General features: G+C 41.6%; 1 protein-coding gene across 1 annotated transcript; it reads left to right on the top strand.

Annotated features, from left to right (window-relative positions):
* The first annotated feature begins 44,786 nt into the window (after positions 1-44,786).
* Positions 44,787-137,012, top strand: LOC137501265 (uncharacterized). Its single transcript, XM_068228180.1, has 6 exons — positions 44,787-44,861; positions 72,779-72,880; positions 73,966-74,097; positions 83,562-83,620; positions 129,857-129,912; positions 136,943-137,012. Exons 2-6 carry the CDS (start codon positions 72,800-72,802, stop codon positions 136,945-136,947), a joined length of 333 nt encoding a protein of 110 aa, XP_068084281.1. The 5' UTR covers positions 44,787-44,861; positions 72,779-72,799; the 3' UTR covers positions 136,948-137,012.
* Positions 137,013-144,179: the final 7,167 nt, after the last annotated feature.

Raw genomic sequence — 144,179 nt, 5'->3', positions numbered from 1 at the left:
AATTTAGTATATTAGGGGGTGTTCTTTCTTCAGTAAAAAACTCATTTAACTTATCGAGTGGTATCTCTGGCACATGAGGTTGCTGTCGAGGTTTCCCTATGCCTAAGGAACGAAGCGTGTTCCAAGCACTGCCAGAATTCATGTTTGCGGTCATCTTTTGCAAATATGTAAATTTACGGTTTCTAATGAACTGTTTAACTCTATTTATAAGGACCCGATAATTTTCGAAGTCACTTTGGTCACGAGTTCGTTTAAAGCGTCGGTAAAGTGCATCGCGGTGGGCCATCATGTTTTTTATTTCACTATTTAGCCAGGGACAAGATGGGCGTGTAACTTTTATCTGTCGCTTAGGGGCGTGTTTATCGTACAGAGTGATTACAAGGGAGTACTGAGTATGTCATTCCAGGGTAGATTGTAAGCGTCATGTCTTAACTCGTCCATATCCATGTCTTTTGTGTTTCTGGAAATAACATACTTAGGTTTATATTTTGGCATTCGGAGGGAGTAGGATAGGTAGATAAGGTCATGAGTGGAGATGGCTGGCACTGGAATCTGGCCGTGAGTTATAACTTTGTTTGGGTTATTTGTCACAATGTGGTCAATGAGCGTGTGTGTTTCGCAGCTTTCTGTCTAAGTGTGATTAGTAGGCTCTAAACGGAGGATGGTCATATCACAGGAAGAAAACATGTCAATAAAGTGTTTAGTTTCGTGCGGTTTAGTAAGCAGGTTAATGTTGAAGTCACCTACGGCAATAATATGCTCGTAGGTAGGCAGTAGGTCAAGTAAGCAAAATTCGAATTCAGTCATATTTGTTATTTTGGGCGGCTTGTATACAACAACTATAACGAGTTTCTGTTGGTTAATAATGACTTCAGCAAGCACGAATTCTGGCCCTAGCTGTGAATTGTTAGATACACATATCACCCGGCTTTGTAAGTCGTTTCTGCAGTACAAGGCCACTCCACCTCCTCTTCTGCCATCGGATCTATCATGACGTAGGAGTTAATACCGGTCAAGTTGTACCATACCAGAGGGTATGCTCGGTGTAAGCCACCTTTCGCTAATAGCAAAAATATGGATATTATTTTCCCTCATTATGGCTTGAATTTCGTCGAAGTGCGCTACCAAGGAGAGTGCGTTGACATGGCAACACTGTAAACAGTTGGTAGAGGGAGATAATGCCTGTTTGAGGAGGAAGCCGGTGGTGAGAGGTGACGGGGTGATAGGGGGAATGTTACCAAGGTCAGTGTCAGGTACAGAGCTCTGGATCAGCTGAATAACGGAATGTTAACGAAATAGTAGAACAGAAATAGCATGCCACTTTCCTCGACATCCTGATAAATGCATACACTGATTACCACTAACACGCACACACAGACATACACATAATACACTTACAAAAACACTTATGAATAACAAGCAGATGCACTATCGAGCTATGCTGTTCCATTTTAATTGTCACTGTTATCTCGCAGATTTTTTATGCTGTCCAGTACCGCGGCAGTGGTGATGGATCTTTTCGTCCCATTAGGCAGGTGAATTACGATGCGTCCGTCTTGGGTCCATACACGGGATGGCCCGAAGTGATCCCTAGCCAGGTTTAATATGCACTTTCGGGTTTTGGTGAGGGAGTCTGTAATGAGTACTTTTGTGCCCTTCAGGAGCCGCTTCGCCTTCCACACCCGGTCACGTTCGTTGTAACGGGTAAATGTAACTATTATAGGGCGCCTGCCTGTAGATACCACGTCAGCTGCTGAGCGCCGAGGCTGACCAATCCTGTGGCACCGGTCGAAGCTCTCCATCGTGAAGTCCACGTTCAACTTCGTTCGGAAGGTTTCCCTCACTTTTTCGTAAATGTCTTCCCGCGGTTCCTCGGAGACTCCATGGATTAGGAGGCAGTTTCTACGGCTGTACTCTCCTTCATCAATGAGTGCTTCTTGATGGTCGAGCTGCCGTGCTAACTTGCACAGCTCTTCTTCCAGTACGGCAAGTTCGGAGGAGATGGCGCCTCGGAAGTCTCGAAAATCCTGACTCAGCGAGTCTAGGGACTCTTCCCTGGGGTTGGCAGAGCTCGTTAACAACTGAAGGCGGGTCTTCAAAAGCATTAATCCGCTTATTAACTTTCTGGACGGAAATATCTGTTGTTATTTATGTCCAACTCGAAGCACACTTCACAAGATCGCTTATGCTACCGGCTTCTGCGAGATATAGACAGAGTACTCCTACGCGTACGTGAGTTACTATATTCTGGTAGGACTGAACACGGACCGCCTTTTGCCTTCTCTGTATTAAATAAAATGGCGTATGGCTTTTAGTGTCGGGAGTGTTCGAGGACAAGTTGGCTCACCAGATGCAGGTAATTTGATTTGACTACCGTAGGCGACCTGCGTGTCGTGATGAGGATCAAAGACGACGCATACACCTAGCGCCCGTGCCAGCGAAATTAACCAATTCTGGTTAATTCCCTGCCGGAAATCGAACCCGAGACCCCTGTGACCAAAGGCCAGGACGCTAACCATTTAGCCATGGAGCTTGACTCCTCTGTATTGTTTTGCAGAGAACCAATACATGCAGTAAAATCTGTCACTTCGCTTGCATGTTTAACAATATCCCCACAGAAATGACGAATAGCATTCATTTTTGAACTGGTGAAAGGAAATATTTGTTCATCTTCCCAACTTGATAATATTGGCTGATCAAAGGTAAGTTTGCTGTTATTTTTTTCCTGAGCTGTACTTACGATTTTGGCATTCTCATTGACAACAGCTTTTGCCATTGCTCTATAAGGGTACTATCAAATAAAGGCAGATCTTGACGTGGGATAGTCTTCGATCACTTTGAGAATGGAGCGGGATGCCGTTTGTCGCAACCCGAGACATAGCAAGTTGTAGGCAAAGTCACATGCATATGCCAAAGTATACGTCCTGCTTCTCAAATGAACATTATTTTTTTCACTTTTCATTTCACGAAAAGTTAACACCAGATATTTTGCACGTATAAAACTGTAGAACGTATAAAAATACCGAAAATGACCACAAAATGTTTACACACTTCCAACAAAAAGCACGCGTATCGACGGCAGCGCTGCAGGTGTCGGAGAACATGTTCACTGCGTCTGTTTACACGCGATTCAGAGGGCGTGGTCACACTATTCATTTCTATTCGTCCTGGTCTGAGGATTGGAGTCGTTATTGTTTCTATTCACCCCGCAAATCGAACATTTGTGCTGAAAAATAAATTGAGGTTAGATATACAAAGACATATGTTAATATAACAATGCCATATTTATGATATCGTGTATTAAACACCAGGCTAAGTATTTCATAAAATACGATTAAATAACGCCAACGTTTTACCTGTTGTCTGAATGAAGTTTCCCAGCGCCAATTTCCTCGTGGTGATTTGGCTTCAATTTCAATCAATTTCAATCACTACTGATCTGCATTCAGGGCAGTCGCCCAGGTGGCAGATTTCCTATCTGTTGTTTTACTAGCCTTTTCTTAAATGATCGCAAAGAAATTGGAAAATTATTGAACATTTCCATTGGTAAGTTATTCCAATCCCTAACTCCCCTTCCTATAAACGAATATTTGCCCCAATTTTCCCTTTTGAATTCCAACTTTATCTTCATATTGTGATCTCTCCTACTTTTAAAGACACCACACAAACTTATTCGTCTAATGATGTCTTCCCACGCCATCTCTCCACTGACAGCTCGGAACATACCACTTAATCGAGCAGCTCGTCTCCTTTCTCAACAGTCTTCCCAGCCCAAACTTTGAAACATTTTTGTAACGGTACTCTTTTGTCGGAAATCACCCAGAACAAATCGAGCTGCTTTTCTTTGGATTTTATCCAGTTCTTGAATCAGGTAATCCTGCTGAGGGTCCCATACACTGGAACCATACTCTAGTTGGGGTCTTACCAGACACTTATATGCCCTCTCGTTTACATCCTAACTACAACCCCTAAATACCCTCATAACCATGTGCGGAGGTCTGTACCCTTTATTAACTGTCATATTTATGTGATTACCCCAATGAAGGTCTTTTCTTATATTAACTCATTGCGGACCGTGGACGCCGTAAGACGTTTAATGTTCCGCGCGAAGCAATGCTGTTTATATTCGTCATCTATGCATTCTTACACGTTTGCCAGCGTTACTGGTTGTAGCAGGAAGTTGGTTGACCTTTTTGAGATAACCGTCGCGTTGAGTGGGCTTATGTTTATCTTAGCTGTTTTAGCGGGAATATCTCAGCACTTCCTCGCGCGTCAAGACGGTACTTGAGATTTCAATGCAGTGCATGTCGTTCTTACCGAGTGTAGTATAATGGCTTATAAAACAAAGTTTCTTACGGAAGAAAATGTATTAAGTATTGTTCACAATGATTATCATGGTGCTGAACTTATTCCTGAAATAGACTTAGAGAGTGAAAGTGAGAGTGACGAGGAAATTGCGATTCCCGAATCCGATAGGCCTATAGAGAAAAGTGAAGTGCCTGATACATATCATACTAGTCATTGTCCACCCATTCCACCATTTACAGAGAATTCAGGTATAAACGTTCAAATAGAAAATAAGCAGGATATTTTGAGTTACGTAAGTATTTTCATGAATGACGAATTTTATCAGTGTGTGTGTGAGCAGACCAATCTATACGCGAGTCAAGTGAGAAATGCGGCGCCCCGGCCTTTCACAAAGAATTCGATCATGCAATCGTGGAAACCGATTAGTCCAAAATCCTGATATAAAAATGTACTGGACCGAAGACCCTGTTATTCATACTACGATATTTTCTAAAACAATGTTCCGAAAAGGCTTCCTTCATATTCTTTCATTTCTTCACTTCGATGACAGTAATCGTTATGCCGAAAATACAGATAGGCCTTATAAAATTAGACGTATTTTGAAACCTGTCACACCAGATATCACACCTTAAATATTTACTAGAGGTAAGCACAAAGTATCATTTTTCTAACATTTATAGTTTAGGAGTAATTGTAAATTGTGATAGGTGATGCACGTCAAGAGGGCCGGGCATGAAAATGGCCGGTCCAGGCATTCAAGTGTCCCTCTCAGAAGCAGGTACTGAACGTGTTAATACCTAGATACTTACAATGATCCCCAACACGAACTTTCACTCCATCAACGCAGTAATTAAAACTAGGAAGACTTTTCCTATTTGTGAAACTCACAACCTGACTTTTAACTCCGTTTATCATCATTCCATTGCCCGCCGTTCATTTGAACCGTTCCCCTCCCTCGCTAAAGGTATACGATGGAAAACATAATACACTACGGGAGATCCCCGAACTAGAGACTAGCTAATAGCAATGAAATACGAATAAAATTTAATGAAGGTTTATTTATATAAACATATCAGAAAAAATAAAACGAAGCCACCAATGAAAACTAAACAATTATAGCATACATACTTTTCTCCTTCAGGTTTCTGAGAGGTAGTAATGCAAGTCTGCGAGCACAGAATATCTCAAACATCTATAAAAATGAGACCATTTGAATAATAGTTCCACAATATATTTCAATATCTAGGAAAGAAAACAAAACCACACGGATATTGTTCGGTCGTTTCTTTCTACGAGGTAAATTACATTTTTATTTCCAAGCATTAATCAAGCCTCCACTATCATCACGACAACAATAGCCATTCCTAAGATAAATGATTACAAAGCATCATGGAGTAGAGCAAATCCAGATATAAAGGAAGTGTGCAGGTATCGGGATGGCCGACAGTAGAACATCTCTGCACCAAGGAATAATACGTAAGGCAAAGAGAATCAGGTGTGCGCATCACCCGTATTTAAAATAAACAATAATGGCGGCCACGAGAGCAAGCAAAAACGGTCAATATATAGACCAAGGGAAATTAATAAACATCGTACTCGAAGCGAAAACCAAGTACGGAAGGATTAAAGAAAAGAATTATTAATTAACTGACCAATACGACATCTTTTTACTCCTCGCTCGCGTTCACACACACGAACACACAAACATTCAGCCATTACCGGTATCGAGCAACAATAGGGTCAATAAACTCATTCAAAAACACATCCCAAACACATGTAATATGACTCACCTGCTCATGATTAAAGGCCACATATACGACGAAGTGGCGTGCGCAACGCAAATATTTCATAAACAGGATGATTTGGACTCATGGTTCACCAACTTACGCATTGGGTACGACTCGAATGGACCTCCGTGTCGACACCGAGAGCATACTTCCACTTGGTGGCAAAATACATCACAATACCGTGCACGTAGTCAGAATTTTTCGTAGAGACCCTGTTACCACATCACCACCATCACAATAATGTCATCAAGCACACAGCCCATTCACACCACGGAGCAAAAAGGAGTGTACCAATCAGTTACGATTTAAGGCACAAAATAAAAGTGAAAACACAGCTCACAGTACCTGCAGAGTAAGCTGATAAATGGGAGTACAGGCAGAGTTTAAACCCATCGGTACAGCGATCAGAGATGACTCCTCACGTCATCACCACAAGTCACCGAAAGAAGGACCATCCGTGTTCAGAGCAGGGTGCTGCCCTCTGCGGTACACTTTGGGAAATAGTTAAGTCAGTCAATCAAGAGCTGATACAAACTCTTAGCAATTACGGGAAAGGTTACATATTATGAACATGCTAAAGGAGCATGTTTCATCATCACACAGCTCCTGTAAAATGTGTCTTCACTTGGTGATCAGGCAAGCGACACATTTAAAACTGAGACCCAAAGCTTATAATTAATATGTGCACAAATACTAAATACTAAAGAACCTTAAAATCTAGTTAAAACTAAAGGAAATATACAGGAAAAATATAGTTACACGAAATGTACACAGCAACGTATTATGAAACTCAGTTCATCTCACTTTGAGGTTCAGTACTTTCTTGAATAATAACAACACGCTGAATAAATCAGTTTGTCCTTTTTTCTCTTTACGCAATTTATTTAATGTCTTCACGTGTGAGAGTCAAGTAGCCAAGGGAAAACGAGATTAAGAGTCCTCTCTTCTCCAAGGAATTTGCACTCACTTCGTCTTATCTCCAACCAACAATATCCGAATTTCGTTCCGGTCTCTCCTTTTGCTCATTATTATTACCCCTGAAAGAAAACGAATATTACAAGATTACCAATTTAGCTACAAGCAAAGAGAACATGTACAAGTATTAAAATATAATGACAAATAGATGAAGTATTATTGGCTCCGTCGATGATAAGCTTTTAAGAAAGATATGTGAGCCTTACTGAATTTGTTACTTGTCAACGGTGACAGGTCCCAGGAACCTTACAATCTTTTGGGGGCTGACCATTTATGACACTGTTTGGCGGCGACCTGGTTGGCTGTTGAACTTATAGGAAACATTTTCACCGCCACCAAGTCTCCAACTAGCAGGGTGAACTCTTTTCTCCCCCGGTTGAATCTTTCAGCTACACGGTCTCGTGCCCGGGCTAAGTGAGCAACGGCTTCCTTCCATTTCTGTTCAATCTCCATGTTCCTCGATGGGTCACAAAGATACTCGATAAATCACTTCAACTCCAGCGGGTCAGCCGGCTTGCGGCGATTGGACTAGTGGACTGCACTGTTGAAGGCTACAGCGCTATGGTAAGCACTCAGACAGCCTTAAGATTGCGATGAAATCTCTCGACGTGTGAAGGCTTGGGATAGTGGAGGCTCAGAAAAACATGCTTCACTCCCCATCCGAAACATAAGTGACGAAATTTACTGCCGCTGAAGGTCGACGCATTGTCAGTTACTAACACTTTCGGGGGCCCATAAACTCCGAAAATATGGTGAGACAGAAGGCGAATGGCGCTGGTAGAGTTCATTTTACGAATCGGGTACAATCATACGAATTTAGAAAAAGCGTCAACTACCGATAGAATTCCGATGTTGCCATTCTTGGATTTTGTGAGAGGACGGAAGTAATCCACAAATAACTTTTCTCCCTGGTACGTTGCAATATCAGCGGAATGAAGACCAGTTTGACAGGATTGCGCAGGTTTGCACCGTTGGCATATGTCGCAGCTCCTCACATATTCGAGTACGTCCTTTTTGGAGATTCGACAAAATGAAATCACGAGAGATCCGGTGCAAGGTTTTATACTTACCAAGATGAGCGCCCAGATAAGAATCGTGATAATAATGCAACATCATGGACCTTAATTTCACTGGAACGTAAATCTTGTCCTTCCCGTTCTTATGGTTGCGATGAGCCAACAATCCACGTTTGACACTGAGCGACTTGTCTCAAAGAGACCCATCAGCGACTCCTTTTAACAAATCCAGACACTCGCTGTCATCTTTTTGATGTTCCGAAATATCAGTGAAAGACCAGGGATAATTTTGTAGGAAATTGACACTCTCAACACTATCTGTTTGCTGACGGTCTTCCTCTGAGTCGACCTCGCTCTCCTTTACCCCGTCAAACATACGCGACAGAAAATCGGCCACGACATTTTCCTTACCACCTACGTGTACAACAGTAAATTGGTAGGCTGACACCCGGAGGATCCACCTAGCCGTGCGACCAAGACGCTTTATATTGGCGCTCATCCACAATAGGGCTAGATTGTCCGTATGGGCGAAGAAATGACGATGCTCCAAGTAAGATCGGAATTTTTCAACCCCTTAGACCACGGCCAGACATTCTTTCTCATAAATTGAGTACTTCAATTCAGCTCCACGCAACAGCTTGCTAAAATACGCAATGGGAGCAAGCTTCCCGTCCTGGTCAGACTGGTTAAGAACGGCAGATACGGCGACTTCGCTAGAGTCACATTGCAGGACAAAATCAGGACTGTGGAGGAACGGGGTTTCACAAAGGGCCTTTTTCAACAGATCGAAAGCATTGGCTTTGGGTTCGTCGCAGAGGAGGTGACAGTTTTTTCTTTTCAAAAGGCTTAAGGGGGCCGAAATTTCGGAGAAATTGTTGATGAAGCGACTGTAGAAGCCGACCATACTCAAGAATTTTCTCACGCCATGGACATTCTTAGGCCGAGGAAACTCTTTGATACACTTAACCCGGTCAGGATTCACAGCGATTCCAGTGTCAGAGATGACATGACCCAGAAAATTCAAACGTCTAGAGCAATGAGACACCTTTTTCGGGTTAATTGTGAATCCTGCTTTCGCAAGCGAGTGAGAATTTCACGCAGATGAGCCAGGAGTTCGTCAAAGGTAGGAGAGAAAATCAGAAGATCATCCAGTAAATTGAAGACGTAGGAAAATTTTGATCTCCAAAGATCGAATCCATAACACGGCTGAGCGCTTGCCCGCCAATAGAAATGCCCATCGGCACTTCATTAAATTCGAACAGGCCAAAAAGTGTGGCGAAGGCAGTGCAAGGGCGACTTTTGGGGTCTAAGGGAATTTGGTAATATGCCGAATTGATATCGAAAACGGTGAAGAACCTTGGGCCATGTAAATGTTGAAATGCACTTTCAATGGTGGGCAACGGGAAGCTGTCAAAGACGATATTCTTATTTATCTTACGATAATCCACAATGAACCTGGATTTACCGTCCTTTTCGGGGAAAAGGAAGGCGGGGCTACTGTAAGGTGACTTGGAGGGACTGATGACCTTCTTTTCCAACAGGTCGTTGATACAATCACGTATGGCGGACAACTTCGGGGACGAACAAGTGAACGGAGGGGATCTCACAGGTGCATCATCTTTGAGTTCAATGAAGTATGAAACTTTTTTAGCCTACCCTAACTCTGAGGTTAAAACATCAGAAAATTCTTCTAACAATCCGTTCAACATAAGGCTTTGGTTGTCAGTGAGATCGCACGAGGCGTTGGGTAGTTGGGATTGCAATAGGGTGCATACGGTGGCACGTGGGAAAGGGGCTTCAAAGGGGGTAACCTACGCCCGATTTAAACCGAAAAGCAAAGGTCCGAGTAATTATTATTATTATTATCGTATGGCATTTACAAGCATAATCTGTAAAAATATACAATTAACATACACATTAAAATATAGAGGTAATTAAAGTAGAATGTCCAGCTTCGACAACCAGTCCACTGCACTTGGTGTCAATTCATGCAGAGTCCGTAAACCGTCCTTAAATGCTGACAGTGGACAGCTCTCAACAACATGAAGCAATGTCTGCTTCTCAGCACCACACTCACACGCAGCACTTTCACAATATCCCCACTTTTTCATCATATATCGGCACCTGCCGTGGCCTGTTCTGAAACGGTTGAGTTTTGACCACTCATGTCGAGGAAGATCGAAACCTGGTACTTTCTTCGTTGGGTCTTTAATCAGAAAGGCGTTAGTGGGTGGACATTGTTCCCATCGCTGTCTCCATTCTGCTGTTACACTGAATTTTTCACAGGAGTGTAGATCAGTCCAGAGTGGATTCCTGGATTTTAACCTCATCACAGGTGGATCTCGTAAGGCATTGAACAAAAGTGAGTTCCTGTGTGCAAAGGTCTTCTTGAGCAACTGTACTTTTGCTGCTTTTCTCCTCAGATCTGGAGGAGCAATGTTTGCTAAAACAGGCAGCCACTGAGTAGGAGTCGACCTCACTGTACCAGTAACAACTCTCATGGAACACGGAAGGAGCCTCCCCGAAGAGTGCTAGATAAGGCATTCGGGCGTTCCCTGGGCAACAGTGATACACCGGCTGATTCTTCCATGAAGGCGCTGCTACACAGCAACAAGCAGATGATAGGTCCGAGTAATAAAATCGATAGACAGACCAGTAGCGGCATGAAATCAGTTCCTAAGATAATCGGCACAGACAGGTCCGAAACAACATTAAACGTATAATCCCATGACAAATCATGAATTTTAATGTGACATACAACTCGTCCCACAGGACATACCTGACGGCGATCAGCAGACATGAACTTTCCTAAGTTTTCACAGGCTGGCAGATACGTTAAATTGACGGAAGATACAACGGATTGGTTGATGAATGAAACACACGACACGGTATCTAACAAGGCATAGAATATGCGCGATCCAACAAGAATCTTGGCCCAGGGTATAGACGAGGGGAGGCCCCAGATCCTTTTACGAACACCAACATCAGGCGCCAACGACGGGCCATCACGCCAGCGCGCCTTTAGTTTCCCTGCTTAGGGTTGCATCGAGGACACACGTGCTGAGTAACACCAGTAAGACCACAATTAAAACATTTAAGAGGACTCTCAGACCACCAATACTTCGAAATATGCCCCAGTTTCCCACAATTCCAGCATTTTCTTGCAGTGGTGTCGCTTATGATAGTCGGGTTAGAGGGTTGAATGGCGTTGACACAGCGCCGAGGTGCGGATACAAACCGGACTTGGGATCGGGACTACCACAGGGGCGAGATGAAGAAGGAGACGGGCGCACGACAGGCAACATCGGGAAATGAGCAATTGGACGGAGCAGGAGGCGGACGGTATAATTTGTTCTCACTGTCAATTCGATCTCCAAACTGAATTTATAATGTCTTCAACACAGTCAACTTGAGACCTTTCTATATATATAATTTATAATCAGGGGCCAAATTTCGATAAAATTGGTCGAAGACTTCATATTCAGGTACATTATCGCACAGACGATTGAATAGGGTTAGAATACCTGTGGCGTAATCGTCGATTCCTTCCCCTACTCCCTGAGTCCTTTTAAAAATTTCTTGCTTCAGACAATAATCCATGTCTGATAACCCAAATCGCTCTTTAATGCGGGCGGCAAAATCGTCCCATGAGTGAATACTGCCTTTCACCAATCTGAGCCACCTCAACGCTGGCCCTTCATATATTCCGGGGATGACGGGTAAAAATAGGTCAAGGGGTAGCGAGCTGCATTCGGCGATATTTTGAACCCGCTCTAAGAATTCAATGACGCTAGAACTATTGCCTTCTCCCGAAAAATTTAATTTCCATTTACGGACGACATCAAAGACAGGATTCACATTAGCATTCGCATTTGGATCACAAGCAGGTCTAGAAATAGGGGAAATGGGCTCCACACGATTCTGGTGGGGGGCAGAATTTCGACACGCCATAGCATTTCCACGGTTATTATCGTTATCAGACGCGAGCGATCAGTATCCTCCCCTTTACCTCTCTCACTGTTGGTCATTTTCTTGGTTAAAACGTCGGTATCTGACACTCCATTATCAGCACAATGCTTTCAACTAAAATAAACACCCCGAATGGCACAATAATAGAGATAAATTGAAAATATGACTCAAAATTAAGGTCAGAATAATAGCGGCTTCACAAGATAAATCCAGAAAAATTAAGGCTTCACATAATAAAACAAGCATAAATCACCATCTCCAGTTCTACCTCGTCAGAGTCTGTAACGGAGGAGACATCCTGATCGAGCACGCTTCTGCTACCTCGCTAAAGATATATGACGGAAAACATAATACACTACGGGAGATTCGAGGGCGTGGATCGCGACCAGGAAAGGCAGATAACGGCCCCGAACTGGAGATGTCCCTCATTAATAATGCATGACAAGAGAGTAACTAGCTAATAGCAATGAAATACGAATAAAACGAATGAGGGTTTATTTACATAAACATATCAGAAAAAATAAAACGAAGCCACCAATGAAAATTAAACAATAATAGCATACATACTTTTGTCGTTCAGGTTTCTGAGAGGTAGTATCAAATGGCTTAGATAGGTCAATCACAATACAGTCCATTTGGCCTCCTGAATCCTGGGTATCTGCTATATATTGCTGGAATCCTACAAGCTGAGCTTCAGTGGAATAACCTTTCCTAAACCCTAACAGCCTTCAGTCAAACCAGTTGTTTATTTTGCAAACATGTCTTATATAATCAGAAAGAATTCTTTCAAAAGCATACATACAATGCATGTCAAACTGACTGGCCTGTAATTTTCAGCTTTATGTCTATCACCCTTTCCTTTATACACAGGAGCTACTATAGCAATTCTCCATTCATTTGGTATAGCTCCTTTAACCAAACAATAATCAAATAAGTATTTCAGATATTGTACCATATCCCAATCCATTGCGTTTAGGCTCCAGTTTAGATGACAATGGATTCCACAGAACAGTGTGGACAACCTTTGAAACATGAATTTCTCTTCTGTACCGTATATGTTACTCCTTCACAAATATATCCAACAAATTTCAATTTCAACAATAACAGTGTTACAGAACGTTCCTGTGTTTTGTTTCTAATCACCCCACTGTTTCAATTCATCCCATTTTGCGGTACCTCGCCCTGGCAGCCACACCTGCTATGCCAAATCCGACTACAGATGCAAGCCGAAGTCATGTAAGTTTGGCAACAGCAGCGGAGGCCAAGGTGAAGGCGCGGGAGCTATGTTGATGTGTCATGTGTTTCGTCACGGATATGTTCGAGGACGGTATATATAACAAGGTAAGTGATTGAAACATGGAAGGCAGGTTCAATCCTGGCCCAGTCCGGTGGTATTTGAACGTGCTCAAGTGTCGGTAGATTTATTGGCACGTTATAAAACTCGCCATCTCGTAGTCTCTTAAACACCGTAAAAGTAGTTCAATTTATAACAGTGCAGACGTAAAACGTTTCATGTACATCATCGGAAGGAGGTTTTGTTCCTTCGGACGAGAAATTAGAAAAAAATATTTGTCACTTTACACGGGAAAATTAGGAAACCTGGGGAGGATTCAGTCGTGTGCATAAAACATTTCACAGACGAAAGTTCTTCAACAGGGGATAAAATTTGTGATAGTAATGGCACCCGAATGAGCTTCCTGATGCATGTCCAATTATTTTCACAAATTTGCCAAAATATATTTCATCCTAAAATGTTAAAAAATCCTGAGGTATGAGATTTAAAGTAGGGAAAACAAGAAGATGGAAGATTTGTCAAATATAAGCCATTTACACAAATTTCACAATATATTGTGATTGTATCGTGACAGTGAATATCTCTGGGATGTAAGTAGGCTTGAAGCTTCCTTTGTGAGGTTACATCGTCTTGTGCAATACCTCTCGCCAGACCGGCGCCTAAGGCACGCCGATGATGGCTCAGAAAACCCCCGAACTGAGCGCTGATGGAGGAAGAAGGCGGAAAAGAATATAGTTTCTGCCGGCTCCGCCTCTAAAACAAATCCCGACTCAGAGTAAAGACAACGAGAGGAGGTGATTTTATAGGTACTTTCAGTATAATAACGTTTAATTTAACCAGGAATCACATGTCAGAGTAATTACAAGAATAATGGATTACTGGCAAAATTATAAACCAAAATAAAAGAATACCATCTATGAAATTACGTCTCAAAGAGGTGACGTAAGATGTTTGACGTCCTGACGCTTGTTGTGATTCCCTGCCCCACTCCTAATTTTGGCGAACGAATTACAATAAAACCACTTATCGTTACATCGAGTACTTGTGATTAGCGGGCCACACATTCCGCCACATCGCTGATCTTCATAAACCTTGTGATTCTGGAGAAAGCCCTCGGTAAAACCCCAACTCCGCGTGAGGCCATATATGCACGCACTTCTGAGGGGGCTAGGGAGTCAAGAAGCAGTCTCCGGGGTGAAAAGACGGTCGGCCGGTGAACGGACTTGCCATTTTATTTGTATTGAAAATGTGAAAATAAGCGGGAGTGTAACACGCATAATTTCTCTTGTGAAGTGTCAATAGAGCACTTAACTGGGCGATAGTGCTGTGTGCATTACAGATCGATCGCGAAGCAGCCCGTAATTATGTGCATTACGTCGCAGGTTCGTATAGAATAATTATGACGTTATGATGTAACGAATTCCGGTCGGAGAACACTATTCTCAAATTTATCTCCCGTAGCAGAGAGAGAGAGTCCGAGGAGTATGATTTAAAATTTTGACACTTTATGAAGGCAGATGTGCGAGAAAAAGTAGCATAAAAATCCAGGCTAGATAATGAACAGAATTCCAGTACTAAATTATCGCGCTAAATGACGGCGGAGTGATAGAAGTACAGAAAACAGACGAACCAGACAGGGTATCATAGTAAATATAGTTACCGAATGTCACGGTAATTTGAGGTGATGAACTATTGCACTGGCAACACCGTGAATTTGTGTACTAACTTATCCGAGTGAGTTAGAATAGCTGTGTCCTGCATCAGAATAATAAACACGTAACTTTCGTTTGTCAGAGAAAGGATTTGACTGTAATGTGTGCGGAAGAAGCTGTGTAAAAGTCTGTGTGAATAATATTTTTCCAGTGATTCCAACAAGAATACCATGGATTACTCAAGAGCCGTCGAGGGACGTCTAGAACCCAGGACTTCACGCACCAGTGCCATGGAGTAGAAGCCTCCGGCGGGTCCCTCGTGGGCCCGGACGATGAAGGACACACCAAACTGTTGAGCACTAAGTTATGATTTTCCAATGATAGCGTTCCCCCTCTGTAAATATAAAACAATGTAAGGATAAGGTTAAGATAATTCCTAATATTGAATTGATAGGCTAGTTCGCTTAGAGTGGTCAGTAGAGACCATTTTTAATTTAACTACTTGAGGTTATATGGGAAGGAAATAAACTAGGACAAATGGTACGTAATTTGGGCCTTGTTTAATTGATTGCATGAGCATGTTTTTTATTTGTGTTTACGAGTGCTGTCAGAGGAAAAGGGGTAAGATAATAATGAATTTCGGTAGGTTAAAGAAGTGGCTATATAAGATGAGTTAGCATGTTTGCCAAGTGCCATGTGACAGAGCCGCAGCACTCTCTTTTAAAAGTAGAGTAGTAGAATTTGTTGTATGATAGATTAAGATTCGGCTGTATCTGGATGTGTGTGAAGAATTTATTTTGCCTAGGTTCGAATATCCGCCCTCCCAAACACTAGTTAGGCCCCTGTGTAAATTTTTATTTATTGTTTGGTAATTTCATATTTCATATTTTTAAAAATTAATTTGATCGGATATTAAATTCCGATTTACTGAGCGTAGTATCATTGATATAGGGTACACACTCTCACCTCATTGGTCAGAGATTATAGAATATTTTTTGCTTGTGTGCTGGTGAAAGTATGGTTAACTTTGCTGTGATAAGAACGATTGTTTGAACTCCGGACTTCTGTAACTTTGAGAGAATATAACATGATATAGCGCCTTGATTTGAGAGATAGTTGTTGGACATGAAGAACGCACGAGCTGATCTTGGCATGTATATAAATGCGTCAGTATGATTGCGTGAATATAATGACCCATTAACCTCCTATTGTGAGTGTGTCAAGTAGTTTACTGCCCCGGTTTGCAAGAAGGGTGGCCGCTAGACGAGATTTACGACCCCAGGGTGGGTATTTTTTTTGTGAGAAAGCCAGCTGAGTGAGAGCCTGTAGCCGCTCGGCAAGGAATGGGAGTCTTTCAAAAACTGCGTTTCTATGTGAGTAAAAGACAGAATATTTTACGTGATTACCATACACGCCACAAGCCATGTCTAAGTTAATGTAGGAACATATAATTGTCACTTTCATGATGCGGTAGCTAGGGTTTTGGTTTTAGCATACCTGATGGAGAGAGGACCAAACGTCTCCATTTCGAACCTTGGGGGCACAATGAGAATTGTCAGTCACACGAGCGGCGGATTTTTATAAAACAAAATACAGCCATTGCTTTATTGTTATGTGTATAATACGTGTTTCTCTTCCATGTGCTGGAAAGGTGTGAACATATGTTTTGATAAGCAGTGATTTAGTGAAGCTAGACTTCGTGAAAGTCCATTGGTTGTTTGTTTAAGTGAAGGGTTTCGACCTTTATTATGTGTACGGTTAGTTCATTAAGTGGGAGGTTCGTAACCACCATAATCATATTCATGCTTAGTGTAATACCGGAGCATTTTGATTTTATTTTATATATAATCTGTTGTGCTAAACTTAATTTAGGCGGCCACTCTAAGACGAATTTCAGTGTAAATTAAATTTTAAATTATGTAATTTAGGACTTAATCCCGTGGAATACTTCACATATAGCTTATCACTGTAAATATATGAGGGTTATTATGATATTATTTGTCGTACTCAACAGTTAAACCACCAAACCAATGTAGTAAAATGAATTTTAGAAAGAAAATTCAACCTTTTTCGACTTATTCAGATGAAAAGGAGGTAAAACTCAAGTCCTTGATTTATAAGTGTGTGATTGCTTTTATAATGAAATTCAATACCGAACTTTTGTAGACCACACAGTGACAGTTTTGAAAATGTGGATCAGAAAGCTGATTTGAGTGACAGCTCGGATTTAACGTTGATGAACGAGTGTCTAATGTATTTTTAAATTTTAACCCAACAAGGTTGTAGATTATATTGTATATGTTTTAACGAGAGCCAAGTAAATTTTTAGGAAAACTTATCTGTGCCTATCCTTGCCGATATTTAGCATCCATTACCTTTTACGTTCATTGTAAGTTAGATGTAAGATAGTACTAGTTCGTGGCCGCGAACGCACCGCGCCCTCGAGAGGCTTGTGTTCATATCTTTGGAACGGGAGAGTAGCGGTTGACCTCGCTATGCTGTAAAGGGCATTTGTCGTCTCATGTGAGTGGATTAGTTACATAAAATCCCGATGAGGCGGCATTGTCACCAGGCAGAAAAAGATCCCTTGACTGTCGTTTTCTGTGGAGCATTGTCCCATGTGTTCATGACCCGGTAGGGATACATTAGCGTTAACATATGGTCCCATGAGCTATGGGAGATGATGAGAAAGGTCCCAATATGAATGTCACTGTATAGATATGTATTTATCAGATGTCGGTAAAAGAAGTGACATGTTTACCTGATGGTAAAACATCCAAGTGGTCTCAGGTTCATTTTTATTTTTATTTGTTTATTTATTTCGTAAAGGGCACCTGAGCCATGGCTCATATAGGTGCAATACATGTCTGATACACATGTAGCAGAATTAGGAGATAACACAGAATCTTATATGTTTTACGTTAGAATAAACGGAAAGTGAGTTAAACTCATTATAGAGGCACGACATGTTGCATAGTCAAGATATCTCAGATGTTCATAGCATGCTATGGAAATATTTTACAAGTTTCTGCTTAAATACAGTAAATGAAGCAGCCTGTCGAATATGTTCAGGAAGTGTGCTGAGTAGTAGCATACAGATTTGTTGCCATATTTAGTTGAGTATTAATTCAATGTGAATTTTTTGACACCTCTTGTATTGTATGAATGTATGTCAGAATTTGTCACACATAAAGTATTGGAGTGAACCAGATTATTTATCAATTTATAGACCATCACAGCTGAAGCTTTCTGACATAAAGACTTAAGTGGAAGAACATTACCATGTTTCTGTTGGTAGCTTAATGCTCTCTTGTGTAGGATTCCAACAGCACGTTACTGCAACATGCCCAAATATGCACCATATAAAGTATATCACTTTGAATAAGAGCGTGATAATATTTTAGTGGAGTGTTAGTTAGTTTGTATTTAAGTATATTAAGAACGCCAATTGCTGGTGTAATTTTATTACAAATCGCCTGAACGTGATCACTCCAAGAGAGGAATTCGTCAAGAATTAATCCTAGGATCTTTGTCGCCCTAGGTCTAGGTATTTTGCAGTTATAAGTTTTGAGTGTAATATCCAGAGAAAGGCTGCATGCTGGTTTATGAAAGATGATATAATTATTTTTAGTCAGGTTAATATTTAGACGATTTACAAGAAACCAGTTTTGAAGTAAAGTAATACCAGACTGCATCACGATTCGCAGGTTATTATTTATTAAATTGAACCGGAGCCGCTGCTAGTAGTTCTCACTATTTGCTGTTAATAATCATAAATATCAATAATAAAAATATATAAATAAATAAAATTACTCAAAAACTGAATAAAATAATTAATCGAAATATTGGTAGCATGGGCGCCAGAGTTCACCAAAATGGATCCCTCGAATTTAGATAGAGCATGATAATTCTTGATCTCCCAGAGCGTGTACATAAAACTGCGTACTGGTACATCTGCTTCAGGCCTTACCTAACCTTCTGAAAACGACTAAATAGGTAGGAACTGCATCTAGGTTCATCAATAACTCGACTGATTCTAAAATATCTAACTATATTCTCAATAAAATACGTGCATGAGCACCTCATCAACACACCAAAAATACACTTATAATGCACAAACAATATATTACTAGAAGACTCCATATTTACAACAACAACAACAACAACAAAAGAAAACAGTAGGAAAATGAAAGCGAGAACTAAGCCAGCATTTGCGGTTAGTCCGTTGAACAATGTACATATATGTAGGTAAGTACCCTTCACTGTCTCTGTATCAACACGACTTGCCGATTCTCATAATCGGCACTTATAATATCACACAGATACTGTACCTCATAATACTGAGTTCACTGAGTCTAAGATTTGTTATAAAGATATATACATTTGAGCAACACACGCTTGTCGTTCCTGAGCATCAATTATGGAAAGTCTGAGATAGCTTTCACCAGCATATAATACCAGGCCGCCACAAGTGCTAAAATACCCATTCCGGAAGCACTCCACAGTTGGTCGGTCAGCCACGTTTCACGAACGTTTGAAGTCCAGTGTAGTATAGTACAGCAGTGTAACTCCCGTACAGTTACTTCCTTCCCATACAGTTTGTGTGGTTGACTTCCGCTGTGATGTCAAAGTATATACAGACCTCGGCTCTCACATGATACGTCGAGACTCATCCTGGCCATCCAATCATGAGTATATCCTCTAGTCAAGACCATGCCCTGAATTTCTTCCAGTGTCCCAAGGCAATCACAAGATCAACAAACTCTAGGGTGTTTCACATGACTCATCGGAGATTTCCGACTACAACATCAACAAGCTCATGTGGTTCTGGGCTATTCACATGATTGATAGAACTTCCCGACGACAACAACAAGTGCATCTCATCAAACACTGGGGTAGACACATGACTCATCCAAATTTTCCATGTTCAATATATCAATGTTATCCCAGCCGTTGTACAAAACAAATTACTCATACCACGTATGGAGACCTCCCAGCTTACAAATATTAATGACAAAATATACAAATGAAATAATAATAATAATAATAATAAATCGAATACTGACAATAATATCTTTCACTTCTACATATAGTGCGAGGGTGTGTACTATCAAACAGTGTTAGTGCAATGTATTAAAACTGCAGTGAAAGCGCAGGCTCTTTGTCCTACCTTTAAGAAAGAGTTACTCAAACATTTTCGTTTGAAACTGTGAAAGCTTCTTACAATTTTGCTCTACGTCGCACCGACACAGAAAGGACGATGGGATGGGAAAGGGCTATGAGTGTAAAGGAAGCGGTCGAGGCCTTATACAGGCCCAGCATTTGCCTGATGTGAAGATGGGAAACCACGCTCTGCCTACAGTGGGGTTCGAACCCACTATCTCCCGGATGCAAGCTCATAGCTGCACGCCCCTAACCGGATGGACAACTCGCCCGGTAACTGTGAAAGCAAAGCATTTACTGTTAAGGAAGTTTCAAAGTGATAGCTTGGAAGGTTTTGTCAGTGGCTGTAGCTACAATGTTACGACACTGCCAGTTCTAGAAAGTGAGTTAAAATTAGGATTAAGGGTGTTCTATGCTTGGTTGTAGCGTATTATAAATGTCTGATTCTATCAAGACAAGTAGGCCTAGTACTGGGCCCAATACGGATGTAACAAACAAGTTAGACTCACTTTTATCATGTGAAATTTTGGTGCGATTTTGATATGTCAGGGGAAACTTACGTTTCTTGGTCTGCAGTAAGAACACTACCCAGAAGGATAAGCTGTGACACATTTTTAGGTCTCCTGCAGAGTAATGAAACAGATTATCAGATTGTGTTGTGTGTAACAGTGACAGGAATACTTACCTTGTTAGTATTTGAAGACTACCTGGATTGTGATACGGTAATCATAAAGCATTTCTCCTCTCTCTATCTAGAGCTGCTTTAGGAAGTTCTGGTATGAATGTGGTCGCAGTAGGCGTGGCAATAATAGTTTGATAGATTGTTTATTGTCTACGTTTTCCAATGTCCTGATAAATAATTATAGAAAACAGATAAAGAACAAGAGTTTTGCCAGCAGTGAGGATAAAAACATTAAGCGGAGGAAGCTGTCAACGCTCCCCAATAATTCGATTTGAGAGTACTCTTCTTGAAGTGTTCTGATTTTATTCACGTATAATGTGTATTTCTAACTTCATTAGCTGGCATACATGGACAGATTTTTTCGCAGGCCTCGCCTTTGGGGCCAGATCAGACAGGCCGCCTGCCAGGCGTGACCTTCAGAGACCCGGCCTACTGCTCGCCATCAACTGTGACACCAAGCCTGTCGTGTTGTGAAACATAATCCGTCAACATTCCAGACCCTTCCGTTAATGGAATGATCCCTTTGTTCTCGGCAGGCCAAGCCTCATCCGCTGGCCTTTCAAACTAGTTTGAAATCCTTGCCGGTCGGGTCTGCCGTACGGTACAACGGTGCGATGGGCATCGAAGCAGACAGTGTCCCGAGGGGGAAATCATTTGCTGTTGCAGCTATTGGAATGTGCATTTTGCTATACCGGTATGTTGAATCATGCAAACAGAAAATTCGATCGAAGTGGATGAAATCATGGCTATGAGAGCGAGACAGCTTTGGTCACATGAGTCTGATACAACACTTGAGAGAAAATGGACCGGAAGTATTTGCGAATGGACCACAGCGACTAATACATGCTGTTCGGTAAGCATTACCGGGCGAGCTGGCCGTGCGGTCAGGGGCACGCGGCTGTGAGCTTGCATCCGGGTGATAGTGGGTTCGAATCCCACTGTCGACAGCCCTGAAGATAGTTTTCCGTAGTTTCCCATTTTCACACCAGGCAAATGCTGAGGCTGTACCTTAATTAAGGGCACGGTCGCTTCCTTCCCATTCCTAGGCCTTTCATATCCTATCGTCGCCATAAGACGTATCTGTGTCGGTGCGACGTAAATCAACTACCAAAAAAAAGGTAAGCATGAATGGACTTTTCTCCTTATTACGTTAAATGTTTGATCTGTCTCAGTTTCATCCTTCGCTTTGACAAAATGAAAGTGACTGAGGTATGAGCGATGCTAGTAATACCATTCCTTATGCAGCCAGTCCCTGGTATGAATGGTATGAAAATATGACTCACAGGGTTAGCTGGTGCGTGCAGACTGATATGCGAGCAACTTCTGACTCGGTGAGGAAAGCAACGGGAAGCTACTTCACTCCTCACTTCCCTAGTACGCTTCTTAAATGATGCCTAGGTTATTTATGGCAGCTGCTGGCGTAGCTGTGGAGGATCAAACCAACCTTCGGGCTGAATGCCAAACATACACAACACATACATAATGACTGGTTTACGGGACGAGTTAGCCGTGCGCTTAGGGGCACGTAGCTGTGAGCTTGCATCCGGGAGGTAGTGGGTTCGAATCCCACTGTCGGCAGCCCTGAAGATGGTTTTCCCATTTTCACACCAGGTTGTACGGGCGCTTCCTTCCAACTCCCAGCCCTTCCCTAACCCATCGTCGCATTAAGACCTATCTGTATAAAGCCACTAGTAAAATAGCTATTACTGGAGTACAGTCTTACTGTGGATACTGTAGCTTCTAAGCTGAAGAAAACACTTGACTGCGACACCTCAAGTTTTAATTGTCAGAGAGACGGCCGCTCTTTGTACAATTCAATAAAATTCTCTAGCAGTGCATGCTTCCCTTACAAGTGGCTTGATCTGTGAGGCGAGGTCTTTCCGGTGAGGCGCTGAGAGCAGGCCTCGCCTGTAGCAGATCTCGCTCACTAACGAGCAGTCCTAGCCTGTCGGAACGCGTCACAGAAGGCCTAGGGATGTAGCCAGAGAAAGTTCGCGCAAGATAGCGCTCGTGTACTACTGGGTAAGCGCAAGGCGATCATCTTATGTTTCTCCCAGTCAGCTGCGAGTAATGTATAGAATGTGACAGAGTTTTCTGACCTAAAGCCGATTCTATCTTCTCTAATTTTACTCCAAGACTATATTAATTACTTGTATAGGTATATCCCCTAGTATATTTCGGGCGATTTTCAGCGTTTAAGCCTTAAACAGCTGCAATATGAGCTACGGACCAGAAACGCTAAAACTAGCGGGAGGAAGGAAGAATTCATACAGCGGTAATTAGAAAATTCTAACACGCTTTATTACCCAAATAATGAATAGGAGTCAGCATGCCTTTTCCTAAAGATTACAATTACTTACTTGAGTATTGCACATTGATAAGTATATAAATATACATCCACAAGACATAAATCATAAATAGATATTTAAACACGCACTTGCTCCCCTTGCTTATAGACTTGGACTCGTGTATTCTTTTTACGGATTATGGCTTACATGAAACTGCCGTTACAGCCTTTGTCCACTGCCAAAGGCATGTGAATATTCTTGAGTTTTCCAGTGCCGGTTCCTTTGAATGTTTGACCACCAGCCATAACGTGAAGATCATTATCAGAAATTTGCATCTGATGGATTATTTCGTATTTAGAAAATCGGAAATAGATGGAGCACCTGTTTCCATCTACAAATCATTGTGTTGTGCTGGATACAGACTTTTCAGTGAAAAGTTTGTTTTGTTTATAAAAGGTTAATTTCAGTCGGGTGAAATTCTAGAATGCAGTGCTGTGAAATCCGAGTACACAAAATATAAGACCTATAATGTGAAGCTTATTTTAGGAGTACCTGGTGACATTATAGGAGGGGAATGTGAACGTTTTGCTGGAGCAGGCCCCAAAGCATGTTGTAAGGATATTGCTGCTTTAAGCTACGCATTAGAGCACTTCCCCAAGACTGGTATTGGTCAATGTTCAGAAACATGCAGCCACAATTTATAAACTTTTCAGCATCCCCCTACCAAGCGGTTGAGGCCAGTTAGCCCTATGAAGGTGGAATGTTTGCCCTTGGAACAAGTTTTGCTATTATAATCTCGGTTGCACCAGTTATAACTCTAGGCGAGGGGTATTTCTGTGTAAAAGCAAGGGGGATGTTTTCAAGGACATTTTCTCTATCAGGCCAGATGTTCAACTCTTTAAATTGGCAGTACATGCAATTAATACAAACATTAAATTATTCTCCCAACAGTAGTTTTATGGATTCCGAAGTTAAGGCCTAGTTCTTTGTCAGATTTGTTGGTCCTTAGCTTCATAACTATCAAGAAGAAACACAGTCTGGGTTCAAGAAGGAATATCTGTAAATTGTATCTGTTTTCTCCCAGAACAGCAAACACCAAATTACAATGTTGGACGTCTACAAACCCTGCATAAAGCAGTATGGCATCAGAATTACGCATTGTTTGCTCAACAACCAAATTACCTGTAGTACTTTTTGAGTGGTGATGTCTTTGAAAATGGGAGTCACAAATGTAACATTTACTTTTTCGGGTATATTCACGATTTCTTCGCGTACTTCAAAGGAGGTCATTTCTCCACATTCCGATATTGTAGGCTTATCGAGGTGTATGACCTCTTCCTTGTGTTCGTGGTTCACGGAAAAAGCGATGGAACAGCGATCGGTTTTAATCTTGATCTCTCACCTTTAAATACAAACGCATAAATTCAGTGGCTGTTATCAAAATGCCTAATCAGTTTGTAGGTACAAATAGGAATTATTCCCCTTCGTAAATCGCACTTACCCAACAAAGTTTTCGTGAAGTCACCGCGTTGAAAATAACGGGAACACACTTTAATATTTTCGGTCAGATTTTTCTCACCAAAATTTTTCCTTCTAATAGCATGTAACAATTTCTTCCTCTCTTCTTTATTTTGTGGAAACTGGTGAAATGAAAATGATCTTCCCCGATTTTTTCAAAGAGGAACACTGCAATAGCTCGGCCTAGTCACGAAAATAACAATTTAAGCAACTTAAATTCGTGGATATTCACAGAAGACAAATGAAGAGCACATTGCACTTACCGAATACAACAGCAGTGCGCTCTATCGGTGCTAGTTCTATACATCCCTATTAGTGCCATAGAGTGCAACATGGAATATTATTAAAGAAATTGGAGGGAATAGGATTGGACGTAAGGGTTACACGTTGGATAAAAACATTTCTAAATTCAAGGGTTCAGAAAGTCAAACTAGGAAATAACGTATCTCAGGAAGAGAAAGTTTGGAAGGGAATTGCACAGGGTAGTATAATCGATCCGTTACTTTTCTTAATATACGCAAATGATTTAGGGAACAATATAACATCAAAAGTAACATTGTATGCAGATGACATAATTGTTTATAGGGAAATAAATACCATTGAGGATTGTTCAGAATTACAAAGGGACCTTGAGAGTATCCAAAAATGGGTTGAAGAAAATAATATGAAGGTTAATGGACGCAAATCAACTGTTACAACATTTACAAACAGGAGCTTTAAAACTGAATTTGAATATACTTTGGATGAGGTAGTTATCCCAAAAGATGGCAAGTGCAAATACTTAGGTGTAAGATTTGAAAGTAATTTGCACTGGAAGGGTCATGTTGATGACATTGTTGGGAAAGCATACAGATCGTTACATGTCATAATGAGGCTACTTAAAGGATGCAACAAAGAATTTTAAGAGAAAAGTTACTTAAGTATGGTTCGTCCATTATTAGAATATGCAAACAGTGTTTGGGATCCTCACCAAGAATACCTAATAAAAGAAATAGATAGTGTGCAGAGGAAAGCCGCAAGATTTGTACCAGGAGATTTCAGGAGAAAGAGTAGTGTATCAGAAATGTTAAAGAAACTAGGGTGGGAAACTTTAAGTAAGAGAAGGGAGAAAACTAGACTTATAGGATTATATAGAGCCTATACAAGAGAAGACGCATGGGGAGAAATCCGTGAGAGGCTTCAGTTGGAAAATAATTATATCGGCAGGACTGACCACAAATATAAAATTAGAAGGAATTTTAGCAGAAGCGATTGGGGTAAATTTTCATTCAATGGGACGGGTGTGAAGGAGTGGAACAGTTTACCAGGGGTAGTGTTTGATCCTTTTCCAAAATCTGTACAGATATTCAAAAAGAGAATAAACAGCAACAGAGAAAACAAATGAAATGTTAGAGGGCATTCGACCAGTGCAGGATATTGCAAATAAAAAATTAGTGTGAATAAATTAATTCCATCCCCTGGTTTAAGGAGTTTGGACAGCCAAAGTAGGGGACTGCCTGTAGGGGTGAAGTACAGTGCGGACTTCGAGGGCCCTGGGACCGCTACGGTAGCTGTGAAGGCCCTTCAGGAACTCTGAAAAGTGGTGGTAAAAGGGGCTCTGGTTAAGACGCAGCAGGTCATTATGCTACTTAGTTTCCAGAATGCGTTAAAAAATAAAAGTAAATAAATGCAATGTAAAGTTTAATCTTATACAAGTTTCATAGTATCATTTGAAGTAATTCCATATACTGTATATCAGTTGACTATATTTGTAAGTAGTACAGGAGATATTATATGTAGAATTTTGTAAAACAATGTAAATTTATTAAGGATGAGCTGTGTGGCGGACAAATGGTTCAGGGAGGTAAGAAAGGATCTCAGACAGGTGAGACTAATTTCGGAAGACATCTCAAACCGAACAAAGTTTAGGTCAGTGATCGACAGATTTCAGGGATTCCATGACGAACCAAAACTTAACCGTGAGTGGACGGACGAAAGAAGACAGGCTGCCAGAGAGTGGATGCTGAAGTTCTGGGCTGTGAGGAAGGCTTCCAGAAACATGTAATTGTTATCTAACGTGGTCTCTAATGGCCGTAAACGAATATATATATATAATATTGTATTATAGGAAAATTTTCTTCTCTTGTTAATTTAATATTTAGCGCTTGATAATAATGTATTTTAGTGTACCATTTGCCACTGAGGTAGACACCTCATTTGCAAATAAAAGGATTTCAATCATGCAAGGAACACCATGGGTCGCCCTTACTTGCAAGAAGTACCACTATGTTAGGTACACGATAGGTTTGTGATTAGTAGCAACAGAGTGGGATTTATAGTACCCTTGATTAGTAAAACTACATGCAGAACACCACGTGATAGTACGAGTCCCTGTGATTAGTACCCACCATGTCAGGAACACCACATAATAGTACGAGTCCCTGTGATTAGTGCCCCTATGTGAGGAACACGACGTGATAGTACGAGTCCCTATGATTAGTACCCACTACGTCAGGAACACCACGTGATAGTGCGAGTCCGTGTGATTAGTGCAGGTATGTGAGGAACACCACGTGATAGTACGAGTCCCTGTGATTAGTACACCTATGTGAGGAACACCACGTGATAGTACGAGTCCATGTGATTAGTACCCACTACGTCAGGAACACCACGTGATAGTACGAGTCCCTGTGATTAGTGCACCTATGTAAGGAACACCACGTGATAGTACGAGTCCCTGTGATTAGTACCCACTATGTGAGGAACACCACGTGATAGTACGAGTCCATGTGGTTAGTACCCACTATGTGAGGAACACCACGTGATAGTACGAGTCCATGTGGTTAGTACCCACTACGTCAGGAACACCACGTGATAGTGCGAGTCCGTGTGATTAGTGCAGGTATGTGAGGAACACCACGTGATAGTACGAGTCCCTGTGATTAGTACACCTATGTGAGGAACACCACGTGATAGTACGAGTCCATGTGATTAGTACCCACTACGTCAGGAACACCACGTGACAGTACGAGTCCCTGAGATTAGTGCACCTATGTGAGGAACACCACGTGATAGTACGAGTCCCTGTCATTAGTACAGGTATGTGAGGAACACCACGTGATAGTACGAGTCCCTGTGATTAGTACCCACTACGTCAGGAACACCACGTGATAGTACGAGTCCCTGTGATTAGTACCCACTACGTCAGGAACACCACGTGATAGTACGAGTCCCTGTGATTAGTACTCACTACTTCAAGAACACCACGTCATAGTACGAGTCCCTGAGATTAGTGCACCTATGTGAGGAACACCACGTGATAGTACGAGTCCGTGTGATTAGTACCCACCATGTGAGGAACACCACGTGATAGTAAGAGTCCCTGAGATTAGTGCACCTATGTGAGGAACACCACGGGATAGTACGAGTCCGTGTGATTAGTACCAACTACGTCAGGAACACCACGTGATAGTACGAGTCCCTGTCATTAGTACAGGTATGTGAGGAACACCACGTGATAGTACGAGTCCCTGTGATTAGTACCCACTACGTCAGGAACACCACGTGATAGTACGAGTCCCTGTGATTAGTGCACCTATGTGAGGAACACCACGTGATAGTACGAGTCCGTGTGATTAGTACCCACTACGACAGGAACACCACGTGATAGTACGAGTCCCTGTGATTAGTACTCACTACTTCAAGAACACCACGTCATAGTACGAGTCCCTGAGATTAGTGCACCTATGTGAGGAGCACCACGTGATAGTACGAGTCCCTGAGATTAGTACACCTATGTGAGGAACACCACGTGATAGTACGAGACCCTGAGATTAGTGCACCTATGTGAGGAACACCACGTGATAGTACGGGTCCCTGAGATTAGTACACCTATGTGAGGAACACCACGTGATAGTACGAGTCCCTGTGATTAGTGCACCTATGTGAGGAACACCACGTGATAGTACGAGACCGTGTGATTAGTGCACCTATGTGAGGAACACCACGTGATAGTACGAGTCCCTGTGATTAGTACCCACTACGTCAGGAACACCACGTGATAGTACGAGTAACTGTGATTAGTACCCACTCTGTCAGGAACACCACGTGATAGTACGAGTCCCTGTGATTAGTACCCACTACGTCAGGAACACCGCGTGATAGTACGAGTCCCTGTGATTAGTACACCTATGTGAGGAACACCACGTGATAGTACGAGACCCTGTGATTAGAGCACCTATGTGAGGAACACCACGTGATAGTACGAGTCTGTGTGATTAGTACACCTATGTGAGGAACACCACGTGATAGTACGAGACCCTGTGATTAGTACCCACTATGTGAGGAACACCACGTGATAGTACGAGACCCTGTGATTAGTACCCACTATGTGAGGAGCACCACGTGATAGTCCGAGTCCCTGTGATTAGTGCACCTATGTGAGGAACACCATGTGATAGTACGAGTCCGTGTGATTAGTGCACCTATGTGAGGAACACCACGTGGTAGTACGAGTCCCTGTGATTAGTACCCACTACGTCAGGAACACCACCTGATAGTACGAGTCCCTTGATTAGTACCCACTACGTCAGGAACACCACGTGATAGTACGAGTTCCTGAGATTAGTACCCACTACGTCAGGAACACCACGTGATAGTACGAGTCCCTGAGATTAGTACGTACTCTGTCAGGAACACCACGTGATATTACGAGTCCCTGTGATTAGTGCACCTATGTCAGGAACACCACGTGACAGTACGAGTTCCTGATATTAGTACCCACTACGTCAGGAACACCACGTGATAGTACGAGTCCCTGTGATTAGTACCCACTATGTGAGGGACACCACGTGATAGTACGAGTCCCTGTGATTAGTACCCACTATGTGAGGAACACCACATGATAGTACGAGTCCCTGTGATTAGTACACCTATCTCAGGAACACCACGTGACAGTACGAGTTCCTGATATTAGTACCCACTACGTCAGGAACACCACGTGATAGTACGAGTCCCTGTGATTAGTACCCACTATGTGAGGAACACCACGTGATAGTACGAGTCCCTGTGATTAGTACACCTATGTCAGGAACACCACGTGATAGTACGAGTCCCTGTGATTAGTACCCACTACGTCAGGAACACCACGTGATAGTACGAGTCCCTGTGATTAGTACTTACTCTGTCAGGAACACCACGTGATATTACGAGTCCCTGTGATTAGTACACCTATGTGAGGAACACCACGTGATAGTACGAGTCCCTGTGATTAGTACTTACTCTGTCAGGAACACCACGTGATATTACGAGTCCCTGTGATTAGTACACCTATGTGAGGAACACCACGTGATAGTACGAGTCCCTGTGATTAGTACTTACTCTGTCAGGAACACCACGTGATATTACGAGTCCCTGTGATTAGTACCCACTACGTCAGGAACACCACGTGATAGTACGAGTCCCTGTGATTAGTACCCACTATGTGCGGAACACCACGTGATAGTATGAGTCCCTGTGATTAGTACCCACTATGTGAGGGACACCACGTGACAGTACGAGTCCCTGTGATTAGTACACCTATGTGAGGAACACCACGTGATAGTACGATTCCGTGTGATTAGTGCACCTATGTGAGGAACACCACGTGATAGTACGAGTCCGTGTGATTAGAGCACCTATATGAGGAACACCACGTGATAGTACGAGTCCCTGTGATTAGTACACACTGTGTGAGGAACACCACCTGATAGTCCGAGTCCCTGTGATTAGTACCCACTATGTGAGGAACACCGCGTGACAGTACGAGTCCCTGTGATTAGTACCCACTTTGTGAGGAACACCGCGTGACAGTACGAGTCCCTGTGATTAGTGCACCTATGTGAGGAACACCACGTGATAGTCCGAGTCCCTGTGATTAGTACCCACTACGTCAGGAACACCACGTGATAGTACGAGTCCCTGTGATTAGTGCACCTATATGAGGAACACCACGTGATAGTCCGAGTCCCTGTGATTAGTACCCACTACGTCAGGAACACCACGTGATAGTCCGAGTCCCTGTGATTAGTGCACCTATGTGAGGAACACCACGTGATAGTACGAGTCCCTGTGATTAGTGCACCTATGTGAGGAACACCACGTGATATTCCGAGTCCCTGTGATTAGTACCCACTACGTCAGGAACACCACGTGATAGTACGAGTCCCTGTGATTAGTGCCCACTCTGTCAGGAACACCACGTGATAGTACGAGTCCCTGTGATTAGTGCACCTATGTGAGGAACACCACGTGATAGTACGAGTCCCTGTGAATAGTGCACCTATGTGAGGAACACCACGTGATAGTACGAGTAACTGTGATTAGTACCCACTCTGTGGGGAACACCACGTGATAGTACGAGTCCCTGTGATTAGTACCCACTATGTGAGGAGCACCACGTGATAATACGAGTCCCTGTGATTAGTACCCACTATGTGAGGAGCACCACGTGATAATACGAGTCCCTGTGATTAGTGCACCTATGTGAGGAGCACCACGTGATAATCCGAGTCCCTGTGATTAGTACACCTATGTGAGGAATACCACGCGATAGTCAGAGTCCCTGTGATTAGTACCCACTATGTGAGGAGCACCACGTGATAGTACGAGTCCCTGTGATTAGTACCCACTACGTGAGGAATACCACGCGATAGTCAGAGTCCCTGTGATTAGTACCCACTATGTGAGGAGCACCACGTGATAATCCGAGTCCCTGTGATTAGTACACACTATGTGAGGAATACCACGCGATAGTCAGAGTCCCTGTGATTAGTACCCACTATGTGAGGAGCACCACGTGATAGTACGAGTCCCTGTGATTAGTACCCACTATGTGAGGAGCACCACGTGATAGTACGAGTCCCTGTGATTAGTACCCACTACGTCAGGAACACCACGTGATAGTACGAGTCCCTGTGATTAGTACACCTATGTGAGGAACACCACGTGATAGTACGAGTCCCTGTGATTAGTACCCACTACGTCAGGAACACCACGTGATAGTACGAGTCCCTGTGATTAGTACACCTATGTGAGGAACACCACGTGATAGTACGAGACCCTGTGATTAGAGCACCTATGTGAGGAACACCACGTGATAGTACGAGTCCGTGTGATTAGTACACCTATGTGAGGAACACCACGTGATAGTACGAGACCCTGTGATTAGTACCCACTCTGTCAGGAACACCACATGATAGTACTAGTCCCTGTGATTAGTGCCCACTCTGTCAGGAATACCACGTGATAGTCCGAGTCCCTGTGATTAGTGCACCTATGTGAGGAACACCACGTGATAGTACGAGTAACTGTGATTAGTACCCACTATGTGAGGAACACCACGTGATAGTCCGAGTCCCTGTGATTAGTACACCTATGTGAGGAACACCACGTGATAGTACGAGTCCCTGTGATTAGTACCCACTACGTCAGGAACACCACGTGATAGTACGAGTCCCTTGATTAGTACCCACTACGTCAGGAACACCACGTGATAGTACGAGTCCGTGTGATTAGTACCCACTACGTCAGGAACACCACGTGATAGTACGAGTCCCTGTGAATAGTACCCGCTCTGTCAGGAACACCACGTGATAGTACGAGTCCCTGTGATTAGTACCCACTACGTCAGGAACACCACGTGATAGTACGAGTCCCTGTGAATAGTGCACCTATGTGAGGAACACCACGTGATAGTACGAGTCCGTGTGATTAGTGCACCTATGTCAGGAACACCACGTGATGGTACGAGTCCGTGTGATTAGTACCCACTCTGTCAGGAACACCACGTGATAGTACGAGTCCCTGTGATTAGTACCCACTCTGTGGGGAACACCACGTGATAGTACGAGTCCCTGTGATTAGTACACACTATGTGAGGAACGCCACGTGATAGTACGAGTCCCTCTGATTAGTACCCACTATGTGAGGAATACCACGCGATAGTCAGAGTCCCTGTGATTAGTACCCACTATGCGGGGAACACCACGTGATAGTACGAGTCCCTGTGACTAGTACCCACTATGTGAGGAATACCACGTGATAGTACGAGTCCCTGTGATTAGTACTCACTATGTTAGGAACGCCACGTGATAGTACGAATCCGTGCGATTAGTGCACATATGTGAGGAACACCACGTGATAGTACGAGTCCCTGTGATTAGTGCACCTATGTGACGAACACCACGTGATAGTACGAGTCACTGTGATTAGTACCCACTACGTCAGGAACACCACGTGATAGTACGAGTCCCTGTGAATAGTGCACCTATGTGACGAACACCACGTGATAGTACGAGTCACTGTGATTAGTACCCACTACGTCAGGAACACCACGTGATAGTACGAGTCCCTGTGAATAGTGCACCTATGTGAGGAACACCACGTGATAGTACGAGTCCCTGTGAATAGTGCACCTATGTGACGAACACCACGTGATAGTACGAGTCACTGTGATTAGTACCCACTACGTCAGGAACACCACGTGATAGTACGAGTCCCTGTGAATAGTGCACCTATGTGACGAACACCACGAAATAGTACGAGTCCCTGTGATTAGTACCCACTATGGGAGGAACACCACGTGATAGTACGAGTCCCTGTGAATAGTGCACCTATGTGACGAACACCACGTGATAGTACGAGTCACTGTGATTAGTACCCACTACGTCAGGAACACCACGTGATAGTACGAGTCCCTGTGAATAGTGCACCTATGTGAGGAACACCACGTAATAGTACGAGTCCCTGTGATTAGTACCCACTATGGGAGGAACACCACGTGATAGTACGAGTCCGTGTGATTAGTGCACCTATGTCAGGTACACCACGTGATGGTACGAGTCCGTGTGATTAGTACCCACCATGTGAGGAACACCACGTGATAGTACGAGTCCCTGTGATTAGTACCCACTCTGTGGGGAACACCACGTGATAGTACGAGTCCCTGTGATTAGTACACACTATGTGAGGAACGCCACGTGATAGTACGAGTCCCTCTGATTAGAGCACCTATGTGAGGAACACCACGTGATAGTACGAGTCCCTCTGATTAGAGCACCTATGTGAGGAATACCACGCGATAGTCAGAGTCCCTGTGATTAGTACCCACTATGCGAGGAACACCACGTGATAGTACGAGTCCCTGTGACTAGTACCCACTATGTGAGGAATACCACGTGATAGTACGAGTCCCTGTGATTAGTACCCACTATGTGAGGAACACCACGTGATAGTACGAGTCCCTGTGATTAGTACTCACTATGTTAGGAACGCCACGTGATAGTACGAGTCCCTGTGATTAGTGCACCTATGTGAGGAACACCACGTGATAGTACGAGTCCCTGTGATTAGTGCACCTATGTGAGGAACACCACGTGATAGTACGAATCCGTGCGATTAGTGCACATATGTGAGGAACACCACGTGATAGTACGAGTCCCTGTGATTAGTGCACCTATGTGAGGAACACCACGTGATACTACGAATCCCTGGGATTAGTACACCTATGTGAGGAACACCACGTGATAGTACGAATCCGTGCGATTAGTGCACATATGTGAGGAACACCACGTGGTAGTACGAGTCCCTGTGATTAGTGCACCTATGTGAGGAACACCACGTGATACTACGAATCCCTGGGATTAGTACACCTATGTGAGGAACACCACGTGTTAGTACGAGTCCCTGTGATTAGTACCCACTACGTGAGGCACACCACATGATAGTACGAGTCCCTGTGATTAGTGCACCTATGTGAATTGAATTGAATTTGAATTGAATTGAATTTATTGATCATGATTTACATGCCACTGAGACTGAAAAGTCCCTTTATGCAGCGTCTTCTTATAATACAATGCAGATTTATGAAAACAGCAACTACATTTTTATAATATTAAGGTATTAAACTAAACAAGAAACTTAAAAAAAATGAAAATACAGATACCAAAACCAGTAAGGTTAAGACATACATTATATAATAAGTAAGAAAGTAAATCATTAAGCCCTTCTGTTATTTTGGACTACATGGGTTTAAAGGATATAAAGCTAAAGCAGAGAAACAATTTTCTTCGAAATATACATATTCCTGATTGTTCGACACAAGAATGCCTGATCTCAGCCTCTTGCGTACTCCTCCAGAAAGGTAGATGTTAAGAACTGCTTTAGTTGGGTACAGTTAGTGTTACTTGCGAAACGGTGAAGATTAAAGACGTTAAAGATTCGTGATGCAGTGCAAACAAAGGATTTGTTAAATTTAGTGGTACGATGAAGGGGAATTTGAAGGGTGGTTTTTGTAAACCTATTATCTCTGTTATGTACCGACTCCATAGGTTTAAGTGCATTATAAAGGTAGGATGGTGTCTTCAGTTTGAGAATTTTCTGCGTAGCAACAGCTACTGAGATATCCCGACGTTCATGGAGTTTCAACCATTGTAGCTGTATGTAATAGGGTGTTATGTGTTCATCACGCCTGGCATTTGTAACGTAACGAACACATGCGTTTTGTACCCTCTGTAGTTTTATGTTCAAATTTTCAGATAAGTCGTTGTATAGACTGAACCATAGTCAATTATTGGAAATATAAGTCTTTGAACAAGTAGTTTTCGCATGAAAGGTGGTGTACATGACACGTTACGTTTCAAAATATGCATGGATGACGCAACTTTTCGGATTACATTTGACGTATGATCAGACCAGGATAAGGTTCTGTCGAAAATTAGACCTAGATTGTTAACGGTGTCACTATAATGAATATCTGTCTCTAGAATTTTTATTGCTGGGAGGGATTTGAGGTCAACAGTTTTCAGGAGTTTTGTGTAACCTATGCAAATAAGCTGGGTCTTAGCCACATTTAATTGGAGGTTATGATTTGCGCTCCATTCAATCAATCGAGAGATGTCATGGTTAAAATGCGTTATAGAAGAAGATGCGTTAGTGGGACAAAAGTGGAAGTAAGCTTGTAAGTCATCCGCATACATGTGAAAGCTACTGCTTTTAAGGACTTCAGATATGTCATTAATATAAATAGAAAAACATAAAGGACCGAGGACTGATCCTTGTGGTACGCCACAGTTTACTGATTCCCAGCTAGAGAATCGACCGTCAACGAACGTGACTCTTTGTGATCTATTTGACAGATATGATTCAAACCACGACAGAGCACTCTGGGAGAAGCCAATTGACTTCAGCTTAGCAAGAAACAACTCATGATTAACAGAGTCAAATGCCTTAGAGAAATCAAAGAGACATAAGATAGTAAGCTGCCTCTTATCGGTGGCAGCGCGTATATCATCTGTAACCTTCAGAAGAGCAGTAGTAGTACTATGGCCCTTCTTGAAGCCAGATTGGTTGGGATTTAGAATGTTGTATTTAGACAAATATTCACATATCTGCTCATGAACAATTTTTTCTAGTGCCTTACTAAGTGCACAGAGGATGTTGATAGGCCTAAAATCACTACAGACTGTTGGTATTTTCTTTTTGGGCACAGGACGTACATTGGCACGCTTCCACTCTGAGGGATAAACTCCATTCTGTAGAGAGAAGTTCAATAAGTGCACAAGGGCAGGAAGAAATATGTCCATGCAGGTAGAAATCATGGATATTGGAATATTATCTGGACCTTTAGCTTTAGTTCGTATTGATCTGACTGCTTTTTCTACCTGTGAAGGGTGTACGTACATGAAATAGAATTTATCTCTGTTACTTGGAGTGAGATGTCTATAATGTTTGGCAGTCTCTGATACTTTCGGAGAGTTGGAGTTAGAGACTGGTGTCATATAATATTCACTTAATTCAGATGGAGTAACAGGCATCTGGCTATCTAGAGAGTGACTGACTCCAATACCAAGAGATTTTGCAGCACGCCAAGAAGCTGAGGTGCTCTTACAATTACGGAAGATGTTGTACGTATACTTCACTTTAGTGTTCCTAATTACTTGTTTTGTCTCTTTACGTAAGATCCTGAATTGCTCGTAATCATCTGGAAGTTTAGTTTTAATAAATTTCTTCCTAGCTCTATCCCGTTTGCTTATCAATTCCTTAATACGCTTATTGAACCATGGTGATGACCGCTGTTTTACGAGAATTCTTTTTTGTGGCGCATGCTTGTCATAGAGTAAAAGTACAAAGCTGTTGAAGAGAGATACTTTTTGATCTACGTCATTAGACTGAAAAAACATATACCAGGGTAGTAATTCAGCGTCAGCACGAAAATTGTTCACGTCAAATTTACTGAAGTCTCGAACAAGAATAGTTTTAGGAATTTGTTTTGGCGTGGATAAAGTGAATACAGCATACAGCAAGTCATGACCAGAAAAACCGGCAGCTGGTTCCTGTCCGTATTCTACTACCAACTCATTGCAGTTCGATGAGATTATGTCGAGAGTGCTATCGGAAGTGGCAGTATGAAAGGTTGGATTGAATGGAAGGCAGTCGAGGTTACAAGCGTTGAGCACATCACGTATTTTTTCGCTTTCAAACGCCCCAGTTCCGAACCGAGCATTAACATCGCCCACAACGGATATATATTTATAATTCATAACATGAGAATACATATCATTCAGGAATGTATCCATGAACCCTACTTTTGGTGGACGATATATACAAGCGAAAAGAATTTTAGTATCTGAAAGGGCTATATCAAGGATTATGTACTCAGGTTTCTTACTGTACTCTCCAGGAGATTTACTAAGTACACTACATTTTATGCTATTCTTCAAATAAACTGCAACACCACCAGCGGCTCTGTTTAATCTGTCGTTACGGAAAATATTATACCCATCGAGACAGATGGCAGAATCTGGTACTGAAGGTTTAAGAAATGTTTCACTGACTGCGATAATATCAAACGAACTCTTGCCAAAAATGTGCCGGAACTCAGATATATGGGAGGAGTCGACAAGAGACTGAGAATTGATATGAATGACCTTAAGATTTCTTGTGTTTCTCACACTAACATCGTATAGTAAATGAGATAAGACACACTCATTACTTGTCATGTGTACAATATGGTACATAGGGTTCAATAGTTCAATAGCAAATCGTACAAAGAAGTACGATGATTTTAGTAGCCTATACACCATGTGATAGTACGAGTCCCTGTGATTAGTACCCACTATGGGAGGAACACCACGTGATAGTACGAGTCCCTGTGATTAGTACCCACTATGTGAGGAACACCACGTGATAGTACGAGTCCCTGTGATTAGTACACCTATGGGAGGAACACCACGTGATAGTGCGAGTCCCTGTGATTAGTACACCTATGTGAGGAACACCACGTGATAGTACGAGTCCCTGTGATTAGTACCCACTATGTGAGGAACACCACGTGATAGTACGAGTCCCTGTGATTAGTACACCTATGTGAGGAACACCACGTGATAGTCCGAGTCCCTGTGATTAGAGCACCTATGTGAGGAACACCACGTGATAGTACGAGTCCCTGTCATTAGTACCCACTATGTGAGGAACACCACGTGATAGTACGAGTCCCTGTGATTAGTACACCTATGGGAGGAACACCACGTGATAGTGCGAGTCCCTGTGATTAGTACACCTATGTGAGGAACACCACGTGATAGTACGAGTCCCTGTGATTAGTACCCACTATATGAGGAACACCACGTGATAGTCCGAGTCCCTGTGATTAGTACACCTATGTGAGGAACACCACGTGATAGTACGAGACCCTGTGATTAGTACCCACTCTGTGAGGAACACCACATGATAGTACGAGTCCCTGTGATTAGTACCCACTCTGTGAGGAACACCACATGATAGTACGAGTCCCTGTGATTAGTACCCACTCTGTCAGGAACACCACGTGATAGTACGAGACCCTGTGATTAGTACCCACTCTGTCAGGAACACCACATGATAGTACGAGTCCCTGTGATTAGTGCCCACTCTGTCAGGAACACCACGTGATAGTACGAGTCCCTGTGATTAGTACCCACTATGTGAGGAACACCACGTGATAGTCCGAGTCCCTGTGATTAGTACCCACTATGTGAGGAGCACCACGTGATAGTCCGAGTCCCTGTGATTAGTGCACCTATGTGAGGAACACCACGTGATAGTACGAGTAACTGTGATTAGAGCACCTATGTGAGGAACACCACGTGATAGTACGAGTCCCTGTGATTAGTGCCCACTATGTGAGGAACACCACGTGATAGTCCGAGTCCCTGTGATTAGAGCACCTATGTGAGGAACACCACGTGATAGTACGAGTAACTGTGATTAGTACCCACTATGTGAGGAGCACCACGTGATAGTCCGAGTCCCTGTGATTAGAGCACCTATGTGAGGAACACCACGTGATAGTACGAGTAACTGTGATTAGTACCCACTATGTGAGGAGCACCACGTGATAGTCCGAGTCCCTGTGATTAGTGCACCTATGTGAGGAACACCACGTGATAGTACGAGTCCCTGTGATTAGTACCCACTACGTCAGGAACACCACGTGATAGTACGAGTCCCTGTGATTAGAGCACCTATGTGAGGAACACCACGTGATAGTACGAGTCCCTGTGATTAGTACCCAATATTTGAGGAACACCACGTGATAGTCCGAGTCCCTGTGATTAGTACCCACTATGTGAGGAGCACCACGTGATAGTACGAGTCCCTGTGATTAGTACACCTATGTGAGGAACACCACGTGATAGTACGAGTCCCTGTGATTAGTACCCAATATTTGAGGAACACCACGTGATAGTACGAGTCCCTGTGATTAGTACACCATGTGAGGAACACCACGTGATAGTACGAGTCCCTGTGATTAGTGCACCTATGTGAGGAACACCACGTGGTAGTACGAGTCCGTGTGATTAGTACACCTATGTGAGGAACACCACGTGATAGTACGAGTCCCTGTGATTAGTACCCACTACGTCAGGAACACCACGTGATAGTCCGAGTCCGTGTGATTAGTACACCTATGTGAGGAACACCACGTGATAGTACGAGACCGTGTGATTAGTGCACCTATGTGAGGAACACCACGTGATAGTACGAGTCCCTGTGATTAGTACCCACTACGTCAGGAACACCACGTGATAGTACGAGTAACTGTGATTAGTACCCACTCTGTGAGGAACACCACGTGATAGTACGAGTCCGTGTGATTAGTGCACCTATGTGAGGAACACCACGTGATAGTACGAGTCCCTGTGATTAGTGCACCTGTGTGAGGAACACCACGTGATAGTACGAGTCCCTGTGATTAGTACCCACTACGTCAGGAACACCGCGTGATAGTACGAGTCACTGTGATTAGTACCCACTATGTGAGGAGCACCACGTGATAGTACGAGTCCCTGTGATTAGTACCCACTGTGTGAGGAACACCACGTGATAGTACGAGTCCCTGTGATTAGTACCCACTACGTCAGGAACACCACGTGATAGTACGAGTCCCTGTGATTAGTACCCACTACGTCAGGAACACCACGTGATAGTACGAGTCCCTGTGATTAGTGCACCTGTGTGAGGAACACCACGTGATAGTACGAGTCCCTGTGATTAGTACCCACTACGTCAGGAACACCACCTGATAGTCCGAGTCACTGTGATTAGTACCCACTGTGTGAGGAACACCACGTGATAGTACGAGTCCCTGTGATTAGTACCCACCATGTGAGGAACACCACGTGATAGTACGAGTCCCTGTGATTAGTACCCACTACGTCAGGAACACCACCTGATAGTCCGAGTCACTGTGATTAGTACCCACTATGTGAGGAGCACCACGTGATAGTACGAGTCCCTGTGATTAGTACCCACTACGTCAGGAACACCACCTGATAGTCCGAGTCACTGTGATTAGTACCCACTATGTGAGGAACACCACGTGATAGTACGAGTCCCTGTGATTAGTACCCACTACGTCAGGAACACCACGTGATAGTACGAGTCCCTGTGATTAGTGCACCTATGTGAGGAACACCACGTGATAGTACGAGTCCCTGTGATTAGTACCCACTACGTCAGGAACACCACGTGATAGTACGAGTCCCTGTGATTAGTACCCACTCTGTCAGGAACACCACGTGTTAGTACGAGTCCCTGTGATTAGTACCCACTATGTGAGGAACACCACGTGATAGTACGAGTCCCTGTGATTAGTACACCTATGTGAGGAACACCACGTGATAGTACGTGTCCCTGTGATTAGAGCACCTATGGGAGGAACACCACGTGATAGTACGAGTAACTGTGATTAGTACCCACTCTGTCAGGAACACCACGTGTTAGTACGAGTCCCTGTGATTAGTACCCACTACGTCAGGAACACCACGTGATAGTACGTGTCCCTGTGATTAGTACCCACTATGTGAGGAACACCACGTGATAGTACGAGTCCCTGTGATTAGTACACCTATGTGAGGAACACCACGTGATAGTACGAGTCCCTGTGATTAGTACCCAATATGTGAGGAACACCACGTAATAGTACGAGTCCTTGTGATTAGTACCCACTATGTGAGGAACACCACGTAATAGTACGAGTCCCTGTGATTAGTACCCACTATGTGAGGAACACCACGTAATAGTACGAGTCCCTGTGATTAGTACCCACTATGTGAGGAACACCACGTAATAGTACGAGTCCCTGTGATTAGTACCCACTATGTGAGGAACACCACGTAATAGTACGAGTCCCTGTGATTAGTACCTAATATGTGAGGAACACCACGTAATAGTACGAGTCCCTGTGATTAGTACCCACTATGTGAGGAACACCACGTAATAGTACGAGTCCCTGTGATTAGTACCCACTATGTGAGGAACACCACGTAATAGTACGAGTCCCTGTGATTAGTACCCACTATGTGAGGAACACCACGTAATAGTACGAGTCCCTGTGATTAGTACCTAATATGTGAGGAACACCACGTAATAGTACGAGTCCCTGTGATTAGTACCCACTATGTGAGGAACACCACGTAATAGTACGAGTCCCTGTGATTAGTACCCACTATGTGAGGAACACCACGTGATAGTACGAGTCCCTGTTCGTGGTTCACGGAAAAAGCGATGGAACAGCGATCGGTTTTAATCTTGATCTCTCACCTTTAAGTACAAACGCATAAATTCGGTGGCTGTTATCAAAATGCCTAATCAGTTTGTAGGTACAAATAGGAATTATTCCCCTTCGTAAGTCGCACTTACCCAACAAAGTTTTCGTGAAGTCACCGCGTTGAAATTAACGGAAACACACTTTATTATTTTCGGTCAGATTCTTCTCACCGAAAAATTTCCTTCTAAAGCATGTAACAATTTCTTCCTCTTTTCTTTATTTTGTGGAAACTGGTGAAACAAAAATGAGCTTCCCCGATTTTTCAAAGAGGAACACTGCAATAGCTCGGTCTAGTCACCAAAATCTATATATATAAAATAAGAATTTTGTCTGTACATTGCTCAGAATTTGAAAAGAATGGTATTTCTGTATCGGTCATGTCCACAGCAACAAGGAAATGCAATTTTTACTTTTCCGTAATTTCTGTCTGTCTGTCTGTCTGTCTGTCTGTCTGTCTGTCTGTCTGTCTGTCTGTCTGTCTGTCTGTCTGTCTGTCTGTCTGTCTGTCTGTCTGTCTGTCTGTCTGTCTGTCTGTCTGTCTGTCTGTACACGCACCACTAAAAAACGGCTAAAGAGAATTTAATGAAAATCGGTATGCAGTCGGGGAATAACTCGCTACAATCTACGCTATAAATAATTTTATTCACGCTGAGTGAAATGGTAGTTCAGTGAAAGGCCTAAAATGTAATTCTCAAATATGTATATTATCAGTGGTCGTATCGATAAGTACTACATCACGAAAGATATATAGAATTAAATTTCCGACCATTTATGTGTTATACACTTTTACCGTACCGGCTATGATAACACAGATATTCATGAAGTTGTATTTTTATTGCTAAGTCCATATCAACGCCGACCCACGAGAAAATGGGTTAACAGAATTTAACGAAAATCTGTATATAGAGTCGGGGAATAAGAAACTACAGTCTAAGCTGTAAATAATTTTATTCACCCTGGATGAAATTGTAGTTTAGGGGAAGGCGCCTAAAATGTAACTTTTAAATACCTATGTTATTGGTCCTATCGAAAAGGACTACATAACAAAAGTTATAGAGAAAACAATTTCCGGTTATTTATGTTTTATTCAGTTTTAACATACCGACTATGATAAGAGCGGTATTTCAGAGTCGGAAAAAAACTAAATGTGGAGGCCTGCAATATCGAAAACTTATAATATTGATCAACGATAACATTACATTGACCATTGTTTGTTGTGATGTTCTTTGTCTCTTATGCTGCCTCTCAACTCCGATAGATGGGATTACTGCTGCGTACCGAATATAATAGCCTGACGGAATATTGGCGGGAAATAGATGGGGAGTTATAAAACTTTCTTTAGCATGCCATTCCTCTGGTTCATACATTTTCTGATGCAGCTGGTACATAACACACTGATTCATAGTAATCCAGATATTCGATCCCTACTCTGACGCACTGTTTGAGTGAGCAGTCGGCTTACTTAAGGCAGAGGCTCACTTAGTAGAGTAGTAGTAGTAGTAGTATGGCCTGGTCTAGAATCACAATTAGTGCTATTCCAAATTATAGCAACACAATTCACTAAATAACTAAAAATTCAACCCTGAAAAGAGCCGTTTCTTAAGAAAAGCTTCTTCCTCTTCACGTTTATTAAATTCATTTTATTCCAAATTAGCAGTGAAGAGGTTTCTCATCTGGCTTGGAGGAAAAATTTGCTCAAAGTCAGATTTTTCCGCCGCCAGTGTAGTGAATTGATACATTCCGACTCATCGCGTACTCCTAGGAGACAGATCAGTAAAAGGGTTTAGTTTTTGCCCTGGGAGTCGCCACTATTCGACCCCCTCCCCGCCGAAAAGGGACGAAGAGTGTTCACGCCTCACCGCAGTCTGCGGCTTGGTCATTCCAGCTCTGGAACTATGGCAGCTTAGTCCTGTTCGTTAAAAGTGAGAAAATGTGTGGTTTTTCATTTGATCGAATATTTCATATGAAAGCATTCCTATTAATCACGCCATTCCTACTGACGTCATTGTTATGTTCATTTCAGTTGGGAAAACCACTAAGGCAGTCTTTCGGAGGTTGTACAAAGGCAGGTGGAGAGAGAGTGTCTACAATTATAATGAAAGCTCCCCAACCTGATTGTGACTGAATATGCAAGTGGATCTACCATTACAGTGAAAATTCCTTAACTCAGCCTTCATATGGGAAAAGACGTTTGGTGACTTCCCCGTCGCGTTTCTAGGGCAACGTTAAGAGCTGTGCAATTTCATACAATCTTACTCACAACATGTACACTACCTAGCCTAGAATTCTGTATACATTGTAGAATTCCGTAGCGAAGCACGGGTACATCGGCTAGTAACTTATAAATCCGTGGATATTTAGCGCTACGAGTACACAGAAGACAAATGAAGAGCGCATTGCGCTTACCCAGTGCAACAGCAGTGCGCTCTACCGGTGCTAGTTCCGTGTATGGCCAGCTATTGAATGCATTTACTGATTTGTGTTATTCTTCGTACCATTTAACGATGAGCGTGTATTTAGCATCATCGTGATGTAGACACAATGGGTGAAGTATTTCAAAGTCGAAAACGCCTACTTTCCTCTCGGCCTTCGCCTGACAGATAGGTACAGTGTTGCCTGGCGTATGTACTGGCTTGAACTGTAGATGGCTGTGGCTATGCTGAACAGAGGGTGTGTGGAGGAATGTAAAAATCGGAAGGGATAGGCAAGGAAGAGAGAAAGAAGCGACCGTGGCCGTAACTTATGCACCCTACGGCATTTACCTGGAGAAGAAGTGAGAAACCTCGGAAAACCACTTCGAGGTGGAAATCGAACACCCCCACCTCTACTCAGTTGACCTCCCGAGGCTGAGTGAACCTCGTTCCCACCCTCGTATGACTTTTCGAATTTCGTGGCCGGGATGGTTATGGAAGTAAGGAGAAATTGAAGGAACTTACTAGGAAATTCAATCTCGCAAAGAAGTCAGCTAAGGATAACATGATGGCTAGCATAATTGGTGGTCATACAAATTTTTTTGAAAAATGGAGGGGTATGTATAGGTACTTTAAGGCAGAAAAAGGTTCAAAGAAGGACATTCCAGGACTCATTAATGAACAAAGGGAGGTGAGTAAAACTAAAGAAGTACCGGTATTAAAATTTACCTATGATAACAATGACATTTACAGTAAGATACAAAAGTTGAAAACTAGAAAAGCGGCTGGAATTGATCAGATTTCTGGGGATATACTAAAGACAATGGGTTGGGATATATTACCATATCTGAAGTACTTATTTGATTATTGTTTGGTTGAAGGAGTTATACCAAATAAATGGAGAGTTCCTATAGTAGCCCCTGTGTATAAAGGAAAGGGTGATAAACATAAAGCTGAAAATTACAGGCCAGTCAGTTTGACATGTATTGCATGTAAGCTTTGGGAAAGCATTCTTTCTGATTATATTAGGCATATTTGCGAAATTAATAACTGGTTTGCAGGGGGCAGTTTGGGTTTGTATGTTCAGTCCGTCAACGCTAACGCTGGTGGGATCCTCAACAGCTCTGCCATCAGCTATCATAGATGGCCTAGGCATCACTGAAGAGGCGTACTAGGGAAATGAGGATTGAGGTAGTTTCCCGTTGCTTTCCTCACCGAGCCAGAGTTGCTATTACATATCAGTCTACCAACCGACACTATGAGCAACATTTTCACACAATTCATAGCAGGGACTGGCATCGCTCATATTGTCAAAGCCAAGGATATAGTGCACTGTAAACACTAGGTCCTGCCAGCAAAGGCATAGTTTGGGTTTCCACTGAAGCTCAGCAAGATATAGCAGATATCCTGGATTCAGGAGGCCAAATGGACTGCATTGCGATTGGCATTTGATAGGGTAGATCATGGAAGACTACTGGCAAAAGTGAGTGCTATTAGACTAGAAAAAAAGAGTGACTGAATGGGTGGCTATATTTCTAGAAAATAGAACTCAGAGAATTAGAGTAGGCGAAGCTTTATCTGACCCCATAATTAAGAGGGGAATTCCTCAAGGCGGTAATATTGGACCTTTATGTTTTCTTATATATTTCAATGATATGTGTAAAGAAGTGGAATCAGAGATAAGGCTGTGTGCAGATGATGTCATTCTGTACAGAATAATAAATAAGTTACAAGATTGTGAGCGGCTGCAGGGTGACCTCGACAGTGTTGTGAGATGGACGGTGGACAATGGTATGATGATAAACGGGGTTAAAAGTCAGGTTGTGGGCTTCACAAATAGGAAAAGTCATCTCAGTTTTAATTACGGTACTGTGTTGATGGGCTGTAAGTTCCTTTTGAGGATCATTGTAAGAACCTAGGTATTAATATAAGAAAAGACCTTCATTAGGGTAATCACATAAATATGATTGTTAATCTTATATACACAAACTAAATTTTGATGTGTAAGTGCCCGCCAGTATGTAATGTCCTGTACAATTCCTATGTATGAGCCTGCAGGCTCGTTGGAATTAATTGAAATAAATGTATGAATGAATGAATGAATGAATGAATGAATAAAGGGTACAGATCTCTGTAAATGGTTATGATGTATTTAGAGGTTCTAGGAAAGATTTAAAGGAGAGGGCATAATATAAGTGTCTGGTAAGACCCGAGCTAGAGTATGGTTCCAGTGTTACTTCATTCAAGACCTGGAAAAAAAATCCAAAGAAAAGCAGCTCGATTTGTTCTAGTTGATTTCCGACAAAAGAGTAGCGTTACAAAAATATTGCAAAGTTTGGGCTGGGAAGACTTGGGAGAAAGGAGACGAGCTGCGCGATTAAGTGGTATGTTCCGAGCTGTCAGTGGAGAGATGGCGTGGGAGGACATCAGTAGACGAATGAGTTTGAGTGGCGTCTTTAAAAGTAGGAAAGTCACAATATGAAGATAAAGTTGTAATTTAAGAGGACAAATTGGGGCAAATATTCGTTTATAGGAAGGGGAGTTAGAGACTGTAATAACTTACCAAGGGAGGTGTTCATAAAATTTCCAATTTCTTCATTTAAGAAAAGGCTAGGAAAACAACAGATAAGGAATCTGCCACCTGGGCGACTGCCGTAAATGCAGATCAGTAGTGATTGATTTGATTGACTGAATCTGGGCCTCCGGGCTCATAGGGACTATCATCAGAAACATAAGATCGCTACTGTTCACTGACCCCTCGGAGCGCATGCAACATTACGTTACTCAGCTCTCGCCTGGCCGGCCCGATTTTCGTCACGCCTTCCACTGTAGATCGGGTGTTCGGACCGAAAAATTAGAGAATGTGGGCTTTAGGAGGTACCACGAGGAAACTCACTCCATCGTGACTCTCTCTACTAACCTTGCTCTCTTTAATTCAGGATGTGAATCCTATTTTACTCTCGATTGCAATATAACAAGCAAGTTCCGTTTCGAACAAGGCGGTACGTAAATTGTACGTTGGGAATATGTGCGCGCTGGAAATATTCAAGTTCAGAAGCCTACTTATGTTTTTACAAAACAGGAATTGCAGGGTAGAACTAAGGTAACCCTGAACTGCTTTCAACTTACATCATTTGTGAAATCTGCAGAAAAATACGAGCCCATGTAAGCACACGTCTTCTTTTATTGCTGTGCGTGCAAGCCCCCTTTTTTTTTTTTTTTTTTTTTTTTTTTTTAGGATACAATTCCTAAGCGTGACACAAAATGTCTTGCAGTTCGAAATTGTGATTGTGTTCAGTACCTGCAACTTAGTAGTTTTTGGAAATCTTTATTTTGCTGCATATATTTATGTATTCTGTGCTCCGTCCGTTCTCTGCTGTGCTTTTGGCTAGATCTTCTTGGAAGCTCTTGAAGTTGTTCATCTGTAATGTTCAGGCAAACCTTAGATGAATATTTATTTTAGGTAACCTTGACCTTTCACAGTTTGTTGCCATCCGGTGTGCATAGTTGGAATAGCAGAAGTATGTCGTAGCTCTTGTTAGGAGGAAGGTAATTCGTTAGGACCCATTTGCAGTTAAAGAGCACTTTCGCGTTAGGTACTAGAATGAAATTCGAATGTTTGAAACGGGAAGTAATAGTAAAATTGTCACCCTTTCGAATCCGAGTGACGACGTCCTTGAGGGTAAGTTATTGGCAAAGGAGATTTACAATTTGTCATGTCATGACTTCGAGAGATTTTTAAATTTTGGGAAAGAAATAAGACTGTTTGAAAGTCCAATGTTATATCGACATTTCATGCATGAAGAACTGTAAGTAATTATGTACTTTATGAAGATTACGTTTTGTGAGATGAAGATCAATTTTAAAATTCATATAAAGTTTGTACGGTACCTGTATCACTAGCATTTAAGAGCAAGAGCTGCACTTGTTAGTTTGTCTGCCTAAGAAGTGAGACCCGCTGCTGGCTTTTTGGCTACACTACACATCACTTCGGATTTCAGTATCACAAGAAGACTCATATTAAGCTTAATATCACTTACAAATGAAATGAAACTTGTTCATTTAAAACAAAAATCAACTGTGATGTATATGACTTACACTTCCAATCACCAAAGAAAATGTATATGTGCGAAGGGCATCTGGCAAGAAGCAGCACAGCCCGCCCCGTGGACCACCAGGGTAGTGTACAGTTCCCAGTGCTCATACGACGCTGTTGATGGTGATTCGCCGTCAGATGGGGACGTAAAGCCTTGAGCAGATCCGGCAGGAGTAGGCTACGTGCAGGCACTGCATTTCACCCTCTCCCTCCCTACTGCCATATCATGTCTTCTCAACCCTCTAGAAGAAAAGAGATTAGAAGCTTTTGAAGTGTGGTGTTAAAGAAGAATGTTGAAGGTGAGATGGGTAGATTGAATCACAAATGAGGAGATACTGAATCGAATTGTTGAGAGGAGATCGCGTTGGCTAAATTTGATCAGAAGAAGATATAGAATGATAGGACCTTAAGACTCCAAGGACTTGTTCAGTTGGTTTTTGTGGCAAGTGTACGTGGTAAGAATGGTAGGGGTACACCAAGGTACGAATATGACATACAGATTGGAGCAGATGTACGATGCAGTAGTTATGTAGAAATGAGCAGGTTAGCAGAGGATAGGGCGACATGAAGAGCTGCATCGTCGACTGATGACTCAAACAACAACAGTGAGGTTGACGTCAGAAGAGGCATGTGCTTTAAAAAACTCGCTACGAAGATTCATCTCGCTTCATACCAAACCCTGTACAGAAACGGGGCGGGGGGTTGGAGATACAAGCAGGAAAATGTGAGTCCTTTATTAATGACAATAATAATGGGCATTTTAGACAAAAATTCGAACACACTTTTTACCCTCCTGTAAAAATATGAACTAATAAACTGATTAATGAAAAAGAAATGAATATCGTTGAGAAAGTCCTAAACATTTCTGCCCAAATATCAGGAGTTATAAGAAGAAGGAAGAAATGGTTTACTTGATAGCCGAGACAGGGCAAGTCATATCTAACGTAGCAGTAGATGAACAAGATGCAGTAAGACAACTGCTTGCAAAAACGTTTCTAAAATAATAGAACAAAGTGATAAGAATACTTGTGACTAATGGCTATTCGTACTGCAAACACACGATGGTGGAAAGTTCACGGTAGTTTGCGATGTAAAAGAGAATCTGTACAAGAACGTAGCTTATGTTATACCTGCAGAATTAAAAAGGAAAACGTAATTGTCATAATAACACATTCCCAAAAGAAAACTCAGGGTGATAAATTAATGATTGGGGCAGCTTCAACAGCTTGGGATGAATTAAGGACTATAAAATTAGAACTAGCATCAAACAAAGTGATCATTGGAGTCCTGAAAGAAGATTTAGAATGAGCCCTGAGAGAAATTTCCATAGGTACTTTGTGAAGAGGAAGTATTACTAAAAGCGTACAGTTCAAACAAGAACTGAAGAGAAAGAATATCACATTGTCAACCCCAGAACAACAGTGTAGCAATAACATATTAGTAAACCTTGAAGACGCACAAGATGATGGCGGAAATGTCTCCAACTGGACAGTCAATATGCAGATAAAGCAGAAAAGTGATTTGTGCTTGGTGACTCAATGTTGAACTATTGATTTTATACTGCTAGCCAGGAATACGTTCACAAGAAGTGAAGAGTCAGTTGTTTTAATTCATGTAGGAACAAGTTGTCTTCATAACTCTCCCACACCTTCTCATATAATGGAAGATGTAAAGGATTTGGCAGAGAAAGTACAAGGGCAATTGTTTTCAACCTCCGACACATTGACATAACAGCACTAAAAGTTTAATATTCAGGGCGTTTTCCCATGTAACTGACAAAACATTTTAGGCGTTTGTCATACCGTGACACCAGATTTCCAATGTCCTCTGCCACCATCGAGGTAACAGCTTCTTGCTTCATAAAGTCCACCAATAAGACACGTTATATGTCCCCCCCCCCCCATTGTTTACCGTTACTCAGTGTCTGTTTAAACTTTGTTGGCTTGTTTGCAGAAGAAGGATGCATCCACTGAGTTGACTGTTCTTTGGGTTCTGGAGAGTCATACAGGACCCAAGTTTCATCACCAGTAAAAACTCTTCCGCATCACTATGGTAAAGTGTGAGAAACATTACAGCTGAGTGTTGTGATCGTCGGTCAAAATTGTTGGCACCCAACGTGAACAAAGCTTCCAGTACCCCAAGTGTTAAGTCACATGGTAATCTGTGAAGTTAAAAACAATCATGGGGTTCTTAAAGTAAAACAATACATATTGTGAACATTAAAATATACGTCAATGCGTGAAGCGTGGATTAAATATTGAGGATGGAGTTCCTTCAAATTAAGTAAAAACAAAAGTTGAAATAGAGTTCATTAATTATCACGAGTGCAAATTGAACCAGTCAAGATGTGCATAACGAACAAACTGAGATGTGAAACTCCAGTAGTTGCGAATTCCATAGGAGCGATGATCTTGATGCCAGAAGGAAATACAAGTTAAACTAATCAATATTCACGCGCTAGTAATAAAAACAAAACTGTATGTAACATAGATCACCAATAATGGACCAACGATCTTGAGTATAGGGAGAGTTCTAGCAATCCTTCTGTAAAATAGAGCAGATTATGGAGTTCCGAATACGCTAGGACTAGTGTGAGGTGGCTGCGTGAAGCATACTGTGACTTAAAACGTTAAATTACAAAAGAATTCAGATTTCACTCAAACCGAAGTGTGTAGCTAACTCTACACGTTCCAGAAGACTCGTTCTATCATGACGCGGATAAATTTTGAATTTGAACTACTCTGTAACACACTGAGCCGTATCCTGACGGCCCATAAGAGATACTCAGATTATTATTTGGTATAAAATATATAAGTTTATTGAAATAAATTTCAGTCACATTTGGTAAGAGTAATGAATCGCAGGATAGCGGTGATCGGAAGCCCATGGAGACATCAAGTCGCTGGATATTGCGCGATACTTCCTCAGGACCGTGAACAAGGCTTAGCGTCACCAGAAGTTAGCACATCTCGGCACGTGAACATAATGTTCGCCAAGAGTAATATTCAGCTAATGAGAACGCGTGGGGGTGGCAAATATGGAGTCTGAATCGCGTGAAGTCATAGTCCCAGGTTTACCAACATGGGCAGTTGCTTGAAATCAGTTCTGTTATTAAACGAAATCAGTTCTGTTATTAAACGAATTTCCACAGGTCTACAAGTGCAATATAATCAGGAGTACGCGATAGAAATAATCTGAAGAAATTTGATGTTATTTGAAGTGTGTTTTATGGTATGCTATAATTAATATTAAGTCATTATGAACGGCAAGCACGCTGATTGGTTATTTGTCTAAACATGCGGGATCCCATAGCTACAACGGCGTTAGCCATGCTTCCTTAGCGTCATAAGCTCTGGAGATCGTCACTGATCGCGGAAGTCGACGTGATGTGAAGTTGTTCGGTAATGCTCCGATACTTGTACGTGAAAGTTGCCACGTGAATATATAAATAACAGTGTATGATTTTTAAGACCGATGAAGTGTTTTCAGTCCTGCAGTTGAATAAATTAACTGGTGCAGTGTTAAATTGCAGAGTATATTATGGCGCAATGTTCACTACAGATAAGTAGACGGTAATAATTAACCGCAGCCTGAAAAGTAAATAAGAAACGCTCAGTTGTTTCATATTGTTGTGTCGGTCGCGTTCGCGAGGACCTCTCGATCCGTACCGCGAGCCGCTCTCAATATCTGTATATAGAAACCCTAATTTGTTAAATTTCAAGTGTATTTGTTGGTCAGTGTGTTGGCTGAGTTTATAGCTAACAAGGGTTTGTTTGGCACATGCAGAATTGAGCGGTGAAGAGATATTCATTCAAAGCCTTCTGTGTTGCAGTGTTCAGTAACTTTCAGCAAGAAGATGGCACCGCCCATGGAAGGCAGTGATCAACATAACGCAACAGGGATGTGAGGCGCTGCCAGTGTCCTGAGAGTCGTCCAAGATAAGACGCACATTTTAATTATGGAATGTTATATGGGTTATGTTAAAATACTAGTGCGGTTTATTGTAGGGATTTTCTTTAACGTAAATTAAGCCTGACGGCATGTGTTTATTTCACCTTTGTACTGTTGTAGATACAGATAAGAGGAATGCATGATTTCTATATTATTATTTACTATTAGTTAGATGGGATAAAGAGGGAGTTATTAGAATTATTTTGTTATATTATGCATGAAATTAGCATAGTATTATTCCTATTTTATCTTGGATATTAGTGATAGGAGGATTAGATTGACAGGATCATCCAATTTCCAAGTTAAACCCTTGCTACGTTGAGAGTAAATTCAATTTAATTTTGGTCATTTAGAATGTTAGTAACAGTTAGATTGCATGACGCATGGTATTTCAGAGGCTGACACATGGGGAGCTACATAACAATGTTGAAGGAATAGGTTCTTCAAACAAAGGTTGGAAACTGTTTTGCCCAATGATTTGTACGGGAATCTAACCTAGATTCATAATGGAAAAGGCTGATGAGAGTTGTAAGAAATACAAGAGGTTCTAATGCATGAAGTAGATTATGCAGGCCCATTGTATGGCTGATGAAGTGAAAGAAGGATGTGCAGTGAATGTCTTCTGAGAGAATATTAATTATCAGAATTGACGGAAATTGATTCCAGACCAAGGAGTCTGATTGTCGAAGCATGCCAGTAAGAAGTACGAGTGTACGTGAGCTTCCGTGTAGCCGAAAAAAGATGATATTGCCTCACAAGCTTACTTGTTAGCCCTGTTTACATAGACAGCGTGAATGAGACGGTATTTCCGTGATACAATTTTGGCGAACAGAATCCAAGCCTCAGTACAGTACTGAATTATGACATTTCCTTTCAGCCCACAGCACAGCAGGAAACATGTGTCGGATGAACGCTCTTTTGGCTTGCGCAAATGCAGCAGAAGAAGGCAATGTTGCCCATTGCTTTCCACATGATTAATGAAGGATAATATGTTTTCTCTTACAGGATGGTGTTTTGTGATATTGTTGTTTGGAAGTGTTGTCTGGTTGTTTAATGGGGAACAGCCCGAGTGCTGAGTAATATTCATGGTCAATCTAGTTCTCACTAGATCCTTTGGTGAACCGCGTTTCACGTTGAGTCAGTGTAGTATGTAAGTCCTCTTTTCTTTATCCGATGTAGATATGTGAGATAATTTGATTATTTTGTGTTTACAGCGTAGGGAAATGCCACTAGTATTTTTCATAATTCATATCGTGTCCCATTGCGTCATAATTTTCCTTTTTATCGAGAGTTTTATTTTATCTTAATTTTTTCTTTTAACGTTTAATCTTGCGACGACTCTATAAATTTAAAAACCCGTATTAATGTGATACGTTAAATTATGTGGCTCCATTCGAATCGATTACGTACCGGTATACGCGTACGTGTTTTATTACATAAAAAGAACACTGGACAATCAGATGGAGAATATTTTAAATAGTTTACAAGTTGTGCTTAATATTTCATTTCACATTTAACTTTTTTGATTAATGATAGTTTTAATGTCCTGTCTTTCTTCAGATTTTGAAATTATGTCAATGCCATCTTTATTTTTTATTTTCTTGTCTTACGTTAGTATGATTCGGGGCTATTTTGTGAATAAATTAATCCTACCCTATATTATTGTTTCTCATTCGTGTTATACCTCCATTTTCCTGTCATTTACTTATATTTAAGTGAGAAACTTCGACATTTAGCCTGGCCCATCGACAACCAACCCACTTCTCTGCCCAACCCTGAGTTAGTCGGATGTTCGTACAGGAATTGAGGCATCGTCCTAGTGGGTTACAACCCCTGGGTACGGTACAATACTATTGTTTTAAAATGTAAAGGCAGTGTCATATTAAAAGTCTGAATTTCGGTAAATGGACCGACGTTGTACTTCGAATTACGAATTATCCACATTTCCAACTAAACAATTTAAATAACATGCAAAACCGTATCTCATATTTCCAGGAACGAGATCTTCTTCGAATTAGGCGGAATTTTGAATTAACCGATTTTGAATTATTGAGGTTCTACAGTACCTATGTGGTGTTGGTTCACTAAGTCAACAGAGGTAAACCAGTTGTCCATGGTTATATTGTAATGGTCATAGCGTCCGCCATGCCTACTCGCAGTGGGCCCGGCTACGGCACCGTGTAGGTCCACCCCTTACGCTTCAGCTGCGCCAATCACAAGCAGCGCTTAAGTGCTAGGCCAGCCCCACTCGCTTCCGCTCGCGGTCCCGTAGCAGAGGAGTATGGAAATGACTCCACGATTAATCTGGAGTGTTCCATCTCGCGATGTTCCTGGATCCATCCAGCATCCGGATTATTCTAGAAGGGCCAGCGCGGGTATATAAGAGAGGAACGACCTGCCTGGAGTTAGTGAGAGTTAGACTGAGTTAGAAGTTGTTGTGGTTCAGTCGTGAGCGACTCCCAGTGTAGTGAAGTGTGTGAACTGCCGTGATTATCGGACTAGTGTGCTACAGTGCGGACTGTTGGCGAAGGAGAGAACGTGTAGCCGTGCGATGTGGGACCTTGTGTGTGAGTGTAAAACTGTGTAGTGTGAGAACAATTGAGAAACTAAGGGAGAGAGAGCGCACGAACTGTGTAAGTGTGTTTTGTGAGCAAAAGTTGTGTGTAGTCTAGCGCGTAGCTAATAAATCCTAGTATTGAAACTGCCAGTCTAGTGTTAATTGATCAACTCGTTACAACTGGTGTCAGATTCGGGATCGACTGGTAGCAGGAATTTCGTAACTAGGAATTTCTAGTGAATCGTAAAATGGGTAGCGAACAGTTTCAGGCTCTCCACAGTATATTTACCGAACTCTCATCCAAACAGGACGAAGTCAAGAGCGAACTGAAACTGGAATTAAATGAACTTAAGGGTGAACAAGGTAAATTAGAACAGGAAATGCGCTCTCTCGAAAGAAAATTAAAGAGTGACATTATGCAGGACGTACAGGAACTGGTTGAAAAACGGATCAAAGAAATACCGGAGGTTGTGGAGTCAGGGGTTCGTGACCTGAAAGGAGTAAGTGCCCTGCGTACGAGAGTTACAGCCGTGGAGACTCGTGCTATGGCCACGTGCAGCGACAGCGGCTCCAGCGCCGGGAAAGTAAAACCCCCGCGCTTTGTCGGGACAACATCTTGGCGGACCTTCCCGGCCCAATTCGAGACCGTGTGAGGGCACAACGGTTGGACGTTGCCGCACTGCAAGGACCAGCAGCGGAAGTACTACACAGCCTTCAGCCGGGTGCCACTTACGACGAGATCGTTCGAGCGCTCGACAGCCGATACGGTGACCACCAGCTGGCAGCCGCCTACCGAGTCCAGCTGAGGAAGAGGACCCAGCGCGCTAATGAGTCGCTTCAAGAATTCGCGCAAGATCGGGAGCAGCTAGCCCACCTCGGGATGGGCTGCCTCTGGACCACATTCAGCGGGAGGCATCCTATACATTTATTGATGGGCTCCGCGACGCTGAGATCCGTCAAAAGCTGATGCTCAGCGGGGGACATGACCTCAGAGAGGCCCTGACATTAGCCCTGAGGGTGGAGGCAGTGAAGGGAACAGCGGCACCGCCACCAAGGATACGAGCCGTGAGAAGCGATGACGCGCCGGAGACCCGTGCCGTTACGAGAGAACGACGCACGCCGCCGCACCAACGAGATCACCTGTTGGACTTGTTGCGAGCGTGGCCACCTGCGGAGGAACTGCCGTATGGAGGCACCCCTGATCAGGGAAACGAGTAAGGGCCGACAAGGAGAGGGGCTCGTCGGCACCGTCACTACCGTCCCCTCGTTTCACGCTAAATGTGGTCACCGAGCGGAGCGACGACAGCTTGATCGCCGACGGGTGGCTCGGAGTCAGGCCGTGCCGAGTGACGATAGACACGGGGATGGCATTGACCATCGCCAGGACGGACATCGCTGAGGGACAGCCAGAGAGGGAACCCCACCGCCCTTACCTGCTGCGGACGGCCTCAGGAGACACCATCCCTGTCTTGAAGGAGGCGCTACTACAACTGACGCTGGGACAACGACGCCTATGTGTCTGGGCCTTCGTCGCCGCCATCACGGATGAGGTCATCCTGGGCCTAGACGCGCTACGGAAATACGAGGCGACTGTCGACGTGGGACGACGTGTGTTGTGGCTCGGCAAACAAGAGGTAATGCTGCGACCTCGAGTAGCGCGGTTAACGTTGGCCAGCGACGGACTGATACCAGCCAAGAGTGAGGCGATGGTTACGGCACGGTTAGAGGAACCCATACAAGGGGACAGTGTGCTCGTGGAACCCGGTTACCAGGCCAGGACGCTCGTTCCTGCACGAAGCTGCGTGCCGGTACAAATATTGAATTCGACGTCGCGGGAGCAGAGGGTGCCCAGCGGGACCGAGCTTGGAACTTGTGCACCAGTCACGTGCGTCGTGCCAGAGGACGACGAAGACGCACAGACCCTAGAAGCAGGCGAAGGATTGGATAAGCTCCGGATGATTATATCCCGACGCCCGGAAATATTTAGGGGCGAGGCAGCTCAGAGAGGTTAAGGAACTAATCCATGAGTTTCAGGACATATTCACTACCGGAGGTGACTACGGAAAGACGGACAGTGTACCATCGCATTAACACCGCCGCTCCAATCCGACAGCCACCTCGTAGAGTACCCCTGGCGAAGAAGGTGGAAATCGACCAGATGCTAGATGACATGAAACAGCGGGCAGTCATCGAGGAGTCGAACATCCCGTGGTCATCGCCAGTCGTCCTGGTGAAGAAAAAGAACGGTGAACTCCGTTTCTGCGTCGATTACCGCAAGTTGAACGACGTCACGAACAAGGACTGTTTCCCGTTACCTCGGATAGATGACACTCTGGACACGTTATCTGGAGCCCAGTGGTTTTCGACTTTGGACCTGAAGTCTGAATACTGGCAAGTAGTGCTCCATCCGGAAGACAAAGTGAAGATGGCGTTCTCAACGGGACAAGGTCTCTACCAGTTCACCGTGATGCCCTTCCGCCTCTGCAACGCGCCGGAGACTTTCGAGCGACTGATGGAGGCCGTGCTGAGAGGGCTAACTCGCGACGCTTGCCTCGTGTACCTGGACGACATAATAATTGGAGAACCTGCGGAAAGTGTTCGAGAGGCTACGTGGGGCTCACCTAAAGTTAAATCCCGGAAAATGCCGGCTGTTCCAGAAGGAGGTCCGCTACCTGAGCCACATCGTGTCATCGGAGGGAGTTGCCACGGATCCGGAGAAGTTAGAAGCTGTCAGGGACTGGCCGGTGCCGAAGGACAAGCGAGCACTAAGGAGTTTTCTCGGTCTTTGCACGTATTACCGCAGATATATAGCTGGCTACGCAGAAATCTCAGAGTCTCTTACACGGATCACCGAGGAGAGGAGGTCTTTCCAATGGTCAAGCGAGGCGGAGGCTGCCTTCCGGAAGCTGAAGGAGTCGCTGTGTACTGCACCCATCCTCGGATATCGCAAGCCTGGGGTGAAGTTTAACTTCGATACCGACGGCAGCGACGTGGGAATTGGTGGGGTACTGTCACAAGCGGAAGACGGCCAGGAGAAGGTGATCACCTATTTTAGCAAGACGTTGTCAAAAGTTGAGAGAAATTACTGCGTGACGCGTTGGGAATTGCTGACCATCGTGAAGACCTTGGAGCCCTTCCACAAGTATTTGTATGGGCAGCCTTTCCGCCTGCGCACCGACCACCCCACATTGACCTGGCTCCTAAGCTTAAGAAACCTGGAAGGTCAGACAGCTCGCCGGGTGCAACGCCTTCAGGAGTACGACTTCACCACCGAGCACCGACAAGGAAAGAAGCACTGCAACGCCGACGCTCTATCGAGAAGACCGTGCCGTGCGAACTGCACACACTGCCAGAAAGTGGAGATACAGGCAGGCACCGTGGACGTCCGGGCCGTGAGGGCCACCGCTGCGAAGGATGGGATCGAGACGCCCTCAGGAGGGAGCAGCTGAAGGACGACGATATCGGGGTGATCTTACGAGAAGTAGAGTCGGGGCAGAGGCCGGAATGGAAAGACATCGCCGAACGCAGTCCAACCTATAAGGCGTACTGGGCCTAGTGGTCGTCTCTCATGGATAGTGACGGGGTACTTATCCGCACGTGGGAGTCAACCGACGGAAAGAAGCACACAGCACAGCTGATAATCCCCAGGAGCATGAGACAGAGGTGTTGACCGAGTTTCGTGCGGGCGCTACTGCCGGCCACTTGGGAGTGAATAAGACGCGATGTTCCTGGATCCCTCCAGCATCCGGACAATTCTAGAAGGGCTAACGCAGGTATATAAGAGAGGAACGACCTGTCTTCAGTCAGTGAGAGTTAGACTGAGTTAGAAGTTGGTGTGGTTCAGTCGTGAGCGACTGCCAGTGTAGTGAAGTGTGTGAACTGCCGTGATTATCGGACTAGTGTGCTACAGTGCGGACTGTCGGCGAAGGAGAGAACGTGTAGCCGTGCGTCGCGGGACCTTGTGTGTGAGTGTAAAACTGTGTAGTGTGAGAACAATTGAGAAACTAAGGGAGAGAGAGCGCACGAATTGCGTATGTTTGTGTTATGAGTAACAGTTGTGTGTAATCTTGTGTAGTCTAGCGCGTAGCTAATAAATCTTAGTATTGAAGCTGCCAGTCTAGTGTTAATTGATCCTGCTACCCCGCCAGCTCGTTACAATATTTTTACCAGATCCCATAATTGGCTCTGCTAGCCTTTACCGGATTTGTTGTCTGTGCCAACTGGACCCTTGGGCTGTTTACCTGTGTAGATCTCCATATTGGTAGTGTAAAACATGCACGCATCAGCCATTGACATTACATTTAAGACATATTTCGCTGGCTTTCTCGGAACGAACTGCCTGAAACTTCAGCGTCCACGGAAGCTCACTAACATTTCGTCCAGAGTTACATACTCTGAAGCACTGAACATGTCCTGGCAATGCTTCACAAACTTCTGAAAAATAGCCGCAAGCTTATCTAATCTCTTCGTCTCGGCCCTAGTTGCTTTGTCATTGAACCGCAGTGCACGCAGTAATAAATAAAAACGGTTCTACCCCCTAACAAGGCAAAAATGTTCAGGACCTGTCCCATCTGTGGCCCAGAGATCCTGAAGATTCTAATGAGAATATTTCAACACACCCGCTAGGAACAGTAGTCCTAGAAGTGCTTTCATTTCTTCTATATTTGTCTCTAACACGTCCCTTGGGCGAATGTAAGTCATTCTTATTTTCTGTAGCTGCACATTTGTGAATTTTACAATACACTCTAGCATTCCATCAGGGAAGAGCAACTTCCAGCATTCCATAATGGTATTTGCACTTTTAATCCCTGGTGGATGGAGAACAATTGCGCTGCCTGTTTCTTGGGGAAGCGTGAATTTTCCAAGTAGTCCTATATATTGTGGCTCAGGATTTAAATTAAAATCAAAGACGTCTTAATCCACTGAAACTTCACTCGCACAATTATGGTTGCTTTCTTTCCGACCTCATTATCGGAGTAATCCATCTCATGACTCATATTTACATGAGAAAAATTATTATTATTTTTATCTGGCATAGTGACATCACCAGCTGATGAATCCTGAAGCCACCTGCGTATATCACTTTCTTGAATATTCATAATACTATCCAATAAACCAACTAATTAATCAGTTGGTTGGTTGCTTGTGAGCGCTGCGCTCACTTTAGAGACACAGCACTGAATGTGTGTTTATTGCTTCATAACACTGTAAAGGGAAGGTATGTTGGGGTTCAGGTTTCTAGCCCAATAATTGCTGATTCCGAAGGTATTTGAAAATAAAGGTGAACGGGACGCTCACCCTGCGACCAAGGGCGGTTTAAATAAAATATGAAAGGTAATCATTAGTTACTGTAGGTGATACTGGTTTTCTGAAATTTGATTCGTTTTTTCTTGAGAGTTAAAATGCTTAGCAATTCAAAAAGTTGCAACTTGACTTTCTGAAATATTTAAAGAAATTGCCCTCCTCACATAGCAAGTCTGAAAATTGAACGCAATATTCACCAAACTGTTCTCTTTTAAAATATATTTCATGTATCATACATCTTCTTTAATCTCTTCTTCCCCTACTTCGCAGGCTATAATTTCTCCGTCTTCGGATGAAGAGCTCGACATTGCTACACGCACCGTTCGAAGCCAGGGTCTCTGGCTGCTTCCAAAATAGACGGAAGCAGTGGCGGCGCGTGACTTTCATCACTAGGGGTTCAAAAGAAGAAAAAATTGTCTCCCCTCAACTCTCCACTCCCCATCTCCCCCAGCTTCTCTTCCATTGTGGGCCGTAACGTCCTAAACTAAGATGACATAAGTTCTAGAAATGTGATCAAATACGAGAGGAGCAGAAAATACGGTAGGCCTACATGCCGAGTTTTACCACATGCAAAATAAGAAATAACTGCTTCATTGAAGTCCGCAGAGTCTCGAACAAAGTTCCTTTCAATTGACAACATAGCAAGAGCAATAAGTCTATCCTCGGTCATTGTGCTGCGCTAGAAAGTCTTTATTCTCTTCAGGGTAGAGAAACACCTTTCTGCTTCCGATGTCATGGGAATAGTAACAACTATATTTAAAAGTTTTCATTGGTATTACCTTGCCTAGGCCACCATAGCTCAATTGGTAGAGCAACCGACGCGAAATCGGGAGGTTGTGGGTTCGGATCCCACTGGTGTCCGGCTGGCTATTTTTCCGCCTCTGTGGTGTAGTGGTTAGCGTGACTAGCTGCCACCCCCGGAGGTCCGGGTTCGATTCCCGGCTCTGCCACGAAAATTTGAAAAGTGGTACGAGGGCTGGAACGGGGTCCATTCAGCCTCGGGAGGTCAACTGAGTAGAGGTGGGTTCGATTCCCACCTCAGCCATCCTCGAAGTGGTTTTCCGTGGTTTCCCACTTCTCCTCCAGGCGAATGCCGGGATGGTACCTAACTTAAGGCCACGGCCGCTTCCTTCCCTCTTCCTTGGCTATCCCTTCCAATCTTCCCATCCCTCCGCAAGGCCCCTATTCAGCATAGCAGGTGAGGCCGCCTGGGCGAGGTACTGGTTATTCTCCCCAGTTGTATCCCCGACCAAGAGTCTGAAGCTCCAGGACACTGCCGCTGAGTCCGAGGGAAAAGCCGAACCTGGAGGGTAAACAGATGATAATGATGATGATGATTACCTTGCCGCTATTCCTTGCCTCAGTGATTTTTGAGTTAAGTTTCTCTCCAAAAGGTAATTATTCCAAAGAAGGCAAATTAATAGGTGTTTAGTAAGTAATGATATATTTGGGACAAGATATTAATTGGAATTAGACAGTTTAATGTGACTTTTGGTAGTAACGATGCTTTTCAACACTAGCGCTAGTTACGTGCACTATTCTCTGTTGCCTAGTCAAATTCCCGTAAGGCCAACAGATGGCAGGCACATACCCCAACCCCAACAACACGACTAGCTAGTCTTCAGACAGTGGCCTATTGCGCATGCGTAAAGAACAGAGATCCGTTTCTGCGATATCCTGGTTTTGCCTTAGTGCCGGTTTTCGTCCCCTTGCACCTCGCCATTCCCTTCGCCCATGTACGGACGGAGAGATCGCCTTTGCAAGGGGGTTCATTCCAGACAAGTATCCAGCCACAGACCTTGCGCACCTCACATGAATTGAAAGCCAGTACGAGTATATTACGGATAGAGGGACTTAGCAAGAGCTTCGAGATTGACAAGGGAGTTATGAAAATTACGTAGTTGAGTACAATTTGATATAAACTGGAGGTTCATTGCTCCATTGCGCTATACCAGAAACCGCCACTGGACAGAGGATATGTGCGGCACAGGAGCTGATGCGAACTGAAGTGAGCTTTAAGTTTTTCTTCAGAAGTAGGTTAACTTATATAAATCATGTTTAACCCGTATTGTTGACTTTGAAGAGTTAACGAGTCACCTTTACAGTACTCACAAAGTTACAGACACATGTTTCGTCCCTCTTGGGAGCATCTTCAGCCTTGCAAAAAACAAAAAAAAGCATATTTGAAATGTTTTTACAGTGCATTCATTGTTTGTTCGTATTGAACTAAGACTACAACGTTTATTACAATTTTTTTGGGTCCAGCTTATTCAGTACCTTACAGTTTTGTTGTATAGATATAATTACAATATATTATGATTTCATTCAGTACCACTTTCGCCGCTATACTGCGTCATCATCAGCTGAACAGAGGATTTTGATAATTGGCAATCACATGAGTTTATCAACAAGTTCATCACATTTAAAATTATATTAGTAACAAAGAAACTGTGTTAAAAAGTATACTGTCTGTTGAAGACAAATTGTTTGCACTTCGTAAAACATCACGTAATATCATATTTAAAAAAGTTCCATAAAATCTATAGTGTCCCTTTGACAGTCTTGTTGAATGAAGCAGTTAGGCCCTAGAAAAAATGGCGTATGGCTTTTACTGCCGGGAGTGTCCAAAGACATGTTCAGCTTGCAAGGTGCAGATCTTTCGATTTGAAGCCCGTAGGCGACCTGCTTGTCGTGATGGGGATGAAATGATGATGAAGACGACACATACACCTAGCCCCCGTACCAGACAAATTAACCAATGATGGTTAAAATTCTCGATCCTGTTGGGAATCGAACCCGGAACCCCTGTGAGCAAACGCCAGCATGCTGACAATTTAGCCATGGAGCCAGATAGCTAGGCACTAATAGTTTTCAAGAATATTTCCATTTTATATTCTGTTGTTCTATCTTGAATTCATCTATGTTTTAATTGAGCAAACCAGTTTGCATATGTTTTATTAGTTTGTTGCATAAGACCTGCAAGTCTTCATCGTGTTGAAAAATAAGGATGGACAAACAGACAGTATACTTTTTAATACAGTTTCTTTGTTGCTAATACGATTTTAAATGTGATGAAGTTGATGTTGATAAACTTATATGATTGCCAATTTTCAAAAACCTCTGTTCAGCTGATGAAGACGTAGTATAGCGTCGAAACTAGTACTGAATGAAATCATAATACGTTGTAATTATATCTATACAACAAAATTGTAAGGTATTGGACCCAAAAAACTTTTAATAAATGTTGTAATCTTAGTTCAATATGGACAAACAATGAAGTTTATTGATTTGAATGAAGAAGCCCACCAGGCAAAGTTGGTAGCCCATCAGTATATGGGCTTAGGAAGCAAGGTAGGCAAGGATATAAAGTTTATCAAACAATGTATCATATATAATTTGATCCCCAGTTTTATAAAAAGGGTATTTGAAACGAATCAGGTGCTTTCCCACCAGTGTAGCATGAACAAAAATATAAAAGATTTTGTTTAAAGAACGAGTTAAAATTTCTTTACAAGAAAAAACCTTTCTGAATCAGCAGTTGTATGAGGCTCACCTCAGGGCCACTGCCACGCTCCCGAAATCCCCATGGAACATTTTTCAGGACTCAGTTCAGAATAAATTAAATAACTTTCTTTCTGCTAAACAAGCAATATTGGTGAAAAAACTAGAAACGCTGAGGAAAGAATGAGAATCAAGGAAACCCCTCCAAAAACCAAACAATTTTCTAATAAAGATCTAATCGTGAGTTTTCATGAGCCTTTCCAAGACTGACTTAAATGAGAAAGAAATACAAACTCTTTCTAAAGGCCCAATTTCAACCTGGCAAGAAAGACCTCAAAACTTGTTATTGAATTGGAAGTTGCGATCGGTAAACTGCCTCATGAGGTGTAGGAGGAAGTTAGATCAGATCTAGAAAGAAAGTTGAACAATAGTTTAGTTACGTTACTAATAACAAAGCGATTTCTGCTAGCAGTTCCAAGGACATCCATAATGAAAAAAGTGTACTTTAGAACTTAAGAAGATAGTTAAAGATGAGGAACTGATTATTACTAAAGCAGATAAGGGTAATGTAATGGTCATTATGCATAAAAATGATTACATACAAAAGACTAACATATTTTTTGATAATGAAAACTTTTTATTGATTAAGAATGACCCAATACAAGCTCTTCAACGCCAGTTAAAACAAACATTAAAGAATGCGTCCTCCCTCTTTACCAAACAAGAGAAGCAAAAACTAGTAAACATGAATCCGGGCCTTCCAACAACAAGAGCACTCCCCAAGATCCACAAGGCCGGGGTCCCCATTCAACCCATAATAAATTACAGACCCAGTCCTCTTTACAAATTGGCCAAATTTATTCACAAATTTCTTATAGACAACACTGTAGGTGCACTGCAAACAAGTCCATAAAGAACTCCATAGACCTGTTAATAAATTAAACAACTTTAAACTGCAAGGTCACCATACCTTACATTTATTTGACTTCGTTAATATGTTCCCGAGTATAAGAACCAATAATGTGCTTCCTATTACTATCAAGAATGTAAAGGCCTACAGTCAGTTAAGTGAACTTGAACTACAAGATTTTATAAAAATGGCTATTTACTAATAAATAATGACTACATCTTTGGCAAGGTCATTTATAAGCTGGATGGATTGGCAATGGGGTCTCCAGCCACGGGGATTGTGGCAGAAATCTGCTTGGATTATTTTGAGGTCTACATGATGGAGAATGACAATGAATTTGATAACAATCTGTTTTGGTCTAGGTATGTGGATGATATGTTTGTAATTTTAGACGAACGTGTTAGGGACGCAACTGCTACTCTAGAGGTGCTTAATAACATGGACCACCGGGCGAGTTGGCCATGCAGTCAGGGGCACGCAGCTGTGAGCTTGCATCCGGGAGATGTGGGTACGAATCCAACTGTCGGCAGCCCAGAAGATGTTTTTCAATGGTTTCCCATTTTCGCACCATGCAAACGCTGGGGCTGTACTTTAATTAAGGCCAGGGCTGCTGCCTTCCAACTCATAGACCATTCCTCTCTCCTCATCACCATAAGACCTATCTGTATCGGTGCGATGTAAAACCACTAGCAAGTAATATTGACCCACAGGTAAAATGTACTTTGGAATCAGAAAATAAGAAATCAGTTAATTTTCTAGTCTTAACAATCTACAGATCAGATTCTTCTTTTTCATCCAGTATTTTTAGAAAACCTACACAAACGGCTCTTACTATTAGGCGAGATTCAGCGCAGCCACAAAATAAAAATCAATCAATTAATCAATCAATAAATACTGATCTGCATTTAGGGCAGTCGCCCAGGTGGCAGATTCCCTATCTGTTGTTTTCCTACCAGTTTCCTAAATGATTTCAAAGAAATTGGAAATTTATTGAACGTCTCCCTTGGTAAGTTATTCCAATCCCTCACTCCCCTTCCTATAAATGAATATTTGCCCCAATTTGTCCTTTTCAATTCCAAATTTATTTTCATATTGTGATCTTCCCTACTTTTATAAACGCCACTCAAAATTATTCGTCTCCTAATGTCATTCCAGGCCATCTCTCCGCTGACAGCTCGGAACATACCACTTAGTCAAGCAGCTCTTCTTTCTCTAAATTTCTCCCAACACAAACTTTGCAACATTTTTGTAATGCTACTCTTTTGTCGGAAATCACCCAGAACAAATCGAGCTGCTGTTCTTTGGATTTTTCCAGTTCTTGAATCAGGTAATCCTGGTGAGGGTCCCATACACTGGAACCATACTCTAGTTGGGGTCTTACCAGAGACTTATATCCTTTACATCCTTATTACAACCCCTAAACACCCTCATAACCATGTGCAGAGATCTGTACCCTTTATTTACAATCATATTCATGTGATTACCCCAATGAAGATCTTTCCTTATATTAACACCTAGATACTTACAATGATCCCCGAAAGGAACTTACACCCCATCAATGCAGTAATTAACACTGAGAGGACTTTTCCTATTTGTGAAACTCACAACCTGACTTTTAACCCCGTTTATCAACATACCATTGCCTGCTGTCCATCTCATTTTCATTTTCGAGGTCACGCTGCAGTTGCTCACAATTTTGTAACTTATTTATTACTCTATAGAGAATAACATCATCCACAAAAAGCCTTACCTCCGATTCCACTCCTTTACTCATATCATTTATGTATATAAGAAAACATAAATGTCCGTTAATACTGCCTTGAGAAATTCCCCTCTTAATTATCACAGGGTCAGATAAAGCTTCACCTACTCTAATTCTCTAAGATCTGTTTTCTAGAAATATAGCAACCCATTCAGTCACTCTTTTGTCTAGTCCAATTGCACTCATTTTTGCCAGTATTCTCCCATGATCCACGCTATCAAATGCTTTAGACATGTCAATCGCGATACAGTCCATTTGACCTCCAGAATCCAGGATATCTGCTATATCTTTCTGGAATCCTACAAGTTGAGCTTCAGTGGAATAACCTTTCCTAAGACCGAACTGCCTTCTATCGAACCAGTTATTAATTTCACAAACTTGTTTAATATAATCAGAAAGAATGCCTTCCCAAAGCTTACATACAATGCACATCAAACTTACTGGCCTGTAATTTTCAGCTTTATGTCTATCACCCTTTCCTTTTTTACACAGGCCTTACTATAGCAACTCTCCATTCATCTGGTATAGCTCCCCTGACCAAACAATAATCAAATAAGTACTTCAGATATGGTACTATATCCCAACCCATTGTCTTTAGTATATCCCCAGAAATCTGATCAATTCCAGCCGCTTTTCTAGTTTTCAACTTTTGTATCTTATTGTAAATGTCATTGTTATCATATGTATATTTTAATACTTCATTGGCCTTAGTCTCCTCCTCTTATCTCGACATTTTCATTGTAACCAACAACCTTTACAGACTGCTGACTGAATACTTCGTCCTTTTGAAGATCCTCACATATACACTCCCCTTGTTCATTAATTATTCCTGGAATGTCCTTCTCAGAACCTATTTCTGCCTTAAAATACCTATACATACCCTTCCATATTTCACTAAAATTTGTATGACTGCCAATTATGCTTGCCATCATGTTATCCTTAGCTGTCTTCTTTGCTAGATTCAATTTTCTAGTAAGTTCCTTCAATTTCGCCTTACTTCCACAGCCATTTCGAACTCTATTTCTTTCCAGTCTGCACCTCCTTCTAAGTCTCTTTATTACTCTGTTATAATATGGTGGGTCCTTACCATTCCTTACCACCCTTAAAGGTACAAACATGTTTTCACATTCCTCAACAATTTCTTTAAACCCATCCCAGAGTCTGTTTACATTTTTATTTACCATTTTCCACCGATCATAGTTACTTTTTGAAACTGCCTCATGCCTGCTTTATCAGCCATATGGTACTACTGCTTAATAGTCCTACTCTTAAGACCTTCCTTTCTAAAACATTTATTTTTAACTCCGACAAAAACAGCTTCATGATCACTAATACCATCTATTACTTCAGTTTCTCTATATAGCTCATCTGGTTTTATCAGCACCACATCCAGGATATTTTTCCCTCTGGTTGGTTCCATCACTTTTTGAATCAGCTGTCTTTCCCATATTAACTTATTTGCCATTTGTTGGTCATGCTTCCTGTCGTTCGCATTTCCTTCCCAATTGACATCTGGCAAATTCAGATCTCCCGCTACAATCACATTTCTTTCCATGTCGTTTCCCACATAGCCAACTATCCTATCAAATAATTCCGAATCCGTGTCAGTGCTACCTTTTCCCGTTCTGTGCACTCCAAATATATCAAGTTGCCTATTATCTTTAGAAATAAGCCTTACACCTAGAATTTCATGTGTCTCATCATTAACTTTTTTGTAGCTTACAAATTCTTCTTTTACCGGAATGAATACTCCCCCTTCCACCATTCCTATCCTATCTCTACGATGCACACTTCAGTGCCGTGAGAAAATTTCTGCATCCATTATATCATTTCTCAGCCATAATTCAATATGATTACAATATCTGGTAAATATATATCTATTAAATTACTTAATTCTATTCCTTTCTTTACAATACTTCTACAGTTCAACACTAACAATTTTATGTCATCCCTTCTTGATTTCCAGTTCCCTGTTCCCTTATCACCGCTCCCTAGGCCACCCCGTTTCCCTGAATGTACCTCCCTATTACCCTTCTAAACAAATTTCCTAACTTATACATACCACTGCGGTTTACGTGAAGGCCATCTGAGCGCAGATCCCTATCTCCTACCCACCCATTAGGATCTAGAAATTTCACTCCCAGTTGCCCACATATCCACTCCGTAGTCTCATTTAAATCCCCAATCACCCTCCAGTCAGTATCCCTCCTACACTACTACTACTCTACATATAAAAGCTATTGTTCACAAACCATGTTGCTCAAAGACAAACCTAGTCAAAAGGGTTTTGCAATATTTACTTTTAACAAGGATATTTATAGGTTTACTAATATTTTCAAGAAGCATAATGTCAGGGTTTCGTTTCGTACCGATAATAGTAATACTGAGCTGTTGCATAATTCGTACTCAATCAGTAGATCTAACCCTTATTCCAAATCAGGTGTGTAGTGACTGTGGATGCACACATCTGGGTCAAACAGGACGCAGCTTACAGAACATACTAATGCCATAAAATATAACAAGTTTTCTGCTGTAGGCCAGCATGTGCACGATCTAAGGCATAGAGCATGACATTGAGGTCCTGGTGAATTTAGAAATAGGAAGTTGGCTTGATGTTAGGGAATGTTGTTATATACACTTAGATCAATACTTCAATCCAAACTTTAATTTAAATGAGATTTCTGAAAATTCAAAAAAAAATTATTTGATATCCTTATTGCGTTTTTTAAAAACGTACAGGTCCCAGTCAACAGTTCAGTGTTTCATATTGTGCGCAATAGCTTTTGCAAGTTGCTTCTTACGTTCACGCCCTCCAGAGCCCCACCACATTGCCACTCCTTGTTTACTCCTCCCACTTGCCCCTACTCCTCCTCTTTAATCCCAGCCCACCGCGGGCACTTGACCTCGATCACATCACTGCTTGGTGTGCTTCATTCTGCTTCATATAGTCAGGGAGCTTTTGAGGTGAGTCACGTGGAAGTGATTACGCTATAGGACACAACTTTATATCTTGTTATTTACAGGTCCGCATTGAACTGGGAAATGTTGTTCTTGATAATACCTTTAAGGACTTGTGTTCGTTTCCGCCTCATTAGGACACTGTACATTTTATGGAACTCACTTTTACTACGATACTACGTGATGTTTTACGAAGTGCAAAGAATAAGGCACTAATAGTTTTCAAGACTATTTCCATTTTATATTCTGTTGTTCTATTTTGAATGCATCTATATTATAATTGAGCAAACCAGTTTGCATATGTTTTATTAGTTTGTTGCATAAGACCTGCAAGTCCTCAACGTGTTGAAAAATAAGGATGGACAAACAGACAGAATACTTTTTAATACAGTTTCTTTGTTGCTAATGCGATTTTAAATGTGATGAAGTTGATGTTGATAAACTTATATGATTGCCAATTTACATAAACCTCTGTTCAGCTGATGATGACGCAGTATAGCGTCGAAACTAGTACTGAATGAAATTGTAATATGTTGTAATTACATCTATACAACAAAATTCTAAGGTATTGAATAAGGTGGACCCAAAAACTTTTAAAAAACGTTTTTTACAGTATATGTCTTCATCTTTAGGGTCTTGGCCATAGAATTAAAATCTGCTTATGAAAGCTTAGTCATTAATCACAGTATGAAAGAGGCCAGCAAATAGTTTGTGGATAAAACTATAACTTGTGCAGTCTGTATTTCCTTGCTGCAATGCATTTCATTAATAGCTTAAACAATTAACAGGAGCTTCTTGTAGAATTGAATCAGTTTGCCCAGGGGAAAATTTTCATGTTGTGTACCTAGTTAAAAGCTGAAATTGCCAGGCTTTGGTTGTAAGCGTCCCATTTATGAATAAATCTAGAATGAAAATTTATGCTTAATGTAAATATTTGTTGTGTGAAGCTGATTCACAAGTCCTGTGAGGTAGATCAAAGCCTCGTGGAACATGATTTGATTGAGCAGTCAGAACGGCCCTGGAGTTACATGTTTCCATCTCTCACTTAGACTAAACTCTGTTTCTGACAGCTCCTTGCATATGGTTATTATAGGATGGTGGGACTTTAGTCTGTGGCTGCAAAGATCCTTCATGTTTCTGTGGATAGGTAGAAGAGTGTTGTATTCCTTAAGCAATATGTTTCAATGGTCCAGATCTGGTGGAGCAGTACGAGAGAGGAAGAGTTGACAGTGTGTTGAAGTTGGTCCAGAGATTATCCTCATGAATTGTTCAGCTGGATATCTACCTTCTTCTTTTGTATATGCTATGTAACCACACTGAAGAGCAGTATTTGGCTGTTGAATATATGTGGTTAGGAAGAGCATCGCAAAGTATCAACTGAAATACCCCGTGAGGTTGCACACAGCTTGTGGAGGATGTTGTTGTGGGTCTTAAACATCAATGCAAGATTTTCTAAATCCCTTTTATAGGAAAGTGTGCAGTCGATCGATACACCAGAGATTTTGTATGAGGATTATGATGAAGTATGGTACCATTCAGAGAAACTTTCAGCTGTGTGTCTGTTACTGAGATGGAAATAAGCCAAGTCTGTCTTGTTCATACTTGACTTTGGTCTCTATTTGTGGAAATATGAAAGTAGTACACACATATCTGTGGTCAAGGTGACCTCGGCAGGCTTCTTATCGTTATTCTGAATAAGAACGTTGAAGTCATCGGTATCAGCAAATTAATGACTCACAATTAGAGGACGTTCAGATATATATAAATTGAGCAACAAAGGAACCAGTATGGATGCTTGAGGTAGACCATTGTTAAGATGCTTATTAGTTACAAAGGATGATGGGATAGAAACAGTATATGTGTCTAAACCACCATCTGTGTCATGGCCGGATAAAGTACTCCTATCTCTAGTCACTGGTCCACCACCAAACCTGGAAATACAAGGTTGAGAATGCAAGTGGTCTGAAGTCCATAACTTGTATTTAATTTTCAATGCTAATAATTAGGTTAATTGGGTTAATTTCAAATATTGTAATCCCACTTCAGTATGGATCATGAAATTTCTAAATATTAATAATAATTGGGTAACTTTCAAATCAGCACATTAAAAGCAAAAATACAATCCAGATCTCTTCTTTGTCACAAAGAATGGAAAGGGTCATGCTCTCCCAGCTGTAAGAAAAGTAATGGGTGGTTTTCCTCATAATCAACACAGACCAATCATGCTGCCAACCAAAATTGAAATACCTCTAGTTAGTTGTACCCTCTGACCATGGTGGAAGTTTGGTAAAGCCAATTGGGACCAGTTCTCAAGTGATTTTGATAATTTTGTTCAGAAGTCATTTCACTGGTGCTATGCTCTCAACAGCGTTGGATGTTCTTGTGGTGCTGTGTGTGTGTACAGATCTGAACTGTATGCATGATGTTAGTTTGTTATGATGCTGTGAGCGTACAAGTCTGAACCGTGTACATGATGGTAGCTTACAGCCAAGAGTCTGTACTCCGTTTCACAGTTGCTCTTCATCTCCTGTAACATGACCGGGTCAACAAGCAGAAGTCGTGACGTGAAAAGCTTGTGGAGGGTCCCACCAATCCTGCTGTTTGTGTTCATATTTGAGTCCCTGTGGCCAGGAGATCTGTATGCTGCGAGAGTCACGTTAGAAATATAACCTATATAATATGTACATAGCTTTACTCGTCCTTAGAACCAAAGTATGATATACTTTGTTTGTGGTGCACTCAACGTTTTTAAATGGGGTGTTTATTTACCTCTGTGGAGTATTTCCTTTGCAGCAAAACTTTGATTAGAAAAATAATGATTTAATAACATAAGTACATTCTGCCCACATGCTGTTTCACTTTACACTCAGAGTTATTGTAATAACAATGATCTTTTGAGAGAGAAATTGCTCACACTTTAGTAGTGTCAGCCGTTTAGATGAGGGATCACGACGGCTTTGCTGATGTGTTTTAATGCACTTGCACTTCTCTTACCCAAGTTATCATCGGCTCGCATGCATACAGTGTCATCTTGGTTGTGAGAAGCCAGCTAACATGAGAACTCTCAAATATTATAAACTATGTGAGGAAGACCATAGGTTTATTTCATTTAGATATGTCGGCCCCTTAGATAAGGTAAATGAAATTATAAGGCATGTTTTTATGGCCAGATATCTTTCCTATCTGCAACCTCAGCTGAGTAACTCATCAAGATGAAATGAAGTAAGATGGGATTCCAACCCACTGGTCTCCAGTTTAGTATTATGTATGGTAATTGGTTTCATCCTCATTAGCCAGGCTGATATGGGCATCAACAACTCACTGTTATGTACTTCTCCTACCTTCCATGATGTTTTCTACTGTACTCTTATAGGTCAGATGGTTATCGAGATTACTGATATGTCCCCACCTGCTAAAAGGTGGGTACTGTGCTCTGCACCTTGAGGCTCCCAAGGGCATCTTCAGTGTATCTTTACCTGAGTCATCAGCCATGCAGTTTCCATTTCTGTAACTTGCTGGTTTCTTTGTCTGACTTATGTACTGCTAATTGTCAATGTGTTTTTTTTCAGAACTTTTTATGACTGTTCTTGATGCTTCTTGAACTGCTTCATAAAGCAAGACATATGGATACAAGTCTGAACATCAAGGCGGAGCGGGAACTACCTTGTGACGTGAGTTTCAAACAATACTCTTTGTTAATAACCAGTTTTTTTGCTAGTTGATAAGTTGCTCTTAATGCAAAAGGTAATATTTTATTGTAACATTATGTGTATTTTAGTAAAGGGCTTCACAGACATTGAATTTGTCCTTCATAAATGAGGACATTGTATTATTGAATTTTATACAGAGAGATATTGCAGTTAATATCAGGAAAACTCAAAATGATCTTCTAGTTCCATTAATTTTTTACAGCAACAGGTTATATCACGATTGGTTTTTCCCTGCACTATATATCGTTGCTCTGTTGTCCCGTACTCTCCCAGGCTTGGTGAGGATTCTGTGTCTCATGTACAGAATGTGTGTCACTGTTACAACATTTCTCATGCCACTCGTAGCCAGCATCCCCTCTAAAACTGTAGTTCTCAAAGAATGACAATAAATCTTGTGGTTATTTAGAATCTCACTGAATATTTGACAATCTTCCTGTCAATTAATCAATGTTATGTCTATAGAATGAGTTAACCAAGTTGAAATATTTTGAGAGTTGATAATGATGTGTTCTTAGCTAATCTTATTCACCAGTAATTGATCAGTTTATCTGCGTTAAGTGTTGTTGATATGCTGTGGATTTTTAAATGAAATTCGTACAAAAGATCATGAAGCTGAATTGTCTTAAGCTTACTGTAAGGGATCATGGTCAGGGTGATGGATACCCCGACACGAGGCATGTGGGGAGTAGTTGGTGGTTCTGAAAATGAAAGAAATTGAATACAGAGTAAAGATACTCGGGATACACAGAAGGATCAGGTATCTTTGCAATAGTTTTATGATACAAGTGCAGAAAAGGCTTGTTACATAAAAAATATTCATACTTGTTATTTCTGAGAGCTGATAAATGTTTTCAATACACAAACAGAAAGGCTGTCGTACTCCACGTTCATGAGAATTCTCCCCATAAATGAAAGTGAATACTTGTATTGAATCAATAAAAGTAATTAATCTTGTTGAAATTCAGCTGTAATAAGCATGTCTGTATTTTGATGTTCTGTATTTGTGTCTTTTTGAAAAATTGTGAATAATGTAATGTCTTTCCTAGGAAACAGTTCAGCAGGCTTCCTTCGTTGGTGTTGAGGATGTAATAAATATTAAGGAAGAAGTTATAGCCACTGCTATACCAAAAGTAGAAGAAGAAGGTTTACCTGCAACTACTGAGGAAGATTTCCTAGTTGTGAGTGTTGACATTAATAAGTATTCTTAGAACTGATAATTTGTGCACTTGTAATTTATACTATAAATTTCAAATTTGAAAGATTGGTGAGATCCTTATGACACCTTTTTATGAAGCAAGCTTATAATTCAAAATATGTCTGTTATATATTTTGTACAGTTGTGTAAAAGAGTATTTACAAAATAGTGGTGCAGTTTCATGAATGAAGAATTGTCTGCCATGGAAGAATAGATGTCCAAGTTTGGGATGCGTTATGCACGACAGTTTACAAAATAGAGTGTCAATAGGAAAAGAAATTTTAAATGTCAATATCCAGCTTCAGTTTCATACACAAGTATAAGTTCATGCTCCACTATTCGCAGATGGTACAGCATTGTGTGAAGTTAAGAGTTCTGGTGTAAGTACCCAAATGTCAGTGGCTAGGGGAAATGTTATCAGTGAAGCCATACAAGTTATGGTTGCATAATGAAGAAGATATATATCACAAATATAATAATATTAATAGAATCAGGCAAGGTCAAAAGAATTGACTTAAACCTTCAATGATTAAAATGCTTGAAGTGAGTGATGAAGCTAAATTTCACACTATGTACCTCACACGTGGTGCAACTCTCTGAAGTTGAATTGTTTCCCTATTGTGACTGGCTCCACGAACCAGGAAAACAGTTTCTTCCAAACTGTTCACTGATTACAATAACTACAGCCAAGAGGATAACACAGGATATTCTGAGATGATGCAGTTCTTTTCTGGCACACCCCAAAAGGAATTCAAATACATGTACCATTTTAACTATGTACGGTACCAGCTCTCCTGCCATCCTTAAATCTCTAGCAGTACCAGCCGCTGAGAGCGGCAACTAAAAGTGATAATGGCTGTGCTACGTAGAGGGACCTTATATACAAGGTAAATCTCTGGCATTACCAGCCACTGAGAACAGCAACTAGAAGTGCTAATGGTTGTGTTATGTAGAGGGACCTCATATACAAGGTAAATCTCTGGCATTACCAGCCACTGAGAACAGCAACTAGAAGTGCTAATGGTTGTGTTATGTAGAGGGACCTGGTATACGAGATAAATCTCTGGCGTTACGAGCCAATTATAAGTTACCATTCCTACTTCTCAGCTAATTATGGGCAACATTTAATCCTATCATCAATTTGTGTTGCATTTTAACCTTTCTTTAATATTAGTTGTATCATTTATTTTTAATATGAGACTTTTATCTCACATGGTAGTTGAGGCCATATGATTATTATTACTATTATTATTATTATTATTATTATTATCTCTCACTCATATCGATGAGTGAACTGGAACTGTGAGTGTTATATTCCTATGCCTCAATTTCTTTACAATCCATTCTCTCCATTCTCTATCACATTTTCAAATTATTTGACCCTTTCTCTATTAACCTATTTACTCGCCTATTAGTCTCCTACAGCCAAAAAGTGTAAAAGGGAGGCCAATATGTGATAACCTCAAATGTTGTGCAGTGAACACATGACTTGCAGGCTATAAATTGTAGACATTCTACACTATTCTCTAACAAACCAGTGAATGTATTTGAGTTATTTTTGATGTGTAAACAGTGTAAAAAGACAATAAATCGAGAACACGACTTTTAGGTCTAGGCCTATCAATAAAGTAAATACGTTCAGTTGTAATTACTCTTATATCACATCATTCGTTACATCTCATTAATTCGTCTGATCAGGTTGACGTCGGGAAGGGCATACGGTCGTAAAAACTTGCTGTGAAGATTCGTTTCGCTTCATACTCGATCTCGAAGAGAGAAAAGGGATAAAGGATATGAAATATCGATTAAATATAACTTAATGGCCAGTCATTTGTGTCTGTAAGTTGAGCGGTAGGTCTGCAACACAGTAAACCTGAGTAAACCTGATAACTGCTTTCATTTGAATTATGGTCTTGTGCCACCAACTTCCCTGCTACCAGCGTGTCGTCATTCCAAGTGACGTCATCTTCACTGCCATCTCGTCAGCCATAGCAGCAGCAGGTCTGCAATCGGACAGCATTCGAGGCCCCGTCTTTTTGAACCTTTTAAAAATAAGTAGTTTTGTTCCCAAATGGTCTCTTATATTCCCAGTTGGTGTATGTGTAGCAGACGCCACTCCTTTCGAAAAAAGCCATGTAGAAAGCGTGCTCAAACCACCAGCTGATAACTAGCGTATGATGCGAATTGTACTTCCGATTGTATCACATATTGACAGAATGCATTCTTTTGAAAACTGCAGCTTTTGAAAGCCAGACCCTTATTCTCAAGTATATTTCTTGCTTGTTCTCTGCATTCTTCACATCAGGATTTACTGGAACAGCTGTTATTGAAATGAGAGAGACTGCATTGTTTAGGTTAGATATTCTATCGCCTGGATAGTGCACGACGGAAAGAATAAAAGTAAATAACAGGAAAGGTCACCATATTTATGGATATCTACAGGTAATGCATTATGATGTTTAATTTCACGATTTTTTTTTCATTTTCTTCATCTCGAAAAGCCAGGAGGGGGTCTAATACGGTATTTGCTAACCTTCATTTTTATTAAATTCAGTTTTCAGACTCTTTGGTTTATTCCCTCCTTTCCAAGACCTTGTTTGATTGTAAATCAAACAAATTGTATCTACTGTATGAAATCATTTGTTGGAATTCATAGTCCTGGATTCAACATGATCAGAATGCACAGAGTTTCAAAACTCTTGATGTGAATAAACACAAAACTGTGTTCACAAGATTTCATAGCACACCATCATATGAGTTAAGGGTTTCATTACGGAATTAGGTCGTCTAGGTTTTATATTATTATTATTGTTTCCTTATTTTTAGATTATGAGCCTTCAGATTATGTAGACGACCCTACAGTGATGACACACACAACTCCTTGTAAGGGATGAAAACAAGAATGAGACGAAAAAGTCACGTATCAGACATAAATCACTCTGTCATCACCGTGTACAGTTCGTATAACATACACTCAATCGTCCAAAACCAATACTTAATGACAGCATACAGTTTGTACATGGCCCAGTGGTCACCACGTGGTTGCAGTCAGCCCGCTCGTGCACCGCATTCCCCGTGTGGATTTAAGTCGAATTGGGCATCCTTGGCATTTCAACAATCACCTTACAACAGCTCGTGTGGAATTATCCCGTCCATTTTCACTTGACCTTTATTTTCTTATTGTTATTCCCTACCTCATGAGAAAGAATTCCGAAGAGATAAATATCACGTGGCTGCCAAGGAATGAGATCAATGTTACGATCTAATTCAAACGGTTAGGATACGTCTCAACTTCAATCAATATTCTAATTTAAGTCATTGCTTTACTGTTGGCTTCCAAAAACATGATTAGGGCCTCACTATTCCAGCGATTATCGTTGAAGATCATAATTCACACACACATTCAAATAATGAACTAGTAATCCATGCTCTAATTAACCAACACCAAGATGAAAGGAATGATCAAATTTATCTAATAATAAAGAAATTAATTAATCTAGAATATAATATGATGAAAATCTACAGAAAAGAAAGAATAGTATTTAATTGGTACTCATGTTTCTTGAAGCAGACAGATTCAGCTGGGATGTGTAGACATGAAGACAGGTCTCATCTCTCGATTAAGTGGAATAGTACAAGTCCATTGCGCTGGCTCACACAATTACAGCTTAGACGTACACGATGTCCATCAAGTCGGGCAATGCAAAGTTGTGGCGATAATTCCACGAAATTCTTGTGGAGATCGTCCCTCGCCGATCCATGACTGATGATCTTGCTCTCATAGTTAGGCTGAAACTCAGACTCAAATTAGAAATTCAATCCACTTGCATTTATACCACTTAGTTGTGTACTGCTATACTTAACTTGTATATTTCTTGACACAAAGATGTACAACGTTTAACACTCCATTCATTCTCTGACTCCTTGGAATAGTATCCAATATGTGTATCTCCTAGCTAATATCAGTTGAATTTAATACCTTGATTCAATGTCCTACAATTGCATAACTCTCACCATAAGCTACTTGAAGTTGTCTGTAGCTAACTTACGCACTGTGGTAATCTTCTATGTTGATCCACTTCATATTCTACAGGTTCACAAGTTGTAAGATGCTAAAGGGTTCACAAGTTCTCTCATGAAATAATAATTTCTTCTCGATGACGCGAAATGTTCCCAAGTTTACTTCGGAACAAAGTAATCCACACAAAATTGTAGAATGAAATTCTAATTAAAAGTAGCTAATCTCATTTTGTTCCGTATTGAAGATACAATAAGTAAAATTCTTTCTTGAATAAAATACTGTGTCCACCTATTCATTACAATTATATTTTGTACTGGTTAAATTCTACATAAGTTATAAACACTAATTAGGGACATGTTTCGCCCTAGTTTTGGGCATCTTCAGCCTAATACTAATCTTAAGGTCATGTCTTAAATCTATTAACATTAGAACTTAATACTAAACTTAAATTAATAATAAATACAATGGTCTTATGCTTCTTACAAAGTTGTTTTAGGTGATATTTACAATATGTACATTAACTGAAAGCCAAACTTTGTGAACAGGAATAGGTGGACACAGTATTTTATTCAAGAAAAAAAAATTTACTTTTGAAATTCTAACTCGAAGCTGGAATACGAACTCATAAGACCATTAAAGACTTAGTCCAGAAGATTATGTAGACGTATTCGAAATTTCCAGATGTGGTACACCTCTTATTACACATTACACCTCTTATTATGTCTGGTTAAGTGACATAATCTCCTGATTACAGTTACTGTTGGTTGAAATTGCGGCTTAACTGTGATTTGTTCCCTTTTACAAGAACATAGACCTTTCTAGAATTCTGACATCCCTCTTTTTCCAGTCTTTTTGCATGACGTTAGCATACCGCTGTGACGTAGCCCATGTGTTCTTGACTGCTCGACCAAATTCCGGCCTGCTTACTTCAACAGGATGGCCTGGCTGTCAGCTGATAGCGCGTCCATGCGTATTGCATGAATAAATATAGATTACACCAAATATCCTTTCATTCACATAAAGTACCATTGGGACGGGTACAATATATAGCTAGTCAAATATCCTTTCATTCACATAAGGTACCATTGGGACGGGTGCAATATATAACTAGTCAAATATCCTTTCATCACGTAAGATACCATTGGCACGGGTGCAATATATAGCTAGTCAAATATCCTTTCATTCACATAAGGTAACATTGGGACGGGTACAATACATAGCTAGTCAAATATCCTTTCATTCACATAAGGTACCATTGGGACGGGTGCAATATATAGCTAGTCAAATATCCTTTCATTCACATAAGGTACAATTGGGACGGGTGCAATATATAGCTAGTCAAATATCCTTTCATTCACATAAGGTACCACTGGGACAGGTACAATATATAGCTAGTCAAATATTCTTTCTTTCCCATAAGGTACCATTGGGTCAGGTACAACATAAAACTAGTCAAATATCCTTTCATTCACATAAGGTACCATTGGGAGAGTTACAATATATAGCTAGTCAAATATCCTTCCATTCCTATAAGGTACCATTGGGATGGGTACAATATATAGCTAGTCAAATATCCTTTCATTCATATACGGTACCATTGGGACGGGTACAATATATAGCTAGTCAAATATCCTTTCATTCATATACGGTACCATTGGGACAGGTACAATATATAGCTAGTCAAATATCCTTTCATTCCCATAAGGTACCATTGGGACAGGTACAGTATATAGCTAGTCAAGTATCCTTTTGTTCCCATAAAGTACCATTAGGATGGTTACAATATATAGCTAGTCAAATATCCTTTCATTCCCATAAGGTACCATTGGGATGGGTACAATATATTGCTAGTCAAATATCCTTTTGTTCCCATAAGGTACCATTGGGTTGGGTACAATATATAGCTAGTCAAATATCCTTTCATTCATATACGGTACCATTGGGACGGGTACAATATATAGCTAGTCAAATATCCTTTCTTTCCCATAAGGTACCATTTGGACAGGTACAATATAAAACTAGTCAAATATCCTTTCATTCACATAAGGTACCATTGGGAGAGTTACAATATATGGCTAGTCAAATATCCTTTCATTCCCATAAGGTACCATTGGGATGGGTACAATATATAGCTAGTCAAATATCCTTTCATTCATATATGGTACTATTGGGACGGGTACAATATATAGCTAGTCAAATATCCTTTCTTTCCCATAAGGTACCATTGGGACAGGTACAATATAAAACTAGTCAAATATCCTTTCATTCACATAAGGTACCATTGGGAGAGTTACAATATATAGCTAGTCAAATATCCTTTCATTCCCATAAGGTACCATTGGGATGGGTACAATATATAGCTAGTCAAATATCCTTTCATTCATATACGGTACCATTGGGACGGGTACAATATATAGCTAGTCAAATATCCTTTCATTCCCATAAGGTACCATTGGGACAGGTACAGTATATAGCTAGTCAAGTATCCTTTTGTTCCCATAAAGTACCATTAGGATGGTTACAATATATAGCTAGTCAAATATCCTTTCATTCCCATAAGGTACCATTGGGATGGGTACAATATATAGCTAGTCAAATATCCTTTTGTTCCCATAAGGTACCATTGGGACGGGTACAATATATAGCTAGTCAAGTATCCTTTTGTTCCCATAAGGTACCATTGAGACAGGTACAGTATATGCTAGTCAAATATCCTTTCATTCCCATAAGGTACCATTGGGACAGGTACAATATATAACTAGTCAAATATCCTTTTGTTCCCATAAGGTACCATTGCGATGGGTACAATATATAGCTAGTCAAATATCCTTTCATTCAAATAAGGTACTATTGGGACAGGTACAATATATAGCTAGTCAAATATCCTTTCATTCACATAAGGTACCATTGGGACGGGTACAATATATAGCTAGTCAAGTATCAAATATCTTTGTGTATACTGTATTTTAGTCATTTTCATTCATGCAAGGCTTCTCATTCTTCTGTTAGATTCATGGCCTTGGACTCAGCATTGTCAGAGGTAAATTTTTCTCATCTTCATTTTCTGCCAGGCTTAGTAGCTCGGATGGCAGAGTGCTGGTCTTTCGAGACCAATTTGACAGGTTTGATCTGTCTCAGTATAGTGGTATTTAAGGATGCTCAAATATGTCAGCCTCATGTTAGTAGATTTACTGGCGCACTGAAGGGTTCTTGTGGGACAAAATTCTGGGAACTCGGTACATCCAAAAACCATAAAAATGTAGTTAGATGGACATAAATCAATAATATTATTCATTTTCTTCAGACTCACAACCCGATATGAGGATAGATTGGCGTACATGCTGTACCACAGTGCATGAAGCTACCTATAGAAGCGCTAATACATTGGTAATGAACTGATGAGCACGAATATCACTCTAACCCTTACCTCCTACCTAATGACCCCGGATAGGTGGAACTGCGGACTTGAAAGACAACCACTAGATATCATGATGGTTGAATTTCTCCAGAAGTCTACTGTTTTCCTTTTACTTATAGTTATGAATTTCATTGGTTCCATATTGAAGTGGGATTACAGTAAAATGAAATTCTTTGAAGATCCACCTATTCAATACAATGACGTTTTGTGATTTAATCACATGTCAAATAGTCAAATGGTACTAGTTTTGGTATCTGTGTGCCATCATCAGCCTTGAGTACAAAAAACAAGATATATATTCCTAAAACACATTTTAACTCATTATTAAATAACATACAATTAATGTGGTGATACATGAAATACGATAAAATTACAATACAATTGGTGTGATATAAAATTCTTAAAATTCTGGCTGTTTGTTACGTATTTCAGTCTGTGTGCATCTGGGATAAGTGAATTTTTGCAGTTGTATGCGGTCTATGTGAATGACATTTGTTCCTTTAGATATTAGGTGGTTCCAGGGAAGTTTACTTTGATCATATAAGATCGTGATGTAATTAGAGATGAATTCCCACTTCAGTTTGAACCTGAAGGAGAAAATAGCCAAGTTAGACGTTGGAAGCAATGTATGGAAGTTACTAGAAACATTATAATCGTTGAATGATGATTGACTCACCTTGAGCAGTATGTAAACGTGTTGTTACACAGACGGAGCCGGACGAAGTGTGTGGGCAACAGTAAAGGAGGCGAGGGGAAGGAAGGAGGTGGAGCACTTGCGGGGGAATGGAACTAAGGCGGGGCGGAAGGATGGGGTAGTGGGGGTAATTGACGGGAGTTTGTATTCCGGATTACTTGGAAAATCGAATTGTTTTTTGATAGTTTGGTATTTTTAAGCCAATTGATTAAAAGATCGAAAAGGAAATTGGGTTTCTCGTAAATCTCATTTAAATTGAAATTGGGGTTAAAATATTGGTTGCATTTGATGTGACAACTTTTAATGATATTCATTATGGGTCCCTTGTTTACTGTTTGAAGAACTTCCATATCTTGTTCAATGTCAGTAAATTTGTGATTAGTGTTGTGCATATGTATACCTATGGTGGAGAACTTATTGTGTCTCATCACGTTGATGTGTTCCGAATATCTAATCATAAAGTTGCGTCCTGTTTGACCTATGTAGGAGCTGCTGCATTCACTGCATTTTAGTCTATATATTCCAGATTTGGAGTAGATACTGGGGGTATTGATTGATGCAGAGTTGTGTAAAATTTCGGAGGTTCTATTGTTAGTTTTGAATAAAATTCTTACATTGTGTTTTTGGAAAAGGTTGGTGATTTTGTGGACGTGATTATTATAAGTGAAGGTGGTTGTGATAGGAGTTTTTATTTTTCTTTTATGAGTTTGGTTTTAGGCCAGTACTTATACTTATTTATTATTTGTACTATAAACTGCCTGTTGTACCCATTGAACTTGGCAATTGCCCGTATGGTATTAAGTTCGTTATTAAGATCTTTCTTTGCCATGGGTATGGCGAGGGCTCGATATACCATGCTATTGTATGCTGCACATTTGTGCATTATGGGATGTATGGAATCTTTGTGTATAGTGTTAGCAGTTTGTGTAGGTTTCCTGTATATTTTGTAAGACAGGCCAGATGTATTCCTAATAATGGTTATATCTAGAAAATTGATTGCTTTATTGGTTTCTGACTCTACTAGAAGTCTACTGTAACAAAGCATTGAACAACAGACGACTGGTCATGAGGCATCACATCCACTCGAACACTACAGCAGTCGACCGGAGTGCGTGGTAACTCTTGGGACGTAACTCGTGCATCACTTGCATTAGTCTTAGGATTGGCTCTGGTAGATAGACTGTACCTTCTTGTCATGAGAGGCAGGTGTGAAAAATGTTACCTCTTCAAAAGAATTAAATAGGGAGATGGTAGTGTCTCATATTTTATTGATATAAAAATTAATTCATTCTATTTTCTCTTCATCTTCTGCAGGATGTGAAGGAAGAATATCTTGCTGAAGAGTACGATGCTGGGGAAGCAGTCTTGAAAGAGTAAGTTGTTCTATTGGACAGCATTTAGGACTCTCAGTCACTAGATGATTTCAAAGAAGTTGTAAATTTGTCAAACATCTCTGCGATAATCCCTAATTCATCTTCCTAGGAACAGAGTCATCCTACTTCATCTCTCCTACTCCCACACCATCTCACAGCAACATAGGTGTGTATTTCAATCTTTGATGATTATGATGATAATAATAATAATAATAATAATAATAATAATAATAATAATAATAATAATAATAATTACACTGAAAGAGCCCTGCAGCTGGGTGGTTTACCACTGATATATGACTACTGCTGAAGAAACTAGAACATTATGATATCCGTGGTGTTTCTGTACATCTACTCCCTTCTTACTTACAACAGCATAAGCAGCGTGTTGAAATGAATTTTACCAGGTGAGTTGCCCGTTTATGGGTCAAGGTGTGGGTTAATGTAGATACGTCCTAGTTTGTGAACTATGGGCAACGGCTGAGTGGCCTAGTAAGTGGTCCTGAGAATCGGGATACTAGTTGCTATGAAATGGGAGTGGGCACCTTGGACATATTCTGAGTCATGGCCCTCCTTGTGCTCAGGCAGCTAGGACTATACAATCCACCGGTGGTCTCTAACCCGTTAGAGGAGAGATCCTCACTTGGACTACATGCAAGTAGGGTAGCATCCTGCTTTATGAATTTACCTAGCTCAGAACATTTTAAGCAAGCCTCGGAACTATGGGAAAAACAGAGTCCCACTCCAATTTGACAGGCGAGGAACTCCTCGGAAACAACTTGGCGTACAAAATGGAATTCAATGGGAAGCTATCAATATTAATGGGGCTTATGGAAGAAAGAAAGTAGAACTGGCTGAGCCAGCAAAGAGGATGCATCTGGATGTGCTAGGAGTAAGTGATATTTGGGTAAGGGGAGATAACAAGGAAGAGATAGGAGATTATAAAGTGTACTTGACGGGTGTTAAAAAGGGAAGGGCAGAGTATGGAGTAGGGGTGTTTATCAGGAATACCACTGCACCAACATAGTTTCTGGTAGGCACATAAATGAGTGAATGATGTGGGTATTTGGCAGTTTGAGGAATTAGGATGAAAATTGTCTCAGTGTATTCAGCATGTGAAGGTGCAGATGAGGATGAAGTTGACAAGTTTTATCAAGCATTGAATGGAATCGTGGTCAGGGTCAACAGCAAGTATAGATTAGTCCTAATAGGAGGCTTCAATGCGAGAGTTGGAAATGGAACTGAAGGATACGAAAGGGTGATTGGTAAATGTGGGGAAGATATGGAAGCTAATGGGAATGGGAGGTGTTTACTGGACTTTTGTGCTAGTATGAGTTTAGCAGTTATGAATACATTCTTCAAGCATAAGGCTATTCACCGCTACACATGGGAGCCTAGTTTTACCAGATCCATAATAGACTATATCTTAACCAACTTTGAATTCAGGAAATCTGTTAGGAATGTAGGAGTCTTCTGGGGATTTTTCGATGATACAGACCGCTATCTGATCTGTAGTGAACTAAGTATCTCTAGGCCTAGGGTAGAGAAAGTGAAATCTGTCTGCAAACAAATAAGGGGAGAAAGTCTCCAGGATGAGGAAATTAGGCAGAAGTACGTGGATAATATTAGTAGGAAGTTCTGAAAAGTGGACAATAAGCAGGTTCAGGATATAGAAAGAGAATGGTTGGCATACAGGGATGCTGTAGTAGGAATAGCAAGGGAATGCCTAGGAACAACTGTGTGTAAAGATGGGAAAAAGTGAACACCTTGGTGGAATGATGAAGTGAGAGCAGCTTGTAAATGTAAAAATAAGTCTTATCAGAAATGGCTCCAAACAAAGGCTGATGACACAGTGAACTCTACATAGATGAAAGAAACAAAGCGAAACAAATAACTGTTAAATCCAAAAAGAAGTCATGGGGAGATTTTGGTAATAACCTGGAAAGGCTAGGTCAAGCAGCAGGGAAACCTTTCTGGACAGTAATAAAAAATCTTAGGAAGGGAGGGAAAAAGAAAATGAACAGTGTTTTGAGTAATTCAGGTGAACTCATGACAGATCCCAGGGAATCACTGGACAGGTGGAGTGAGTATTTTGAAAATCTTCTGAACGTAAAGGGAAATCTTCACGGTGGTGTCGCAAACAACTGAGCTCACGGTGAGGAGAAAAATGATGTCGGTGAAATTACGCTTGAGGAAGTGGAAAGGATAGCAAATAAACTCCAATGTCATAAAACTGCTGAAAGAGAAGAAATTAGAACTGAAATGGTGAAGTATAGTGGGAAGGCAGGGATGAAATGGCTTCATAGAGTAGTAAAATTAGCATGGAGTGTTGGTAAGGTACCTTCAGATTGGACAAAAGCAGTAATTGCACCTACGTATAAGCAAGGGAACAGGAAGGATTGCAACAACTATCAAGGTATCTCATTGATTAGTGTACATTTGAAAGCACACGGATTAACAATAAATAAAGCGAAAACTGTTACTATGTCTGTCAACAGGCAGAAGAAGAAAGGAAAAATAATGCTGGAAGGTATAAAAAAATGGCAGGGAGGGATTCAGTTAGATAGAAATGTAGGAAGCAGTCTGGCCTATGCTGACAACTTGTTCGTAATGGCAGATTGTGCCGAAAGCTTGCAGTCTAATCTCTTGGAACTTGAAAATAGGTGCAATGAGTGTGGTATGAAAATTAGTCTTTCAAAGACTAAATTGATGTAAGTGGGTAAGAAATTCAACAGAATTGAATGTCAGATTGGTGATACAAAGCTAGAACAGGTCGATAATTTGAAGTATTTAGGTTGTGCATTCTTCCAGGATGGTAGTGTTATAATTGAGATTGAATCAAGGTGTCGTAAAGCTAATGGCAGGTGCGATCAACGGTATTTTGTAAGAAGGAAGTCAGCTCCCATATGAAACTGTCTTTACATCGGTCTGTTTTCAGACCAATTTTGCTTTATGGGAGCGAAATCTGGGTGGACTCAGGATATCTTATTCATAAGTTAGAAGTAACAGACATGAAAGTACCAAGAATGATAGCTGATACTAGCAGGTGGTACTAACAGGTGGGAACAATGGGAGGAGGGTACTCGGAATGAGGAGATAAAGGCTAAGTTAGGAATGAACTCAGTAGATGAAGTTGCATGCATAAACCGGCTTTGGTGGTGGTGTCATGTAAGGCGAATGGAGGAGGATAAGTTACCTTGGGGAATAATGGACATTGTTATGGAGGGTAAGAGAAGTAGAGGTAGACCAAGATGATGATGATTTTTTTTTTTGCTATTTGCTTTACGTCGCACCAACACAGATCTTATGGCGATGATGGGATAGGAAAGTCCTAGGAATGGGAAGGAAGCGACTGTGGCCTTAATTAAGGTACAGCCCCAGCATTTGCCTGGTGTGAAATTGGGAAAGCACAGAAAACCATCTTCAATGTTGCTGACAGTGGGGCTCGAACCCACTATCTCCCAATTACTGGATACTGGACGAACTTAAGCGACTGCAGGTATCAGGCCGGTGATGATGGTTATACTCAGTTTCTAACGATTAAAAATGAGAGGAGTAGAACTAAATTAGGTCACAGCACTAGTTGCAAATAGAGGATTGTGGCGACGTTTAGTATTTTCACAGAGGCTTGCTGACTGAACGCTGAAAGGCATAACAGTCTTTAATGATAATATATATACGTATGTGCATATGTGTGAGTTGCCGATGCAGTTAGGAGCGTTCAGCTCTGATATTGCATCCAGAGATAGAGCCCCACTGTTGGCATCCCTGAGCATGGTTTTCTGTGATTTCCCATTTTCAGACCAGGGAAATGCTGGGGCCGACTCCTTCCCACTCGTAGGCTTTTCCCATTCGATCGTGGCCCTAAGACCTCTCTGTGTCAGTGCGACGTAAAGCAAAAGGAAATAAATGTTGAAATAGATAACGATCTCCATTTGAAATGACAAATAGCCCTGTTTTGTTTGTAACTTTTAAACCCGACCATTGTATCCTATGCAGACGACAGGGAACTAACGGTACAAGATCTTGAGACAAATCAACAGATTTTTCATTTCCAATTTACCTGTGATGAATCCTAACAAAACTAATGTGGTTAAAAGGGGTTGCAATGATAATGTAAGTATTGAGCTAAATTGCCCATAACTTCAAACAACTGATCCTACTAAATTCTTAGGCATTGTTCTAGATAGTCATATGTCTTGGAAGAATCACATTAACTATGTCTGAAAAAGTTGACATCTGGAATATTTTTATTATTACATACGTACATACATACATCATCATTATAGACTTTTATGCCTTTCAGCATTCAGTCTGCAAACCTCTGTGAATTTACTAAATGTTGCTACAATCCTCTATTTGCAACTAGTGCTGTGGCCTCATTTAGTTCTATAACATTTATTTTTAAATCGTTAGAAACTGAGCCTAACCTTCATCGTCTTGTTCTACCTCCACTTCTCTTAACAGGATCCATTTTGCTGATTCAGCCAGTTCTACTTTCATTCTTCCATAAGCCCCATTAATATTGATAGCTCCCCATGGAATTCCATTTCGTTCGCTAAGTTGCTTCCAAGGAGCCCCTCGCCTGTCAAATGGGAGTGCAACTCCGTTACTCCCATAGTTCCGAGGCTTACTTAAAATGTTCTGAGCTCGCTAAATTCATGAAGCAGTATAGTCCTAGCCGCCTGAGCACAAGGAGGGCCACGACTCAGAATAAGTCCGATATATCCACTCCCATTCCATAGCAACTGGTGTCCCATGGTTCACGAATTAGGACGTGACTGCAGTAACCCACACCTTGAACCATTGTAAATACAAATTTGTTACCTCACTTGAGCTACGGGGTAGTTGTCTGGGGTTGTGTGACAAATGTGTTAGTACTATACCCTCACTTGAGCAATGGGGTAGTTGTGTGGGGTTGTGTCACAAATGTGTTAGTACTATACCCTCACTTGAGCTACGGGGTAGTTGACTGGGGTTGTGTCACAAATGTGTAAGTACTATACCCTCACTTGAGCTACGGGGTAGTTGTCTGGGGTAGTGTGACAAATGTGTTACCTCACTTGAGCTACGGGGTAGTTGTGTGGGGTTGTGTCACAAATGTGTTAGTACTATACCCTCACTTGAGCTACGGGGTAGTTGTCTGGGGTAGTGTGACAAATGTGTTACCTCACTTGAGCTACGGGGTAGTTGTTTGGGGTTATGACACAAATGGGTTAGTACTATACCCTCACTTGAGCTACGGGGTAGTTGTCTGGGGTTGTGTGACAAATGTGGTAGTACTATACCCTCACTTGAGCAATGGGGTAGTTGTGTGGGGTTGTGTCACAAATGTGTTAGTACTATACCCTCACTTGAGCTACGGGGTAGTTGACTGGGGTTGTGTGACAAATGTGTTAGTAATATACCCTCACTTGAGCTACGGGGTAGTTGTCTGGGGTTGTGTGACAAATATGGTAGTACTATACCCTCACTTGAACAATGGGGTACTTGTCTGGGGTTGTGTCACAAATGTGTTAGTACTATACCCTCACTTGAGCTACGGGGTAGTTGTCTGTGGTTGTGTGACAAATGCGTTACCTCACTTGAGCTACGGGGTAGTTGTTTGGGGTTATGACACAAATGGGTTAGTACTATACCCTCACTTGAGCTACGGGGTAGTTGTCTGGGGTTGTGTGACAAATGCGTTACCTCACTTGAGCTACGGGGTAGTTGTCTGGGGTTGTGTGACAAATGTGGTAGTAATATACCCTCACTTGAGCAATGGGGTACTTGTCTGGGGTTGTGTCACAAATGTGTTAGTACTATACCCTCACTTGAGCAATGGGGTACTTGTCTGGGGTTGTGTCACAAATGTGTTAGTACTATACCCTCACTTGAGCAATGGGGTAGTTGTCTGGGGTTGTGTGACAAATGTGTTACCTCACTTGAGCTACGGGATAGTTGTATGGGGTTGTGTGACAAATGTGGTAGTACTATACCCTCACTTGAGCAATGGGGTACTTGTCTGGGGTTGTGTCACAAATGTGTTAGTACTATACCCTCACTTGAGCAATGGGGTACTTGTCTGGGGTTGTGTCACAAATGTGTTAGTACTATACCCTCACTTGAGCAATGGGGTAGTTGTCTGGGGTTGTGTGACAAATGTGTTACCTCACTTGAGCTACGGGATAGTTGTATGGGGTTGTGTGACAAATGTATTAGTACTATACCCTCACTTGAGCTACGGGGTAGTTGTATGGGGTTGTGTGACAAATGTGTTAGTACTGTACCCTCACTTGAGCTACGGGATAGTTGTCGGGGGTTGTGTGACAAATGTGTTAGTACTATACCCTCACTTGAGCTACGGGGTAGTTGTATGGGGTTGTGTGACAAATGTGTTACCTCACTTCAAATCAAATCAAAATCTCTTTATTTGCAAATGAGGTGTTTACCTCGGTGGCAAATGGTCCACTAAAATACATTATTGTCAAGCACTAAATATTAAATGAACAAGAGAATAAAATTTTCCTATAATACAATATTATATAATTTACGCTATCAATTTTTTCTATTAAACACACAGCTCATCCTTAATAAATTTACATTGTTTACAAATTTCTACTTATAATATCTCCTGTACTATTTACAAATATAGTCATCTGATGTACAGTATGTGGAATTACTTCAAATGATACTGTACAACTGGTATAAGATTAAAACTGACATTGCATTTATTTACTTTTCCTTTTCTTTACCCATTCTGGAACGTAAGTAGCATAACGACCTGCTGAGCCTTAACCAGAGCCCCTTTTACCACCACATTTCAGAGTTCCTGATGGGCCTTCACAGCTACCGTAGCGGTCCCAGGGCCCTCGAAGTCCCCACTGTACTTCACCCCTACAGGCAGTCCCCTACTTTGGCTGTTCAAACTCCTTAGACCAGGGGATGGAATTAATAATCACACACATTTTTTATTTACATTAACCTGCACTGGTCGAATGCCCTCTAATATTTCATTTATTTTCTCTGTTGCTGTTTATTCTCTTTTTTGAAAATCTGTACAGATTTTGGAAAAGGATCAAACACTACCCCTGGTAAACTGTTCCACTCCTTCACGTGCTTCCCAATGAAAGAAAATTTACCCCAATCGCTTCTGCTAAAATTCCTTCTAATTTTATATTTGTGGTCAGGCCTGCCGATATAATTATTTTCCAACTGAAGCCTCTCACGCATATCTCCCCATGCTGCTTCTCCTGTATAGGCTCTATATAAACCTATAAGTCTAGTTTTCTCCCTTCTCTTACTTAAAGTTTCCCACCCTAGTTTCTTTAACATTTCTGATACACTACTCTTTCTCCTGATATCCCCTGTTACAAACCTTGCTGCTTTCCTCTGCAATCTATCTATTTCTTTTATTAGGTATTCTTGGTGAGGATCCCAAACACTGTTTGCATATTCCAATAATGGACGAACCATACTTAAGTAACTTTTCTCTTTTAATTCTTTGTTGCATCCTTTAAGTAGCCTCATTATGACATGTAACGATCTGTATGCTTTCCCAACAATGTCATCCACATGACCCTTCCAATGCAAATTACTTTCAAATCTTACACCTAAGTATTTGCACTTGCCATCTTTTGGGATAACTACCCCATCCAAAGTATATTCAAATTCAGTTTTAAAACTCCTGTTTGTAAATGTTGTAACAGTTGATATGCCTCCATTAACTTTCATGTTATTCTCTTCAACCCATTGTTGGATACTCTCAAGGTCCCTTTGTAATTCTTAACAATCCTCAATGGTATTTATTTCCCTGTAAACAAATATGTCATCTGCATACAATCTTATTTTTGATGTTATATTGTTCCCTAAATCATTTACGTATGTTAAGAAAAGTAACGGACCGATTATACTACCCTGTGCAATTCCCTTCCAAACTTTCTCTTCCTGCGATACGTCAATTCCTACTTTGACTTTCTGAACCCTTGAATTTAGAAATGTTTTTACCCAACGTGTAACCCTTATGTCCAATCCTATTCCCTCCAATTTCTTTAATAATATTCCATGTTCCACTCTATCAAAGGCTTTGGAAAGATCTATGGCTATGCAATCCAACTGGCCTCCTGAATCCAATTGATCTGATATGTCCTGCTGAAGTCCCACCAGTTGTGCCTCACAAGAAAATTTCTTTCTAAATCCATACTGGCTCCTCATGAACCAATTTTTATAATCACATATCCCTCTGATGTACTTTGATATTAAACTCTCCAGTATTTTACAAACTATACTGATCAGGCTGATTGGTCTGTAGTTCTCTGTTTTCCTTTTATCACCCTTTCCTTTATAAATTGGTATTATTATAGATTCCTCCCATTCCTTTGGTATTACACTATTATTTATGACATAGTCAAAGAGAAATCCTAAATAAAGCACAATGTACCACCCCATTGACTTTATCACCTCCCCAGTAATTTGATCACTTCCTGCTTCTTTTCCTTGCTGAAGCAGTTGGATTTCTCTGAAAATATCTTCATTTGTGAACGAGAAGCTTCTTGTTTCCCTCTGTGTCTGTCCCTCTGTAACTTCTGTTTCGGTGTCCAACTCCTGACAATCTTCTACTGAATCTCTAAATTCCCTACTAAAGAGGTTTGCTTTCTCAGTATCTGTTAAATAGTGTTCACCCCCTTCTCCCACCATTGTAGGAATTTGGATTCCATTTCCTTTTTGATTCCTGATATATGAATACAGCTTTTTCCATTTCCCTTTGTGGTCATTACGCTCTTGAAGGATGCCATTCATATAATTCTCTTTTGCTTCCTTTTTGACTCTATTCAGTTCCCTCATTAGCTGTTTTCTAGTTTCTCTACTCTCCCTTCCCTCTTTGATTTTCCTGTTTACTATTCTACATTTTCTTATTCATTTTATTATTTCCCTTGTATAATAAACAGGGTCTGAGGTCATTTTACCCTTCTTAACAGGTACAAATCTCTTCTCTCCTTCCCAAACGATTCCTTTGAATTTAGCCCAATGTGTTTCCACATTACTCCCTTCACTTATCCAACAACTGAATTGTGATTTAAGGTAAGTCCCAAATTCATCAACTTTAGTTTTTCTGTACAATTTCTTGTCTTGTGTGACCCTCTTATTAAGCCTTTTTGGTACCAGTCCTACATCCATTATTACAGCCTTATGGTCACCTATTCCTTCAATTACCTCAGTTTTATCAACAATTTCCCATGGTATAACCAAGAATATTCTAGTAAGTTATTGAGACGAGTCGGTTCTTGTACTACTTGTGTAAATACTCCTACCCAAATTAACTTATTTGCCAGTTTCTGTTCATGGGCTTCACTTGCAGCTCTATTCCATTCAACCTCAGGCAAGTTTAGTTCTCCCCCAATTATTACCACATCATTATTATTGTTTTTATGAGTATAATCTATTATTTTCTCAAATATTTCCGTGTCTCTTTCCTCTCTTCCTGGCCTGTATGTTCCTATAATTCCCACCTCCTTCATATTATCACAAATTAATTTTATCCCTAATACTTCATCCCTTTCATCGGTAAACCATTCATGTGAACAATATGTTTCCTTTACCAGAATAAACACCCCCCTCCCTTTTTATCTCCTCAGTCTCTACGATAGACTGTGTACCCTTCCGGAAATACTTCTCTATTACCCACCCCTTCTCTCAACCACGATTCCAACCTATCACCACATCAGTCTCATAAGATTCCATTAATGTACCAAATTTTAATTGTTTATTTACTACACTCTGACAGTTTACCAAGAGCAATCTCAGACCCCCTTCCTCCCTAAAACTTGACTGTTGCAATTGGGTAACTTGAAATTCCTTACTTTCCTGAGTGTCAATTACTAGTTGGCTGAGCCAGCTTGAAGTACAGCTAGCTCTTTCTACTAGTTTTCCTGGTCAGTATTATAACTCAAGGGAGTTGCCTTTTTTACAGTACATATCTTTTGATTAATAAAATCTAGAACAATATTTGCTATCTTTCGTTTACCTGAATTGTTTAGATGAAGGCCATGCTTTGTGTAACAGTGTCTTTCGAAACTGCTGCTATCAATTACCTGTGTATTACGAAAATGTTTACAAATTTTAACCATATCTGTATTAACTTTGTCCACTTCAATGTTCACACACGAGTCTCTAATCAAATCATGCCTGTGGGGCATGTTCACTACAAAGATGTTAGTGTGAGTCAGATTACCTAGTGTACATTTAAGTTCAGAAATAACATTCTTAGCGTCGTTGTGAGCTACCAATATAAATGGTCCGTTATTGGACATTATAAATTTTCCAGCTAGCTCATTCTTGGTTGCCAGCGTTTCGCCCTCGTGTGCTAGGGTGGGCTCGTCAGTTGGTACCTAGCACACCTACCAATACGCTGGCTAGTGCATACCGTGGAGGCCACTGCGTAGGCTAACTGGAGCCACCGGCAGTGCCAATGCACTAAGAGACTTTGTCTCATCACTAAAAATTGATGCCTGCTTGGCCATCAGATGATATAGATGTTGATTCCCATAGGGAATCTGAAATATTTGTCCTGAATGAGCAAATTTATAATACCAATATAAATGGTCCGTTATTGGACATTATAAATTTTCCAGCTAGCTCATTCTTGGTTGCCAGCGTTTCGCCCTCGTGTGCTAGGGTGGGCTCGTCAGTTGGTACCTAGCACACCTACCAATACGCTGGCTAGTGCATACCGTGGAGGCCACTGCGTAGGCTAACTGGAGCCACCGGCAGTGCCAATGCACTAAGAGGCTTTGTCTCATCACTAAAAATTGATGCCTGCTTGGCCATCAGATGATATAGATGTTGATTCCCATAGGGAATCTGAAATATTTGTCCTGAATGAGCAAATTTATAATACCAATATAAATGGTCCGTTATTGGACATTATAAATTTTCCAGCTAGCTCATTCTTGGTTGCCAGCGTTTCGCCCTCGTGTGCTAGGGTGGGCTCGTCAGTTGGTACCTAGCACACCTACCAATACGCTGGCTAGTGCATACCGTGGAGGCCACTGCGTAGGCTAACTGGAGCCACCGGCAGTGCCAATGCACTAAGAGACTTTGTCTCATCACTAAAAATTGATGCCTGCTTGGCCATCAGATGATATAGATGTTGATTCCCGCTGATGATCACTACTGAATCACGACTTCCGAGATTTCTTGCCGCCTGCTCCGTGTTTTCCAATACCTTCTTCATTGGGGCCCCAGAATAGATGACTGCCGATGCTGCAATATCTTCATTGACCATTTTCTCTGCCATTGCCCTCGCCTGGCTATCACCAAGTATAAGAATGTTCGACACTTTCGCAGGTGCACTGTGTAGGATTTTCGGCCTAACCTTGACGCTTCTCGTAACGGATTTTGCGCTATACGTTTGACTGCTTCCTATACGGATACCTTGCGTATCGCTTACTTCCCTCGGGGATGAAAATCTATTCTGGTGTCAAATACAAAGTTGTCCTTATTAAACTGTACACTTTTCCTCCTAGAATCTGAAGCAACTTGACACCACGCACTAGAATCCTCGGAGCCACCTGTGTTCTGAGTGTTTACTGGTACCGTACTGGTACTTTCGATTCCAGTAAACGTACCTTTTCCTTTAAAATCTCATTCTCCGCTTTTAATGCTTGTAAATCCTGTTGCAATAAAGAGAGAATTACAAGTACATTATCATTACCCCCATCCTCCAAGTAATGAGACGCCAGCGATTCGTTGACCGTTGTAGGCCTAGGTTTGTTACCGCTATTCAAATTACTCTCGAGACAGCTAACACAAGTCCAAGTATCTTCATTTCTGGCAAAACCAGCACTACATATACACTCAAAATGGTACCAAATTAAACACGTTTCACACTGCATACCATTCTTTATTCGCTTCTTGTTTACACCACATTTATTCCCGATTATTTCGCAAGAGAACCGGGAGCTATCTTCACTTACATTCTTCACTGACGCCATCTTGTACGGATCCACTTGAGCTACGGGGTAGTTGTCTGGGTTTGTGTGACAAATGTGTTAGTAATATACCCTCACTTGAGCAATGGGGTAGTTGTCTGGGGTTGTGTGACAAATGTGTTACCTCACTTGAGCTACGGGGTAGTTGTCTGGGGTTGTGTGACAAATGTGTTACCTCACTGGAGCTACGGGGTAGTTGTCTGGGGTTGTGTGACAAATGTGTTAGTACTATACCCTCACTTGAGCTACGGGGTAGTTGTGTGGGGTTGTGTGACAAATGTGTTAGTACTATACCCTCACTTGAGCAATGGGGTAGTTGTGTGGGGTTGTGTCACAAATGTGTTAGTACTATACCCTCACTGGAGCTACGGGGTAGTTGTCTGGGGTTGTGTGACAAATGTGTTACCTCACTTGAGCTACGGGGTAGTTGTTTGGGGTTATGACACAAATGTGTTAGTACTATACCCTCACTTGAGCAATGGGGTAGTTGTCTGGGGTTGTGTCACAAATGTGTTAGTACTATACCCTCACTTGAGCTACAGGGTAGTTGTCTGGGGTTGTGTGACAAATGTGTTACCTCACTTGAGCTACAGGGTAGTTGTCTCGGGTTGTGTGACAAATGTGTTAGTAATATACCCTCACTTGAGCTACAGGGTAGTTGTCTGGGGTTGTGTCACAAAAGTGTTAACTCACGTGAGCTACAGGGTAGTTGTCTGGGGTTGTGTGACAAATGTGTTAGTAATATACCCTCACTTGAGCTACAGGGTAGTTGTCTGGGGTTGTATGACAAATGTGGTAGTACTATACCCTCACTTGAGCTACAGGGTAGTTGTCTGGGGTTGTGTGACAAATGTGTTAGTAATGTACTGTCACTTGAGCTACGGGGTAGTTGTCTGGGGTTGTGTCACAAATGTGTTAGTAATATACCCTCACTTGAGCTATGGGGTAGTTGTCTGGGGTTGTGTGACAAATGTGTTACCTCACTTGAGCTACGGGGTAGTTGTCTGGGGTTGTGTGACAAATGTGGTAGTACTATACCCTCACTTGAGCTAAGGGGTAGTTGTCTGGGGTTGTGTCACAAATGTGTTAGTATTATACCCTCACTTGAGCTACGGGGTAGTTGTCTGGGGTTATGTGACAAATGTGTTAGTACTATACCCACACTTGAGCTACGGGGTATTTGTCTGGGGTTGTGTCACAAATATGGTAGTACTATACCCTCACTTGAGCTACGGGGTAGTTGTCTGGGGTTGTGTGACAAATGTGTTAGTAATATACTGTCACTTGAGCTACGGGGTAGTTGTCTGGGGTTGTGTTACAAATGTGTTAGTAATATACTGTCACTTGAGCTACGGGGTAGTTGTCTGGGGTTGTGTGACAAATGTGTTAGTATTATACCCTCACTTGAGCTATGGGGTAGTTGTCTGGGTTTGTGTGACAAATGTGTTAGTACTATACCCTCACTTGAGATACGGGTTAGTTGTCTGGGGTTGTGTGACAAATGTGTTAGTACTATACCCTCACTTGAGCTACGGGGTAGTTGTCTGGGGTTGTGTCACAAATGTGTTAGTAATATACCCTCACTTGAGCTATGGGGTAGTTGTCTGGGGTTGTGTGACAAATGTGTTACCTCACTTGAGCTACGGGGTAGTTGTTTGGGGTTGTGTGACAAATGTGTTAGTACTATACCCTCACTTGAGCTATGGGGTAGTTGTCTGGGGTGGTGTGACAAATGTGTTACCTCACTTGAGCTACGGGGTAGTTGTCTGGGGTTGTGTGACAAATGTGTTAGTACTATACCCTCACTTGAGCTACGGGGTAGTTGTCTGGGGTTGTGTCACAAATGTGTTAGTAATATACCCTCACTTCAGCTACAGGGTAGTTGTCTGGGGTTGTGTCACAAATGTGTTACCTCACTTGAGCTACGGGGTAGTTGTCTGGGGTTGTGTCACAAATGTGTTAACTCACTTGAGCTACAGGGTAGTTGTCTGGGGTTGTGTGACAAATGTGTTAGTAATATACCCTCACTTGAGCTACAGGGTAGTTGTCTGGGGTTGTGTGACAAATGTGGTAGTACTATACCCTCACTTGAGCTACAGGGTAGTTGTTTGGGGTTGTGTGACAAATGTGTTAGTAATATACTGTCACTTGAGCTACGGGGTAGTTGTCTGGGGTTGTGTGACAAATGTGGTAGTACTATACCCTCACTTGAGCTACGGGGTAGTTGTCTGGGGTTGTGTCACAAATGTGTTAGTAATATACCCTCACTTGAGCTATGGGGTAGTTGTCTGGGGTTGTGTGACAAATGTGTTACCTCACTTGAGCTACGGGGTAGTTGTCTGGGGTTGTGTGACAAATGTGGTAGTACTATACCCTCACTTGAGCTATGGGGTAGTTGTCTGGGGTTGTGTCACAAATGTGTTAGTATTATACCCTCACTTGAGCTACGGGGTAGTTGTCTGGGGTTATGTGACAAATGTGTTAGTACTATACCCACACTTGAGCTACGGGGTATTTGTCTGGGGTTGTGTCACAAATGTGGTAGTACTATACCCTCACTTGACCTACGGGGTAGTTGTCTGGGGTTGTGTGACAAACGTGTTAGTAATATACTGTCACTTGAGCTACGGGGTAGTTGTCTGGGGTTGTGTGACAAATGTGTTAGTACTATACCCTCACTTGATCTACGGGGTAGTTGTCTGGGGTTGTGTGACAAATGTGTTAGTAATATACTGTCACTTGAGCTATGGGGTAGTTGTCTGGGGTTGTGTGACAAATGTGTTAGTATTATACCCTCACTTGAGCTATGGGGTAGTTGTCTGGGGTTGTGTGACAAATGTGTTAGTACTATACCCTCACTTGAGATACGGGGTAGTTGTCTGGGGTTGTGCCACAAATGTGTTAGTAATATACCCTCACTTGAGCTATGGGGTAGTTGTCTGGGGTTGTGTGACAAATGTGTTACCTCACTTGAGCTACGGGGTAGTTGTCTGGGGTTGTGTGACAAATGTGTTAGTATTATACCCTCACTTGTGCTACGGGGTAGTTGTCTGGGGTTGTGTCACAAATGTGTTAGTAATATACCCTCACTTGAGCTATGGGGTAGTTGTCTGGGGTTGTGTGACAAATGTGTTACCTCACTTGAGCTATGGGGTAGTTGTCTGGTGTTGTGTGACAAATGTGTTAGTATTATACCCTCACTTGAGCTACGGGGTAGTTGTCTGGGGTTGTGTGACAAATGTGTTAGTACTATACCCTCACTTGAGCTATGGGGTAGTTGTCTGGGGTTGTGTCACAAATGTGTTAGTAATATACCCTCACTTGAGCTATGGGGTAGTTGTCTGGGGTTGTGTGACAAATGTGTTACCTCACTTGAGCTACGGGGTAGTTGTTTGGGGTTGTGTGACAAATGTGTTAGTACTATACACTCACTTGAGCTATGGGGTAGTTGTCTGGGGTTGTGTGACAAATGTGTAACCTCACTTGAGCTACGGGGTAGTTGTCTGGGCTTGTGTCACAAATGTGTTAGTAATATACCCTCACTTGAGCTACAGGGTAGTTGTCTGGGGTTGTGTAACAAATGTGTTACCTCACTTGAGGTACGGGGTAGTTGTCTGGGGTTGTGTCACAAATGTGTTAACTCACTTGAGCTACAGGGTAGTTGTCTGGGGTTGTGTGACAAATGTGTTAGTAATATACCCTCACTTGAGCTACAGGGTAGTTGTCTAGGGTTGTGTGACAAATGTGGTAGTACTATACCATCACTTGAGCTACAGGGTAGTTGTCTGGGGTTGTGTGACAAATGTGTTAGTAATATACTGTCACTTGAGCTACGGGGTAGTTGTCTGGGGTTGTGTGACAAATGTGGTAGTACTATACCCTCACTTGAGCTACGGGGTAGTTGTCTGGGGTTGTGTCACAAATGTGTTAGTAATATACCCTCACTTGAGCTATGGGGTAGTTGTCTGGGGTTGTGTGACAAATGTGTTACCTCACATGAGCTACGGGGTAGTTGTCTGGGGTTGTGTGACAAATGTGGTAGTACTATACCCTCACTTGAGCTATGGGGTAGTTGTCTGGGGTTGTGTCACGAATGTGTTAGTATTATACCCTCACTTGAGCTACGGGGTAGTTGTCTGGGGTTATGTGACAAATGTGTTAGTACTATACCCACACTTGAGCTACGGGGTATTTGTCTGGGGTTGTGTCACAAATGTGGTAGTACTATACCCTCACTTGAGCTACAGGGTAGTTGTCTGGGGTTGTGTGACAAATGTGTTAGTAATATACTGTCACTTGAGCTACGGGGTAGTTGTCTGGGGTTGTGTGACAAATGTGGTAGTACTATACGCTCACTTGAGCTACGGGGTAGTTGTCTGGGGTTGTGTCACAAATGTGTTAGTAATATACCCTCACTTGAGCTATGGGGTAGTTGTCTGGGGTTGTGTGACAAATGTGTTACCTCACTTGAGCTACGGGGTAGTTGTCTGGGGTTGTGTGACAAATGTGGTGACAAATGTGGTAGTACTATACCCTCACTTGAGCTATGGGGTAGTTGTCTGGGGTTGTGTCACAAATGTGTTAGTATTATACCCTCACTTGAGCTACGGGGTAGTTGTCTGGGGTTATGTGACAAATGTGTTAGTACTATACCCACACTTGACCTACGGGGTATTTGTCTGGGGTTGTGTCACAAATGTGGTAGTACTATACCCTCACTTGACCTACGGGGTAGTTGTCTGGGGTTGTGTGACAAATGTGTTAGTAATATACTGTCACTTGAGCTACGGGGTAGTTGTCTGGGGTTGTGTGACAAATGTGTTAGTACTATACCCTCACTTGAGCTACGGGGTAGTTGTCTGGGGCTGTGTGACAAATGTGTTAGTAATATACTGTCACTTGAGCTACGGGGTAGTTGTCTGGGGTTATGTGACAAATGTGTTAGTACTATACCCACACTTGAGCTACGGGGTATTTGTCTGGGGTTGTGTCACAAATGTGGTAGTACTATACCCTCACTTGACCTACGGGGTAGTTGTCTGGGGTTGTGTGACAAATGTGTTAGTAATATACTGTCACTTGAGCTACGGGGTAGTTGTCTGGGGTTGTGTGACAAATGTGTTAGAACTATTCCCTCACTTGAGCTACGGGGTAGTTGTCTGGGGTTGTGTGACAAATGTGTTAGTAATATACTGTCACTTGAGCTACGGGGTAGTTGTCTGGGGTTGTGTGACAAATGTGTTAGTATTATACCCTCACTTGAGCTATGGGGTAGTTGTCTGGGGTTGTGTGACAAATGTGTTAGTACTATACCCTCACTTGAGATACGGGGTAGTTGTCTGGGGTTGTGTGACAAATGTGTTAGTACTATACCCTCACTTGAGCTACGGGGTAGTTGTCTGGGGTTGTGTCACAAATGTGTTAGTAATATACCCTCACTTGAGCTACAGGGTAGTTGTCTGGGGTTGTTTGACAAATGTGTGAGTAATATACTCTCACTTGAGCTACAGGGTAGTTGTCTGGGGTTGTGTGACAAATGTGGTAGTAATATACCCTCACTTGAGCTATGGGGTAGTTGTCTGGGGTTGTGTGACAAATGTGTTAGTAATATACCCTCACTTGAGCTATGGGGTAGTTGTCTGGGGTTGTGTGAAAAAATGTGTTACCTCACTTGAGCTACGGGGTAGTTGTCTGGGGTTGTGTGACAAATGTGGTAGTACTATACCCTCACTTGAGCTATGGGGTAGTTATCTGGGGTTGTGTCACAAATGTGTTAGTATTATACCCTCACTTGAGATACGGGGTAGTTGTCTGGGGTTATGTGACAAATGTGTTAGTACTATGCCCACACTTGAGCTACGGGGTATTTGTCTGGGGTTGTGTCACAAATGTGGTAGTACTATACCCTCACTTGACCTACGGGGTAGTTGTCTGGGGTTGTGTGACAAATGTGTTAGTAATATACTGTCACTTGAGCTACGGGGTAGTTGTCTGGGGTTGTGTGACAAATGTGTTAGTACTATACCCTCACTTGAGCTACGGGGTATTTGTCTGGGGTTGTGTGACAAATGTGTTAGTAATATACTGTCACTTGAGCTATGGGGTAGTTTTCTGGGGTTGTGTGACAAATGTGTTAGTATTATACCCTCACTTGAGCTATGGGGTAGTTGTCTGGGGTTGTGTGACAAATGTGTTAGTACTATACCCTCACTTGAGATACGGGGTAGTTGTCTGGGGTTGTGTCACAAATGTGTTAGTAATATACCCTCACTTGAGCTATGGGGTAGTTGTCTGGGGTTGTGTGACAAATGTGTTACCTCACTTGAGCTACGGGGTAGTTGTCTGGGGTTGTGTGACAAATGTGTTAGTATTATACCCTCACTTGTGCTACGGGGTAGTTGTCTGGGGTTGTGTCACAAATGTGTTAGTAATATACCCTCACTTGAGCTATGGGGTAGTTGTCTGGGGTTGTGTGACAAATGTGTTACCTCACTTGAGCTACGGGGTAGTTGTCTGGGGTTGTGTGACAAATGTGTTAGTATTATACCCTCACTTGAGCTACGGGGTAGTTGTCTGGGGTTGTGTGACAAATGTGTTAGTACTATACCCTCACTTGAGCTACGGGGTAGTTGTCTGGGGTTGTGTCACAAATGTGTTAGTAATATACCCTCACTTGAGCTATGGGGTAGTTGTCTGGGGTTGTGTGACAAATGTGTTACCTCACTTGAGCTACGGGGTAGTTGTTTGGGGTTGTGTGACAAATGTGTTAGTACTATACCCTCACTTGAGCTATGGGGTAGTTGTCTGGGGTTGTGTGACAAATGTGTAACCTCACTTGAGCTACGAGTTAGTTGTCTGGGGTTGTGTCACAAATGTGTTAGTAATATACCCTCACTTGAGCTATAGGGTAGTTGTCTGGGGTTGTGTGACAAATGTGTTACCTCACTTGAGCTACGGGGTAGTTGTCTGGGGTTGTGTCACAAATGTGTTAACTCACTTGAGCTACAGCGTAGTTGTCTGGGGTTGTGTGACAAATGTGTTAGTAATATACCCTCACTTGAGCTACAGGGTAGTTGTCTGGGGTTGTGTGACAAATGTGGTAGTACTATACCCTCACTTGAGCTACAGGGTAGTTGTCTGGGGTTATGTGACAAATGTGTTAGTATTATACTGTCACTTGAGCTACGGGGTAGTTGTCTGGGGTTGTGTGACAAATGTGGTAGTACTATACCCTCACTTGAGCTACGGGGTAGTTGTCTGGGGTTGTGTCACAAATGTGTTAGTAATATACCCTCACTTGAGCTATGGGGTAGTTGTCTGGGGTTGTGTGACAAATGTGTTACCTCACTTGATCTACGGGGTAGTTGTCTGGGGTTGTGTGACAAATGTGGTAGTACTATACCCTCACTTGAGCTATGGGGTAGTTGTCTGGGGTTGTGTCACAAATGTGTTAGTATTATACTGTCACTTGAGCTACGGGGTAGTTGTCTGTGGTTGTGTGACAAATGTGTTAGTACTATACCCTCACTTGAGCTACGGGGTAGTTGTCTGGGGTTGTGTGACAAATGTGTTAGTAATATACTGTCACTTGAGCTATGGGGTAGTTGTCTGGGGTTGTGTGACAAATGTGTTAGTATTATACCCTCACTTGAGCTATGGGGTAGTTGTCTGGGGTTGTGTGACAAATGTGTTAGTACTATACCCTCACTTGAGATACGGGGTAGTTGTCTGGGGTTGAGTCACAAATGTGTTAGTAATATACCCTCACTTGAGCTATGGGGTAGTTGTCTGGGGTTGTGTGACAAATGTGTTACCTCACTTGAGCTACGGGGTAGTTGTCTGGGGTTGTGTGACAAATGTGTTAGTATTATACCCTCACTTGTGCTACGGGGTAGTTGTCTGGGGTTGTGTCACAAATGTGTTAGTAATATACCCTCACTTGAGCTATGGGGTAGTTGTCTGGGGTTGTGTGACAAATGTGTTACCTCACTTGAGCTACGGGGTATTTGTCTGGGGTTGTGTCACAAATGTGGTAGTACTATACCCTCACTTGACCTACGGGGTAGTTGTCTGGGGTTGTGTGACAAACGTGTTAGTAATATACTGTCACTTGAGCTACGGGGTAGTTGTCTGGGGTTGTGTGACAAATGTGTTAGTACTATACCCTCACTTGATCTACGGGGTAGTTGTCTGGGGTTGTGTGACAAATGTGTTAGTAATATACTGTCACTTGAGCTATGGGGTAGTTGTCTGGGGTTGTGTGACAAATGTGTTAGTATTATACCCTCACTTGAGCTATGGGGTAGTTGTCTGGGGTTGTGTGACAAATGTGTTAGTACTATACCCTCACTTGAGATACGGGGTAGTTGTCTGGGGTTGTGCCACAAATGTGTTAGTAATATACCCTCACTTGAGCTATGGGGTAGTTGTCTGGGGTTGTGTGACAAATGTGTTACCTCACTTGAGCTACGGGGTAGTTGTCTGGGGTTGTGTGACAAATGTGTTAGTATTATACCCTCACTTGTGCTACGGGGTAGTTGTCTGGGGTTGTGTCACAAATGTGTTAGTAATATACCCTCACTTGAGCTATGGGGTAGTTGTCTGGGGTTGTGTGACAAATGTGTTACCTCACTTGAGCTATGGGGTAGTTGTCTGGTGTTGTGTGACAAATGTGTTAGTATTATACCCTCACTTGAGCTACGGGGTAGTTGTCTGGGGTTGTGTGACAAATGTGTTAGTACTATACCCTCACTTGAGCTATGGGGTAGTTGTCTGGGGTTGTGTCACAAATGTGTTAGTAATATACCCTCACTTGAGCTATGGGGTAGTTGTCTGGGGTTGTGTGACAAATGTGTTACCTCACTTGAGCTACGGGGTAGTTGTTTGGGGTTGTGTGACAAATGTGTTAGTACTATACACTCACTTGAGCTATGGGGTAGTTGTCTGGGGTTGTGTGACAAATGTGTAACCTCACTTGAGCTACGGGGTAGTTGTCTGGGCTTGTGTCACAAATGTGTTAGTAATATACCCTCACTTGAGCTACAGGGTAGTTGTCTGGGGTTGTGTAACAAATGTGTTACCTCACTTGAGGTACGGGGTAGTTGTCTGGGGTTGTGTCACAAATGTGTTAGTAATATACCCTCACTTGAGCTATGGGGTAGTTGTCTGGGGTTGTGTGACAAATGTGTTACCTCACTTGATCTACGGGGTAGTTGTCTGGGGTTGTGTGACAAATGTGGTAGTACTATACCCTCACTTGAGCTATGGGGTAGTTGTCTGGGGTTGTGTCACAAATGTGTTAGTATTATACTGTCACTTGAGCTACGGGGTAGTTGTCTGTGGTTGTGTGACAAATGTGTTAGTACTATACCCTCACTTGAGCTACGGGGTAGTTGTCTGGGGTTGTGTGACAAATGTGTTAGTAATATACTGTCACTTGAGCTATGGGGTAGTTGTCTGGGGTTGTGTGACAAATGTGTTAGTATTATACCCTCACTTGAGCTATGGGGTAGTTGTCTGGGGTTGTGTGACAAATGTGTTAGTACTATACCCTCACTTGAGATACGGGGTAGTTGTCTGGGGTTGAGTCACAAATGTGTTAGTAATATACCCTCACTTGAGCTATGGGGTAGTTGTCTGGGGTTGTGTGACAAATGTGTTACCTCACTTGAGCTACGGGGTAGTTGTCTGGGGTTGTGTGACAAATGTGTTAGTATTATACCCTCACTTGTGCTACGGGGTAGTTGTCTGGGGTTGTGTCACAAATGTGTTAGTAATATACCCTCACTTGAGCTATGGGGTAGTTGTCTGGGGTTGTGTGACAAATGTGTTACCTCACTTGAGCTACGGGGTATTTGTCTGGGGTTGTGTCACAAATGTGGTAGTACTATACCCTCACTTGACCTACGGGGTAGTTGTCTGGGGTTGTGTGACAAACGTGTTAGTAATATACTGTCACTTGAGCTACGGGGTAGTTGTCTGGGGTTGTGTGACAAATGTGTTAGTACTATACCCTCACTTGATCTACGGGGTAGTTGTCTGGGGTTGTGTGACAAATGTGTTAGTAATATACTGTCACTTGAGCTATGGGGTAGTTGTCTGGGGTTGTGTGACAAATGTGTTAGTATTATACCCTCACTTGAGCTATGGGGTAGTTGTCTGGGGTTGTGTGACAAATGTGTTAGTACTATACCCTCACTTGAGATACGGGGTAGTTGTCTGGGGTTGTGCCACAAATGTGTTAGTAATATACCCTCACTTGAGCTATGGGGTAGTTGTCTGGGGTTGTGTGACAAATGTGTTACCTCACTTGAGCTACGGGGTAGTTGTCTGGGGTTGTGTGACAAATGTGTTAGTATTATACCCTCACTTGTGCTACGGGGTAGTTGTCTGGGGTTGTGTCACAAATGTGTTAGTAATATACCCTCACTTGAGCTATGGGGTAGTTGTCTGGGGTTGTGTGACAAATGTGTTACCTCACTTGAGCTATGGGGTAGTTGTCTGGTGTTGTGTGACAAATGTGTTAGTATTATACCCTCACTTGAGCTACGGGGTAGTTGTCTGGGGTTGTGTGACAAATGTGTTAGTACTATACCCTCACTTGAGCTATGGGGTAGTTGTCTGGGGTTGTGTCACAAATGTGTTAGTAATATACCCTCACTTGAGCTATGGGGTAGTTGTCTGGGGTTGTGTGACAAATGTGTTACCTCACTTGAGCTACGGGGTAGTTGTTTGGGGTTGTGTGACAAATGTGTTAGTACTATACACTCACTTGAGCTATGGGGTAGTTGTCTGGGGTTGTGTGACAAATGTGTAACCTCACTTGAGCTACGGGGTAGTTGTCTGGGCTTGTGTCACAAATGTGTTAGTAATATACCCTCACTTGAGCTACAGGGTAGTTGTCTGGGGTTGTGTAACAAATGTGTTACCTCACTTGAGGTACGGGGTAGTTGTCTGGGGTTGTGTCACAAATGTGTTAACTCACTTGAGCTACAGGGTAGTTGTCTGGGGTTGTGTGACAAATGTGTTAGTAATATACCCTCACTTGAGCTACAGGGTAGTTGTCTAGGGTTGTGTGACAAATGTGGTAGTACTATACCATCACTTGAGCTACAGGGTAGTTGTCTGGGGTTGTGTGACAAATGTGTTAGTAATATACTGTCACTTGAGCTACGGGGTAGTTGTCTGGGGTTGTGTGACAAATGTGGTAGTACTATACCCTCACTTGAGCTACGGGGTAGTTGTCTGGGGTTGTGTCACAAATGTGTTAGTAATATACCCTCACTTGAGCTATGGGGTAGTTGTCTGGGGTTGTGTGACAAATGTGTTACCTCACATGAGCTACGGGGTAGTTGTCTGGGGTTGTGTGACAAATGTGGTAGTACTATACCCTCACTTGAGCTATGGGGTAGTTGTCTGGGGTTGTGTCACGAATGTGTTAGTATTATACCCTCACTTGAGCTACGGGGTAGTTGTCTGGGGTTATGTGACAAATGTGTTAGTACTATACCCACACTTGAGCTACGGGGTATTTGTCTGGGGTTGTGTCACAAATGTGGTAGTACTATACCCTCACTTGAGCTACAGGGTAGTTGTCTGGGGTTGTGTGACAAATGTGTTAGTAATATACTGTCACTTGAGCTACGGGGTAGTTGTCTGGGGTTGTGTGACAAATGTGGTAGTACTATACCCTCACTTGAGCTACGGGGTAGTTGTCTGGGGTTGTGTCACAAATGTGTTAGTAATATACCCTCACTTGAGCTATGGGGTAGTTGTCTGGGGTTGTGTGACAAATGTGTTACCTCACTTGAGCTACGGGGTAGTTGTCTGGGGTTGTGTGACAAATGTGGTGACAAATGTGGTAGTACTATACCCTCACTTGAGCTATGGGGTAGTTGTCTGGGGTTGTGTCACAAATGTGTTAGTATTATACCCTCACTTGAGCTACGGGGTAGTTGTCTGGGGTTATGTGACAAATGTGTTAGTACTATACCCACACTTGACCTACGGGGTATTTGTCTGGGGTTGTGTCACAAATGTGGTAGTACTATACCCTCACTTGACCTACGGGGTAGTTGTCTGGGGTTGTGTGACAAATGTGTTAGTAATATACTGTCACTTGAGCTACGGGGTAGTTGTCTGGGGTTGTGTGACAAATGTGTTAGTACTATACCCTCACTTGAGCTACGGGGTAGTTGTCTGGGGTTGTGTGACAAATGTGTTAGTAATATACTGTCACTTGAGCTACGGGGTAGTTGTCTGGGGTTATGTGACAAATGTGTTAGTACTATACCCACACTTGAGCTACGGGGTATTTGTCTGGGGTTGTGTCACAAATGTGGTAGTACTATACCCTCACTTGACCTACGGGGTAGTTGTCTGGGGTTGTGTGACAAATGTGTTAGTAATATACTGTCACTTGAGCTACGGGGTAGTTGTCTGGGGTTGTGTGACAAATGTGTTAGAACTATTCCCTCACTTGAGCTACGGGGTAGTTGTCTGGGGTTGTGTGACAAATGTGTTAGTAATATACTGTCACTTGAGCTACGGGGTAGTTGTCTGGGGTTGTGTGACAAATGTGTTAGTATTATACCCTCACTTGAGCTATGGGGTAGTTGTCTGGGGTTGTGTGACAAATGTGTTAGTACTATACCCTCACTTGAGATACGGGGTAGTTGTCTGGGGTTGTGTGACAAATGTGTTAGTACTATACCCTCACTTGAGCTACGGGGTAGTTGTCTGGGGTTGTGTCACAAATGTGTTAGTAATATACCCTCACTTGAGCTACAGGGTAGTTGTCTGGGGTTGTTTGACAAATGTGTGAGTAATATACTCTCACTTGAGCTACAGGGTAGTTGTCTGGGGTTGTGTGACAAATGTGGTAGTAATATACCCTCACTTGAGCTATGGGGTAGTTGTCTGGGGTTGTGTGACAAATGTGTTAGTAATATACCCTCACTTGAGCTATGGGGTAGTTGTCTGGGGTTGTGTGAAAAAATGTGTTACCTCACTTGAGCTACGGGGTAGTTGTCTGGGGTTGTGTGACAAATGTGGTAGTACTATACCCTCACTTGAGCTATGGGGTAGTTATCTGGGGTTGTGTCACAAATGTGTTAGTATTATACCCTCACTTGAGATACGGGGTAGTTGTCTGGGGTTATGTGACAAATGTGTTAGTACTATGCCCACACTTGAGCTACGGGGTATTTGTCTGGGGTTGTGTCACAAATGTGGTAGTACTATACCCTCACTTGACCTACGGGGTAGTTGTCTGGGGTTGTGTGACAAATGTGTTAGTAATATACTGTCACTTGAGCTACGGGGTAGTTGTCTGGGGTTGTGTGACAAATGTGTTAGTACTATACCCTCACTTGAGCTACGGGGTATTTGTCTGGGGTTGTGTGACAAATGTGTTAGTAATATACTGTCACTTGAGCTATGGGGTAGTTTTCTGGGGTTGTGTGACAAATGTGTTAGTATTATACCCTCACTTGAGCTATGGGGTAGTTGTCTGGGGTTGTGTGACAAATGTGTTAGTACTATACCCTCACTTGAGATACGGGGTAGTTGTCTGGGGTTGTGTCACAAATGTGTTAGTAATATACCCTCACTTGAGCTATGGGGTAGTTGTCTGGGGTTGTGTGACAAATGTGTTACCTCACTTGAGCTACGGGGTAGTTGTCTGGGGTTGTGTGACAAATGTGTTAGTATTATACCCTCACTTGTGCTACGGGGTAGTTGTCTGGGGTTGTGTCACAAATGTGTTAGTAATATACCCTCACTTGAGCTATGGGGTAGTTGTCTGGGGTTGTGTGACAAATGTGTTACCTCACTTGAGCTACGGGGTAGTTGTCTGGGGTTGTGTGACAAATGTGTTAGTATTATACCCTCACTTGAGCTACGGGGTAGTTGTCTGGGGTTGTGTGACAAATGTGTTAGTACTATACCCTCACTTGAGCTACGGGGTAGTTGTCTGGGGTTGTGTCACAAATGTGTTAGTAATATACCCTCACTTGAGCTATGGGGTAGTTGTCTGGGGTTGTGTGACAAATGTGTTACCTCACTTGAGCTACGGGGTAGTTGTTTGGGGTTGTGTGACAAATGTGTTAGTACTATACCCTCACTTGAGATATGGGGTAGTTGTCTGGGGTTGTGTGACAAATGTGTAACCTCACTTGAGCTACGAGTTAGTTGTCTGGGGTTGTGTCACAAATGTGTTAGTAATATACCCTCACTTGAGCTATAGGGTAGTTGTCTGGGGTTGTGTGACAAATGTGTTACCTCACTTGAGCTACGGGGTAGTTGTCTGGGGTTGTGTCACAAATGTGTTAACTCACTTGAGCTACAGCGTAGTTGTCTGGGGTTGTGTGACAAATGTGTTAGTAATATACCCTCACTTGAGCTACAGGGTAGTTGTCTGGGGTTGTGTGACAAATGTGGTAGTACTATACCCTCACTTGAGCTACAGGGTAGTTGTCTGGGGTTATGTGACAAATGTGTTAGTATTATACTGTCACTTGAGCTACGGGGTAGTTGTCTGGGGTTGTGTGACAAATGTGGTAGTACTATACCCTCACTTGAGCTACGGGGTAGTTGTCTGGGGTTGTGTCACAAATGTGTTAGTAATATACCCTCACTTGAGCTATGGGGTAGTTGTCTGGGGTTGTGTGACAAATGTGTTACCTCACTTGAGCTACGGGGTAGTTGTCTGGGGTTGTGTGACAAATGTGGTAGTACTATACCCTCACTTGAGCTATGGGGTAGTTGTCTGGGGTTGTGTCACAAATGTGTTAGTATTATACTGTCACTTGAGCTACGGGGTAGTTGTCTGTGGTTGTGTGACAAATGTGTTAGTACTATACCCTCACTTGAGCTACGGGGTAGTTGTCTGGGGTTGTGTGACAAATGTGTTAGTAATATACTGTCACTTGAGCTATGGGGTAGTTGTCTGGGGTTGTGTGACAAATGTGTTAGTATTATACCCTCACTTGAGCTATGGGGTAGTTGTCTGGGGTTGTGTGACAAATGTGTTAGTACTATACCCTCACTTGAGATACGGGGTAGTTGTCTGGGGTTGAGTCACAAATGTGTTAGTAATATACCCTCACTTGAGCTATGGGGTAGTTGTCTGGGGTTGTGTGACAAATGTGTTACCTCACTTGAGCTACGGGGTAGTTGTCTGGGGTTGTGTGACAAATGTGTTAGTATTATACCCTCACTTGTGCTACGGGGTAGTTGTCTGGGGTTGTGTCACAAATGTGTTAGTAATATACCCTCACTTGAGCTATGGGGTAGTTGTCTGGGGTTGTGTGACAAATGTGTTACCTCACTTGAGCTACGGGGTATTTGTCTGGGGTTGTGTCACAAATGTGGTAGTACTATACCCTCACTTGACCTACGGGGTAGTTGTCTGGGGTTGTGTGACAAACGTGTTAGTAATATACTGTCACTTGAGCTACGGGGTAGTTGTCTGGGGTTGTGTGACAAATGTGTTAGTACTATACCCTCACTTGATCTACGGGGTAGTTGTCTGGGGTTGTGTGACAAATGTGTTAGTAATATACTGTCACTTGAGCTATGGGGTAGTTGTCTGGGGTTGTGTGACAAATGTGTTAGTATTATACCCTCACTTGAGCTATGGGGTAGTTGTCTGGGGTTGTGTGACAAATGTGTTAGTACTATACCCTCACTTGAGATACGGGGTAGTTGTCTGGGGTTGTGTCACAAATGTGTTAGTAATATACCCTCACTTGAGCTATGGGGTAGTTGTCTGGGGTTGTGTGACAAATGTGTTACCTCACTTGAGCTACGGGGTAGTTGTCTGGGGTTGTGTGACAAATGTGTTAGTATTATACCCTCACTTGTGCTACGGGGTAGTTGTCTGGGGTTGTGTCACAAATGTGTTAGTAATATACCCTCACTTGAGCTATGGGGTAGTTGTCTGGGGTTGTGTGACAAATGTGTTACCTCACTTGAGCTATGGGGTAGTTGTCTGGTGTTGTGTGACAAATGTGTTAGTATTATACCCTCACTTGAGCTACGGGGTAGTTGTCTGGGGTTGTGTGACAAATGTGTTAGTACTAGACCCTCACTTGAGCTATGGGGTAGTTGTCTGGGGTTGTGTCACAAATGTGTTAGTAATATACCCTCACTTGAGCTATGGGGTAGTTGTCTGGGGTTGTGTGACAAATGTGTTACCTCACTTGAGCTACGGGGTAGTTGTTTGGGGTTGTGTGACAAATGTGTTAGTACTATACACTCACTTGAGCTATGGGGTAGTTGTCTGGGGTTGTGTGACAAATGTGTAACCTCACTTGAGCTACGGGGTAGTTGTCTGGGGTTGTGTCACAAATGTGTTAGTAATATACCCTCACTTGAGCTACAGGGTAGTTGTCTGGGGTTGTGTAACAAATGTGTTACCTCACTTGAGGTACGGGGTAGTTGTCTGGGGTTGTGTCACAAATGTGTTAACTCACTTGAGCTACAGGGTAGTTGTCTGGGGTTGTGTGACAAATGTGTTAGTAATATACCCTCACTTGAGCTACAGGGTAGTTGTCTAGGGTTGTGTGACAAATGTGGTAGTACTATACCATCACTTGAGCTACAGGGTAGTTGTCTGGGGTTGTGTGTCAAATGTGTTAGTAATATACTGTCACTTGAGCTACGGGGTAGTTGTCTGGGGTTGTGTGACAAATGTGGTAGTACTATACCCTCACTTGAGCTACAGGGTAGTTGTCTGGGATTGTGTCACAAATGTGTTAGTAATATACCCTCACTTGAGCTATGGGGTAGTTGTCTGGGGTTGTGTGACAAATGTGTTACCTCACTTGAGCTACGGGGTAGTTGTCTGGGGTTGTGTGACAAATGTGGTAGTACTATACCCTCACTTGAGCTATGGGGTAGTTGTCTGGGGTTGTGTCACAAATGTGTTAGTATTATACCCTCACTTGAGCTACGGGGTAGTTGTCTGGGGTTATGTGACAAATGTGTTAGTACTATACCCACACTTGAGCTACGGGGTATTTGTCTGGGGTTGTGTCACAAATGTGGTAGTACTATACCCTCACTTGAGCTACAGGGTAGTTGTCTGGGGTTGTGTGACAAATGTGTTAGTAATATACTGTCACTTGAGCTACGGGGTAGTTGTCTGGGGTTGTGTGACAAATGTGGTAGTACTATACCCTCACTTGAGCTACGGGGTAGTTGTCTGGGGTTGTGTCACAAATGTGTTAGTAATATACCCTCACTTGAGCTATGGGGTAGTTGTCTGGGGTTGTGTGACAAATGTGTTACCTCACTTGAGCTACGGGGTAGTTGTCTGGGGTTGTGTGACAAATGTGGTGACAAATGTGGTAGTACTATACCCTCACTTGAGCTATGGGGTAGTTGTCTGGGGTTGTGTCACAAATGTGTTAGTATTATACCCTCACTTGAGCTACGAGGTAGTTGTCTGGGGTTATGTGACAAATGTGTTAGTACTATACCCACACTTGACCTACGGGGTATTTTTCTGGGGTTGTGTCACAAATGTGGTAGTACTATACCCTCACTTGACCTACGGGGTAGTTGTCTGGGGTTGTTGGACAAATGTGTTAGTAATATACTGTCACTTGAGCTACGGGGTAGTTGTCTGGGGTTGTGTGACAAATGTGTTAGTACTATACCCTCACTTGAGCTACGGGGTAGTTGTCTGGGGTTGTGTGACAAATGTGTTAGTAATATACTGTCACTTGAGCTACGGGGTAGTTGTCTGGGGTTATGTGACAAATGTGTTAGTACTATACCCACACTTGAGCTACGGGGTATTTGTCTGGGGTTGTGTCACAAATGTGGTAGTACTATACCCTCACTTGACCTACGGGGTAGTTGTCTGGGGTTGTGTGACAAATGTGTTAGTAATATACTGTCACTTGAGCTACGGGGTAGTTGTCTGGGGTTGTGTGACAAATGTGTTAGAACTATTCCCTCACTTGAGCTACGGGGTAGTTGTCTGGGGTTGTGTGACAAATGTGTTAGTAATATACTGTCACTTGAGCTACGGGGTAGTTGTCTGGGGTTGTGTGACAAATGTGTTAGTACTATACCCTCACTTGAGCTACGGGGTAGTTGTCTGGGGTTGTGTCACAAATGTGTTAGTAATATACCCTCACTTGAGCTACAGGGTAGTTGTCTGGGGTTGTTTGACAAATGTGTTAGTAATATACTCTCACTTGAGCTACAGCGTAGTTGTCTGGGGTTGTGTGACAAATGTGGTAGTAATATACCCTCACTTGAGCTATGGGGTAGTTGTCTGGGGTTGTGTGACAAATGTGTTAGTAATATACCCTCACTTGAGCTATGGGGTAGTTGTCTGGGGTTGTGTGAAAAAATGTGTTACCTCACTTGAGCTACGGGGTAGTTGTCTGGGGTTGTGTGACAAATGTGGTAGTACTATACCCTCACTTGAGCTATGGGGTAGTTGTCTGGGGTTGTGTCACAAATGTGTTAGTATTATACCCTCACTTGAGCTACGGGGTAGTTGTCTGGGGTTATGTGACAAATGTGTTAGTACTATACCCACACTTGAGCTACGGGGTATTTGTCTGGGGTTGTGTCACAAATGTGGTAGTACTATACCCTCACTTGACCTACGGGGTAGTTGTCTGGGGTTGTGTGACAAATGTGTTAGTAATATACTGTCACTTGAGCTACGGGGTAGTTGTCTGGGGTTGTGTGACAAATGTGTTAGTACTATACCCTCACTTGAGCTACGGGGTATTTGTCTGGGGTTGTGTGACAAATGTGTTAGTAATATACTGTCACTTGAGCTATGGGGTAGTTGTCTGGGGTTGTGTGACAAATGTGTTAGTATTATACCCTCACTTGAGCTATGGGGTAGTTGTCTGGGGTTGTGTGACAAATGTGTTATTACTATACCCTCACTTGAGATACGGGGTAGTTGTCTGGGGTTGTGTCACAAATGTGTTAGTAATATACCCTCACTTGAGCTATGGGGTAGTTGTCTGGGGTTGTGTGACAAATGTGTTACCTCACTTGAGCTACGGGATAGTTGTCTGGGGTTGTGTGACAAATGTGTTAGTATTATACCCTCACTTGTGCTACGGGGTAGTTGTCTGGGGTTGTGTCACAAATGTGTTAGTAATATACCCTCACTTGAGCTATGGGGTAGTTGTCTGGGGTTGTGTGACAAATGTGTTACCTCACTTGAGCTACGGGGTAGTTGTCTGGGGTTGTGTGACAAATGTGTTAGTATTATACCCTCACTTGAGCTACGGGGTAGTTGTCTGGGGTTGTGTGACAAATGTGTTAGTACTATACCCTCACTTGAGCTACGGGGTAGTTGTCTGGGGTTGTGTCACAAATGTGTTAGTAATATACCCTCACTTGAGCTATGGGGTAGTTGTCTGGGGTTGTGTGACAAATGTGTTACCTCACTTGAGCTACGGGGTAGTTGTTTGGGGTTGTGTGACAAATGTGTTAGTACTATACCCTCACTTGAGCTATGGGGTAGTTGTCTGGGGTTGTGTGACAAATGTGTAACCTCACTTGAGCTACGGGGTAGTTGTCTGGGGTTGTGTCACAAATGTGTTAGTAATATACCCTCACTTGAGCTATAGGGTAGTTGTCTGGGGTTGTGTGACAAATGTGTTACCTCACTTGAGCTACGGGGTAGTTGTCTGGGGTTGTGTCAAAAATGTGTTAACTCACTTGAGCTACAGCGTAGTTGTCTGGGGTTGTGTGACAAATGTGTTAGTAATATACCCTCACTTGAGCTACAGGGTAGTTGTCTGGGGTTGTGTGACAAATGTGGTAGTACTATACCCTCACTTGAGCTACAGGGTAGTTGTCTGGGGTTATGTGACAAATGTGTTAGTATTATACTGTCACTTGAGCTACGGGGTAGTTGTCTGGGGTTGTGTGACAAATGTGGTAGTACTATACCCTCACTTGAGCTACGGGGTAGTTGTCTGGGGTTGTGTCACAAATGTGTTAGTAATATACCCTCACTTGAGCTATGGGGTAGTTGTCTGGGGTTGTGTGACAAATGTGTTACCTCACTTGAGCTACGGGGTAGTTGTCTGGGGTTGTGTGACAAATGTGGTAGTACTATACCCTCACTTGAGCTATGGGGTAGTTGTCTGGGGTTGTGTCACAAATGTGTTAGTATTATACTGTCACTTGAGCTACGGGGTAGTTGTCTGTGGTTGTGTGACAAATGTGTTAGTACTATACCCTCACTTGAGCTACGGGGTAGTTGTCTGGGGTTGTGTGACAAATGTGTTAGTAATATACTGTCACTTGAGCTATGGGGTAGTTGTCTGGGGTTGTGTGACAAATGTGTTAGTATTATACCCTCACTTGAGCTATGGGGTAGTTGTCTGGGGTTGTGTGACAAATGTGTTAGTACTATACCCTCACTTGAGATACGGGGTAGTTTTCTGGGGTTGTGTCACAAATGTGTTAGTAATATACCCTCACTTGAGCTATGGGGTAGTTGTCTGGGGTTGTGTGACAAATGTGTTACCTCACTTGAGCTACGGGGTAGTTGTCTGGGGTTGTGTGACAAATGTGTTAGTATTATACCCTCACTTGTGCTACGGGGTAGTTGTCTGGGGTTGTGTCACAAATGTGTTAGTAATATACCCTCACTTGAGCTATGGGGTAGTTGTCTGGGGTTGTGTGACAAATGTGTTACCTCACTTGAGCTACGGGGTAGTTGTCTGGGGTTGTGTGACAAATGTGTTCGTATTATACCCTCACTTGAGCTACGCGGTAGTTGTCTGGGGTTGTGTGACAAATGTGTTAGTACTATACCCTCACTTGAGCTACGGGGTAGTTGTCTGGGGTTGTGTCACAAATGTGTTAGTAATATACCCTCACTTGAGCTATGGGGTAGTTGTCTGGGGTTGTGTGACAAATGTGTTACCTCACTTGAGCTACGGGGTAGTTGTTTGGGGTTGTGTGACAAATGTGTTAGTACTATACCCTCACTTGAGCTATGGGGTAGTTGTCTGGGGTTGTGTGACAAATGTGTAACCTCACTTGAGCTACGGGGTAGTTGTCTGGGGTTGTGTCACAAATGTGTTAGTAATATACCCTCACTTGAGCTATAGGGTAGTTGTCTGGGGTTGTGTGACAAATGTGTTACCTCACTTGAGCTACGGGGTAGTTGTCTGGGGTTGTGTCACAAATGTGTTAACTCACTTGAGCTACAGCGTAGTTGTCTGGGGTTTTGTGACAAATGTGTTAGTAATATACCCTCACTTGAGCTACAGGGTAGTTGTCTGGGGTTGTGTGACAAATGTGGTAGTACTATACCCTCACTTGAGCTACAGGGTAGTTGTCTGGGGTTATGTGACAAATGTGTTAGTATTATACTGTCACTTGAGCTACGGGGTAGTTGTCTGGGGTTGTGTGACAAATGTGGTAGTACTATACCCTCACTTGAGCTACGGGGTAGTTGTCTGGGGTTGTGTCACAAATGTGTTAGTAATATACCCTCACTTGAGCTATGGGGTAGTTGTCTGGGGTTGTGTGACAAATGTGTTACCTCACTTGAGCTACGGGGTAGTTGTCTGGGGTTGTGTGACAAATGTGGTAGTACTATACCCTCACTTGAGCTATGGGGTAGTTGTCTGGGGTTGTGTCACAAATGTGTTAGTATTATACTGTCACTTGAGCTACGGGGTAGTTGTCTGTGGTTGTGTGACAAATGTGTTAGTACTATACCCTCACTTGAGCTACGGGGTAGTTGTCTGGGGTTGTGTGACAAATGTGTTAGTACTATACCCTCACTTGAGATACGGGGTAGTTGTCTGGGGTTGTGTCACAAATGTGTTAGTAATATACCCTCACTTGAGCTATGGGGTAGTTGTCTGGGGTTGTGTGACAAATGTGTTACCTCACTTGAGCTACGGGGTAGTTGTCTGGGGTTGTGTGACAAATGTGTTAGTATTATACCCTCACTTGTGCTACGGGGTAGTTGTCTGGGGTTGTGTCACAAATGTGTTAGTAATATACCCTCACTTGAGCTATGGGGTAGTTGTCTGGGGTTGTGTGACAAATGTGTTACCTCACTTGAGCTACAGGGTAGTTGTCTGGGGTTGTGTGACAAATGTGTTAGTATTATACCCTCACTTGAGCTACGGGGTAGTTGTCTGGGGTTGTGTGACAAATGTGTTAGTACTATACCCTCACTTGAGCTACGGGGTAGTTGTCTGGGGTTGTGTCACAAATGTGTTAGTAATATACCCTCACTTGAGCTATGGGGTAGTTGTCTGGGGTTGTGTGACAAATGTGTTAGTAATATACCCTCACTTGAGCTACGGGGTAGTTGTCTGGGGTTGTGTGACAAATGTGTTACCTCACTTGAGCTACGGGGTAGTTGTTTGGGGTTGTGTGACAAATGTGTTAGTACTATACCCTCACTTGAGCTATGGGGTAGTTGTCTGGGGTTGTGTGACAAATGTGTAACCTCACTTGAGCTACGGGGTAGTTGTCTGGGGTTGTGTCACAAATGTGTTAGTAATATACCCTCACTTGAGCTATGGGGTAGTTGTCTGGGGTTGTGTCACAAATGTGTTAGTAATATACCCTCACTTGAGCTATGGGGTAGTTGTCTGGGGTTGTGTGACAAATGTGTTACCTCACTTGAGCTACGGGGTAGTTGTCTGGGGTTGTGTGACAAATGTGTTAGTATTATACCCTCACTTGAGCTACGGGGTAGTTGTCTGGGGTTGTGTGACAAATGTGTTAGTACTATACCCTCACTTGAGCTACGGGGTAGTTGTCTGTGGTTGTGTCACAAATGTGTTAGTAATATACCCTCACTTGAGCTATGGGGTAGTTGTCTGGGGTTGTGTGACAAATGTGTTACCTCACTTGAGCTACGGGGTAGTTGTTTGGGGTTGTGTGACAAATGTGGTAGTACTATACCCTCACTTGAGCTACGGGGTAGTTGTCTGGGGTTGTGTGACAAATGTGTTACCTCACTTGAGCTACGGGGTAGTTGTCTGGGGTTGTGTGACAAATGTGTTAGTACTATACCCTCACTTGAGCTACGGGGTAGTTGTCTGGGGTTGTGTCACAAATGTGTTAGTATTATACCCTCACTTGAGCTATGGGGTAGTTGTCTGGGGTTGTGTTACAAATGTGTTAGTATTATACCCTCACTTGAGCTACGGGGTAGTTGTCTGGGGTTGTGTGACAAATGTGTTAGTAATATACCCTCAGTTGAGCTATGGGATAGTTGTCTGGGGTTGTGTGACAAATGTGTTAGTAATATACCCTCACTTGAGCTATGGGGTTGTTGTCTGGGGTTGTGTGATAAATGAATATTTTGAACAGCATTTTAATGTACGAAGAGAGCTTGAATTTTGATTCAAAGTACTTTCCAGCAGTCTTTCATAACTCTTAGTATTGTGACATTTTCTTCCTTATATATTGTACCAGGAATGCCCATTCATGAAATATTTCTTAAGGGGTTGTGTCCCGTAAAATATCAAAGTGTTATGGAGTGCAGCTGAGTAAAGATTCCTCATATACACTGACAAAAGTCTGAGAGGGAGCAGCTGGGAAACCTGCTGTGGTCTTGCAGTCACAAACCTTCTAGATGTCTCCACACTGGAAAGTGTTCTCACTTGTATAATAATCAAGATATCAACATGGGAGTAACGCCATCGTGTAGACCAGTTCTCGAACGTCTCTGTGTATCAATTTCATGTAGGGAAAGCAATGTTATTTGATATAAGACCCAGTTACAGGATGACATAAGCTCTGTGGACTGCTCGAGCTGTACATATCACTGGAAGTTCAGCCAAATTGACTCACCATGTAAAACGTCATAGGATGAAACTCTACCCAAGTGGAAGTGAAGACTTTATCTTCGAAGTGAACTTAGAATCTTGTCGGTAATATCAGAACTAGTAAATATCCATGAGTGAAACCCAATTTCAGAACTTGTAACTTTCAAAATTGAATTTGACTTCAAACTAGTGAATTCTTTGTGGTGAGTCGAACTTGTATCAACATCCTCGTGTGTTAAAACTGTCAAAACTTTTCTCAAAGTTTCTAAATTTCTCTAAATTCTGATAGATTTTGACTTTGAATATTACATATGTGGTAGACTTGAACATTTCAATCAAAGTGACTTGGAATTATTTTGTAAAAGTGAATGACACTTAGAAATAAATTTTAATGTATTTGAAAATGCAGTAACTTGTAATTCTTTCATAAAAGTGAAAGGCACTTAGAATAGACTTTAATGCAGTGACTTTGAATTCTTTGTGAAAGTTAATAACATTTAGAAATTAAATTTTTTGTTAAATAAATTAATGTAATAGCAGAATTAATTCAGACATTCAAGTTAAATATCGGCATTAGTTTCTGAACATTTTGAAAGGAATTTCATTATTATATTGGATACTCTATCTCAGTGCTGATGTGTACAGAAGTGAACAGTTTATTATTCGGTGCAAACAAACAGTGTGAACTTTAAGTTATTTAACTTCAGTTTACGTAGAAATTTACAGTGTGTTCTAGAAAATTCAAATTTAATGCTGTTTTATTAAAGTGGGAAGTAACCACCAATTCATTTTGCATGTGCATTCAAACATTACTTTCTGATGTTAAACAAAGAATCTTGTTGTAAGTAAAGATAGAATGAATGATATAATTGGTTTGTCACTACATACATGTGCAAACCATGTTTTCAATAAATATTCAGAAGGTCATTCTGGTTGGTGGGGCTTTAAAAGTGCACACTCATCTCATGTCACTAGTGAGTGATAATCCCGCTGCGAGACCTTCCAGAATCAACGACGTGAAAACATGGTGTTACGGTTTGTTGCTGCCAACGAGGGAACGTGGTGCCATGGTTTGTTGCTGCTGATGAGGGAACATGGTGCCATGGCCTTTTTCAGCCAGCAAGGGAACGTGGTGCCACGGTTTCTTGCTACCAACGAGGGAACGTGGTGCCACGGTTTGTTGCTGCCAGTGAGGGAACGTGGTGCCACGGTTTGTTGCTGCCAACGAGGGAACGTGGTGGTACGGTTTGTTGCTGCCAACGAGGGAACGTGGTGCTACGGTTTGTAGCTGTCAACAAGGGAACGTGGTGCTACGGTTTGTAGCTGTCAACAAGGGAACGTGGTGCTACGGTTTGTAGCTGTCGACGAGGGAACGTGGTGCCACGGTTTGTTGCTGCCAACGAGGGAACGTGGTGCTACGGTTTGTTGCTGTCGACGAGGGAACGTGATGCTACGGTTTGTTGCTGTCGACGAGGGAACGTGGTGCTACGGTTTGTAGCTGTCGACGAGGGAATGTGGTGCTTCGGTTTGTTGCTGCCAACGAGGGAACGTGGTGCTACGGTTTGTAGCTGTCGACGAGGGAACGTGGTGCGACGGTTTGTTGCTGTCGGCGAGGGAACGTGGTGCCACGGTTTGTTGCTGTCGACGAGGGAACGTGGTGCTACGGTTTGTTGCTGTCAACGAGGGAACGTGGTGCTACGGTTTGTTGCTGTCAACGACAACATGGTGCCATGGTCTGTTGCTGCTGACCAGGGAATGTGATGCCATAGTAGGCATAGTCTGGAGGATTGCATAAGAAGATGACATCACAAAGACAGTCAGAGTTGTAAGGTGATATCCTTTGATTTTTACTGAATAAATTCAGTTTCTAAGAAAGATTTAATTAATTAAGTTAGAACCTCTCACTGTACCTCACTCCAACATACGCTGTAGTAATACCAATAATACGCTCTGCCGCAATAAACTCGATGGTAAGAAATTCACAAAATAAGATGGGCATTTCCTGATACAACATCTATAAATCTATTCTACTTATTAAGTACAACAAAATATGGTCTATAAGTAACAATCAGGTTGACTGTTACAACACAAGAATTACAAATAATCAACACATGAGTTCCCACTGCACTAAAAAAGATGGACCATATCCCATATGTGAAGGGTATGTTACAAACTGCCTAATGTTTCAAGAGTGGCTTAATAAATGAGAATGTGTGGTTTCCATTTGTACAAAAATTAGAATATATGTTTTTTGTTGTATGTAGCTTGACATTGTCTGACAACTGTAAATTTCTATAGACAATAAATTAAAGCTGAATTGAATTGTGCCCAAGTTGACGCATAAGAGTTCACCAGTTAACCAAGGTTTTAAATAAGGATGACGGTAGATGGATATCACCTGACAGTTCATAAGTTACACCACTACATCAGTCACTACTGATCTGCATTTAGGGCAGTCGCCCAGGTGGCAGATTCACTGTCTGTTGTTTTCCTAGCCTTATCATAAATTATTTCAAAGAAATTGGAAATTTATTGAACATCTCCCTTGGTAAGTTATTCCAATCACTAACTCCCCTTCCTAAAAATGAATATTTGCCCCAATTTGTCCTCTTGAATTCCAACTTTATTCCTTCATACTTGTAAAGACACCACTCAAACTTATTCATCTACTCATGTCACTCCACGCCGCATCTCCACCAACACCTCGGAACATACCACTTAGTCCAGCAGCTCGTCTCTTTTCTCCCATGTTTTCCCAGCCCAAACTTCCCAACATTTTCGTAAGGCTACTCTTTTGTCGGAAATCACCCAGAACAAATCGAGCTGCTTTTCTTTGGAATTTTTCCAGTTCTTGAATCAGGTAATCCTGGTGAGGGTCCCATACACTGGAACCATACTCTAGTTGGGGTCTCAACAGAGACTTAATATACCCTCTCCTTTACATCCTTATTTTTTTAAACTATAACCTTTTTCCAGTCATTGAGGGGTCAGGGATGGATCAAATGTAGCCCATCGTGTGGCGAGGATAGTAAATGTGCCGGCTGCCGAAGCCTGTCGTACTCCTCTGGGGCAGTGATTAATGACTGACAGATGAAAGGAAATTATAGTGGAGAGTGTTGCTGGAATGAAAGATGCAGGGAAAGCTGGAGTAACCGGAAAAAAAACCTGTCATGCCTCCACTTTGTCCAGCACAAATCTCACATGGAGTGACCAGGATTGAAACAACGGAAGCCAGCGGTGAGAGACTAACCCACTCCCGCTTGAGCCACGGAGGCTTTACTCTTTACATCCTGTGCCCTTTATTTACAATCCCATTTATGTGATTACCCCAATGAAGATCTTTCCTTATATTAACATCTAGTTACTTACAAAGATCCCCAAAAGGAACTTTCACTCCATCAATGCAGTAATAAAACTGAGAGGAGTTTTCCTATTTGTGAAACTCACAACCTGACTTTTAACCCCGTTTATCATCATACCGTTGCCTACTGTCCATTTCACAACATTATTGAGGTCATTTTACAGTTGCTCACATTCTTGTAACTTGTTTATTACTCTATACAGAATAACATCACATGAAAAAAGCCTTATCTCTGATTCCATTTCTTTACTCGTATCATTTATAAATATATATATATATATTTTTTTGCTAGTGGCTTCCCATTTTTCATTAATGATTCCTGGAATATCCTTCTAGGAACCTGTTTCTACCTGAAAGTACCTATATAGACCCCTCCAATTTTCACTAAAACTTGTATGACTGCCAATTACTCTATGCTTACCATCATGTTATCCTTAGCTGACTCCTTTGCTAGATTCGGTTTCCTAGTATGTTTCTTCAATTTCTTCTTACTTCTACAGCCATTTCTAATTCTATTTCTTTTTGCAATCTGCAACTCGTTTACTTCTCTGTTGTGATATAGTGGGTCTTTACCTTTGCTTACCACCTTTTAATGTACAAATCTGTTTTCACATTCCTCAACAATTGCTGTAAACCCATCTCAGGTTCTGTTTACATTTTTATTTACTTTAAATAAGAATGCCACCTGATAGTTTACTTCATTATTCCTGGAATGATTACAGTAAAATGAAAATGTTAAGGGTCCACCTTTTGAATACAATGAATATGTATTGATGTGAGTATATATCACATTGATTCATTGGCTGATGATGATGCGCAATGAGCGTCGAAACTAGTACTAATCTTCTTTAAACAATATGTGATATATATATAGTCACATCAATAAATATTCATTGTATTGAAAAGGTGGACGCTTAACATTTTCATTTTACTGTAATCCCAGTTCAATATGGAACAGACTGAAGTTTCTAAGATCTCGTTCACGTTCTGCATGCAGGTACCAACGTGAGATGTGCTTTGCTTTGCACTGTAATATATGTCCTATTTCGAGAGATGCGATATTTATCAATACTGAATAAATTTTACTTTTCCACATAGTCTCCATAGCAATTGTATTAATTAATAGAGTATCTTCAATAGCTCATTCATACTAGAATCAGCCACTTGTTCTTGTCGCCACTCCTTTCCACTTTCCAGTCCTTAGCTTTATTTCAAATGATCTCAGGGGTACCCTTCCCTATCTGATATTCCATACCTTTGAGGTGCCTCTTGAAAGTCATTGGATTTATAGAAGATTAAATAATTCTTTTGTGGATGCATTATATCACACATTTCTTCCCAGTTCATCTAATCAGCCCGATCAGTCAACAGAAGTGTATGCTATATCTGTGGATCTAGGGAAAACAACAGAACCCAACTGGAATACACTGAAATATTCTGCTTATCAGCAGACTCAAGGGAAAGACTGTGATGTGATACACTGAATGGCATAAGAGATTTCACAACTGATTCTTTTAATGTAGTTTGTACTTTCCCTCCAAAGTGCCTTTCTTCCACACTAGTTTTTTTTTTTTAATCCAAGTGCCTTTTTTATGAACTAGAGTGATTTTTCTACTTTTGTTCTAGTCATATCATTACTTTATATCGTACCTACTAGTACCATATTTTCTTCAAGAAAAAATCAAAGGAAGAGATAAGTACATTGATTCTAACTTCTTTTTTCCTTTTATGTATGTTTTCTCTGAATACCTATTTGTTCTTTGGGTGAGGTATCGAAGAAAAAATATGAAATTGAGGGACTAAAAATGTGTTGTTGTTTTAGTTATGTTAAATAAGAAAAATGTCCTTGTGAAGGCTTTTTTCAGGTTTGTATTCCTACTTGTTTTGAAAGACAGCTGAAATGGAGAAAAATTACATTAAGAAAACATGGGTACCCAAATTGCTCTCCACACGAATATGATACCAGGCCGAAAAAGTGGATGAAGTTTAAGAGATGACTGAACCTTACCTTAAGTGAGGTTCTATTCCCAGCTTGGTTAGACAGTTCTTGGTGTCCTGCATATGGTTTATATAATTTTCATTGGAGATTTTGTGTAAGATTGGCACTAGGTATGTTCAAAACATGGTGTTCATAATAAGAGTGCTTGTTGTCAGTTGTAAATGGACAAGTCAATGCACATCACTAGACTGTACAGTGTTCCCAGCCTTTGCATTCAGTTTCATGGTCATCTGAATCAATTTCATTAACATGTTGGGTGCCATCCCGAATTTCACAGGATTGCCGTCTAGTGCCGTGAGCTAATAACATCGAGTTACTCCCTGGTGCCAAAACGTTCACAGGCTTAACCAAGCAAATGATCGCTGAGATGAGGATGTATTCATCATATATTAGGTCAACTTCTTATGTGTATTAGGTAAAATATTGCGACCCCATATGGGGTCGTATTGGTCATTACGAACTGTACACGTGCCCCCATATGGGGTCGTATTGGTCATCACAAACTGTACACGTGACCCCATATGGGGTCGCACTTATACATTAGTTACTGTCCCGATGCTCAGGCTTACTTACCTTTTCCTTTTCAGGGACGCGTTATATGCTGCTGATTATGAGAGACGTGTTAGCTTGTTCATACTGGAGCCATAAAAAAGTACGATCCCTGATTTTAGGTCAGGAAATGTTTGTAAATGACGATCTTCCGATTTTAGGTTAGGAAATTTTCATATAAGATGTTGTTATATAAAGTAGTGAAAATCATGTAAATTTGGTAAATTAGGATGGAACAGAACAGTATTATAAGAAGAATTAGTAGTTACTGAATAAGAATAGGATTTTATTTGTATAACATTTTAATTTGAGTGAGAGAACCTAGCAGCGATAATTGTGCAATATGGGAAACCAGCGACTACATCGTTCAATCAATCAATCAATCAATACTGATCTGCATTTAGGGCAGTCGCCCAGGTGGCAGATTCCCTATTTGTTGTTTTCCTAGCCTTTTCCTAAATGATTTCAAAGAAATTGGAAATTTATTGAACATCTCTCTTGGTAAGTTATTCCAATCCCTAACTCCCCTTCCTATACATGAATATTTGCCCCAGTTTGTCCTCTTGAATTCCAACTTTATCTTCATATTGTGATCTTTCCTACTTTTATAAACGCCATTCAAACTTATTCGTCTACTAATGTCATTCCACGCCATCTCTCCGCTGACAGCCCGGAACATACCACTTAGTCGAGCAGCTCTTCTTCTTTCTCTCAGTTCTTCCCAACCCAAACATTGCAACATTTTTGTAACGCTACTCTTTTGTCGGAAATCGCCCAGAACAAATCGAGCTGCTTTTCTTTGGATTTTTTCCAGTTCTTGAATCAGGTAATCCTGGTGAGGGTCCCATACACTGGAACCATACTCTAGTTGGGGTCTTACCAGAGACTTATATGCCGGTCATAATTGTTGCAACCGCTGACTTGAAAACCCAGAATACAATGGGGATGTGTATGCTGAAGACTGTAATTCATCAGTATCGATGAACGTGAGAGATTGCTATTTGCTCTGTCCTCGGTTTAAAATCACTGTAACTATATACTTCGTCTACATCATCATTGTCCAACTTGTTCAATATATCGTCCAGACTATCTGCAGTAAGTCCTTTACTGCTTGATTTACTCGTAATGACTTAAAAAAGAGAAGGAAACTCAGCACTGCACACTTACATAAACAATCCGTGCGCGAGGTAGACAATGACTTTGTAACACTACAAAACATTCTTGATGTACCGGTACCCATATGGGGTCGCCCCAAAACAAAAATTGAGGAATGGAAGATGGACTATGCACGTACTTAAATAGATGACCACCAGATGGCAGGAAGAGAACTTATACAGCTTCAAATCACATACTTACTGCGCACCCAAATGGGTTCACACTGTTCTCAATTTCGAACGAACGTACAACCCTATATGAGGATGCGAAGTTCAAAAACTTGATTACTCTTACGTACCCATTTGGGGTCGCTTGGCACTCAACGTATTAATTGATCCATTAGGTTTATTTTAACTTGAGCACCTCCTGCTGGTAATAAATTTCATGTGTTGTGGCCTGTAATGTCAGCAACATACACGTAGACTGTGTCAAAGAGCTCACACAGGTTTATTTTAAGTTGAGCACCTCCTGCTGGTAATAAATTTCATGTGTTGTGGCCTGTAATGTCAGCAACATACACGTAGACTGTGTCAAAGAGCTCAGACAGGTTTATTTTAACTTGAGCACCTCCTGCTGGTAATAAATTTCATGTGTCGTGGCCTGTAATGTCAGCAACATACCCGTAGACTGTGTCAAAGAGTTCACACAGGTTTATTTTAACTTGAGCACCTCCTGCTGGTAACAAATTTCATGTGTTGTGGCCTGTAATGTCAGCAACATACACGTAGACTGTGTCAAAGAGCTCACACAGGTTTATTTTAACTTGAGCACCTCCTGCTGGTAATAAATTTCATGTGTTGTGGCCTGTAATGTCAGCAACATACACGTAGACTGTGTCAAAGAGCTCACACAGGTTTATTTTAACTTGAGCACCTCCTGCTGGTAATAAATTTCATGTGTTGTGGCCTGTAATGTCAGCAACATACACGTAGACTGTGTCAAAGAGCTCACACAGGTTTATTTTAACTTGAGCACCTCCTGCTGGTAATAAATTTCACGTGTTGTGGCCTGTAATGTCAGCAACATACACGTAGACTGTGTCAAAGTGCTCACACAGGTTTATTTTAACTTGAGCACCTCCTGCTGGTAATAAATTTCATGTGTTGTGGCCTGTAATGTCAGTAACATACACGTAGACTGTGTCAAAGAGCTCACACAGGTTTATTTTAACTTGAGCACCTCCTGCTGGTAATAAATTTCATGTGTTGTGGCCTGTAATGTCAGCAACATACACGTAGACTGTGTCAAAGTGCTCACACAGGTTTATTTTAACTTGAGCACCTCCTGCTGGTAATAAATTTCATGTGTTGTGGCCTGTAATGTCAGCAACATACACGTAGACTGTGTCAAAGTGCTCACACAGGTTTATTTTAACTTGAGCACCTCCTGCTGGTAATAAATTTCACGTGTTGTGGCCTGTAATGTCAGCAACATACACGTAGACTGTGTCAAAGTGCTCACACAGGTTTATTTTAACTTGAGCACCTCCTGCTGGTAATAAATTTCATGTGTTGTGGCCTGTAATGTCAGCAACATACACGTAGACTGTGTAAAAGAGCTCACACAGGTTTATTTTAACTTGAGCACCTCCTGCTGGTAATAAATTTCATGTGTTGTGGCCTGTAATGTCAGCAACATACACGTAGACTGTGTCAAAGTGCTCACACAGGTTTCCAGAATTGAACATATGTCTATGTTATGTCACGTCAGCTCTTGTTGACGATGCTGAGTTTCCCAACCTGTAGCAAGGCTCTTGCAATCCATGTTCGAAAGCTTTCTTGTTTGTAAAATTTGTCTGTATTTGTCACTTAGTCATTGTGATATTCCCTCCATCTCTCACCACTGACTCTCCATCAGGCTAATGAGCGTGACTGCTGCCACTGGTCAGTAATTTGATATCATTGTAACTTCTGTGGATATACTTGTAGGGAAAATGATCAGGTGGTTTCCCTTGCCTTTCTGCTAATGGTTTTTATTGACTTACTCACCTTCAAGTGATTGTCTCTGTACTAAAGAGTGCCACCCATCTGACCATACTAAAAGTTTGCCGCAACCCTGGCCAAGAACATTTACAGCTATTTCTGACATGGAGAGCAGATGCTACAGTGGTATTTCCTCCGTGGAAGAAAACATCATCATTCATGATGAAATTAGTCCAACTCTAGCTGTTGGTCCCCTATTAGAATCAAGTTGTTCCCCATCATTTGACACTCAGCGATGATTAGGTGCATGTACAGTCTACTCTCGCAGTGGCTATATTTTCGTTTACTCCATAAATGCTACTCTATAGAGACTAATTCCCAGCTACCAGAAGTATTGAAAGATGTCTTTCTAGCAGTAAAAGTGTTCTCTCATCAGTCTGCATGAAATGGGTTTTAGTTATGTCATGTCTGTCTGTTAGGTCATCAGCCCAGAGGCTGGTTGGATCCTCAAATAGCACCACTAAAGGTTATGCGGTTATAAGGAAACCCCAAAAACCAATGACAGCACCAAAATGAGGCGTACTAGGCAAGATGAGGAGTGAGGTAGTTTGCCATTGCTTTCCTCACTGGGTCAGAAAGTACTATTGCAGCACAACTAACCCTATGAGCAGCACCTTTCATAACACTCAGACGCACTAGTCGTGCTCTGAATGTCATTACTCAGCACTACCCATACCCCAGCAGCTTCCATATTGTCACAGCCATGGATGTTGATTGGAACTTCGGTGGAAGCTACACTTTACTTTGGCCTGTGCCAAGAGATGGATGCAAAAGTACTGTATCCATCAAGAAATGACAGCAGGCAGAGTTATGTCATATCAGTGATAAAATAAAAATATCATGAAATCATTATAAAATAATCATATTGCAGGAAATAAGACAGAGTTCAAAAGTATTTCCTCAAAGCAACCTTGAGGTATATTTAGCAGAATTATTAGTGACAGGATTATCTCCTCCTGAAGTAATCAGTCTGCAACCCTCCCATCACCTGCTGAATATGCTGGATAGTGTGTCTACTCTTCCCTTCATTCCTTCTAATATCAGTTTAATCACCTGACATATGTCCTATTAATTTTATCCTTCTAGTTTTTATGTTGCCACCAAATTGCATCATTTTCCTCTGCCTTCTTATACAATTTTTCATTTATTATCCTACCTTTTTAACCTTTTACTCTAGCCCACTGTTCAATTGTGTTTAATCTCTTCTTTTCTCTTTTCCTACTGTCCAGGTTTCATGCCTATATAGGCCAACACTCTACACATACGTTTTTTGCAGTATTTTCCTTGTAATCCAAGTGATTTTATTTGTGGTAAAAATTCACCTTTTCTTTGGTTGATACTGCTTCTTATTTTGTTATTACTTCAGAATGTGGTTAAGTAAATAATGTATATTAACTCAGAATCTTGTTTCCAGTATCGAGCCAGATAAAGCTGCTGAGACAAGGAAGGCATTCATTTGTTCCATATGTGGTAAGGAATGTAGTTTCTTTTCAAGCTTGAAAATACATGAATCATTACACTCAGGATTCAAACGTCATAAATGTAACATATGCGATGAATCTTACAGCAACGAAACTGATTTAAATAATCATAAATTAAGCCATTCTGATGAAAAACCATACAAATGTATTGTATGCGAAAAAACCTTCACAGAAAAGTACTGCATGGAACAACACCTAAATCTTCACAATGAGAATAGTATTCGGTGCCAGACATGTGGAAGGACATTCAGGTATAAGGCTAATTTGAATCGTCACTTAAAACATCACTTTGAAGATCATCTTTACCACTGCGACACGTGTGGAAAGAGCTTCAGAGATAATTGGCAACTAACGAGGCATTATCTCATACACTCTGCTGATCGGCGTCATTCTTGTATTGTGTGTGCAAGATCATTTATGTGTAAGCCAGAATTATTGAACCATCTTGCTACCCATTCCGAAGTTAAAAAATTTTCTTGTTCTGCATGTAAGAAGACTTTTACGAGGAATTACGAATTCAAGATACATATGCTAAGACATTCTGGTGAACGTCCACACTCCTGTACTATTTGTGGCAAGTCCTTTATTCGTCGCTCACATTTAAACACCCATCTCGCTCTTCACGCTGAGCAGAAACCCTACAACTGTGCGCTTTGTCCGAGAACATTCACGCAGAAAGCACATTTGAAATTGCATGTTCTGGTTCACGCAAAGAAGGGACTTTGTTAATTTCCAGTTCTAATGTTGTTGCACTTCATTTCGAAAGGTGTATGATCTCTGTATGCCTTAAGACTCATTTATTATCAGTTTGAGATGCTCCTGCTTCTCAGTCTGTATATCTTCTATTTCACATATATTTATGTTCGGCATTCAGCCCAAGAAGAGAGAAAATACACCTGATTGAAACGATAAGGAACAGGAAATTATCCTGGCTGGGTCACATACTACGTAGAAATTGTCTTCAACAGAGGAGATGGAGGGAATAATAGATGGAAGAAACTGGAAAAGGAAGAAGGTTTAGAATGTTAGCAGATGAGCATCACGGAGGCTGTCGATTTGATACCTGTCGCGAGACAGATTCACAGAAGAAGAGATTCAGCTTGAATGCTGGTTTGATCCTCCACAGCTCCACCAAAAGCTATCATAAGTAGGCCAGACATACTAGGGAAATGAGGAGTGAGGTAGTTTCCCGTTGCTTTCCTCACCATGTCAGATGTTGCTCTTGCACACCTGCCTGCCAAGCCCACTGAAATGTATGCACCAACCCACCCTATGTGCAATATTTTCATACCATTCATAACAGGGACTGGTTGCATAAGGAATGGTATTACTAGCATCCCTCATACCTCGGTCGCCTTCATATTTTCAAAGCCAAGGATGAGACTGAGACAGATAAATGAAAGTAACAAATTGCTGTAGCCCATACCAGAAGACAGTGCTCTGTATACACTACATCTTGCCAGCAAGGGCATCTATTTAACAAATGTTTAATTAATGTTACATAATATCTTTCTGTACTGCCAATCTTACACTTGATAGGAATAGAACCAGCTTTTGATAGTTTATCATACCATCACAAGAATGGAAATAGTGTTCCATCACGTACCTTTGGCTTTTCTACCTCCTTGATTTTTAAATCTAGGTTGGTTTAGTCAGGTATATATTACAGATAACTGAAAAAGGCCAACTTCAAAGAGTTTGTTGTTTGCTCCGATTGGCAGTTTATTAAATTTGAATACTTTCCACCTCATTGTCCCTCTGTGTACTAGGGTCTACTACCTTATAATTTATCAGCTTTTATTGTCGTGATCTCTTCATTTGCATTTTTCTCTGTGTTATCTCTGCTGTTTGGTAATGTTGCGTCTGGAGTTACCAAATGGGGGCATTTTTGACAAGATGTATAAGAGGAAGTCTTATTACTTATGTAATATTCCTTTTTTTCTTACTTTATCAGGAGAAAGTGGGTGGTATTCAGTGTTAGCTGTGATCATTAACAGGGGAAGCCTGGTGATAGATGCACTTACAAGATATTTCTTCCCATAAGGAAGTATTGCTTTACTGCATCCCCTTTATGTGGATTGCTCGTATTGGTTTTATATAAATAATGGCACTTGGAATGGGTGTCAGTGATAATGGATAATATTCATATAATATCTTCAAATTTAGGGGAATAGCTATAGAGGTACTTTGTTGTTTAAACATTTGTAGTTTCAAATCTGCATATGGGAAGTAAATGGCATCTTACACAGTTCCTGGTTTAGTGAGCAGTTTGTTGGAGAGGATACCTTCAGCCTTCTTTGCCAGACTTCTTCTGTATATATGAAATTGTTGCAAATCTGTTCTCAAACTTTGAACTTAAATTATAATGTTAGGAATAAATGATGGCCTTGGTGGAAAGTTGATCAAGTATTAAGACAATTTGTAGGGAAAAAGAAACCTGCAACCTGTTTTCCAGTCATTGACCCAGTCAGGGATTGAATGAATGAAGCCCCCATCTTGCGGCGAGGATAGGAACTGTGCCGGCTGCCAAACCATGTCGCACCCCTCTGGGGTAATGATTAAGGAGAGACAGATGAAATGAAATGAATTGGAGAGTGTTGCTGGAGTGAAACGTGACAGAGAAAACCAGAGTACCCAGAGAAAAACCTGTCCCCCCTGCTTTGTCCAGCACAAATCTCGCATGGAGTGACCGGGATTTGAACCGTGGAACCCAGCAATGAGAGGCTGACGCCTGAGCTATGGAGGCTTCATAATTTGGAGACATTAGAATAAAAATTGTGTACATAAATTTTTCACATTCTAAAGTATAGGCACTCTGGGTATAATGAGGACAGTTATTTATTTCCATTGCAGTCTAGTCAGCAGCTGTTGTATCCATTACACTATCAAAATGCAGCCCGAAAGTAATGCATTCCCAGAGAATATTAATCTGCTCTAATATTTGACTTACTGAAAGTTAGAATAATGTCATATTCTATCCTTGAAGTGATACTCTTCAACCATAACTTGCCTACCAGCAGTGGTCATCCTCAGGTGACATTTCAAAATAAAGTATCTACTAAGGTTTACTCTAGACTAAGAATTCTTACAACAATTGAAATCTTTTCCTGTACCTGGATATTTGTTCTTATTTCCTAAATCTCCATTAAATGGGTTGTAGTTACATCATTGCAGTGGTAAAATACAAATAATATAAAATGTAGTAATTCTAAAATAATATTATTAAGAACATGATACTGAATACAAAGCAGCCTTGCGGTATTTAGTATCATGTAAAAGAATTTCGTATAGCAAGTTGATACATGAATCTTCAATCAATGGCTAAAATCTACCCATAAACTGAGTAATTATCTGGAAAAGTGAATAAATAGTCTGTACTGCTGATTAGGTTAGTGCAAGAAATGTAAGAATTTGATTTTCATACTTAAACAGGTCACTTGTTAAAATCGTTTAACCTACAAGTAAGAGATATTTTTAAGACTAGTAAAAAAAATGATCTGTGGAGTAATTTTATCACATGTAGGTAGTGTGTTCAAGATTTTTAATGCACTGTTCTTATCAGTATCTTTACGGAGAGTGAGATTCTTGTCCTCCTATTTGTTGTTCAAATAAACTATGAAGCTCAAGTAAGTAATGTAAGTAATGAATGTGTAGCAATAAATATTATCTTCCATTTCTAAGGTCTGCATATACCTAGGTTCCATGGCAATAAAAGTGTTGGTCAGCTCAGCCTAGTATTAATGCCAGATCACTTGTCTTTCAAATTAATGCCATAGATGCTGCACACATGAATTGTAATGCTGAACATAGCACAAACACTCGACCCGAGCAGGAATCAAACCCTAACACCATGGAGCCAGACAGTAGCATGTTCTATTAGCCTGAGAGGAACACTGATCATTGTCCTGCATAACATCTAGATTATCATCCAATTAACTGTTTACTAACAACAGCTGTAGTTTGTTTATGTTTGAATACGTTAGAGCACATAGAAGAAAATTCCAACCAGTATAGACACTCAGATTGTGAGTTGAGAAACTGTCAAATAACCAGCAGATGGAAGATTTCAGGATAACAATGCCAGGTGTAAGACAGCAGATCTTTCTTTCAGGGAAGGGCAGTGAATTAAACGTGCAGTTACTGTTATCGGACTCAAGTCTGTGTACTGGTATTTGCACTCCTCCTACGCTGAGCTGACTGACTCAGATGGTACAATGCTGGTCTTTTGACCCTTAATTAGCAGGATCATCCCTGCTTCCTCAGTGATGGTAGACGTACAGTACGTCCAAAGGCCAGGTACTCCATCGAGGGAAGTCCCACCTCTCACTGCTTTGAAATGCCGAATATTATGTGACACGTCTGATAATGAACGCAAGATACAAGGGAGAGTCTCTGTGGGCGCAGAACCCCCGACAGTGTCTTTGTATTTACTAAATGGAGGTTAGCTCCTTTATCAACGAGACAAGTTGGTGGATAGTTATACAGCACATAAATTACCAACAGTTTCACTGAACAACCATGGGGGAATAAACAACCCCAAGAAACAAACGGAGATGGATCACAAAGAAAAAGAGGAGGTATATGGGTACCGGGCTAGAAGTAAAGGAAGCTGTGAATCGAGGAAAGGGAAATTGGTTTTAAATTAAATTAAAAGGCTTTACAAGTCATCAAAAGGCCCATGGCATACACAAAGGCCAATATCATGGACACAACTCCAGTTTTCTATAATAATGACACATATTTAACAGGGCAAAAGGGCAAATATAGGAAGGTTGAAAAGAACAAGACAATGTTTGGAAATGGTATCTATTGAAAGCAATGATTCACAAGGGTAAACACCTAGTCTGTAATGGCAATAGTACCCTTAAGATCCACATCCTATGAAAATTTGTAGAGTAAAAGATTTAGCAAATTTACGAGACTTCAACATCCTCAAAAATGGGGAAAATAAAGAATGGCCATTCTGTAAGGTACATTGTGAAGTCATTGATCATGAACAATGCAGGTTACACATTGCCACTGGTTTGAAGTTAGAAGAAACCATTTACCAATAGAGATTAATATTCTATACCTAATGAAGTAGAAGCGGTCTTGCAGATAATAATCGATAAGCGTGTTTACCGGTACATATAGTTGCAAAGTTAAAATTGGAAGAAACCAAGCTTTGAACAATAGAGGTAACACATCGTCATGAGTTTGAAGTAGATAAACCATTTACCTACTGTTTGCTTTATATCTCACTGACACAGATAGGTCTTATAGCGACGATGAGATAGGAAAGGCCTAGGAATGGGAAGGAACGGGCCGTGGCCTTAATTAAGGTACCGTACAGCCCTAGCATTTGCCTGGTGTGAAAACGGGAAACCACGGAAAACCATCTTCAGGGCTGCAGTCAGTGGAACTCGAGCCCACTATCTCCCGGATGCAAGCTCATAACCGCCCGCCTTGAAACCATTTAACAATAGAGACTGATATTCTACACCTAACAAAGTACCTTCAAGATGGCGTCAGCGAAGGATGTAAGTGAAGATAGCTCCCGGTTCTCTTGCGAAATAATCGGGAATAAGTGTGGTGTAAACAAGAAGCGAGTGAAGAATGTATCCAGTGTGAAAAGTGTTTAATTTGGTACCATTTTGAGTGTATACGTAAAGCTGGTTTCGCTAAAAATGAAGATACTTGGACTTGTGTTAGCTGTGGCGAGAGCAACTTGAATACCGGAAACAAACCTAGGCTTACAACGGTCAACGATTCGCTGGCGTCTCATTCCTTGGTGGGTGGAGGTAATGATAATGTACTTGTAATTCTCTCTTTATTGCAACAGGATTTACAAGCATTAAAAGCGGAGAATGAGATTTTAAAGGAAAAGGTACGTTTACTGGAATCGAAAGTACCGGTACGGTACCAGTAAACACTCAGAACACAGGTGGCTTCGAGGATTCTAGTGCGTGGTGTCAAGTTGCTTCAGATTCTAGGAGGAAAAGTGTACAGTTAAATAAGGACAACTTTGTAATTGACACCAAAAATAGATTTTCAGCCCTGAGGGAAGTAAGCGATACGCAAGGTATCCGTATAGGAAGCAGTCAAACGTATAGGGACCGTGCGCGCACGAGATTTTTAGTAGCTAGCGCCCCTAACGGAAACAGCTGCAGTCGTTTGCTGGGGCGCTCACAAGACCGTTGACAGTGCAGTTCATTGCAAACAGCGCAGTAAGCTTTGACTTGTGACTAAAATAAAGCCAGACAATAATGGCTTCGACAGTAGCAGCGACCGCTATAATTTATGTAGGGTTTCAGACAGTGCAACACTCAGATTATTTCCGAGAATCCACGCTAAAGAAAGGTGAAGATTTATATAGCAGTAACCATGTCTTTGACGTGAAGGAAAGGTTAGGGCAAGAAATATACGGCAAATGTTTAAGGGAAACGAGTATTAATCAGCCACCATACAATGTTGAAATTAAGATATTTACTATATTTTATTCCTACTTCGGGAAATTGTTAATTAATTATTTATTCACAATAACTTTAGTTATAAATTATTGAATCATTGCGCGGGGCCATTGCATACACTGAGTCCTGTAAGAGTTGTAATAATGAATTTAAAGTCGGATGCCTTTTCTGAAACACAATTCTTTCAACTGAAAATCGCACTTCAGTGACACTGGGGTTCAAACCACGGTCACTAAAGTCAGAGGCTAGCAGCTAAGCTAACATAGCGAAAGCAAGCCAGTTTTTCTCAGTTATTCTACTATTATAAAGGAGGTAGCGAGCGGCTTGCCTCAAGTTCCGGCGCCTGTGGTTCAAATCCCGGCAGCTTTTCAGTTTATAAATAATGAGTGAGGAAGGGCAACCGACCCGCAATTCATGGCGACAACTTCTTCTTGAGTGTACTTCCCCCGCGCAGGCGGGATAAGCTGTAAATGATGATGAGATGGTTCAAAGATTATAACAAAAATATTTAATTCCAAAAGGTGATGCAATTAATAATTGCTTATTGTAAGTACTTTTATTTATTTTCAGATTGACAGTAATAGGAGCATTGTTGACGGTGATTGTGGATGCAAAGCAGGTCAGTCGAAACGCTGTAAGCACATTGCTGCTTTGTGTTTCTTTATTAACTCCGAGAGGGACTCCTCCAAAACAACTATAGTACAACAATGGGAAAAACCGAAGTGTGCTCGTAAGAATCTATATTCTAAAGGAGTGAAGATAGCAGAACTGTTGAAACCATACGTCGACGCTTCAGAACAAACACAATCAACGGCTTTCAACAAAACTTACTTGTACCAACGAGTAAAACATATTGAGTGTGCCCACACTGATATGCTTAAAGCCGAATGTGAGAGTGAAAATTACGTGGTGGCAAGTTCCATTGTACAAAACGTTATAGATGATGCTGTAGAACGTAGCGAAATTGAGGATTTGATGAAGTGTCTGAAAGAAGTACAAAACCAGAATACCCATGCAGTCCATAGGTGCTATTTTGTTACGAAAATGTCCGCTGTTAGATTATCAATCAAACCCGTGAATTATCTCGATTTCTTGCCTCAAGATGTGCAAATATTTTATATCGCAAATGTTAGTTACAACAGAACAGATGTACAAAATTGTATTTGACTCAAGGTTTCAATATCGCTGTGCTGCATGGTTCAAACAAAGAAAATTACGCTTATCTGCCAGGCAGCAAGCTCATCAGATTAAGACACTGAGAAGCGGTGATTATGATCAGCTTGCAAGGTCATTTCTAATTTCCACATCCCTTAACACACCTGCGATGAGGTACGGTAGGAGCACTGAACAACTGGCGGTGGCTGAGTACTGCAAACTCAATGACTGTTTTGTAAAACAAGTAGGAGTGTGCATCAAAGTAGAGCAGCCATGGCTGTGTTCGAGTCCAGACGGGATGGTATTTCATCCCAATGGCTTTTCTCTCTTGGAAATTAAGTGTCCTTTTTCGTGTAAAGAAAAGCCTATTATTCAAAAGAAACGGAGCAATTAGCCGTATTTGTATGTGACGCAACAGGGTGAAATTAATATTAAAGATAGTCACGTCTACTACACCCAAGTGCAGATATCCATGTACGTATTAAACTTAAACTTATGTGAGTTGTTTGTATATTCTCCTAAAGGAAGTATCACTGTGAAAATTTCAAGGGATGAGCAATTCCTATCTACTGTCATTCCCTTACTGGAAAGGTTTTATTTTCAGTATTATCTGCCATTAATTCGGAATATGTAAAACTGTATTCTTAATCGAAGAATGGTCGTTACGGGTAGCGCCACATTGAGGAGCACGTGTATGCACTTTTATTTTTTTATTCTGCTCACTGACGTACTTCAAAGTTTACAATGCAGGAACTAATAGTAACAAAGATACATTGTATTCGGTCCCAAACGCTTTCAGGGGTTGAAGAGACATTGCTTTCTCCTTTTTGACCAATGTTAAGAGGCTTACCACGCTGTAAAACCTACCTTATGTCTCATAATAAAACAGGGTGAACACAACGAGGCTAGTTCATTTTAATTTGAAGGAGAAGTTCCCTTCAATAAATGTTAATGTCAATTCCTTGCTGTGAGATGAGTGAAAGTTAGTTATCCTGTACCGTAGTCGTGCACGCTCGTTATGTAGCTGTAGTAGTGACCTTTTTTTCTGGTGGTCAGGGTGATTGACCCAACCCAGAGGACCCCTTACGTCGGGATAAACGGCAGGAAAGAGAGAGTGTGACTAACTCAACCCTTTTGTTCACACATGTTGAAATGGGCTATAAGCGACTAGGCCTGGGTTGACAACAATGGTAATAATATTTGAGTATGGAACAAAGAAATACCAGTGGGAGGATTTCAAAAAAAAAATTAAAAGCAATTTATTTTTGTCACGACTTTTGTGCAAATGAACATTAAAATACTGCAATGTTATTAGTTTATAATCAACGCTTCATCACATATTCATGTTTCTGTTACATAAAAAATACTGTCAACATGTTCAAAGACTGAGAATTTAATGTTGAATAAATGACAACACAAAGAAATATTATACAACCACCTCATATTTTCCCTCAAAAGTTTTTGCATTTGATTTGAAGAGAGGAGCACTCATATTTGCCAAGACACCAACGATGTGAACAATTTTATCGATATGAGGTAATAAATCTATTGTAATTTTATGACTCAATATTTTGAAAACTTTCATTCTCTGAATTGCTCTTTCTACGTGGATCCGTACTGATGCTATGTTATATGTTGTTTCAAGCTCTTTTGCAGAGAATTGAGGATTGAACGCAAAAGGTTGCATCACCATAACAGCATTTTTATCCTCAATGCAAGATTTTATTTGTGGAAACCCTTTATCGCACATAACAAGGTCACCAGGTTCAATATAATTAAGTATCCCTGAATTAACAGTAATATAGCTGTCAGTTGCCCTTCCACCATAACACTTTGAAAGAAATGAGATAAACCCTGATGGTGTAATGGCAACGAGAAATTTTATCGTGAATGAATTTTTATAGTGGGAAAACATTAATATTCTTTGTCGAACACTTTGGGGTCTTTCACAATACACTTCACTACAGCCTATAATGCATGTGCAATCTTTAAAATTTGCCATACATGAAGGTGGCATTGTTTTCACAATACTAGACCGGCGTGGCCAGAAAATCCACTCCTTCGTTTTCTCAAATAAGTTTTGTAGAATGAATTTAAAAGCTGCAGAAGCCGTCGTCCTGTGACAACTAAAAATTACACCAAGGGCACCAAAACTGAATCCAAGTTTCATCTTCACCAAAAACAAGAGCAACATATTTTGTATGCTAAGTGTGCAGTTACGGTGTATGGAAGGTAATAATGATAAGAGAACCTGGAACACTGAAAATCTTACGCCTGCAATGTCCAGGAGGTGCTGCTCATTTCCCTCCACTGATTGATATCCACAAAATGAATGTTTAAGATCTACAATATGTGCTTCAACACTGACATCTCGTTTGAAATAACTATCTGTCATTATTTGTTTGTGGACTAGAGGTAACTGAAGATTGGCCTGAGTTTCGGCATCACAATTGCTTTTTAAGCTACAGAACAACACATTGACATTATTAATATTATTATCATTATTAATGCGGGTTAGCAAACTACTGTCTGTCTGAATCCCTATATCACTTATCGACGGCGAATAAGAAGTCAATTCTACCATCGAAGTCCTTTTATCTATTCTGCAGTCACTGTGCCTTACTTTTCTTCTCTTGTATCTGGCTGCAATGTTTTCTGCTACAGCTTGCTGATTACTTACTCGCGGTGTCAAGTGAAGTTTAGGTACATAACCTGGGCTATCAGGGTCTCTTGTTGGTGTACTATTCACGAAATGAACACTACAAACACGAGAATGCTTTCCAGGAGTCCACGACTTTCCTTCTACGGTGTCACGTTTTATTGCCGCTATCCAAGCTTTTCTTCTTATACCATGTTGCGTGCTGTTTGGAAACCTGAACAGTTTAGTTCCCAGGGGACTGTTTTTGTATGTGACACTGCACCCAACTACACAACAGTTTTGTTTGCTTTTACTCCTTCGACTCTCCATTCTTTCAGTTAACACCGACATAAACTAACTCGAACGCTGGCCTGGAGCTTATCCCATCACGCGTTTTTTGAGGTAGTCGCAAGAGCGCACCACTCGCCATTCGCACGGTCCCTATAGCGCAAAATCCGTTACGAGAAGCGACAAAGTTAGGCCTAAAATCCCACACAGTGCACCGGCGAAAGTGTCGAACATTCTTATATTTGGTGATAGCCAGGCGACGGGAATTGCGGAGAAAATTGTCAATGAAGATATTGCAGCATCGGCAGTCATCTATCCTGGGGCCCCAATCAAGAAGGTATTGGAAAACACGGAGCAGGCGGCAAGAAATCTCGGAAGTTGTGATGTAGTAGTGATCATCAGCGGGACGAACGACGTAGCTCACAACGACGCTAAGAATGTTATTTCTGAACTTAAATGTACACTAGGTAATCTGACTCACACTAACATCTTTGTAGTGAACATGCCCCACAGGCGTGATTTGATTAGAGACTCGTGTGTGAACATTGAAGTGGACAAAGTTAATACAGATATGGTTAAAATTTGTAAACATTTTCGTAATACACAGGTAATTGATAGCAGCAGTTTCGAGAGACACTGTTACACAAAGCATGGCCTTCATCTAAACAATTCAGGTAAACGAAAGATAGCAAATATTGTTCTAGATTTTATTAATCAGAAGATATGTACCGGTACTGTAAAAAAGGCAACTCCCTTGCGTTATAATACTGACCAGGAAAAGTAGTAGAAATAGCCAGCGGTACTTCAAGCTGGCTCAGTCAACTAGAAAATGAAACTCAGAAAAGTAAGGAATTTCAAATTACCCAATTGCAGCAGTCAAGTTTTAGGGAGGAAGCGGGTCTGAGATTGCTCTTGGTAAACTGTCAGAGTGTAGTAAATAAACAATTACAATTCGGTACATTGATGGAATCTTATGAGACTGATGTGGTGATAGGAGTGGAATTGTGGTTGAGAGAAGGGGTGGGTAATAGAGAAGTATTTTCAGGAGGGTATACAGTCTATCGTAGAGACCGAGGATATAAAAAGGGAGGGGGGTGTTTATTCTGGTGAAGGAAACTTATTGTTCGCATGAATGGTTTACCGATGAAAGGGATGAAGTATTAGGGATAAAATTAGTTTGTCATAATATGAAGGATAGGAACATACAGGCCTGGAAGAGCGGAAATAGACATGGAAATATTTGAGAAAATAACAGGTTATACTTATAAAAATAATAATAATGATTTTGTAATAATTGGGGGAGATCTCAACTTGCCTGAAGTTGAATGGAATAGAGCTGCAAGTGAAGCCCATGAACAGAAACTGGCAAATAAGTTAATTTGGGAGGGAGGATTTACACAAGTAGTACAAGAACCGACTCGTCTCAATAACTTACTAGATGTATTCTTGGTTAAACCATGGGAAATTGTTGATAAAACTGAGGTAATTGAAGGAATAGGTGACCATAAGGCTGTAATAATGGATGTAGGACTGGTACCAAAAAGGCTTAATAAGAGGGTCACACAAGACAAGAAATTGTACAGAAAAACTAAAGTTGATGAATTTGGGACTTACCTTAGATCACAATTCAGTTGTTGGATACGTGAAGGGAGTAATGTGGATACATTTTGGGCTAAATTTAAAGGAATTGTTCGAGAAGCAGAGAAGAGATTTGTACCTGTTAAGAAGGGTAAAATGACCTCAGACCCTGTTTATTATACAAGAGAAATAATAAAATGAATAAGAAAATGTAGAATAGTAAACAGGAAAATCAAAGAGGGTAGGGAGAGTAGAGAAACTAGAAAACAGCTAATGAGGGAACTGAATAGAGTGAAAAAGGAAGCAAAAGAGAATTATATGAATGGCATACTTCAAGAGGGTAATGACCACAAAGGGAAATGGAAAAGGCTGTATTCATATATCAGGAATCAAAAAGGAAAAGGAATCCAAATTCCTACAATGGGGAGGGAGGGGTGTGAACACTATTTAACAGATACTGAGAAAGCAAACCTCTTTAGTAGGGAATTTAGAGATTCAGTAGATGATTGTCAGGAGTTGGACACTGAAAGAGAAGTTACAGAGGGACAGACACAGAGGGAAACAAGAAGCTTCTCGTTCACAAATGAAGATATTTTCAGAGAAATCCAACTGTTTCAGCAAGGAAAAGCAGCAGGAAGTGATCAAATTACTGGGGAGGTGTTAAAGACAATGGGGTGGTACATAGTGCCATATTTAAAATTTCTCTTTAACTATGTCATAAATAATAGTGTAATACCAAAGGAATGGAAGGAATCTATAATAATACCAATTTATAAAGGAAAGGGTGATTAAAGGAAACCAGAGAACTACAGACCAATCAGCCTGACCAGTATAGTTTGTAAAATACTGGAGAGTTTAATATCAAAGTACATCAGAGGGGTATGTGATGATAAAAAATTGTTTCATGAGGAGCCAGTATGGATTTAGAAAGAAATTGTCTTGTGAGGCACAACTGGTGGGATTTCAACAGGACATATCAGATCAATTGGATTCAGGAGGTCAGTTAGATTGCATAGCCATAGATCTTTCCAAAGCATTTGATAGAGTGGAACATGGAATATTATTAAAGAAATTGGAGGGAATAGGATTGGACGTAAGGGTTACACGTCGGGTAAAAACATTTCTAAATTCAAGGGTTCAGAAAGTCAAAGTAGGAAATAATATATAACAGGAAGAGAAAGTTTGGAAGGGTATTGCACAGGGTAATATAATCAGTCCGTTACTTTTCTTAATATACGCAAAGATTTAGGGAATAATATAACATCGAAAATAAGATTGTATGTGTTCCGAGGTATCTGTGGAACAGCAGAGGTGAAAGAAGGTGCGGGAGTGAACAGGTCTCAGGCTACGAAATTAAAGTTAATTTAAAATTTAACAAGGTTATATTTTCTTTGCAAAATCAAGAAATAACAAGCATGGCAGGTACAGAGTAGCAAGGCAACAAAAGTACAATTACAGTATTTACCGGATTTGGGCTTCGAGCCCCGAACTCACAATTCTTGGGCAATTAGCCCAACTTCACTCCAAAATAAGTTTTAACAGAGGGGCAGAAAACCCTATTCATGCCCAGGAGCACTTGCTCCAAATTACACAGAAAAGCCTCCTCGAGGCATACAACACTCAATTTTCAAGAAAGAGCCACTCGCTCTCAACTTTAAGCCTATCAAAGGTCACACCAAACTCCACCTTCAAGTTGTCCTCTAAGGACATAAACACAGGGGTAAAATATCCAACCTACTGAGGCCTATTAAGTGAGAAAAGGTTAATTACATGGCCTCTAAAATACCAATTTGAGAGGAGGCGATCTGCACTTCTAATACATTTTGTTTAAAACCTAATCTGGCTCTAGGCCGCTAATGCAAGGGCTAATCCCATACTAAAGAGGTGACTTTAGAAAGAAACAATTTACATTACGTTAAGGAAGAATCTGTTGTGAAAAATAAGTTCACCTCAAAACAATATGAGTGGGAGCTCGAGAGGGTTAAGCACTCTCTATCCCAATATGTAGCTTTTAAAGAGAATAGATGCAAAGAGTCTTTACATTTTAGGGAAAGTTACATGGTGGAAACGCTTCGGACCCGCCCCGAGAGTTAAACTGCTGAGCTAGCAAGAAAAGAAGTTATTAAACGGCCATTACCTTGTTGTTGA

Source organism: Anabrus simplex, chromosome 6 (genome assembly GCF_040414725.1).
Source record: "Anabrus simplex isolate iqAnaSimp1 chromosome 6, ASM4041472v1, whole genome shotgun sequence".
NCBI lineage: Eukaryota > Metazoa > Arthropoda > Insecta > Orthoptera > Tettigoniidae > Anabrus > Anabrus simplex.
The sequence above is the reverse complement of the archived record's forward strand: the minus strand, read 5'-3'. Positions and strand labels throughout refer to the sequence as shown.

Excerpts from the sequence above, each read along its gene's own strand:
- LOC137501265 (XM_068228180.1), top strand. The coding sequence starts at position 72,800 with ATGCTTCTTGAACTGCTTCATAAAGCAAGACATATGGATACAAGTCTG. Across the intron at positions 72,881-73,965 it reads AGCGGGAACTACCTTGTGAC|GAAACAGTTCAGCAGGCTTC; the intron begins GTGAGTTTCAAA and ends TGTCTTTCCTAG. Across the intron at positions 83,621-129,856 it reads GGGGAAGCAGTCTTGAAAGA|TATCGAGCCAGATAAAGCTG; the intron begins GTAAGTTGTTCT and ends TCTTGTTTCCAG.